Here is a 102,946-nt window from a genome sequence, read left to right as displayed (position 1 = left end):
CCACCTCAAATATTTTCTATGTCCTTGACATGTTGCTCATATTTTGCATACTTCTTTACCAGCATGACCCCAATCTATAAACAATGCATACATCTGTATCAAGTATTTGTAAGGATAATGGCCCTTTTTTCACTAAGAAAATGACAATTTGATTAAGGTTTTGTTTAGGTCCACTTTATTCCTAAAGAATCAAAGCTATTGCTTTCATACTTGCAACACTTACTTACTATAATAGGGACTGTGCAGCAAAGTTATGTTACTCTGACTGGCATTTTGACAGAGACTTATGGGCCCTTTTATACTTAGATAATTGAACATTTGGTTAAGTTTTTGTGTTTTGTTCCATTTTACTCCTATAGTATCATAGCTATAATTGCTTTCAGACTTGGAATACTCGCTAACTATCACTAGGGGAATGTACAGGAAAGTTACATAACTCTTTTTGGCATTTTAAAGGAAATTATGGCCCTTTTTTGACTTGGTCACTTTCAATATTTTGTTAAATTGTGTGTTTAGATCCACTTTATTTCTAGTTTCAAGGCTATTGCTTTCAAACTTCAAATACTTTCTTATAATCACGAGGGTACTGTACCTGGCAAGTTGAATTTGTCCTTGACCTTTGAATGACCTTGACTCTCAAGTCAAACTAATGAATTTTGCTTAAATTGCCATAACTTCTTTATTCATGATGAGAATTTATTCATACTGTGACAAAACAACACTTACCTGACATACCACAATGGACTCCACCCAAACCATCCCCCACGCCCCACCCCAGAATCCTTCCAATTTTTTTTCCTTTTCTTTTCTTATTTTTGAAAGATCATCTAATAAATGACCATCCCCTCCACATATACCCCCTATCCACCCCCACCCCACCCCATCCAAATTAAAAAAAATGGTAAAAAACACAATCTTTATATTTATTTATTTCATTTTTGAAGGACCTTCCCACCCAAGCTATTGCTATCAACTTGAAATAAAATCGTATTACTTTGTTTTGTGTCTTTACAAGTGTTCAATAGATTGTGGAAAATATACCTGAACTCAGAATCGTCTATAAAGTACAACTTATTTAAAACATTAGCGATCAATATGTTTCAATTATGGTCCTCTTCCACTTAAAATATGACTGTATTACCTGGACCTTATTGAATATGAATGCTTACGTTATACTGTCACACTCGAATAGTCGAGCGCGCTGTCTTCTTACAGCTCTTGTTTACACTATCTAGTCAATGAATTGTATAGTTATGCTAAAATTTTAATACTGACAATTCTTATACATCGCCCGTCGCCACCGAATATGGCAAAATGTTGTCTTCGTTCGAATGGACACACTGCGAAATCATCCAGGTATCAGTTACATGATTATCCACTCATAAACGTCATGGTATGGATGCATTTCATACATGTGTTTGATGATCTGAACCGTACTTATGCAAATTTGACACATGTAATTAAAGTCAAGCTGGCAGTTTGTTGGTTGATTGGTTGGTTGGTGGAATAAATGATTGGTCTGTCCGTATAAAATGTATAACGACCTACATGTACATCCACATTTCTAAAGCGATTAATTGAACTTTTTAAGGGGCCTTTTCACAGATTTTGGCATGTATTGAAGCTTGTCATTATATGCTTTATATTGATAAATTTATAAATTGGACCTAAAATCTCCAGAAAAAAACAACACAAGAATACAATTAAAAAAGTAAAAAAAGTAACCCTCAACTGGGTTCAAACCACTGACCCCTAGAGCCCTGAGGTAAAAAAGTCTTACGCTTAGATCACTCCACCATCCGTTCTCATGCTATGAGCTGATGTATTTTTTAGATGTTCGCTTAGCGACCGTCTAAGGTTGTTATAAGATGGTCGCTTAGCGACCGTCTAAGGTGGTTAGTCTAAAATTCAGGTTGATACGCCTTAGCTACTATGAGCCCAATACCCGCTTACTACGCGTACCCGCGCGAGAAAGATTTGTATAATTTATGCAAGAGGTTTGAGTTCTCCAATTATATTCATTAACAAATGGAAAAATGATATTAATATCGTGTTGAATGCAATAGTTTCGAACGGTGCTTTTAATGAAAAGAATCAATAACAATGATCGTATTGTCCGTGTCGCGGATGAGATTGTTTATGAATGAATAAAAGTCCACTTTCTGCAGCGTCTTCATGACGTAGTATTTTTGCTCAGTCCATTCGTGATATGAGGCTATTAATAGATGCGTCTGTCGATAAACAAAGGAAAGTCCACGGATGATAACAACACAATAGGTTACGCTCTCACATACACCTCAATGACGTAGTACAGGTCGTAAATTGAGGCTATTAATAGATTCGGGAAAAAGTTAACGCTTATTTATATTCTCAATTTATAAAACGTTGAACATAAGTTCAACAATAACTTCAGCGATACGATAGACAAAAACAAAAATGTTTCATAATCGCTAAACCCGAATATAACAAACAATTAATAATAATAATATACGAATGACCTGTTTCGTAACCTCGTTCATGCTACTACAGCGTGTATTTCTGGAAAACTTCTTTGGTTCTCAACAGATAGCGGCGATCTTTTGTATTTTACGGGTGCTAGCAACGCAATAGTAAGAAGGTTAGGTAGAAGGTTTAGCTTGTTTACATTCACAGTTCTCAATACATAGACAGTTGGATATGAGTTCATCAATTACTACAGGCATACTATAGGCAACCTCGAAAATGCTTTATATCGCTAAAAACCGAAAACAACTAAATATATTATATTAAATATATTTATAACAATAAATATCTTTTAAAAATGCAGTCGGCGTATACGCTGACTTTGAAATAAATCTTTGGGCAATTTACTTTTCTAAATAATAAATACAATTAAACAAAAGTTAAACTATTCTATTGTGTTTTTTCACTGTAAGATGCATATTCACCACAAGAAATGTGTGTTAGCATTGTCAAACCACACATTAAGTGTGAGTAGATAAAAATATACACGGGAGAGCACTTCATATGTGTCCTCATATGCCTTGTTATGAATATCTTTCTTCACTATCGAAATATATCGTATGTTTATATTTGATTTAAACGCAGTTTTCTTTCGACACATTAAATCACACGTCAATAGCGCGGTCATGCGAAAAAGGGTCTTATGCTTTTCGGCAAGCGTTTGTTAAACCCAACATGTGCTTTTGCGCAGTAAGGCCATATGCGATGCTGTTCGCTATAAAATCACTCAATATGTTATGTTTCTCTCCTTACCAGAAGGAGAGATAGCTGAGTGGGCTTTTTATATGATAGGCGCATATGGAATAAGACCCATTTTCGCCTGACGAGGGTCATTACAAATCTCATTGCGAATTGAAAATGCCACATTTAAGAACAATGCTTTTTGATACAAATTGAATTCAAATTAGCAAACTTGTTAATAATGGCAGCCTATCCACACATTAAGGAATGATTTCCAGACGTGCTAACCAAGTACGGCAAGGATTGTGGTATGATAATTTAACGATTTTCTCTTATCGTGACACTATACTATTTCGCTAATGATTGTTTTCTCATCTTGGAGGCAAAAGTGAAATTCTGCGAGATAGTTGTAATGCGTAATTGTAACAGGGCCACAATATGTGTCGTTTGAGCATACAGAGAGTAGTCCGGAATTCCTTACACTGAACAGTGCTACATCCTTTGAATTGAGCACATACGCAGTGATGTATCAAAAATTCAGAGGCTGTATCTCGAATCAGCTTATTAAATATTCGAGAATATTCATGCGTGTCTGTTGGCGTTATGGTAAAAGTCACTAAGATGGAAACTGAGTAAAACAGCTGTGCCGAAAAGCGCATTATTGCTCTTTACCTATGTTTATGTCATCGTTGTTGACACCGTGTGAACTGCGCGGGGAACAAGTAAAGCATAAACATCAATGTTTATATACTTTTATTCCTCCATATACAAGATACGAAGATTATTGTATATTTTGAATTTGTATATGGTGTCAAAAATCAAAAGTTTTGTACACGGAACTATCATTACGAATTTATATTCTTGGTGAGATAGTTATTTGATATTAAAAAATATTCCTTTAATATGATGGTGACTGCAAATTTTCTTTATATTAAGTTCTCATTACCATTTTCATCATACTTCTATGCTTTCAGAACGTCCAAAAAGCATATTGTTTTTATTTTGTCTAAGTTATTTCTATGAAATAATAAGGATGATAAAACGTGCCACACAAAACTCGACCCGTGCGCTATGACACACACTTTATAAAGTTAGATGGCGTGTGTTCATTTCAAACTTGCGATTGATTTTGAAAAATGAATTGCGTGTTAAATTATGTAAAAGCGAACATCTTCAGTGCCTTCATCGCTTTGATTTACTTATATAAGCAATCCTCGTAGTTTCCCAAAATATATCGACAACAACAGAACTTTCCAAATTATTCAATCGTTTCGCGTAGCAACGCTTTATAACTTTCAGGATTTTAAATCGTCATAAGATGCATATAATGGATATTTTAGAGCATGGTAAATTGTTCAGTATTACTATTTCCTCACAAATATCATAACTAAAACGAAAATTTGCGAATCTGAAACAACTTTGTTTAATTTTGTCAATGTACCAACACGTGAAAAGGCCCCTTTAAATATGCCATCGCCATGATGTGTATATGTACACACATTTCATGCGCTGTGATCCACACGTTTTTGAGTTCCCTTAAATTTATTAAAGTATATGCACATACTATTTAAAATTTGTGAATCGAATATTTCCATAGTTCGAAAGCCATTTAAATAATAACTCTAAATGTGTCATATGCATGATGTATTGACGTGCAAAACATAATTTCCATGCGCAGTGAATGAAATGAGCCGCGCGGGGTTTAATGCATGTGCGTAATGAGTCGTCCCAGATTAGCCTGTGCAGTCCGAAAAGGTTAATCAGGGACGACACTTTCCGATTGACCTTTTTTTGGCTAAGAAAATACTTTCTTTAAAAGAAAAATATATAAAAGTGGACTGCACAGGCTTATCTGGGATGACACTTTCCGCACATGCATTAAACCCCTTTTCCACAAAGCATGGTCCAAATGTTCCTGTGTTATGTGCCCTTGAACGTTGTCACTTTCTTGTGGAAGCATTGAATGATATAAGTTTGCGGAGAGCGAACCACTACCACATTCATCAACCTCTTGAATTGAAACATAAAATATATTATTACCGTGAGCCAGATTAGCAAGAAACAATTTTAGCATTCAGTGATATCTTCATTTATGAGTTAAGTGCAATTGAAATTAGCCATTACCATGGCTGCATCTCGTTTGACAAAGCGAAGATATGCTTCAGTCACGTTTGTGACAAAGCTTCAGTTAATGCCCGCCGCTAAGCGGTAGGGTGATTTGATGAATTCCATTCGTCCGTCCGTCCTTCACTCTGTCAGTTCGTAACACTTTCGAGTCCGCTCCATATCTCAACTACCCTTGGACAGATTTACATGCAACTATAGTAAAAGAAATAATTGTATGAACTGAAGTACATCATGGCGACCATGTTTACAATGGCTATTGAACAGACAGCCTTCTACAACTCGTTAAAATATCAAATTTCAAGAACAGTCACGCATTACGTGAGCATAGACCTGGGTACAATATTGCTTGATAACTGATCAACACTATATGGCGGGTGAATCTTGTGTTTACTTTGATTTTCATTAACAAAGGGGGTTAATTAACAATGTTATTGAAATGAGGATGATACGACGGCAATATCTTCCCGTTATTTTTAATAAATCATTTGTGATTGCTGTTTTTGGACTTGGCGTCACTTTGGTGTTCTCACTCAAGTACGGACTATTACCATGGAAACGACTATGTAAGCATTAATGTTGGAATTTTGTTTTCGAACGTATTATATAGTTGAATTACAATTATTTGTACTGTCTAATACAGTAATTTCGTGTGTTATTTCTCTTTCTGTTTTGAAATATGATAACAAACAAAGATCAATGCATGACTTGTCTTACTTACATACACACATAGTTAAACTTCGGCTGCGCTAAGATGAGAGAAACCTTAGTCATCATTAATATTGTCTTTGATACAAGAACCTTTTAAAATAACGCACCATAGAGTTAAATATTCTGATACTGGTCTTGAAATTCATGAAGAAAGCTGCATTGATTCATTAAAAACGAGACCCATTAACAACTCAGTATTTGTAAAACTTGTATCGGTCGTTAGAAAATACGATATTCTTTTTAAAGCCGTATGCTAGCCGTGCGAATTCAAATCTGTTCAATACGAAAGAAATTTGAAACTTTAAGAAATTTAATGTATGTAAAGTGTTCAGTTTTGCATAATAACACTGTAATACCCCCAAAGTTAAACATATTATATTTGTGTTTAATTTCACCAGTGTCTTTCATACTGCAATGTCGTTGTAAGTCAATATTAAATATCACAGGTACAAGTGTATGTGCAGCATGCTTTTGAAAAATAGTGATACTATAATATCTGTTTAGCTTCATGAATATCGATGTAAATTTTATGCAATTTTTATTAGAAGAACTCATGCGTTTACCGATGAGTAAAAATCCAATATATCGAAAAATATAAACCAAACGAATATTACTTGAAGAAAATCCCTATCAAATTTGAATATGGTTTCCCGCCGAACTTTTGATGCCCGGGTGCATAGAAGTTTCGATCACAACCTCAACTATGATTTTGGCGGCTGGAGCTGTTGCCACATATCTCTAATTTAACATTAATTTTCTTCTTTAAACCACTAAGTAACAAATGCACGGGAAAAAAACACACATAAACATTTACAAAACACATCAGTTGTGAACAAAACAATTAAAATGAACAAAGGACAAATCAACAATTCACAATATCAACTTCTTTAACTTAAAATTAAGCAAAACAACGATGCCGATAGTTAATTTTTGTTTTGTCAACTTGTGAGTGGCGTTAAATAAAACAAAATTATACGATTTTGCAGTTTCATTTTCTTGTCTTTTAGAATATACCGCAATAACTGCTAAACTTCATGTACGTTCATGCCGGGCTATTTGAGCAGATCTTTACTATTGAAACTATAATGAGTTAACCAGTGTTTTCATGTTTGCGATAAGAGATCTATCAAAAGGCGATTAATAAGGGCCCAGTTCAAAAGTTTGCAAAATAGACCAATTGTATTTATAAACTGCTAATTAATGACGTGCAACGGGAAGTATTGTATATATTGAACAGTCTTTATGGAGTGGAGATCTTTAATAATACTGAACGAGTGTCACGGTTAACGGGAACAGATCAAGTTTCGTGAGATTACAATACGAATCCATTTGAATACACACACGTTTAAAGGTGTATGTTCTATAATCAATTTTTCATCTGAACAAAATTTAGTTTTCGGGAACAGATACCCGTTCAACATTCGATGCCCATTCTCTACAAAACGTTTTTAAAAAATTACATGCATTTTCTTCTGCAATCACAGTCAAAAAGTCCAATAAACGACATTTTATTAACATGATTTAATCTATATGTAACTCGATTGATATGGAAAAAACTTTTGATTTAGTTAATCATGAAATTCTGTTAAACAAACTAATACTTCATCACTTTTTGAATGGTGCCTTGTCCCTTTTTTATTCTTATCTTGGTCAAAGACAACAATGCGTTAAACTAGGGACTAGTTTTTCTACCCCTCTAACTATTAAGAGTGGTGTCCCTCAAGGCTCTATTTTTGGCCCTCTCTTGATTCTAATTTATATAAATGATATTGGGTTATTACTAAACCAATCAGACATAGACATGTATGCTGATGACTTGACGCTATATGCAACAGGTGCCAAATCCTTCAGAAATTCAGACTAACTTACCTCAATAATATGATAATAAACCCTAATAAATCAAAATGCATGCTTAGTGGCTCGAAACAAAAAAATAATAAGAATATCAACCTTGATCTGAAAATAGATAACATTATTATTGAAAATGTCACTTGCCATAAGATTTTAGGACTTAATATCGACAAACATCTGCAATGGAAAGTACACATTGATATAACATGCTCTAAAATATGCACCAAAATAAAGCTGCTAAAAATATCAAATTATCTCACTTTTGATATGAAGAAACTGTTTCAAAATTCATATATTTTAACCATATTCGATAACTGTTGTATGATCTTGGGCAATGCTAATAAAGCCAATTTAACACAAGTGAATGTTTTACAAAAATGCGCTGCGAAAGTCATTCTAATAAAGCCAAATAGAACACCATCCAAACATTTGTTTTTACAGCTTTATTGGCTCTCGTTTAATAATAGATGTAAATACCACACGGCAATCTTGATATATAAATGTGTCAACGATCAGACTCCAGAATATTTAAATGATATATTATAACTTTTTCTCAAAATCACAAATATAACTTAAAATCTGTAACCCATAACGATATTGTTAATACCAAGAGAATACAGGTTATAAGAAAAGAGCTTTTTTCATAACATAGCATGGGTATTTGGAACAGTATACCAATTGAAATAAAAATGGCATGCTCTATCTCTGCTTTTAAAATGCAATATAAAGCACATTTATTTTATAATCAATGATATGTCATGTTATTTTCTAATCAATGATATTTCATGTGTGTCTGTCTAAAAGGCACATGTGTGTTATGTATGGGTGTAAGAAACTATTGTTTGAATGCTTTACTTGTTATAGAACTATTTGTGTATGTTATTTTAAGAAGGCCACATTGTAAAAAAAGTATTTATTCATCTGCATAATATGTATAATGTGTCTTTGTCTTTATGTGTAACTTCTGTAAATAAAGCTTTTATTATTATTATTATTATTATTTTATTATTATTATTAATTGAACACGGTTTTATCTATATGTACTATATTAACTTAAATTGAATGGAATGCAGTGTGGCTTTTAGATGTATTGTTATAGCAAAAGAGTTAAATAATTTGTCTTGGTTTTGCATTTTCATGGAAATTAAGTGTACAGTTGGCTAAAATTAACGGACATCAACTGTCTATCGTCCAAATTTTTACATATTTCCTGAACTCTAAAACAGAGCAAATCATTTCAGTTTGATGGTTTTCCTTTTCAGACATGGCACGAAAACCGATCAGATACGATGATCAGTGCAACAGCTCGATTTACGACACTAAGAACGGGGTGTACTTGGACTACTCGCCTATCCAGAAGTACCTCGACGGTGAGTTTTATTATACCCCAATCTGCAGCAGAGTAACCTCTAAATTCAATTTCAATTGGGTCCCATTATAAAACGGCCAACTTTTAGATTATTTTACTTGCTTTTTCGTATTTTGTTTAGATTATAAAGCAATTTAAAGTATGTTATCACTTTAAATATGAATATTCGGAATTGGGAATAAAAAGGTACACCATGTACTTCTTACAAAATAATATTCATGAAAGCAGGCACCATAGAAAAATGTTTCGGCAATGAAATTTCCACAAACGCCCAGAACGTTAAAAAATCAAACCCTAATCTCCCATCTCTGTAGGTGTATCAGAAACCAGCGACGAGACATCAACAAGATATTATATGAGTGTCATTTCACTAAAACGAACGTTCACACTTTGTCGGCGTCGATAGTATGGTCAACAAGAAATGTGTTTGTCAGAAACACTATGTCCCCTTCTGCACCGCTTTGATTTAGTTGTTTTATTTACCTTTGACCTTGAAGGATGACATTGACCTTGACCTTGAGATACACATGCATGCAAAATATGAAGTTGCTATCTTCAATATAGCAAAAGTTATTGCAAAATGTTAAAGTTGGCGCAAACAAACCAACAGACAGACAGGGCAAAAACAATATGTCCCCCACTATATAGTGGTGGGGGGGGGGGGGGGACATAAAAAGACCCGATGATTTCTCAAATGCACGAATATGTGAATACTAAAATGTCAATGAGTCTAAAAGATTTCTTGTCTGCCATGCTTTACCGGATCCTCCATCATCCAATCTCTACTTTAAATGTGTCTTGTTCTGAGAAAACTGGGCATAATGCATGTGCGTAAAGTAGCGTCCCAGATTAGCCTGTGCAGTCCGCACAGGCTAATCAGGGACGACACTTTCCGCTTAAACTAGATTTTCGGTCAAAAGGGACTTCCTTTAAACGGAAAATACCATTTAAGCGGAAAGTGTCGTCCCTGATTAGCCTGTGCGTACTGCACAGGCTAATCTGGGACGACACTTTACGCACATGCATTATGACCAGCTTTCACAGAACAAGACACAAATGGTGCATGATTTTGAAAAAAAACGTAAGCGAAGCCAAAGTACGCTGTGATTTATAGGCTTGTCATGAAGCTTGAAAGGCAATGCCTATTTTGTCCAATATCGATATGCCAAAACCAATATACATGCCTCTTTAAATTGTACCCCAAAGTAAAAACGCGCAATGCTGTATAAACCCGAAGTGGTAAGAAAATGTATAGTAACCGTGGTAAGCTCTGCTTTGCTGTCGAGCTTCTCTTCTTGATAGTAACAAATATTTTTTAATTCGAACAAACATTTCCTTTCTTCTGAATGTCTATTGATACAACATTTATATTTATTTATTTAGTTCTCTTCCCCACGTCGATTTCTGAACCTGGGCCCGGGAAGCTTACCCCTGTGTTCGTCACTGGAACTTCGTCAAATCACTTTCGGGAGTCCATGCAGATGCTCGACAACTTCCGGCACACCGTTCGCAAGGTGATTCCAGGCGCGAAACTCATCTTCTACAACCTCGGTCTCACTGCCAAGGAAGTTCAGCTGGTAGGAGAAGTTGTATACACAATTTCAAAACAATCCATATGTAAGAGTAAGCTGTATTAAAGAGTCTGTTTAACAGTTTTGGATAATGATTGTTTTAATTTTTCTCATCGTATCTAAAAAAATCTTATAAACGTTCACAAAATCATCTGCACGTTTTCATTAATATTTATCATATGCAAATAACATAACATGTATTAAAATTTTAAATGGTTAATCTACAAATGTCGTTTTAGCAGTTCTTGTACATATACATGTAGTTCTTTTAAAATACATAATGTAGAAAGGAATGTACTCGTATCTGATGTTATTATCAGTTTTTGCTGTAAAAAATGAAAGTGCTATGCTATCAACTCGTAGTATTTTTTTCTTTTAGTATTGTCTGAAAAATGCTCAATGTGTACGAATTAGCAGTAGCAGGTAGCATCCATTTTAAATCCACGTTGTGTGGGTCTTTTATCATTAATTATATGTCCGTATACCAAGTTCAACTTTTGTGTTATAAAGTATTTTACATAAAAACAGTTTTTATGCAACAATTTTATATTTCTAAAAAAGAAATTATATTACAGATTATAATGAACACGAGTATGTATGAAGTCCTGCTTGTGATACACTTCTGAGAGAAGATGATCCGCGTCGAGCGAAAATGGGTCGTATGTAGAATGCGGCCACGTAGCTCCAGACCACGCGCTTTAAATTCAGGTTCCGTGGTCTCATTTATTAGAAATCGTAGCTCCTGACCTCGGACTCGCTGGCTGGTCTGGAACAACGCTGACTGCACATGACATATGACCCATTTTCAAATGAAGCGTGCCAGATACTTTTAAAACTCTCATGTACCAACATAAATACAATTTTCTATAATTATTTAAGTTGTCCCATTGCAACATACGCATCCAATTCATAAACAAACGTTTCTTTGACCCATTAAGCAGTATATACATATGTAGAGTCATGCATTATTTTAGATGCATTATGTATGCCGCATTGATTTGTCTAAATCGATCGATTAATCAATCATTTTATTCTTAACGTGTACATAATCAGCGTATTCGACCAGGATCGAATGTTTTTAACGGTCATTATCGTTTAATCTCTATTGATAAAGCGCTTCACACAGATTTCAGTTATAACATAATTTCAACACATCTCTCACGCGTTTTATTTGCAATACTATCAACGCTTAAAGGGAGCGGGGTTTAACCTATGTTTCATAACCAAATCATATTGCCTTAAGCGTTTTTATATACACTTGAGATAAATAATAATACATAATTTCCACAGTCTTTGATAGGGAAGGGCATTAAAGTAAGTATTAGAATAATATAAATTACCAGTTCTTGTATAGAAAATGCCAATTCTTGCGCATCGATTACTTTATTATTCCAAATTTCAAATCCATTTTTTTGTATTCACGTGAAATTCTCTAAGCCTCGATAAGCATGTAATTATATATGCCACTTGCTGTGAATTAAACATATTAACTAACTGGATGAACAACTATCAAAATAACACAGAAATTAAGAGATCAGTATTTTGTTGCGGTTGGTCCTGTAAGGACTGCTTAACAGTTTTCATGGAGGCATACCATTGAGCAATACATAAATTATTGCTAACATCAAACATGGAGCGCACCATCCTTTGTAATATCTATCAAAATGGGTTTCTGTATTTCAAAATGCGGTGAAACAAAGCAGACTACCATGACGGAATAATACACTTATCAATACCAATATTTAAACATTTTACAATTTAAAAAGACCCTATGTTATTTGTTTTGAATAATAATATTCATATGTGTTGTGTTCATTATTCATGTGTGTTTTGTTACAGTTAAAAAGCATGTGCGATTTGGAGATGAGAGATTTTCCGTTCGAAAAATATCCTGATCATGTGAAACTTCTTTATGGTTACGCATTTAAACCAATAGCGATTCAGGTAAGAGATGATAGAACACATACTGTTGTATTGCGCTACTAATGAATAGCCATTGGCTACATGGAGATACGCTACTAATACATAGCCATTGGCTACATGGTAATTCGCTACTAATGGAATGCCATTGTCTTCATGGTAATGCGCTACTTAAACATAGCCATTGGCTACATGGTAATAAGCTACTAATACATAGCCATCGGCTACATGGTAATGCGCTACTCATACATAGCCATTGGCTACATGGTAATTCGCTACTAATGGAAAGCCATTGTCTTCATGGTAATGCGCTACTTATACATAGCCATTGGCTACATGATAATTCGCTACTAATACATAGCCATCGGCTACATGGTAATTCGCTACTTATACATAGCCATCGGCTTCATGGTAATGCGCTACTCATACATAGCCATTGGCTACATGGTAATGCGCTACTAATGGAAAGCCATTGTCTTCATGGTAATGCACTACTTATACATAGCCATTGGCTACATGGTAATTCGCTACTATTACATAGGCATTGGCTACATGGTAATGCGCTACTAATGGATAGCCAATGGCTACATGGTTATGCATTACTAATGCATAGCAATTGGCTACATGATATTTCGCTACCAATGCATAGCCATTGGCTTCATGGTAATACGCTACAAATGAATAGCAATTTGCTACATGGTAATGCGCTACTAATAAATATCATATTGCTACATGGTAATGCGCTACTAATGCATAGCCATTGGCTACATGGTAATGCGTTACTAATGGATAGCCATTTGCTTATGGTAATGCGCTACTAATGGATAGCCATTTGCTTATGGTAATGCGATTCTTATGCATAGCCATTGGCCACATGGTAATGCGCTATTCCGATGCGTATCTTGATTGCTGTGCACCCTTCTTAATCGCCAGATCAAATAAAAAAGACAAAAGCTGTGTCATGGCTAACAAAGCTTTAAGTTGCAAAGATAAAAGCTACCTGAAGTTTTTCAGTTACTCAACTTGAAATAAGCACTTTTCGCTGTAGTAAAAATGAAGTCTGATAACTCTTGCTGATGCTTTGATGACAGTAATATTTAGCCTGACGCCTTCTTTAATATGAATAGATTACATCTGCATCAAGTTGAACTGACACATTAAAAGCCATGTGTGGTAAATTTGTTGCGGAAATGTTGCATATCAGTAGTAGCGATTTCTTTATCAAACTGACTGTATTTGTTGTAAAGGAGACGATTTGGTGATCGGTTACTTATTATTCAACTGCCTTCATCTCATTTGTCTTTTAGTCAGCTTTATACAAATTATTTCAATAACATTTTTAATTGAAAAACTTAAGACGTTTAACGTTTATATCGAGAGGCAATAGAAACGACAAATATTGTTTTACATGTGCAGTAATATAAACTGATATATGGCGCTCCATTGATGCTCTCATAATTGGCTTTCTCGTTAAGATATTTTTACATTAACGATTGTTTTCTTTCCAATGCTTTATAGACGATAACTACATTGCGTTTTGACTATTCTGGTTGATAGGACATGCTAGAACTCAAGTAAACATTTAATATTTGCTCTTTCAGACCGTGTTGAACGAACACCCTCTCGTGCTCTGGCTGGACTCCTCGGTGCGTTTCACGCAGAACAATCTCGTGGAGCTATTCGATGATGCAAACCGCCTGGATCTCATCTGTACAGGTAAATGTTGAATACTCAAACTAAGTTATGTAGATAAACGAGAAGATAATATCAGTGCGTGTAAGTAATTGCGTTGTACAAAATTTATTAACCAAAAATGTTGTGTAAAATTAAATTATATAAGCTCTGAGTAAAAAGATAATCGATCACAGTAACATATAACATTATGATGCATCAGCATAATAAAAACAGTAATTGGGTGAAATACAGAATCTGTAGTTTAATGGGACTAACTTATTTTCCAGCAGAAATGTAACCCCATATATCGGCCAAACAAATTACCATTGACGTAATAAGACATTCGCAGTAACAAAAATACCAAAGGCTTTATTAACTTGTGATTTTATGAGAACAAAATGCAAACACTAAATATTGAAGTGACATTGATCGGACAATAATGTGTCCTTTAAATCTGTGTAACATGTCCATTCTTCGAAATAGTCTCTTTCAGCGCAATCGGTCACTCATACGAATTTATATGACAATCTATATTTAACATTCAGCACAATTGGTCATTATTATGAAATAAAATAATATCAGTAATGTTCACTTTTTCAAAATACGCATTTTTCATATTGGCTCAATAAACATCTGTTGCGAAACAGGTTCTAGATCTTGATTTGGTTTTCATTTGAGAAAATGTATAATTTTTAAGAGAAAATGCATTTGGGTCTACTTTTTCTTAAAAAAAATCAACGCGTTAATTTACGCTTGAAAAGAACCGTTCTTTTTACGTCCTTATAAAGGTCCGCTGTAACAATAAATCAATCGTGAGATATCATTCGCAATACGAAACATAAGTATAACTAGGATACCCTTAATTTTTGAAAAACATATATTATATATTACCAAACGACGGTGACATTTTACGTGTAAACATTGTACTTTTTTCAAAGTTATTATAGTAAATTGGTCATCTGATATCTACATGATTTAATTTTAATCAGATTTGTTAGATAAGTTTTCCAAATTCCAGCACACTTTGGAGTAATACTTTTAAGTGCTTTGCCATAATATATCCTTTTTTAATTGAAACCCTTTGCTACTTGCTAATATATTATATATTTGTTTGTGTATGCAATTTTGAAAAAGTAAGCCAACGCACCAAAATGAACTAACAACATCTTTACATACATGAACGACAAAAATGCGCCTTTACAATAATCATGGCATTTGTCGCCATCGTGTTGTTCTGCCGAATTTATGAACATTTCTGTTGACCTTATTCTATACAAACAGTGACGTGATAATGTTATTGTCATCTGTATATGGAGTCTTAAGCACACTTCTATCGAGTGTGCATATACTATGATATAATTCGCGGATGAATACAATTATGCCTTTTGCAGTTTTGTCGATATTCCTCGCACCCCAAATAGCCAGGCCCTTTTCCAAAATGATGGAACAGAAATGTTTTACTTAGAACCAAAATCATTAGTTAATAATTTAGTATAATTGTCAACGATTCTATATCGTAGTTGTTTCGATCTTGACATTATTTCCTACCCGCCATACATGTACAACGCGCATAACCCCTCAGATTAGTTGTAAAGCAGCATATGTGGACACAATTGTGTTGACCTTTTTATAAAACCTATAACACACCAGAACGTTATGGCAGAAATCAACCAACATAATATATAGCCTTTCATAAGGGTGACATGTCTTTTATCAGGGGGCGACGGCACCGTAGCGGGTAGAACACTGGCAAGCACGTTTTGGTACTTCAACATAGAACCCTGCGCTTTCCGATCCTTGCCGGAAATACAAGGTGGATTCGTCATTTTTAAGCGAACTGAGTTTATCGAAAATAAGATTGTGAAGCCATGGGTGGCGTGTGGTTTGACGATGGGATGCATGATGCCAGACACTACACCCAGGAAATATTTGTCCTGTGAACGAAACGTCTACGTCTACGCCGATTGTCATCGCTTTGATCAGTCGGTCCTAGCTATCCTGTTATACACGACGTATGGGACGCGTTTAGAACAACATAAAAGAAGTTTTTATGGTCCCTATTATATTCGATGTACAATAGGGTGCACATGGGATGGAGATGTGTGATGTATATCAATTAATAAACAATGATTGATATTATATATTGTAGTTTTATATTGCTTGTTTTTAATTTTTAATTTGCCCCAACCCCTGCGTTTAAATGGACGTTTTCACAGATAGCCGAAATGACAATTTTCCTTTTAAAAAAGGTACGTGTATTACCTACATGGCATTTTCAAATATTTCGTTATTGCTCAAGCCTCAACGATTCAGCGATGGCGCGTTACAATTAACTTCTTACGATGCTAAATTGTATTTTTGATAACGTTTGAAATTATTTTTGTCATTGGATATTGGATACTTGTATAATTTTATTTTTGTTTTGTTAAAAAAATGTGCACTTACATTTCTAAGATGAAGTGGAAAATCTCCCATTAATGAAGAGCAAAAGTGTTTGTCACGAATGGACTACGACAATATGGTATAATTCTGCGATTGTTATGCAATTATGTTTTAATATGGATATAAACAACAAAGCGTCCGAAAAAAAGGAAAACTATTTTACCTCAGTATGGCTATTTTTATAAGAACAGAAATCATTGAGAGAAAAATAACACAAAGTGGTGTAGTCGTATAATTACACCAGAATAAACAGAACTGTAACTCAATGCGTATTCCAAGTGGTATGCAAGACTATACTACCGTTTTGTAAGAATCGCATAATGTCTGACGTCAAATTTTAATCAAGAAAAGACCAATAAAACACCACAATGTTAAATCTATGAACGTTAAAGCAATCCCCTTATTAGTTATGCGTTTTATTTAATTTGAGTCCTGTGCAAATAAAACTTTTGTGGAGTTTACTGCAAATATCATTTGTGGGACCTATCATACACACAATTCCATTTTGTTAGAGAAGTAATTTCCTATATCGTTATCATTTTCTTTATACAAAGATTTTGTCATTAAATAATATTATGTATTTGTTTGAAATATTATTTTAGAATCTTTAAATGTGTTCAATAATACTTGTCTGTAGTTGCATGTTTCATTTTAGGTCTTCTTTCAACGCGCTCTTTATCATTATTTCCGGCTTACCTAAAGTTATATTGTTCCGGACACAGTCGGAGCTAATATCCCCTACCCATTACGAAATGGAGACAGCATCAGAAATGTAACGACCCGCACAACAACATGTTCTAATTCATTTGTACCATCAACCATTACGGAATGGAACAAACTTCCTCTAGATCATAGAAATGCTGATTCCCCTACGTCATATTAAGCATGTTCTAAATATAAATGTTACAAAACCGAACGTATTATAATGTTATGGTGAAAGGCGCAAACGAATGTTTCACTCAAGACTCAGAATCAAGCGTAGTTCACTTAATCGATATCGATTTAAATGCAATATTGCACTTTCATCCTAATGCACTTGTGACGCAATCGAATCTGTTTCTCATTTCTGAGAATGTTGACGAGTAACACACCAAAGAGAATTTCATTTCAGCAAAGTGGAAACACCACACTTCGTGTATTTATTTAATTCTACTTTTATTTAATTGAAACCGTGTCGTCTGTTTTTCCCCACACATATGAAAAGACACCGTGCTTCAATGTCGCATTCACGCCCTAATATATGTTGTGCTTATACCATTTCAAGTACGCACATCAACAGATTGAACTGTTCAAATTATATTCCCTGCAAATAAATTATATAATCACTTAAAACGCATTAGGATATCCACCATATGATTTTGAATTTTCTGATAACGTTTTGAATAATAATTGCAGACATCAAACGGACATTCTATTCATTATAGCAACGGCATTGCAATTAAAAAGTAACTGCGCTTAAAATGCAGTAATACGACTTGGTTTCGAAATATCCATTTAAGTGATGCTATATAGCGTAATGAATAACCATGTAAGCCCATTTTTATTCATCTAAAGACAATACACTTTAGCTTATTTATAGTCAAAAATAAAATCTAGACGCACGTGTTTCAATCAGAATGATAACGAACATTTTCTTAACATATCAATAAATGTCATTACTCATTGCGATGACATATTAATGAATGCCGTTAATCCATCAATTCTAGGATCACGTGTTAACAACTTTAGACACCCAAATGGCAGGGAAACGATTCGAATATGAGGAGCTCACAATTCATATTATTAAATACTATTTCGTGTTAATATGAGTGATGAATAACCAAAAGTTTATATGAGTGGGAAGTTTAAGTGGGTTTTTTCTGGTATAACTGTTCGGACTCGAATTCCTCATTTTCCAAAATTGTTCACTAAAACAGTAAAAACGTTAAGTAGGAAGATGACTTCATATAAAATAAATACAAACCCAGAAATCCCTTTTTAGCTCGACTTTTCCACGCATAGTCGTTTATCCTGCCTCTGTTGCAAACATTCACCAAATAAAGCAGGGTCGAATACATTTTTCTATCTCCGGTCAACAGGAAGTAGTGTATTCTTACGCACGCGGTGACGATTAACATGTTCTAATATTTGACCTTTGAAATTTATTGTCACGCATCATAAATGTACTCGTTATATTATATATCATCCTTTTTTCTTCTTTAAAATATATTACCGAACTAACTTTCTGTATTTATCATTTTCATTTCCTTGATTACGCAATTTATGATGTAAATAGTGTGACGTCATTTCTCAGACAAAACATACTATCTAGTTTCTCTCAGGATTTTAGGGACAACAATTTTGACATGGTGGTTTTAAATATTTTTAAAGCATCGAACGAATCATAAACGTATTTCGGATTGTGTGTTTGTCATTCATAAGTGTTAACTTCGATAGGAATAAATAATTCGCTACGACAGGATTATGATTTCGTAAATCGGGTTTTGGGTCAGAGTGGTTAGCATTCGATACAAACGCTATCAAAACATAGTGTGGTTTAAAATACATTTCGATAATAGGGATGAAAAAAAACAGAAAATAGATGTCGACAAAGTGATTGAAGAACAGGAAATGGATGTGTATATCGTGTTAAATTTATTGTTATAAGCAATGGATTAAAGTTGTCATTAAGGTGAATAAAATTTAGTTTTTGTTTTGCTGCTGCATTTTTTTTTCATTTTTACCAAGAAAAATATCACATTCTCGATTCGTTTTTTTTTATATTTCTTCTCATATTTTCAATAGGAAAGTATTAAAAGGAACAGTTTAAAGTGGAACTATTTTTTACGTGACACAATCGGTAGTTATTCGGTCGTCTGGAATGCTGTGTACATACGTAGGAGGCTCGACAAGAATAATTATATTTTTATGTCAATTTATCATTTGTCTTTGATAAAATGTGTCAACGGCATGAAGCAGGATAAATATAATACATGGTTGGTGCCGAGATGGAGAAAGTTTATCCGGTTCGGCCCGAAAAAGAAAAATAGGGCTCGCTAAAGCTCACCCTATAATCCTATTTTCTTTTTATAAGCCTCGCCGGATAAACTTTCTCCATCTCGGCACCAACCATGTATTCTCTATATCTACGCAACTCACCCAAATGTCGACGTCGTCATTGGCGTCGGCGTCTGCATACTGCAAAGAAAACTTGCAACATCTCCATATTATTGTTTTTACTACGGGTATTTATTTCGCCCGTGTTTTCGGTATCATTTAAGGTCGGTTACCAAATTCCATAACTCTTGTCAGACATTTAACAGAATTATGCCCCATTTTACACGTACTCAATTAAGGTTAATGTAGGCATGTTACTACTCCATATCTCTGTGTCTACGAAAAATATTGAAATAAGCCTTGTCACATGTATTAAAGGTCTTTATGCACATTCTATGACCAAGACACATGACCAGTTTCTATTTAGATTATGTCCTATTTTGTACTTATAAAAGTCAGCCTAAGTTTTGCGTTAAAGTTGACATCTCGCCTGGACGATGATTGCTCTGCCCACTTAATTACGTGGCTTAGCGGTTAGACAAGCTAGCACCAGAACAGAACATAATGTTTATTTACGTCTTAAGCATTTACAGCTCATCGTCACAACAATATGAACAGACAAAACAAATTCACATGCGTCAACAATACATGTAATTGTATACAGTACATCAGTTATATACTAGCATGGCTTAATGTGAGAATGCCAGAACAATATGAGATGAATCTTAATTTGCAAAGAGTATTAAAATGTAATACTTTAACACTTCACATTTAAATAATTGAATAGATCTATATATACTTTTGAAAAGATACTTTCGCATTGAAAAATAATATAACATATTTATATAATGTCAGCCCAAAGTTTAAAAGCTTTGATGCAAAAGTAGCTAGACGAATCAATACCGTTTTTTAGTTTCATTCAATAATTGCACAAATTTAAACATACTTGGTCTTCTTTTGTAAAAGTTAGGCAAATAAGTATTTCTCAAATTGTCATAAAATGGACAAATCAGTACAAAATGGTATTCATCTTCAATTTCCTTCAATGAACAGTTTTTTCATATTCGTTCATTTCTGGGAATATTTTGATGTCTACCAGTTTCAACAAAAAGGCTATGGGACGATAACCGCATTTTTGCAATGATATTTCTAAATTTTGAAATCTCCAAGATATCTAAGAAAACTGATCGTTCAAAAATAGGTTTTTATCTTTTGTAAAGGTACAATGAGGAACTTTCATTAACGTCCGCTCTCCAATTTGAAATAAAAGTATCTTTCAAACGGTTTCGAAAAATTGGAATAAAGGTGTTTATATTAACAGATTCTGGATACAAGCAAACGTCGTTAAAAACCAGATTCTTGTAAAAGGTTTCGAACTTTGCATGCCCAAGATTTGGGACGTGTAATACTTCTTGCTTCTTCGCATTGTTTACGAATAATATTGTTTAACATACAATTGGCAGATTTGAAGTCGAAAAGTCTTAAAAAATATTTTACTATTCGCAAATAACGTCAAATATACAACGGATATCTTCCAACTTCGGAAAACAATGCATTTTAATGTGTAAAGGATTTTACATTAAGCAGCCATTTACAGAATTTACGCTGTACACGCTCAATATTTTCCGCCTAAGTAAATCCCCAAGTCTCGCAACCATAATTAAGGATCGAAGCAACATATGCATCAAACAAATTAAACATTATTTTGATTGGTACATTAAGCGATTTTGTAATACTAAACAATGAGTCCATTGCCCGAAGCGCTTTTGCCGACAGCGTTTTTGTAGCCTGTATATGGGCGCCGCTACTCGACAGTACTATACCAAGGTAATTGAAATTTTTTACTACTTCAATTAGATTGTTATTATAAAACCAACTGTACCCGGCAGGCAAACGACCTTTATGAAACATAATTTTTTTTGTCTTTTCAACATTTACAGTTATATTCCACTTATTTCAATATTCTTTCAAATTATTCAACGACGATTGTAATCCCTCCGCTGATTCAGAGAATAATACTGCATCATCGGCAAATAACAAAAGATAAATTGATAGCTGGTCAATGGTTATGCCGGCATTTATATCACTTTGCAAATGCATTTCAATATCATTTAGAAACGGAGAAAACATAATTGGTGAACATGTTTCTTCTTGAAATAAGCCAATGTCGGATTTAAAGAAATCTGAGATACTTTTCAAGTGTTTAACACCTAATTTGATTTGGTCATATAATAACCTTATTATGGCCAATAATTTACCGTCGATACCGGACTGAATAAGTTTAAACCAAAGATGCATGCGATCCGTTAAATCATAAGCCTTTAAGTAATCGACAAAACAGCAGAATAATTTTTTCCTATCATCTAAGCGACTTTCAATCAATGATTGTAAAACGAAAAATGCGTTTACTGTACTGTATCCCGGTTTTAACCCGAACTGTGCATCTGTTAAAATATCATTTTCAAGAGCCCACTTTTGTAAGCGCTCGTTCAATATACGTGTGAATAGCTTTGCAAAGCAACTCACAAGAGTAATACCCCAATAGTTATTTGGGACTGAAGGGTCTCCCTTTTTATAAAGTGGGATAATCAGGCCTGTGGACCAGCTACTGGGAAATTTGCCGGAAATTAGTATGTAATTAAATAGCAGTTCCAAGGCAGGTCCTATTACATGAACACTCTCTTTAAAATACTCATATATGATGTTATGCGACGAACAAGCCTTATTGTTACCCAAACGTTTGGTGGCAGATATAATCTCTTCCAACGAAATATGTCTGTCTAGTTCAGGATAAGAACTAACCCTTTCGTTACCATTGTCAAAATTCTTAACATAATTCAAACTGTTTTCATTATCACAAAGAGCCCCACTATTTGCAAGAGTTCTAAAATGGTCAACAAACTCGTTTAAATTAATTGTTTCCCCTTTCTGATTCGAAGACGGTTTACTAAACAATTTCTTTAGGTTAGTTAGATTGCATAGTATCCATCTTGCGTCCCAATGAACGGTTATAATCTGCCTTGCATTGGCGACATATATATTTGTAAGATTTCCTTTTCGCAAGTACTATTTGTCGGGTGTTGTCGCCCTTGTTTAAATTCAAATTGTAGAGAGCCTCTTTATATTCTTTACGTTTCTGTTTACAGTCCTCATTGTACCATTTTTGTTTGTTTTTATCATGGGTCTCAAATATCTTGGAGTTTACAGTGCGCATGAAAAAAGGGTTGCCTTTTGTCGTTAAATAATCGGTAAACATTAACACCAAATCATCCGTGTTAATACTATTTTCTATACCATTCTTTAACTGGGACTCGAGACTTGCAATGTCCATTGATATTTCGGAAATAAAAGCATTACGGTGTTCTGAATTCCACTTAATTAAGGTCTTTGTGCTAGGGGTATAAACGCTATTTTTTACGTAAGTTTTAAGATTAAATTCAAGTGGTGCGTGATTGGAAAATTCATCAAACTCTTTTATTTCAAAGTGCACAATATTTTCAAAATTTTGAATATGCGTTAAAAGGTAATCTACTACACTTTGCCCGTTGTGAGTGTAACATGTTAATTTGCCAATGTTCATATCCTTATGCAATCTACCGATAAAAACTCGAAAATGTGTAGCTATACATACATCTAATAATGAGTCCCCAAAACGGTTAGACTTCGTTTCACAAGTTGACCTAGGCAGTGGGCATGGTGGGTAATCAATATCAATATAATCATGATTATTTAAACAACGGTCATGTGCTATATAATCTTTTTTAAGCCTATTCTTGAATTCATATTCCCTGTTACATAAACAGTTGCAAGCTTTTTAAAGTCGTTTATGTCAGATTCTAGCATCTTAAAAATGACGCCATTAAGTCTGTTATGTAAATGTGAATTTTCGGGCGCTATATATGTAAATCCAATGTATGCATCATTTTCAATTTTAAAAGATTTTTTGTGAAGTTTAATACATACTATACAGTCGATTTCATTTTTAACAAGAGACACTCCTTTCCGTATGCTATCTCTTATACACCAAAGTGGTTTCTTTGTATATAGAGCCTAAAGATTACGCAATATTCCGGATGATTTTATGGACATTTTCAACCACTATTATGGTCTCTAATACTGGGAAATGGGGTTCGTGTCATTTATTTTTTATTCAAATGCAATATATATATTTTTTTATAAAGAAACTAAGCAATCTATAACGGGTATTTCGGTACGTTAAATACGCTCTCAAACGCTAACGCGCTTACAGAAATCCAACCTTTAACTACCTGTAACGATGGTATTAGTAATCAATCAACACTTCTAATCCGGTATTGACCCATGTAATTTACGGAAATATTAACCAAACATTTTTTCCACATGTATTTGACACGAAATAACGCTTTATGTATGGGTTTTACACGCTTTCTTACGCCGAGCGCGTACCGAAATTCCCCATGTGTTTAGGCATAATAGTGATATTAATAATATTTAACATGGCTTATTAGACATTTATCAATGGTTATAATTGAAAGTGTAAAACAACAAAATCAGTTTGGCCGTTTTCTGATATAAATTAGCGTTCTGTGAAGGGGATTTCGGTAAGGCTACTTAATCGAACTGCCAGTATCAGACGCTCGCTCGGGTACCGACTTCCCCAAGTAACCGCGTGTTTTAGTGATTTAAGTAAAAAGTAACTTTTCTACGATGATTTTTATCAATATGTTTTTTTTTTAAATAGTAACATAAAATTGTTTTCACATGTTTCTGACACAAACAGCCATTGTAACGGTGATTTCGTTAAGTTACTCAAAGCGGGTACCTAAATTCCCTATTTTATCATACCACCGCATTGATATCTGTCTGATATAACATTGCCTGATATATTTTTTTTATATCATGGTCAACAGGAAGTTCTTATATCAGTCAATGTTTGGAGTTACGTGGGATTTGCAATAAAGTCAACAATTTCTTTCAACATGAATCAGGTTCAACAAAACCAACAATTTGATACCAAGAACGTACATATTTTATTCTAGTTTAAAGTCATAAATCGCAAAAATCACCACAGCCCGCACTACAGAAGTTTAATGACGTCATCAATGGGCCAATAAATCTTAAATATCAATATAGTAATTGCATTCGCAAGTTTTTCACATATTGTCAAGACAAATGATAACTGTATGCTTATCCTCAACTATTTAAACAAACGATTACACACGCTTATGTCAATACTGACAGCAACATCAAAATGTCAATGTCATTACACATCTCCAATTTGCCGTCTACAAACTATTTGGTTAAGTGTGTTCTTCGATTAAATTTGTCGCTGCAGACCTTTTCAGATTTCCATTTCAAGACGTTTATTATTAAAGCGGGTGTACTCTTCCCATTCGTAGCGCAAACAACGTTTTTTTCCCTATACGACGTTTAAAATAAGCGATTATTCGTGTCGTCTTTTCGAACGCCGTTGCTGCATGTATGGCAACGTGTAAAAGTCGGATCAGCAAAATCAGCGGGGATCCGTACATTTTAAATATATTGCAGATTTTTAGGAATATGTGGTATGATAAACAGAAAAACAGGTTACTTTTCACATAAACTGGATTTTTGCTAATAACATATCATAAAAGCGGATAGTGTCGTCCCTGATTAGCCTGTTCGGACTGCACAGGCTAATCTGAGGCGACATTTTGCGCACATGCATTAAACCCCCTTTTCACAGAGCACGGACCATATAAAACTAATAATTCTGATTTGATATTCTATATTTAGATACGCAAAAGGAAAAAAAACTTGATTACTTTCTACAACGAGCTTAATCTGTCATTAGCAAACCAGACTAGTTAACGTAGGATTCATTCATCCGTGAAGAAATTTGGTATATAACAATAGACAGATTACAGCGAAAAAATCGTCTTTCGCATGAGACGTTAAACCGAGGTGCAGTGTACTAGGTGCTATACACCGGGCACTAAAAGACCCAGGGTCACCTCTGGAACGAGGTGTCTTCTGTATCTTGCACTATCCCCCGTAACCAACTAATACGTCTCTCTGGGGGCGATGGCCATATGGGAGACAATCCCGGTGCACTCGATAAAATACTAATGAAGAAGAAGCGAAAAAAAGCGCTGAAGGCACTGGAGATGTTCGCTATTGCATAATTTAAGACGCAATTCATTTTTGAAAATCAATCGCAAGTTTAAAATGAACACACGCCATTCAACTTTATAAAGTGTGTGTCATAGCGCACGGGTCGAATTTGTGTGCACTTTTTATCATCATTATTATTTCATAGAAATAACTAAGACAAAATAAAAACAACATGCTTTTTGGAAGTTCTGAAAGCATTGAAAGTATGATGAAAATGGTTATGCGAACTTAATATAAAGAACATTTGCAGTCACCATCATATTAAAGGAATATTTTTCTAATATCAAATGACTATCTCACCAAGAATATAATTTCATAATGAAAGTTCCGTGTACAAAATTTTTGATTTTTGACACCATATACAAATTCAAAATATACAATAATCTTCGTATCTTGTATATGGAGGAATAAAAGTATATAAACATTGCTGTTTATGCTTTACTTGTTACCCGAGCAGTTCACACGGTGTCAACAACGCTAACATAAACATAGGTATAGAGCACTAATGCGCTTTTAGGCGTAGCTGTTTCAGTTTTCATCTTAGTGACTTTTACATAACGCCAAAAACACGCATGAATATTTTCGAATATTTAATAAGCTGATTCGAGATACAACCTCTGAATTTTTGCTACATCACTGCGTATGTGCTCAATTCAAAGGATGCAGCACTGTTCAGTGTAAGGAATTCCGGACTTCTCTCTGTATGCTCAAACGACACAAATTGTGGCCCTGTTACAATTACGCGTTACAATCAATCTCGCAGAATTTCACGTTCGCCTCCAAGATGAGTAAACAATCATTAGCGAAATAGTATAGTGTCACGATAAGAGAAAATCGTTTAATTATCATACCACAATGTTTGCCGTACTTGGTCAGCACGTCTGGAAATCATTCCTTAATGTGTGGATAGGCTGCCATTATTAACAAGTTTGCTATTTTGAATTCAATTTTGTATCAAAAAGCATTGTTCTTAAAGGTGGCATTTTCAATTCGCAATGAGATTTGTAATGACCCTCTTCCATATTCGCCCATCATATAAATAGCCCACTCAACTATCCCTCCTTCTGGTAAGGAGAAACATAGCATATTGAGTGATTTTAAAGCGAACAGCATCGCCTATGGCCTGACTGCGCAAAAGCAGTGTTTAACAAACGCTTGCCGAAACGCATAAGACCCATTTTCGCATGACGGCGCTGTTGACGTGTGATTTAAATGTGTCGAAAGAAAACTGCGTTTAAATCAAATATAAACATACGATATATTTCGATAGAGAAGAAAGATACTCATAATAAGGCATATGAGGACACATATGAAGTGCTCTCCCGTAGTATATTTTTTATTTTCTCACACTAATGTGTGGTTTGACAATGCTAACACACATTTCATGCGGTGAATATGCAGCTTACAAGTGAAAAACACAACACAATAGTTTAACTTTTGTTTAATTGTATTTAATTATTTAGAAAAGTAAATTGCTTACTTTATTTCAAAATCAGCGTATACGCCGACTACATTTTTAAAAGACATTTATTGTTATAAATATATTTAATTTAATATATTTAGTTGTTTTCGGTTTTAGCGATTATAAAGCATTTTCGAGGTTGCCTATAGTATGCCTGTAGTAATTGATGAACTCATATCCAACTGTCTATGTATTGAGAACTGTGAATATAAACAAGCTAAACCTTCTACTAACCTTCTACTGTTGCGTTGCTAGCACCCGTAAATACAAAAGATTGCCGCTATCTGTTCAGAACCAAAGAACTATTTTAGAAATACCCACTGTAGTAGCATGAACGAGGTTATGAAACAGGTCATTCGTATTATTATTATAAATTGTGTGTTATATTCGGGTTTAGCGATTATGAAACTTTTTTTGTTTGTTTTTGTATATCGTATCGAGTTATTGTTGAACTTGTGTTCAACGTTTAATAAATTGAGAATATAAATAAGCGTCAACTTTTTCCCGAATCTCTCAATTTACGACCTGTACTACGTAATTGAGTTGTATGTGAGAGCGTAACCTATTGCGTTGTTATAACCCGTAAACTTTCCTTTGTTTATCGACAGGCGCATCTATTAATAGCCTCATATCATGAATGCCAAAACACCCGCGAAAAACGAACCACTTGACCAAATAGGACGCTAAACGCAAATACCATGCGACTACGATTTTTATTGTCGCTCCGCAATTCCTTTAAAGCCGGAGCCTTGTGTTGGCTATTACGTAAAGAATTGACCTCTAACTGAAGTAAGCAAAGGAAACGCAGCACCCAATTGACCCATTCCTTCTATGTGCGAAGGCAGATTGAATTTTACTAATGTATGGTTTGCCTATTATAACACACATTATAATGCGGTAAATATGCGACTAGCGAGTAAAAAAATACTATAATTATACTTTTGTTTTGAATTAAGTTATTTAGAAACCAAAATTCCAAACCTTATTTCAAAACAGCATGACTACATTTTTTAGAGAATATTCTTGTTATATTTAAATGTTTTTTTAACAGTTTCAGCGATAATGAAACATTTTTTATGTTATCTGTCGTATCCCTGTAATAATTGTTGAACTCGTGGTCAACGTATTATTAATTGAGACCTGTGAATATAAACAAGCGTAACCTTATACTAGTGCGTTATTCTCATCCGGACTCCCCTTTGTTGATCGCCAGCCGCAGAGTTATGAATGAGCTGAGCGAAAATACTACGTCACGCAGACGCAGCAGAAAGTGGACTATTTTAATCATTCATAAACAATCTCCTCCGCGACACGTACATTACGATCATTGTTTATTGATTCTTTTCTATAAAACACCGTTCGAAAATATTGAATGTAACACGATATTAATATATAATGTTTCCATTTGTGAATACACATAATTGGAGAACTCAACCCTCTTGCATAAATTATACAACTCTCTCTTGCGCGGATACGCAATCGGGTATTGGGTTAATCATACCTAGGCCGTATCGACCTTAATTTCACATCAAGCACATTAGACGGTCGCTAAAGCGACCATCTAAAAACTAATCTTCATCGAAACTGGAGCTTGCAATCCGAGTACTTTGTGAATAAAATGTGGGTGTTGGACACTAATATTTTTTTATGAATCTCGGTTATTTTATACATCGGATCTTTTGTACGTTACGAATATATATATATTATGGAAAGCCAAAGGGGACCCCCGCTAAAATACATATACTTATATAGTAAATATCGGGATTTTCATTTTCCGCGGAACTTTCACTTTCCGCGAAAAACCAAGGCCAGCATAGCCATAAAATACTGCATACAAATCGAAATCTAAAAAGCGCGGAACTTTCATATATTTTCTATGGAAAGCCAAAGGGGACCCCCGCTAAAATACATATACTTATATAGTAAATATCGGGATTGTCATTTTTCGCGGAATTTTCACTTTCCGCGAAAAACCAATGCCAGCATGGCCATAAAACACTACATACAAATCGAAATCTAAAAAGCGCGGAACTTTCATATATTTTCCGTCGGAGCAATTATTTTTCAACCCTGTAGAAAAAGCGGGCTCAATTAATCGCGCGGAACGTTATTTATCTACTCTGTACAAATAGTAGTGTTTAAAATCGCGCGGAGATTGTATAATGCTATTTTAAGAAGTCTATTAAAGAGAGAAAATCCAGTAAATACCAGATCCAAAAAGCGCGGAACACAAATATCGTCCGCGAAAATTAAGCATTGAATTACTGTACAAATCTCGGGTTGTTAGGTGTTAGAATCCCTAGTTACCCGAAAAATTTGATTGGATCCGATACTTAGAAATAACCAATCAGATACTTTGTAACAAATGCAACACAATCAGTGCGTTCAGTAAGTATAACGTTTCAAGATGGCGGAGCGAATTGCATGGTTATTGTTTCTACTCGATGGATTCGCAGATAATTCGGAAATAGATCAGATTGGGATCAATAACTGTATTGCATACGATCATTTACATGTATTACCAGGTTTGTATTTGTACTTTTTTAATATTGTGTAAAACTATCCGATAATATGCATAATGTTGACAATTGTTAATTAAATGAGCCGCGTTCTGAGAAAACTGGGCTTATTGCATGTGCGTAAAGTGTCATCGCAGATTAGCCTGTGCAGTCCGCACATGCTAATCAGGGATTACACTTTCCGCTTTTATGGTATTTTTAATTTCAAGGAAGTCCCTCCTTACCGAAAATGAAGTTTATGCGGAAAGTGTCGTCCCTGATTAGCCTGTGCGGACTGCACAGGCTTACACCTATCTGGGATGACACTTTACGCACATGCACTAAGCCCAGTTTTCTCCGAATGCGACTGAAATAATAACTTATTGTAATGTTATGTACTTGTGTCTTGTATTCGTTCAGTTGAATGTCAATATAGCTCTATTAATACATTTATTTTTGTTTTCAACCTATTAATTAAAATAAGGTATTGTTTTTAATCCGTTTTTAGTTTCGTTATAGCTGACCTAGATTAAAACATTTCGTCAAAAATTAATAAATAAAATTATTAATAAATTTATGTTTTAATATAATTTATATATAAATTTTGTAGGTGTGTGTTGCCAGTAATGGTTGAAGATATGCCAAACAAATTGTGCCTCTCTATACAGACAGATTTCAGGTCTCAATTTCGACTTCAAAGGTCAACATATCACTGATATCAGGTTTGTCAGCTATTGGTTTGTATTATTCTTATCCACATAATTGCAGCAAGAATAACTGGATAACTTAACTTTTCAATAGCTATTACATGTAGATCTAATTTAAATTAATCATGTTTCTTAATCATCCACTAAATGCGGCTAATTCTCCACTTGTTGGAAGTTTTTTGTGATAAAAACTTGGAGCAGATTTATTTTACTCCCAAACTTCCTTTAAGAAAGCCCAACAGTTGTAGAGTGATGGAAAATCTTACTTCTTTAAAGTATTTATGAGTGAATAGACCCTTTTCACAATAAGCCAATATAGCAGGTAGTCAAATGATTGCAGAATTCCAGAATGAGGCTGAACGTGTAGAGATTTCTAATAGTGCATCGCAATATCACTCTGCTTTTGATCATTCAGCTAGATCTACTTAATGATATTGCCAACACAAGTTGACTTCGTCAGAAATAGCCATAAATTACTTAATATATACTTTCCATTTTAAGTGCCAATATATGAAATACATTTTCTTGATTAAAGTACTTGTTTGTATTCTTGTTTGTATTCTTTTTTTTTGCACAAACTCTGACACTCCAAGTATGGCTTTCAATTCTTAGTGTGTGTAAATTGACAGTCTAAAACTTATTGGATTATCTGACACTCTTTGTTTGCGCATTATTTGGGCGATTAATCAATTATTTTATTTATTGATAGATCTTGCGTTTAAATTCCCCTGTATTCAGCACAAACCCATAACCTCTTTATGATCAGATACTGTGCAGACAAATACTAAATAACAACGTGATGTCATAAACCACATGTTGTAGATATCTGGTCATCTGGTCATTTAACACAATTAATGACACCTCCATGTGACCATGGCGTCTCATGGTTGTAGCATTGCGTAGCCGTTTCTTAGAATAATTTAACGCCAAATACTCAATTGTTGCTTTTACTGAACATAAAAGATATTGTCAACATTGAAAGGCATCTGTCCAAAAAGATTGTCAGAAACTAAATACTGTATACATATTAGCCAGTTTTATCATAATTATAAAGTGCTTTATACCTATATATTTTTAATATTTCAAAAATTTAATGCTAAACATTTGTGTCATTTTCTTCTATTTGATAGCACTTTGTCTGATGCTTGATTCAACTCTTACACGTTCTATAATTCATGAAATTGTACACATCCTACCTTTGAAAATTGTAGTCTTACAATACTTAGTATTGTATACTGCTAATTTATGACTTCGATTTGTGCAATAATCGATGTTTAGTCTTCAGACCACATTTACTCTGATGCTTATGGGTAACTGGAAATTGTATGCCCCTGGAAGGGTGGCATATAGCAGTTGAACTGTCCGTCAGTCAGTCAGTATGTCAGTCTGTCCGTCTGTCCGAAAAAAAATTAACGTTGGCCATTACTTTTGCAGCATGGAAGATAGCAACTTGATATTTGGCATGCATGTGTATCTCATGAAGCTGCACATTTTGAGTGGTGGAAGTTCAAGGTCAAGGTCGTCCTTCAAGGTCAAAGGTTAAAAAAATATATGTATAATTAAAAGCGGCGCAGTAGTGGGCATTGTGTTTCTGATGAACACATCTATTGTTATTTATAAAGATTAAATATAATTCATTAATATACACTAATAGTACATAACTTATGTCCTTGAATCATTATTTAGGTGTTATAATTTTTATATTTGAATTACTTATCAATTTTTTTACTTAACACAGCATGACATGTGATGGTTGTCTGTATTCATATGTTTGACTTAATTGTAACCAGTGTCAGTGCGCATTAAAATCTTGATATTCAACGCAATTTGCATAGCAAAAGAAAATGCAGTTCCACGTTCAGCCTTGTTATGCAATTCAACGCGTCAGGTGATATGATTGATATCTAAAAATAGTATCGGTGTTCATATTGTGAAACTGGTCTATTATTCGATACTGATTAATTTGATGAATCAAGTTAATTTTTGTTAAATATCTGTTAAATATTTATGCCCCCCTCCGAAGAAGAGCAGGTTTATTGTTTTGCACATGTCGGTCCGAATGTCCATATGTCTGTCCACCAGATGGTTTCCGGATGATAACCCAAGAACGATTTTGCCTAGGATCATGAAACTTCATAGGTACATTGATCATGACTCGAAGATGACCCCTATTGATTTTCAGGTCACTAGGTCAAGGTCACGGTGACCCTAAATAGTAAAATGGTTTCCCGATGATAACTCAAGAACGCTTATGCCTAGGATCATAAAACTTCATAGGTACATTGATCATGACTCGCAGATGACCCCTATTGATTTTGAGGTCACTAAGTCGAAGGTAAAGGTCACGGTGACCCAAAAAAGTAAAATGGTTTCCGGATGATAACTCAAGAACTTATGCCTAGGATCATGAAACTTCATAGGTACATAGATAATGACTCGCAGATGACCCCTATTGACTTTCAGGTCACTAGGTCAAAGGTCAAGGTCACAGTGCCAAAAAACGTATTCACACAATGGCTGCCACAACAATTGACAATCCATATGGGGGGCATGCATGTTTTACAAACAGCCCTTGTTTGAAATTTATTTTATGACATTAAAGTAATGTATAGGGAATTTAGTTACCTACACATTCTTTGAAAAGAAATTTGAATTGTAAATGTATACTTCATTTATTTTGTAGGAATTCTGTACAACTGTGGAACCATGTATGGTACGTGACCACACAATGTTGGTTGGCAAAAGGATATTGGAATAAGCAAAGGTAAATTGTATGTGAAGGAGTCTTGACAAGTGCAAATATGGTTAGTTTTTTTGTAAGGCTCGCAGAAAGTGACCCTAGCCTTCATATATAAATAAAAAGCTGAAAGAGTATTTATGAAAAATCGTGTAATCAAGTTTGCAATATGTAACATTTTATTTATAAGCTCATCTTTTTTTTGAAAAAAAAAGAGATATTGTCATCATCTTGGCGTCTGCGTCGGTGTCGGCGTCCGGTTAAGTTTTGTGTTTAGGTCCACTTTTCTCATAAAGTATCAAGTATAAAACTTATTTACTTACTACCATGAGGGGACTGGGCAGGCAAAGTTAGATAACTCTGGCGTGCATTTTGACAGAATTATGTGCCCTTTTTATACTTAGAAAATTGAAAATTTGGTTAAGTTTTGTGTTAAGGTCCACTTTATTCCTACAGTATCAAAGCTATTGCTTTCATACTTGCAACACTTACTATCATAAAGGGACTGTGCAGACAAAGTTATGTAACTCTGACTGGCATCTTGAAAGTATTATGTGCCCTTTTTATTCTTAGAAAATTGAAAATTTGGTTAAGTTTTGTGTTTGGTCCACTTTACTCCTAAAGTAGCAAAGATATTGCTTTCATACTTGGAATACTCGCAAATTATCATAAGGGGACAGTACAGGACAAGTTGAATAACTCTGGTTGTCATTTTGACAGAATTATGGTCCTTTTCTTACTTAGTAACTTTGAATATATGGTTAAATTTTGTGTTTTGATCTACTTTACTTCTCAAGTATCAAGGCTATTGCTTTCAAACTTCAAATACTGTCATGCTATCATAAGTTACTGTAGCTGGCAAGTTGAATTTTACCTTGACCTTTGAATGACCATGACTCTCAAGGTGAAATTATTAAATTTTGCTAAAATTTCCATAACTTCTTTACAAGCGTTACAAAGCAACTCTTATCTGACATACCACAATAGACTCCACCCAAACCATCCCCCACGCCCCCCCCCCAAAAAAAAGAAAAAAGTACTTTTTTTTTCATTTTGAAAGATCATCTAATAAATGACCACACCCTCACACTATACCCCCTGCCCATTTTTTTTAAACATGGCTAAAAAACACAAATATTTATTTTTATCATTTTTTCATTTTTGGAAGATAGTGTAATAAATGACCACACCACCACACTATACACCCTTCTCCACCCCACCTCTCCCTCCTTTGTGATTGAAGTATCGAGATAGGTCCCTTCAACTTTAAAAAAAACAGATGAGAGGTCTGAACCCGCAGGGCGGTGCTCTTGTTAACAATCAAATGAGACATAACTTAGAAGCTTCACTTCATTTACTTTGTCAGGCTGGCGTAGTGGATATGGTGTTCACCTAGTGATGGGAACATTTTGGGTTCAACCCTGTTTATTAGCGGTCTCTTTATCTTCATATATACAAAGTACTGATTACTCCCAGAAAACGGACTCTAGAATGTCTTAATAAGCATAAAGCTTTCAATGCAATCAAGCATAATTAATATGGCTAAACTCTAGCATGAATTTTACTTTTGTATTTCAGGGACTCAACATTACACAGTCATTTCAACATGTAGAGTCTTGTCAGCAATGATGGAGCAGTACATCAGATTTCCAGAATCTCGTCATGAGCTGACGATCATTGCCTATGGATTTCATGAATGATGTAGAATGATTGGACTGTTGATGGAACCCACAGTGCATGTCCTGCTTCAACATCTGAGCATAGGTCCTTGTTTATCAGCAGTTTAGTTCTTCAAGCAGTCTGTGACAGTAACTTGAAATGTTTGGACATATGACCTGGATGGCCAAGTTCTGTGCATGATGCCCATTTAAATAGGAACGGCCCAGTGGCGCATTAAATGGACATTTTTCAAATGTTCTCGAGGATTCAGCTTACCGCCTGACAAGAAATCTTGCTTTTTGTTCCGTATCGAGGCCATAGACATTTGTATCATTTGCAAAAGATACTGCGATATTTGTGCCTTTGTTCATGCTTTATAGTTGATTAACAATTGGAAGCCATAACCTGTTTTATAGGATGGTGTTAGTGGGACAATGAATTTTGTAAAGATTTAAAGACTGGAAAAGATAATTAAAAGTCAAAAGAGTTCTGCTATTGTTAAGCATGCTTTATTGATTTGTAATGTTAGAAAGATAGCATTATTAACAGAATAAAATGTCCATAATTTGAATATTCTTCTGTTTTCAGCAACATTTAATTTGATATAGTACAAAATGCTGCATCATGTTATATCATGATCTGTTTTGTGAACAATGACCTTTTAATGTATATTTAATAATTTGTCAATGGTTGTTACACGCGTTAGCCCTACCATTAGCCCAAAAAGGAATTGCTTAGGAGTTTTGCCACCTTCTAGAGAAAAATACTTCTCAGAAACAATTGCATTTTGGAAAGTCTATGGCTAGTAAAATTTGGATTCCTTTTGGATACCCAAGGTTACCAATTTATGTTTAATGAATTTGCAATAAAAAGCTTTGACAGAACGTAATGTCACAGAGTCGAACACGTGTATGGAATAAAGTGGAAGTTGATTAAATGAGTAATACACATTATATGCTTCTTTGATTAAAGTTTGTGTTTTCACTAAAACTGCAAACATAGTAAGCTTTAAAGTATTGCAAAGACCTATCAATATTGATAGGTCTTTGAGTATTGCAACTAAATAAAATATTCAGATTTAAATTGTATTATTTGAATGCACTGTCTAATACATATGAGCCTCGCTCTGTGAAAAAGGGGTTTAATGCATGTGCACTCCAGATTAGCCTGGGCAGACCGCACAGGCTAATCAGGGAGGATACTAAACGCACATGCATAAAACCCCTATTTCACAGAGCAAGGCTCATATATGTTCAATAAACCAAAGATAATCAAAAACAAAATGAGACATTTAACCCTGTACCACTCAAAAACGCACTAAGACACATTCGAGAATAAATTTAATTTAAGACCTTTCTTACTATATTAAAGTTTTAAAGGCTTTGTTTCCAACCCATGGATACTGATGAGCAGCAAACAGCATAAAACCTGAACAGATTGTGAGTTACTTGCAGGCTGTTCTGGTTTTATGATGTTTGCATGTAGAAAATTTAAAATTTCCTCAGAGCAGGAAAAGGTTAATAATAACACAACAGCAATTATACTTAAGTTATTTTAAGACTTCATACTAATGCAAGTAACTTGCAACTGTCTAACCAAAATCGGAGATGGTGGAGGGCAAAATTAATGGCTGTGCACCTTGAATTATCTATTCATACTCATACAATATAATGTTGATCTACAGTATCTTGTACAGCATGCATCTAATACTACAGCCAAATTTGCTTACAAATAATATTACAAGAAACACAAGTCATTAAAGACTTAACTTTATTGCATCAACCATTTAGCAGGAATAAAATATAAAGAGAAAAATTATGGCAATTTTTTCATCTGAACATGCAAGTCTTCATATACAATCCCATTGCATATAAAAACGACAGTTTACTATTTTTCCGTTCTATATGTCAGCATAAAGACAAGATGGTATTCACTGTGCAATAAAACACAAGCAATCATATTAAAATTGCTTTTAATTATATGAACTGTACCTTCACTAACATTCAAGAATTTTAATATAAATACATGATGAAAGATGAGCTTTTTCTTGTCTTAAAATAACTTGATACTTTGCAATGACCAAACAATACAACTCAACATACAAATTATCCAACAAAATATATTTTAATGACACAATATTTTTATTCAACAATAGGAATAGCTTAAGGTTGTAACATATTACACTAAAGTCACAGTGTCAATCTAAGCAAAGAGTAGAATCATAAAGAGATGTCCACAACGGATGATGTGCAAGCTGGCTCTGACTCAGATTTCCACATCAGTTGATGTGCAAGCTGGTTATTACAAGGATGTGAACAACCGATGACGTGCAAGCTCTAAGACAGATATCCACAACAGAGATTGTCCTTGCTGGCTCTGACTAATGTCCACAAGTATATAACATGCAAGCTATCTCTGACTGATGTCCTAAACATATGACGTGCAAGCTGGCTCTAACACAGATGTCCACAACAGATTACGTGCAAGCTAGCACTTACACGGATGTCCACAACAGAGGATGTGTAAGCTGGCTCTAACACTGATGTCCAAAAGAGATGACGTGCAAGCTGGCTCTAACACGGATGTTCACAACAGATGACATGAAAGCTAGCACTAACACTGATGTCCACAATAGAGGACGTGCAAGCTGGCTCTAACACGGATGTCCACAACAGATGACATGCAAGCTGGCTCTTACTCGGTTGTCCACAACAGAGGTCAGATGGGCAAGCTGGCTCTGCCTCAGATATGTACACAGAAGATGATGTTCAAGTTGGGAACACTGCTACAGCTATAAAATACAAAAACCATGTTTCATACTATCATATTATTTTACTACATGTATTTCTTCCACAATACAGAACATTATACTCATTATTAGCATTCTGCTATTGCTATCTGAAGGTTTACCAGATGCTATGTGTGAAGATAGTTCATACCAGAAATTAGCCGAAAAACACTTTTTAGACATAATGTGCATTCTGCTTTAAGATATATAGCTCAGAATTCACTGGTTAAATCAAATTTTTTGGACTAAATTGGCGTGGCATGCAGACAAAATGTCGAGTTTTGAAACTGTGTCGTATCTGGTGTGAATCTTGAGTTATTTAATTTGGTCAGTATATCAGATGTGTGCACCTGTTATATGTTAACTGTAAGAGTTTAGAATGTCTTGACAGTCATTGTGTTTGTAATACATTGTGTTATCTTTCAGATTTGTGTGACAGTTAAATATAATAATCAATAATCTTGTTCTGCATGCCGGTCAAATTGTTCCGTGGTAAACACCTACCCATTGTGGTCAACTCGTACCTGTTTTTTAGTCAACTTGTACCTACCCAAACAATTTTTATTTTCCTCTTGATGTTTCAACTTAAATTATCTAAGCATTGCTCACGCAAGTTGTCTGCTGCAGATATGTATAAGCAGCGAAAGTGTTGATGAAAATTGACACTTGTGGTTGATGTCTTTCAAGAATTTTACAATTGTGACAAAATAAGACAAATGAAACAAGTTGAATAGTTTGAATGAAGAACGAGTTGACAACAAGAGCACCGCATAACGGATGCCACGCTCTGCTACAGGTGCTTGTCAGATTTATTTTTTTAGAGGTCACAATGACCTTGACCTAGTGACCCCAAAATGGGTGTGGCGTGTAGAACAAATCAACATGCATCTACATATGAAGTTTCAAAGTTGTAGGTGGAAGCACTTTATTTTAGAGCCAATGTTAAAGTTTTATAGTAGAGGTCACAGTGACCTTGACCTTTGACCTAATGACCCAAAAATGGGTGTGGCGTGTAGAACTCATCAAGGTGCATCTACATATGAAGTTTCAAAGTTGTAGGTGGAAGCACTTTGATTTTAGAGCCTATGTTAAAGTTTTATATTAGAGGTCACAGTGACTTTGACCTAGTGATCCAAAAATGGGTGTGGCGTGTAGAACTCATCAAGGTGCATCTACATATGAAATTTCAAAGTTGTAGGTGGAGCACTTTGATTTTAGAGCCAATGCTAAGGTTTTAGCACGACGCCTACGGCGGACGACGAGCTGGCTATGACAATACCTCGGGTTTTCTCCGAAAACGCCGAGCTAAAAATGGGTACGAGTTGACCAAGGTACGAGTTGCCTTTGGGATGAATTGCCTGTAAAGCTTGTTCTTTTTCTTTTTAATTGAAGATGTATACGGCGCTGGACTAGAGCATACGACTGCCATAACAATAACTTGGCTCTCTACTAACTGAGCTTAAGGGAAGATGTTTCTTACACACAAACACTAGATATATTTCATTATTTGCCGACATATGATTATGACGTGTTTTTGCGGGTGTTTATGTTTAATCAGAGACGTTTGCATATAGACAAACCGTGAAAACAACACTCGATACTCTTGAGCTGTTTTAATTGCATTAAAATTCATGTATGTTAAATACTAACCTCATTGCTAATGTCATCAAAATTGATCACGCTTTCGCCCTTAAAATTTTTTGTGTTAATGTGAAACAGTCATCATGATGACTGCATGAATGCTGGATAAGACGCGAGTTTTGATAGGTTCTTTCTAGGTGTCGGAACCAATCAAATTTTATCGCGTAACCACATAGCAACCCGAATTTCGTGCAGTAATTCAATGCTATTGAAAATCGCGCGGAGTAATGAATCTTCCGCGCGATTTTTCATTAGCAACCCGCAATTTACATAGCAACCCGAGATTTGTACAGTAATTCAATGCTTAATTTTCGCGGAAGATATTTGTGTTCCGCGCTTTGTGGATAAGGTCCGCGCGATTTTATACACTACTTTTTGTACAGAGTAGATAATATTTAGGTTCCGCGCGATTATTTGAGCCCGCATTCTCTCCAGGGTTGAAAGAGAATTGTTCCGACGGAAAATATATGAAAGTTTCGCGCTTTTTAGATTTCGATTTGTATGTAGTATTTTATGGCTATGCTGGCCTTGGTTTTTCGCGGAAAGTGAAAGTTCCGCGAAAAATGAAAATCCCGATATTTACTATATAAGTATATGTATTTTAGCGGGGGTCCCCTTTGGCTTTCCATAATTTTCCGTCGGAACAATTATCTTTCAACCCTGTAGAGAATGCGGGCTCAAATAATCGCGCGGAACCTTAATATTATCTACTCTGTACAAATAGTAGTGTATAAAATCGCGCGGACCTAATCCACAAAGCGCGGAACACAAATATCTTCCGCGAAAATTAAGCATTGAATTACTGTACAAATCTCGGGTTGCTATGTAAATTGCGGGTTGCTAATGTAAAATCGCGCGGAAGATTCATTACTCCGCGCGATTTTCAATAGCATTGAATTACTGCACGAAATTCGGGTTGCTATGTGGTTACGCGATAAAATTTGATTGGTTCCGACACCTAGAAAGAACCAATCAAAACTCGCGTCTTATCCAGCATTCATGCAGTCATCATGATGACGGTTGTTTCACATTAACACAAAACCTTTTAAGGGCGAAAGAGTGATCAATTTTGATGACATTAGCGATGAGGTTAGTATTTAACATACATGAATTATGAATTTTAATGCAATTAAAACAGCTCAAGAGTATCGAGTGTTGTTTTCACGGTTTGTCTATATGCAAACGTCTCTGTTAAAACCCGCAAAAACACGTCATAATCATATGTCGTCAAATAATGAAATATAGTGTTTGTGTGTAAGAAACATCTTCCCTTAAGCTCAGTTAGTAGAGAGCCAAGTTATTGTTATGGCAGTCGTATGCTCTAGTCCAGCACCGTATACATCTTCAATTAAAAAGAACAAGAACAAGGCTTTACAGGCAATTCATCCCAAAGGCAACTCGTACCTTGGTCAACTCGTACCCATTTTTAGCTCGGCGTTTTCGGAGAAAACCCGAGGTATTGTCATAGCCAGCTCGTCGTCCGCCGTAGGCGTCGTGCTAAAACCTTAGCATTGGCTCTAAAATCAAAGTGCTCCACCTACAACTTTGAAATTTCATATGTAGATGCACCTTGATGAGTTCTACACGCCACACCCATTTTTGGGTCACTAGGTCAAAGTCACTGTGACCTCTAATATAAAACTTTAACATAGGCTCTAAAATCAAAGTGCTTCCACCTACAACTTTGAAATTTCATATGTAGATGCACCTTGATGAGTTCTACACGCCACACCCATTTTTGGGTCACTAGGTCAAAGTCACTGTGACCTCTAATATAAAACTTTAACATAGGCTCTAAAATCAAAGTGCTTCCACCTACAACTTTGAAACTTCATATGTAGATCCACCTTGATGAGTTCTACACGCCACACCCATTTTGGGGTCACTAGGTCAAGGTCATTGTGACCTCTAAAAAAAAATAATCTGACAAGCACCTGTAGCAGAGCGTGGCACCCGTTATGCGGTGCTCTTGTTGTCAACTCGTACCTCATTCAAACTATTCAACTTGTTTAATTTGTCTTATTTTGTCACAATTGTAAAATTCTTGAAAGACATCAACCACAAGTGTCAATTTTCATCAACACTTTCGCTGCTTATACATATCTGCAACAGACAACTTGCGTGAGCAATGCTTAGATAATTTAAGTGGAAACATCAAGAGGAAAATAAAAATTGTCTCTATGAGTTTGACTTATAAGCTAACCATCCTACACCTATTTCTGTATATCGGGTACGGGTTTAGTTTGGGTAGGTACAAATTGACTAAAAAACAGGTACGAGTTGACCACAATGGGTAGGTGTTTACCACGGAACAATTTGACCGGCATGCAGAACAAGATTATTGATTATTATATTTAACTGTCACATAAATCTGAAAGATAACACAATGTATTACAAACACAATGACTGTCAAGACATTCTAAACTCTTACAGTTAACATATAACAGGTGTACACATCTGATATACTGACCAAATTAAATAACTCAAGATTAACACCAGATACGACACAGTTTCAAAACTCGACATTTTGTCTGCATGCCACGCCAATTCAGTCCAAAAAATTTGATTTAACCAGTGAATTCTGAGCTATATATCTTAAAGCAGAATGCACATTATGTCTAAAAAGTGTTTTTCGGCTAATTTCTGGTATGAACTATCTTCACACATAGCATCTGGTAAACCTTCAGATAGCAATAGCAGAATGCTAATAATGAGTATAATGTTCTGTATTGTGGAAGAAATACATGTAGTAAAATAATATGATAGTATGAAACATGGTTTTTGTATTTTATAGCTGTAGCAGTGTTCCCAACTTGAACATCATCTTCTGTGTACATATCTGAGGCAGAGCCAGCTTGCCCATCTGACCTCTGTTGTGGACAACCGAGTAAGAGCCAGCTTGCATGTCATCTGTTGTGGACATCCGTGTTAGAGCCAGCTTGCACGTCCTCTATTGTGGACATCAGTGTTAGTGCTAGCTTGCATGTCATCTGTTGTGAACATCCGTGTAAGAGCCAGCTTGCACGTCATCTCTTTTGGACATCAGTGTTAGAGCCAGCTTACACATCCTCTGTTGTGGACATCCGTGTAAGTGCTAGCTTGCACGTAATCTGTTGTGGACATCTGTGTTAGAGCCAGCTTGCACGTCATATGTTTAGGACATCAGTCAGAGATAGCTTGCATGTTATATACTTGTGGACATTAGTCAGAGCCAGCAAGGACAATCTCTGTTGTGGATATCTGTCTTAGAGCTTGCACGTCATCGGTTGTTCACATCCTTGTAATAACCAGCTTGCACATCAACTGATGTGGAAATCTGAGTCAGAGCCAGCTTGCACATCATCCGTTGTGGACATCTCTTTATGATTCTACTCTTTGCTTAGATTGACACTGTGACTTTAGTGTAATATGTTACAACCTTAAGCTATTCCTATTGTTGAATAAAAATATTGTGTCATTAAAATATATTTTGTTGGATAATTTGTATGTTGAGTTGTATTGTTTGGTCATTGCAAAGTATCAAGTTATTTTAAGACAAGACAAGGGACAAAATTGTCACAAAACCAGGTTTTCATTGTGAAAAAAAAATCTGATAAAGGGAGAAAACTCAAACTGAACTTTTGAAATGAACAAACAAAATTAACCCCTTTGTAAGTTTGTTTAAAAAAAATTATATTTTTAGTCGTGGCGACCTTGACATTGGAGATATTGACGTGATTCTTTCGTGCGACACACCGTCCCATGATGGTGAACAAATGTGCCAAATGATTTTAAAATCTCACAATGAATGACATAGTTATGGCCAGGACAAGCTCATTTATGGCCATTTTTGACCTTTGAACTCAAAGTGTGACCTTGACCTTGGAGATATCGACGTAATTATTTTGCGCGACACACCGTCAAATAATGGTGAACAAATGTGCCAAATGATGTTAAAATCTGACAATGCACGACATAGTTATGGCCCGGACAAGCTTGTTCCGCCCGCCAGCCCGCCCGCATTCGCCAATCAAATAACCAGTTTTTTCCTTCGGAAAACCTGGTTAAAAATGAGAACTTTGTAAGTAGAGGTTTGTTGTAGCCTTTGGCAGACTGGTAATTTGATGGTGAAAAAAAAAAAAAAAAAAAAAAGACCTTTGACCTTGAAGGATGACCTTGACCTTTCACCACTCAAAATGTGCAGCTCCATGAGATGCACATGAATTTATTTTTTTTGACCTTTGACCATGAAGGATGACCTTGACCTTTCACCACTAAAAATGTGCAGCTTCATAAGATACACATGCATGGCAAATATCAAGTTGCTATCTTCAATATTGCAAAAGTTATGAGCAACGTTAAAGTTTTCGGACGGACACACGGACGGACGGACGGTCAAAATTTGTGTGCGTATGGAAAGGCGTTGTCCATATACACATGCATACCAAATATTAAGGTTATATCTCAAGGGACATAGAAGTTATGAGCATTTTTCGAAACCTAAACGCAGATTTTGAAACCTAAACGCAGACCCCTACTTCAAGGTCAAGGTCACAGGGGTCAAAATTGTTGTGCGTATGGAAAGGCCTTGTCCATATACACATGCATACCAAATATGAAGGTTATATCTCAAGGGACATTTATGGCCATTTTTGACCTTTGAACTCAAAGTGTGACCTTGACCTTGGAGATATCGACGTAATTATTTCGCGCGACACACCGTCCGATGATGGTGAACAAATGTGCCAAATGATTTTAAAATCTGACAATGAACGACGTAGTTATGGCTCGGACAAGCTCATTTATGGCCATTTTTGACTTTTGAACTCAAAGTGTGACCTTGACCTTGGAGATATTGACGTAATTATTTCGTGCGACACACCGTCCCATGATGGTGAACAAATGTGCCAAATGATTTTAAAATCTGACAATGAACGACATAGTTATGGATCGGACAAGCTCATTTATGGCCATTTTTGACCTTTGAACTCAAAGTGTGACCTTGACCTTGGAGATATCGACGTAATTATTTCGCGCGACACACCGTCCAATGATGGTGAACAAATGTGCCAAATGATTTTAAAATCTGACAATGAACGACATAGTTATGGATCGGACAAGCTTGTTCCGCCAGCCCGCCAGCCAGCCCGCCAGCCAGCCAGCCAGCCAGCCCGCCCGCTTTTCGCCAATCTAATAACCAGTTTTTTCCTTCGGAAAACCTGGTTAAAAAAGCTCATCTTTCATCATGTATTTATATTAAAATTCTTGAATGTTAGTGAAGGTACAGTTCATATAATTAAAAGCAATTTTAATATGATTGCTTGTGTTTTATTGCAAAGTGAATACCATCTTGTCTTTATGCTGACATATAGAACGGAAAAATAGTAAACTGTCGTTTTTATATGCAATGGGATTGTATATGAAGACTTGCATGTTCAGATGAAAAAATTGCCATAATTTTTCTCTTTATATTTTATTCCTGCTAAATGGTTGATGCAATAAAGTTAAGTCTTTAATGACTTGTGTTTCTTGTAATATTATTTGTAAGCAAATTTGGCTGTAGTATTAGATGCATGCTGTACAAGATACTGTAGATCAACATTATATTGTTTGAGTATGAATAGATAATTCAAGGTGCACAGCCATTAATTTTGCCCTCCACCATCTCCGATTTTGGTTAGACAGTTGCAAGTTACTTGCATTAGTATGAAGTCTTAAAATAACTTAAGTATAATTGCTGTTGTGTTATTATTAACCTTTTCCTGCTCTGAGGAAATTTTAAATTTTCTACATGCAAACATCATAAAACCAGAACAGCCTGCAAGTAACTCACAATCTGTTCAGGTTTTATGCTGTTTGCTGCTCATCAGTATCCATGGGTTGGAAACAAAGCCTTTAAAACTTTAATATAGTAAGAAAGGTCTTAAATTAAATTTATTCTCGAATGTGTCTTAGTGCGTTTTTGAGTGGTACAGGGTTAAATGTCTCATTTTGTTTTTGATTATCTTTGGTTTATTGAACATATATGAGCCTTGCTCTGTGAAATAGGGGTTTAATGCATGTGCATTTAGTATCCTCCCTGATTAGCCTGTGCGGTCTGCCCAGGCTAATCTGGAGTGCACATGCATTAAACCCCTTTTTCACAGAGCGAGGCTCATATGTATTAGACAGTGCATTCAAATAATACAATTTAAATCTGAATCTTTTATTTAGTTGCAATACTTTAAAGCTTACTATGTTTGCAGTTTTAGTGAAAACACAAACTTTTAATCAAAGAAGCATATAATGTGTATTACTCATTTAATCAACTTCCACTTTATTCCATACACGTGTTCGACTCTGTGACATTATGTTCTGTCAAAGCTTTTTATTGCAAATTTATTAAACATAAATTGGTAACCTTGGGTATCCAAAAGGAATCCAAATTTTACTAGCCATAGACTTTCCAAAATGCAATTGTTTCTGAGAAGTATTTTTCTCTAGAAGGTGGCAAAACTCCTAAGCAATTCCTTTTTGGGCTAATTGTAGGGCTTATGCGTGTAACACCCATTGACAAATTATTAAATATACATTGAAAGGTCATTGTTCACAAAACAGATCATGATATAACATGATGCAGCATTTTGTACTATATTAAATTAAATGTTGCTGAAAACAGTAGAATATTCAAATTATGGACATTTTATTCTGTTAATAATGCTATCTTTCTAACATTACAAATCAATAAAGCATGCTTAACAATAGCAGAACTCTTTTGACTTTTAATTATCTTTTCCAGTCTTTAAATCTTTACAAAATTCATTGTCCCACTAACACCATCCTATAAAACAGGTTATGGCTTCCAATTGTTAATCAACTATAAAGCATGAACAAAGGCACATATATCGCAGTATCTTTTGCAAATGATACAAATGTCCATGGCCTCGATACTGAACAAAAAGCAAGATTTTTTGTCAGGCGGTAAGCTGAATCCTCGAGAACATTCGAAAAATGTCCATTTAATGCGCCACTGGGCCGTTCCTATTTAAATGGGCTGCATGCACAGAACTTGGCCATCCAGGTCATATGTCCAAACATTTCAAGTTACTGTCACAGACTGCTTGAAGAACTAAACTGCTGATAAACAAGGACCTATGCTCAGATGTTGAAGCAGGACATGCACTGTGGGTTCCATCAACAGTCCAATCATTCTACATCATTCATGAAATTCATAGGCAATGATCTTCAGCTCATGACGAGATTCTGGAAATCTGAAGTACCAGGTACTGCTCCATCATTGCTGACAAGACTCTACATGTTGAAATGACTGTGTAATGTTGAGTCCCTGAAATACAAAAGTAAAATTCATGCTAGAGTTTAGCCATATTAATTATGCTTGATTGCATTGAAAGCTTTATGCTTATTAAGACATTCTAGAGTCCGTTTTCTGGGAGTAATCAGTACTTTGTATATATGAAGATAAAGAGACCGCTAATAAACAGGGTTGAACCCAAAATGTTCCCATCACTAGGTGAACACCATATCCACTACGCCAGCCTGACAAAGTAAATGAAGTGAAGCTTCTAAGTTATGTCTCATTTGATTGTTAACAAGAGCACGCCCTGCAGGTTCAGACCTCTCATCTATTTTTTTTTAAAGTTGAAGGGACCTATCTCAATACTTCAATCACAAAGGAGGGAGAGGTGGGGTGGAGAAGGGTGTATAGTGTGGTGGTGTGGTCATTTATTACACTATCTTCCAAAAATGAAAAAATGATAAAAATAAATATTTGTGTTTTTTAGCCATGTTTAAAAAAAATGGGCAGGGGGTATAGTGTGAGGGTGTGGTCATTTATTAGATGATCTTTCAAAATGAAAAAAAACGTACTTTTTTCTTTTTTTGGGGGGGGGCGTGGGGGATGGTTTGGGTGGAGTCTATTGTGGTATGTCAGATAAGAGTTGCTTTGTAACGCTTGTAAAGAAGTTATGGAAATTTTAGCAAAATTTAATAATTTCACCTTGAGAGTCATGGTCATTCAAAGGTCAAGGTAAAATTCAACTTGCCAGCTACAGTAACTTATGATAGCATGACAGTATTTGAAGTTTGAAAGCAATAGCCTTGATACTTGAGAAGTAAAGTAGATCAAAACACAAAATTTAACCATATATTCAAAGTTACTAAGTAAGAAAAGGACCATAATTCTGTCAAAATGACAACCAGAGTTATTCAACTTGTCCTGTACTGTCCCCTTATGATAATTTGCGAGTGTTCCCAGTATGAAAGCAATATCTATGATACTTTAGGAGTAAAGTGGACCAAAACACAAAACTTAACAAAATTTTCAATTTTCTAAGAATAAAAAGGGCACATAATACTTTCAAAATGCCAGTCAGAGTTACATAACTTTGTCTGCACAGTCCCTTTATGATAGTAAGTGTTGCAAGTATGAAAGCAATAGCTTTGATACTGTAGGAATAAAGTGGACCTAAACACAAAACTTAACCAAATTTTCAATTTTCTAAGTATAAGAAGGGCACATAATTCTGTCAAAATGCACGCCAGAGTTATCTAACTTTGCCTGCCCAGTCCCCTCATGGTAGTAAGTAAATAAGTTTTATACTTGATACTTTATGAGAAAAGTGGACCTAAACACAAAACTTAATCGGACGCCGACACCGACGCAGACGCAGACGCCAAGATGATGACAATATCTCTTTTTTTTTCAAAAAAAAAAAGATGAGCTTATAAATAAAATGTAACATATTGCAAACTTGATTACACGATTTTTCATAAATACTCTTTCAGCTTTTTATTTATATATGAAGGCTAGGGTCACTTTCTGCGAGCCTTACAAAAAAACTAACTATATTTGCAATTGTCAAGACTCCTTCACATACAATTTACCTTTGCTTATTCCAATATCCTTTTGCCAACCAACATTGTGCGGTCACGTACCATACATGGTTCCACAGTTGTACAGAATTCCTACAAAATAAATGAAGTATACATTTACAATTCAAATTTCTTTTCAAAGAATGTGTAGGTAACTAAATTCCCTATACATTACTTTAATGTCATAAAATAAATTTCAAACAAGGGCTGTTTGTAAAACATGCATGCCCCCCATATGGATTGTCAATTGTTGTGGCAGCCATTGTGTGAATACGTTTTTTGGCACTGTGACCTTGACCTTTGACCTAGTGACCTGAAAGTCAATAGGGGTCATCTGCGAGTCATTATCTATGTACCTATGAAGTTTCATGATCCTAGGCATAAGTTCTTGAGTTATCATCCGGAAACCATTTTACTATTTTGGGTCACCGTGACCTTGACCTTCGATTTAGTGACCTCAAAATCAATAGGGGTCATCTGCGAGTCATGATCAATGTACCTATGAAGTTTCATGATCCTAGGCATAAGCGTTCTTGAGTTATCATCGGGAAACCATTTTACTATTTAGGGTCACTGTGACCTTGACCTAGTGACCTGAAAATCAATAGGGGTCATCTTCGAGTCATGATCAATGTACCTATGAAGTTTCATGATCCTAGGCAAAATCGTTCTTGGGTTATCATCCGGAAACCATCTGTTGGACAGACATATGGACATTCGGACCGACATGTGCAAAACAATAAACCTGCTCTTCTTCGGAAGGGGGCATAAATATTTAACATATATTTAACAAAAATTAACTTGATTCATCAAATTAATCAGTATCGAATAATAGACCAGTTTCACAATATGAACACCGATACTATTTTTAGATATCAATCATATCACCTGACGCGTTGAATTGCAGAACAAGGCTGAACCTGGAACTGCATTTTCTTTTGCTATGCAAATTGCGTTGAATATCAAGATTATAATGCGCACTTGACACTGGTTACAATTAAGTCAAACATATGAATACAGACAACCATCACATGTCATGCTGTGTTAAGTAAAAAAATTGATAAGTAATTCAAATATAAAAATTATAACACCTAAATAATGATTCAAGGACATAAGTTATGTACTATTAGTGTATATTAATGAATTATATTTAATCTTTATATATAACAATAGATGTGTTCATCAGAAACACAATGCCCACTACTGCGCCGCTTTTAATTATACATATATTTTTTTAACCTTTGACCTTGAAGGACGACCTTGACCTTGAACTTCCACCACTCAAAATGTGCAGCTTCATGAGATACACATGCATGCCAAATATCAAGTTGCTATCTTCAATGTTGCAAAAGAAATGGCCAACGTTGTTTTTTTTTCGGACAGACTGACATCCTGACTGACTGACGGACAGTTCAACTGCTATATGCCACCCTTCCAGGGGCATACAATTTCCAGTTACCCATAAGCATCAGAGTAAATGTGGTCTGAAGACTAAACATCGATTATTGCACAAATCGAAGTCATAAATTAGCAGTATACAATACTAAGTATTGTAAGACTACAATTTTCAAAGGTAGGATGTGTACAATTTCATGAATTATAGAACGTGTATTAGAGTTGAATCAAGCATCAGACAAAGTCCTATCAAATAGAAGAAAATGACACAAATGTTTAGCATTAAATTTTTGAAATATTAAAAATATATAGGTATAAAGCACTTTATAATTATGATAAAACTGGCTAATATGCATACAGTATTTAGTTTCTGACAATCTTTTTGGACAGATGACTTTCAATGTTGACAATATCTTTTATGTTCAGTAAAAGCAACAATTGAGTATTTGGCGTTAAATTATTCCAAGAAACGGCTACGCAATGCTACAACCATGAGACGCCATGGTCACATGGACTAGGTGTCATTAATTGTGTTAAATGACCAGATGACCAGATATCTACAAAATGTGGTTTATGACATCACGTTGTTATTTAGTATTTGTCTGCACAGTATCTGATCATAAAGAGGTTATGGGTTTGTGCTGAATACAGGGGAATTTAAACGCAAGATCTATCAATAAATAAAATAATTGATTAATCGCCCAAATAATGCGAAAACAAAGAGTGTCAGATAATCCAATAAGTTTAAGACTGTCAATTTACACACACTAAGAATTGAAAGCCATACTTGGAGTGTCAGAGTTTGTGCAAAAAAAAAGAATACAAACAAGAATACAAACAAGTACTTTAATCAAGAAAATGTATTTCATATATTGGCACTTAAAATGGAAAGTATATATTAAGTAATTAATGGCTATTTCTGACGAAGTCAACTTGTGTTGGCAATATCATTAAGTAGATCTAGCTGAATGATCAAAAGCAGAGCGATATTGCGATGCACTATTAGAAATCTCTACACGTTCAGCCTCATTCTGGAATTCTGCAATCATTTGACTACCTGCTATATTGGCTTATTGTGAAAAGGGTCTATTACTTATAAATACTTTAAAGAAGTAGATTTTCCATCACTCTACAGCTGTTGGGCTTTCTTAAAGGAAGTTTGGGAGTAAAATAAATCTACTCCAAGTTTTTATCACAAAAAACTTCCAACAAGTGGAGAATTAGCCGCATTTAGTGGATGATTTAGAAACATGATTAATTTAAATTAGATCTACATGTAATAGCTATTGAAAAGTTAAGTTATCCAGTTATTCTTGCTGCAATGTGGATAAGAATAATACAAACCAATAGCTGACAAACCTGATATCAGTGATATGTTGACCTTTGAAGTCGAAATTGAGACCTGAAATCTGTCTGTATAGAGAGGCACAATTTGTTTGGCATATCTTCAACCATTACTGGCAACACACACCTACAAAATTTATATATAAATTATATTAAAACATAAATTTATTAATAATTTTATTTATTAATTTATGACGAAATGTTTAAATCTAGGTCAGCTATAACGAAACTAAAAACGGATTAAAAACAATACCTTATTTTAATTAATAGGTTGAAAACAAAAATAAATGTATTAATATATTGACGTTCAACTGAACGAATACAAGACACAAGTACATTACATTACATTAAGTTATTATTTCAGTCGCATTCAGAGAAAACTGGGCTTAGTGCATGTGCGTAAAGTGTCATCCCAGATTAGCGTAAGCCTGTGCAGTCCGCACAGGCTAATCAGGGACGACACTTTCCGCATAAACTTCATTTTCGGTAAGGAGGGACTTCCTTGAAATTAAAAATACCATTAAAGCGGAAAGTGTAATCCCTGATTAGCATGTGCGGACTGCACAGGCTAATCTGCGATGACACTTTACGCACATGCATTAAGCCCAGTTTTCTCAGAACGCGGCTCATTTAATTAACAATTGTCAACATTATGCATATTATCGGATAGTTTTACACAATATTAAAAAAGTACAAATACAAACCTGGTAATACATGTAAATGATCGTATGCAATACAGTTATTGATCCCAATCTGATCTATTTCCGAATTATCTGCGAATCCATCGTAATTGTAACAATAACCATGCAATTCGCTCCGCCATCTTGAAACGTTATACTTACTGAACGCACTGATTGTGTTGCATTTGTTACAAAGTATCTGATTGGTTATTTCTAAGTATCGGATCCAATCAAATTTTTCGGGTAACTAGGGATTCTAACACCTAACAACCCCATTCGGTACCCCTCGCAGATTATCATAATCTACTTATCCGATGTTTGACGGAAAGGGCCGAGAATGTGCGATTGCTAACAACCCGAGATTTGTACAGTAATTCAATGCTTAATTTTCGCGGACGATATTTGTGTTCCGCGCTTTTTGGATCTGGTATTTACTGGATTTTCTCTCTTTAATAGACTTCTTAAAATAGCATTCTACAATCTCCGCGCGATTTTAAACACTACTATTTGTACAGAGTAGATAAATAACGTTCCGCGCGATTAATTGAGCCCGCTTTTTCTACAGGGTTGAAAAATAATTGCTCCGACGGAAAATCTATGAAAGTTCCGCGCTTTTTAGATTTCGATTTGTATGTAGTGTTTTATGGCCATGCTGGCATTGGTTTTTCGCGGAAAGTGAAAGTTCCGCGAAAAATGACAATCCCGATATTTACTATATAAGTATATGTATTTTAGCGGGGGTCCCCTTTGGCTTTCCATAATATATATATGTGCTACAGCTGCTGGACAGTAAAACGTTCTTTCACCCGTTGATAAATCAGTGTTCGTTTTAAACTTTGACAGAACTTGTGTTAGCTCAGATGGAATTTAAATCAAATAGTTGTGTCCCTACAGGGCGTGTACCAGATATGAGGATGTTAAAAAGAAATTACTTAACGTGGAAGTCATTTGCAGCAATAGCTCTTATAATCGTCTGTTGTGTTGCAGTCACGACAAAATACGGATTATTTTCAAGTCCTAAAAAGAAAGGTAAGGACATGTTCATCATTTTTTTTTTAAACTGATATATGAACAATGAAATTCCAGATACATCAATAGGAGTGGAATTTTATTGAATTACGTCGATCTTTTATTTAAGGCAATTGATCTATTATCTTGTCAATAGATGACATTAAATACAAACTGAACAACATTACAAATCAATGTTTGAAGACGCGATGACTGATTTTGAATGGTCAATTCAAAGCACCAATTGGAAGCATGTTCACGTCTACACTTCGTTTTTATAAAAATTAACCCATTTATGCCTAGCGTCCTGAAAAAAGGATGATGCGGCGTCTCATCAGGGTCTACGCTGTTTGTTTAAAGGAATTTCTGTAAGAAATATTCTAACACATCCCTAATTTTGGAAATAAATTGATCCAATTAAGAAGGATGGGATAGTCCACCAGGCATAAATGGGTTAATCTCATAATATTGTACTTAAAATGCAAATAAAATAAAATATCATGTCAATTCCGTTTAACAACAACATTACTCAATGATTGACAATAATTCAGAAACCAGCATTATAACGTCGAAATCGCAGATTATCTGCATCTCAAGAAAAGTGTTCAATTTGAAATTAGTATAAATCTACACCGAATTTTGATGGTGATGTATTAAGTTTCGTCAGAGTCGAAGTGTCTGAATGGTCTTACAGAAACTGATTAACTATTTTGTCAAGATTAACGTACCGAAGTAATGCTATGGTAAGCTTATCCCACTGTGAATGTTGTTCTACGAAAGAAACATAAACCTGTACATTTATATGGATTAAAGCTTATTTAGTTCAATTTATTTCCGATCGAATATTTTGTCTTATGTTTTTTTAAGGTGTTAGCCATACTATGTTTTCCCCATACAATTTTAACAATGAACATACACATTTGGATCAATATTAATGAATCAATTACTTTTTAAACAAGATGTGTTTGTGGAACACTATGTCTCCCATATATTTGACCTTTGACCCTGAAAGATGACCTTGACCTTTCACCATTCTAAATGTGCAGCTCTATTAGATACACATGCATGCCAAATATCAAGTTGCTATCTTCAATATTGCAAAAGTTATGGCCAATGTTAAAGTTTGACGCAGACAAACCAACAAACAGACACGGCGAAAACAAAATGTCCCATATGGCAAGCGGTTCGACGCATAATCCCAAGAAACTAGGTTTCTCATGAGAACCTAAGTTCTCAGAATGAGAACCTAGGTTTTCAAATGAGAACCTAGGTTCAAATGAAAACCTAGGTTCTCATTTAAAAACTTGGGTTCTTGAAGCCATGTGCAATCTTCAAGCGAGAACCTAGGTTCTCATGAGAAACCTAGTTTCTTGGGATTATGCGTCGAACCGCAAGAAACTAGGTTTCTCATGAGAACCTAGGTTCTCATTCTCAGATGTCATAGCACAAGTGCAATTATTTTCAATTACTTAGAAAACACTTATTCCTTTTATACCGATGTTCAAAACGTTTGAATTGGCCACCTAGATGGGAAAAAAAACACCAGCTAGACCCTTGGCTACTTTTAATTTGGATAATATTAATTTATCAAATATAAAACGAATCAATTTATTAGCATAACAATTATCATTTATAAGACCACCTAGAGGGCCTTAAGAGGTGCACAATGGAATAGGCCACAACACCCTGCGTTTTCAATCGAGATCTATGCAAAACTCGCATGTGTTGAACGTCTTTGTAGTGTTTGATCTTAACATGCGATAGAATAATTTAATAAAGCGGTTAGATCCTTAAGCCTCAACTTTAGGGTCAAAATAATCGGTAAACAGTGAATCTCTTATCTTGTAAATGTAAACACTCTTTGACCGTTTCACATCAATATTAAACAATACTATTCACCACAAATGTTGCACATGTTGAAAATTTAGCTCATTTGTTTAACAGAGAACTTTTAAAATGCTTAAATACAACATTTTAATATCTGTTTTGTACACTTGTAAAATGTTGTATGTTCAGATTCTACAAAATCGATATGCAAATAAATCAATTATGAATATGGAGATATTTTCATTTTCATTTGATCGATTTCCATAGTACACATGTGTAGACTAGTAACTTCAACAAGTTTAAATGTTTAAGTACAAACATGTAACTTCTTAAACTTCAGATCTGAAAATGAAGAAGTAACTTTTACGAACTGCAAATATCCACTGTTAGCATGTAAACATGTCAACGCGTATCTTTACACATTGCGATGCAATCTCCACGCAGAGTTGTCGTTCCTTGCTCTCACATACAACTCTGCGAAAGGCTCAGCACGCCTTTTTGTCTATAAAATAGCTAAAACCGAACAAACGCATTCAATGTATATTTGATTGGATATTTAAGATCGCATGCATTAAATTAAGAAATATGACATTTAAATGTACGATAAATCGTGCAAAAACTTGCGAGTTTTAATGCAACTCTTTGGAACTATTTTATTGCCCATTCACGCAGATGGAATCATTTCACGCACTTTACAATTGAACATAACGTTTATTGAGTGACGTTAGGCATTGCTTCGACGTGTGTATGTTTGTTGGTTTCTTAACATCAAGAAACCATATAAATTTTATAATAATGAATTAAGACTGATATAAGATATCATGGTATGAGATGGTTTTCTTTAATGCAGTGAATGCAATGTAACCGTCGTGCAAGAGATTGTTTAGTATACTGCAACCTCAATGATGAACGCTTGGTATGATCATGACATGAACGAGACGCTTTCATAACAATAGTCCGTTCTGAGCCCAACACAGAGGTGAATGTAATGTAACCGTCGTTCAAGAGATTGATTGCGATGTTACAAGTTTACATCTGCACCAGCGACATTGGTAAAGTCGGTTTAACAACAATTTAAACGCTGAATAATATTTGCGGTTTTACCGCAGTGGACGCGTCAAAATTATTTTTCGTCATTGCCAGGAACCAATGCTACTCTTACATGCCGGGAACCATTGTGACACGAAATTTTACAATCGTGATACATCGGCTATCTCGGATTCCTCCGTAAGATAGGCCTCGTGGCTAACGGTCGCCATATTGCCTTGTATTACTACTTTACTACCCAAAAGGTTGTCAGTCTATTGTTATGAGGCTGTATACGATGCGCGTTGAACTAGCGCCAAACTTTTTACCGTTTTACCGAAACTTTGATATTAATAGCACTATTAACGTTCATTTGTGTTGCATTTTGACCTATTATCCAAGTGATTTACTTTTCCATTATTATTTAATCACCCTATCATCCAATTTTTAAGATGAAATAACGTTGTTTACAAAACCAACCAAACCGAAAGTGAAACTGGATGCATTACGTTTCGCGATGTAAACATTAAATATTTGTTCAGTTTGAGGAAGCGAATCGATAATAGACGTTGGAATATGTATGCAATACAGACTATCATTGCCCATTGTAGTACTGGCTAAAAAATACCTTTTATGACAGGTCATGTATAGAACGTTAATCAAAAAGTGACCATAAATCACTACAAATGTCTGGGTTGTTCATTAATATAATTAATGCACGTTTCTGATCTAATTGCCTGTATCTAGTTGTAATTACCATGATATTGATAAAATTAAAACGTTTTTTTTCATAAATTAACATTACATGGTTTATTTTTATCATTTAGGGAATATATAAGTGTATCATTATCATCATTAAATATTCTGAAAATGATCAAAATTATCATGATTACTTTAAAGTATAATTTTTAAATTTTACTCATTATTTTTAATGAATTTGCACATTTGCTTGATTCAAAATAAAATGTATTAATAAGGGTTTCAGTTGTGAGTTTTAACCCATTTTTAGTTCGATTAAATTTAAAGTACTAACTACGTACATGTATGTGAAATGCTCTTGAGTTCGTTTCCTGGGCCTAGAACCAGTACTTGGGTGTCTCTTGGAGATTTCTTAAAGGGATCTTTTCACGCTTTGGTAAATTGACAAAATTGAAAAAAGTTGTTTCAGATTCGCAAATTTTCGTTTTAGTTATGATATTTGTGAGGAAACAGTAATACTGAACATTTACCATGGTCTAATATAGCCATTATATGCATCTTTTGACGATTTTAAAACCTAAAAATTATAAAGCGTTGCAACGCGAAACGATTGAATAATTTGGAGAGTTCTGTTTTTGTCGTTAAATTTAGTGAAACTACGAAGATTGCTTATATAAGGTATAAAATACGTTCAGTATGTGTACACGGCGGAATAGCTCAGTAGGACAAAGCGTTTTTACTTTAGGACTCTGGCAGGACTCCAGGGGTCACTGGTTCGAAACCTGGTCCGGGCAATGTTCTTTTCCTTTTTTTAATTTTATTCTTGATTTTTTACTGGAGCTTTTACGATCCAATGTTTACATTTATCGATATAAAGCATTTAATGAATAAGTTAAAAAATGCCAAAATCTGTGAAAAGGCCCCTTTAAGAATGCTCCCACACTGGGGATCAAACCAGTACCTCCAGATCATTAGGTGGACACCACATCCATTACACATCAGCGACCTTTAATTAGTAAATTACTTTAGTATTGCAGCATTATATAATGTAATGTTGCTACATATTTTTGGAAAATGATGAATGTGCAGTACTAAATAAATCTAAATGCATACAATTTTAATTGTGTATATTGTGTGATTATTAGTTACAAATTCCCTTTTTACAGGTATACTGGATTATGAAAGACTGATAAACATAAAATTGACAGCTCATCTCCCCAACGATACTTTGTGTGGCTCATTTTCAGAACAAACCCATAGTCAGTGAGAAAACTACAGTGTAAAAAGACCACTTGATTTTGACAATTATGGCTGACAAAGCAAATGTTATCATTTAAAATAAAGAAAACGTTTCAGTTGAATATACATTTTATACCAATTATGACATTGGCCAACACAGAAAATAATTATAAGGTTGATATTCCCAAAATTGACTGTTACAATTGGATACTGTTTTAAGCTTCACTCTACTTTGTCTGAAAATAAAAGTCCTAAATGATGTAAAAGAAACATACATATTTAATTTTTAGTTTTACAAGGATATATATATATATATATATATATATATATATATATATATATATATATATATATATATATATATATATATATATATATACATATTTTATAATATCTTTTTATCGATGGTCAATCAATTTAAGTTTAACTTATATATACATACACATTTTATACATGTGTATGCTTTGATTTTTTTCTATTGAAGCTTTATGAATATCCCATTAGATAGATAGATAATATCACAGCAGTATTCCTAGTTTGTCTGCAAGTACTGCAGAAATCATGGATTATTATTTTACTGAGTCAGCCTTTATCTTTATATTATAATTGTTAAAACAGATTAAGATGTGCATTATACAATTGAGGATGCATCAAGATTAAAAAATGGTACATGTATACATTAATAAAGAATCAATAACAATCAGAAACTGTGCATTTTTTTTCAGTATTGTGTGAAAGGATTTGAAGTAATTATGTCTTATTGAAATATGATTGATGTGAATTTGAATAAATATATAAAATTTAGTGATTTTCTCAGACAAAACTGTTAATTACATACTAAAGTATTCAGAATGTATTATTGTAATATTCATTGGAATTTTTTAGTACAAAAATCACTTTTCCCTGGCATTTGTATTTATAGTAATTGCATATTTTATAATTCTGACAGCATTTATAAACTGTGTTCATGCAAGCATGAACACGGTTTCATTTTTTGAGTATTTAAACAAGAGGGCCATGATGGCCCTGTATTGCTCCACTGCTGAAAAAAGGCTGAAACAAATTTCTCTGCATGTGCCAATACTTAAATATAGGCCCTATTTAAGCACATGTACACTTTTGTGACCTTCTGGGCTGGGTCAAATTTAACCCCAGGGGCATAATTTGAGCAAACTTTGTAGAGGACTACTATATCTCACTACATACAAAATGTGGTAGCCCTAGGTCCTAGAGTTAAGGACAAGAATATTTTTAAAGTTTTCACAAAATAAGCAAGATATAAGCGTATATAATGTTCAATTTTGTGACATGCGCGTCAGGATCAAATTTGACCCAAAGGGCATAATTTAGACAAACTTGGTAGAGGACTATAAGATGTTACTGCATACCAAATTTGGTAGCCATAGTCCAAATGGTTTTCGACAAGAAGATTTTTTAAAGATTTCACAAAATAGGCGCTTTAAAAGGGTTTATTCAATTTTGTGACCCCACGGGGCAGGGTCAAAGTTGACCCTCACTACATACCAAATTTGGTAGCCCTATGCCTTATGGTTAAGGACAAGAAGAGTTTTAAAATTTTCACAAAATAGGCACTATATAAGCATATAATTGATTTTGTGGCCCCCGGGGCAGGGTCAAATTTGACCCCTGGGGCATAATTTGAACAAACTAAGTAGAGGACTATTCAATGTCACTACATACCAAATTGTGTAGCCCAAGGCCTAATGGTTATGGACAAGATTTTTTTTTTAAGTTATCACAAAATAGGCATTATATAAGCATATGTTCAATTTTGTGACCCCCGGGGCAGGGTCAAATTTGACCCTAGGGATTAAATTTGAACAAATTTGGTAGAGGACTATTAGATGTCACTATATACCAAATTTGATAGCCCTAGGCCGGATTGTTATGGACAAGAAATTTTTGAAGTTTTCACAAAATAGGCCTTATATAAGCATATGTTCAATTTTGTGACCCTCGGGGCAGGGTCAAACTTGACCCCAGGGGCATAATTTGAACAAACTTGGTAGAGGACTATAAGATGCCACTACATACCAAATTTGGTAGCCCTAGGCCCAATGGTTAAGGAAGAGAAGATTTGTAAAGTTTTCACAAAATATACCCTATATAAGCATATGTTCAATTTTGTGACCACCGGGGCAGGGTCAAATTTGACCCCAGGGGTATAATTTGAACAAATTTGGTAGAGGACTATTAGATGTCTCTACATACCAAATTTGATAGCCCTAGGCCAAATGGTTATGGACGGGAGATTTTGAAAGTTTTCACAAAATAGGCCTTATTTAAGCAAATTTTCAATTTTGTGACCCCCAGGGCAGAGTCAAATTTGACCCCAGGGGCATAATTTGAACAAATTTGAAAGAGGTGCACCCCAGGAACATTCCTAAGAAATTTCATCAGAATTGGACCAGTAGTTTAGGAGAAGATGTTTAAAGGAAAAGTTTATGCATGGATGCACGATGGACACAGGACCTTTGGCCAGCGGAGCTAAAAATCAAATTAAACATTTAGTTTTGATGTAAAATCAGTTTTTATATGCAAGTGTCTATTTCACTTATAAATTAAAGCAGCATATTATTCATTATTAAAAAGATTATTCCAAGCTTGATGTCATATTTCAACTTTTCATAGTGTAGTTAATTGAACATTGTATTGAACTGTATGGGCAGCTATATTTTTTAATTTATGTATGTTGTTTTATACAAAATGCATTATTTATACCACAAGTAGACCATATAAGGCCTACTGCTACTAAATAGGCACTGGTATGAATTTGACACTGTTTTTGATGCTCATACAAAACTTTAACTATTACTACACTTTAGTATATTAAATATTTTCAAGTTTTTGTTCAACATTTTTTGCAAAAGAAAAGAGTGTCTTAATGCATTTGAAAATATACTTAAAACAAACTAAAAATGCATTTTAACATACCTTTTTCCAGGTAAAGTGTATTTGGGATGATAAAAAATACACTTGAAGAGTATTAATGCTGGAAAAATGCAGAAAAAAATACATTTGTTTCTGTTAATGGTGTGTCTTGTCTGCATTTTTAAGTGTATTAAATGCACATCAAATGCAGATAAATACAATGCCAATACTGTTACATGTATTGTAATGGACATGAAATGCACTTGTTCTTGTAATTAAATGCTTTAGTGAATTGAAATAACCTTTTATAACGTTTTAACAATTAATAATACCTTTTTATATAAATTTTCTTTCGAAATGTGACACTTAATTGATTTTTGCACCACTAGTAAGAGATATAATTTGTGGTCATAATGCTTTATCATTACACTATATAATATCATTTGTTGTATGAAAATTACCCGTAAAATTCATGTGAAAGCTCAAGAGATCAATAGCAGCATGCTATACCCTGCTCCTTTTTACATGACTTGATGGTATTTAGTCCCCAATTCTACATGGCCAAGGGCAAATTAATGTGCAGATTTGACAAATAAGTCATAACTGGGATCCAATAGGCAGACTTTCATATTACTTGTATTTAATTTAAATCATGATCTGAATTGCTCTTTGGCAAATCTTCGTTGGTCACAGTATTCAACTGAATTTTGTTCACGTTGTAGTGATTATATTTTCAATATTTATCAGACAACATCTTTCTTCAAAAGTTTAACATGATTGCTTGGTTAATTTAGAAACCAGATCAATGCATCATAACATAAAATGAAAAAATGTGTAATAGTAAAAATGGCAGCAAAAAAGCACTAGATTATCTGCCTTAAATCTGAGACGTTATGTTGATGTATTGGAATTTCTCATATATAATGTGTTCCATAGTTGTATAATTGTATAGTCGCATGCATGAGCGAGGGTTCTCAAAATCTTTAAACAATATGAATAAGTACATATAGGGTAGAGAAAGCCTTGTTGATATGGGGGCTAAACACCTGAAATCAAAGCGACCCAGGTTAAAGGCCAAGGCCAAATAAATAAACAAGAGCCTGCTATACTCTGAACAAGTATTGTTTCTTCTCAGAAAACTGGCTTAAGTGTCTTACTAAGCTTTAGACTTTGAGTTTCAGTGCAATCTATCAAAAATAAATTGGTTAAATTAAATAATAATTTGTAAAAAATAAACATTCTGCACAAATTCAATTATTTACTTTACCTGTGTGCATGAATCATTTCAGTCTTGATGGTAAGTGTGTAACGATCCGTCCCTTATATATATACAACAACGGCTAGCTCACCGGACGAATCGTACAAAATGGTTATAATGAATTTTCCTCGTGGCTACCTTGCCAAGTTGATTGGAGACATACACAAAATAACAACAGTATGTACACGATACTACACTACTCTAAACAGAACAAATATAATCAAAACCTATCTCCCCAAACTACTACCCTGATTTCTCTCTGATAAATTTCGACCAGGAACCCTCAAGTTCGAATCTTTTACCATGAAACTGTTAGTATGAACTCACATTATACACAAAAATGACGGGCATGTAAAACCTTTATCTCAAACATCATACACAAAACCACACACACTAAACCCTATGTACTAAACGCCATGCATGAAACACTATGCATGAAACACCATGCATGAAACCATAGGTATCAAACCCTATGCACGAAACACCATGCATGAAACCCTATGCATGAAACCATGTGCATGAAACACCATGCATGAAACCATAGGTATCAAACCCTATGCACGAAACCTTATGCATGAAACCCTATGCACGAAAAACCATGCATGAAACCATAGGTATCAAACCCTATGCACGAAACACCATGCATGAAACCCTATGCATGAAACCATATGCATGAAACTCTATGCATGAAACGAGGGCAAAAGACAGGTTCCTTATTTTCACACACTGACTGAAAAGACTTCTAATAATGTAGTTCTTGATAAGACGGTGTCTCAATGACCCAAGTCCTACTACCGAACCACGGGTTTGAAGCCCAGGCTCTCCTAAATGCTGCACGTATCGCAATGATCCGTACAGACACTATAACCAGGATTCCCTTTGTATCAGCCAATAATGTTAAAATAATTCCCCTTCTTTCCGTAATGTGTGCTTTAGTGTATATGTAGTCTTCACGATGTTAACCAAGCGTCAGCTACGTTCAGAGAGAGAGAAATGACTGTCGACCCGTGCTTATATACCCCGAGAATTACTGGGCGATTCCATTATACGGGTCAAGTCTATTTAGGCTGGACAGGGAGATCAACTTTCTGGTTGCTAATTGTGTAATTTAATCAACATTCCCTATGTATAAACGTCGATTGGCATGTGAATTACTGTTACAATCAATCTAGACATATTTTGAAAAGAATTTTATATAATTAAATAGCATTTCTAGTATTTTATTTGTCCTAGATCCATTTATAAACAAACGAGCAGTCAGTTTCTACTTCGCATGATTTATCACCTAAAACAGAATGACAACTGTAACGAATGGTATGATGATAATAAAATATGAATAATTAACACTTACGACTAGATTCTTTATCCCTGAGTCCATCTAACATAAGTTTTATTTTCAAGAAAAAGTTTCCGTTTTATCCGAATTCTATGTTAGTTATAACTTATATAATGGATTTACGACAATGGTTTACGACAATCAATTTCCGGATTTGGGGTTACAAGCCACCAAGAAAACAGTTAAGTGACTGGCAGCGTTTTCGCTACATTACCCACGCCTCCGGGAACATGCGTCCCGCATGTATTGAAACACACTGGTTTTGACTTTCCTAGCCATTTATTACTTTCAATACAACAATATGATTCAACAATATGTATGATAAAACTAAAAGAAATATATATATCACGGCTTCCTGCAAAACGAGATCACAAAACTGACATTCATATATTACGTACGGTGCTGCTTGCATGTACACAATGAATAATTAATAACACTGCGAACAATAAACAGACAGAAAAAAAATCATAAGAATGTTTCAAACATTTTTTTTTTATATGACATCAACAGACAAATATTTTTCTCACTCCTTCTTAATTTGGAACGACACGGTCCCGTCTTTCTCTATCTGTACCTCGATGTCTTTGGGTCTGATTTCCACATCGTGTACCATATCACCCAGGTTGAATTTCATCTCCCCCATTTGACTATTTGCTGAGCACAGCAGTGAAGACTCGAACGTGACCTGGTCCTCCTCCTCTACGGAGACCTTATGTTGCTTTCGACTTCCGACCATGTTTCTACATACGGCTATCCGTATTGATTTCCTTTTGTTTGACGGCCTAAATTCTCCTTCCATTCTTCGGATACCAGGCAGCTGGGGATGTGTAGGTTTTCTGACAACCATGCCTTCCAGCGGTGGGTCTGGGCTTCCTGTTTCACATTTTTCTTGACTCTCTTTATCACTCTCCGACAACTCCTCTGCTAATTCAATTTCTGATTGTTTATCCCAACTGTCATCTACTTCATCCCTGGCTGCAGTAGACTCACAACTCTTCAGAGTCCAGTCTTCTCCCTTACCATGCACGTTCTTCATATGTTTCTTCAAATACTCCTTCTTCTTGAACTCTTTACCACACGTGTCGCAGGGCAGCCTTTCATTGATCCCGTCACATCTGACCACATGGAGTTCAAAGTTTTGTCCGGCCGGAATCTGCTCTTTGCATCTAGGGCAGATGGGTAGAAGGGGATCTTTTCTTTTGGTTGTCTTTGTGTTGGGCATTCCCTGCAAATAGAAAACGAAATCATTTGACCATACTGGAGGTTTGCGTTTTCTACCGAATCGCGATACATCCTCCGTATCAGAAGATGGCCTGTCATTTTCCTGAATCTCATTTTCCACTAAACACTCATCTTCATCGTCACTTTTTCCCAACCCATCTTCTCCTGAAAGTAGCTGACTTCGACACTTGCGAACCCTATCACAATGTACAACCTGATTGTTCCTATCCCTACCACAGTCTATTTCATAAAGTACATCTGATAGTTTCCCCTTAACATTGAACGGCCCCTTCCAAAATGACATTAACTTAGAGGAATTTCCAACTCTTTTGACGGGAAAATACACGTAAACCTTATCTCCTACTTCAAAAGTTTCATAGAACGCCCTTCTGTCATGTATTTGTTTTTGCCTCATTATTGCCCGGCCTGTGTTTTGCCTAACAAAGGTATGTGCGGATGTTAAGTTTTCCTGTAGTTCCCATACCCATGTGTGATTAGGAATATGTCGAATACCTGACGGTAACGCGTATATCAAATCGAGTGGGGTTTGGACTTCACGACCTAACATAAGAAAGTTTGGGGTCATGCCGGTGGTTTCATGCACAGCACTACGATAAGCCATAAGGACATATGGAATATGCTTATCCCAATCACGATGGTTTTCGTCCACAAACGCACTTAACATAGCGACCAATGTCCTACTAAACCGTTCGACCATACCATCTGACTGGGGGTGGTAAGGAGTGGTCCTGGTTTTCTCTATCGCTAATAATAGACACATCTCTTGAAACAGACTACTCTCAAACTGACTACCTTGATCGGAGTGTATTGACCGTGGTATCCCAAACCTAGTAACTACCTCTTCCACAAGAATTTTGGAAACAGTAGCTGCCTGCATATTTCTCATTGCAAAACACTCAGTCCATTTGGTGAAATAATCACCAATAACTAGTATGTATCGATTACCATCTTCCGTTTCCGGTAGTTCTCCGAGAATGTCAATCGCTATACGTTCCATCGGGTAACCCGAACGTACGATTTGCATTGGTGCTTGTTTAGTTTGTGTTGGCCCTTTCCTCTTTGAACAGGTTTCACATCCAGCAACGTATATTTTAACGTCTTTTCGATAACCAGGCCAGTAAAACCCTCGCTGTATCTTCTCAAACGTCTTCTTAAACCCAAGATGACCTGCGGTCCGTACGTCATGTGCTGTTTGAATGACTGTTCTCCTTTCTTTAAAAGGTACCACAATTTGATGTCTGACCTTCTTTGTCGCGTACTCAGTTTGTCGTCTGACTAACAGCCCATTATAGATTTCCAAGAGTTCAAACTGATTCCACAGGTTCTTGACAAAGTAGCTTTCTCGTCCAATGTCCTGGAGTGGAGGTTTTCTGTTTTCAGAAACCCAAGTCTTGACATTACTGATATCGTTGTCGTTAGTCTGTGATATAACCATGTCCCTTGATTCTATTTGCAGAACGTGTATATTTGCTTCATCCTTACACGTCGGTTGAACCTTATCATCTAATTCTGAGGATTTCTCTACATCCGTCAAACCGCACTGTCTGCATGGTATGCGACTCATACCATCGGCATTTCCATGAAGTCTACCGGTCTATGTTCGATCTTCATTTGATAAGTTGAAAGGATTTCCAACCATCGTGCTACCTGGCCTTCCGGGTTTTTAAACTTGGTCAACCACCTTAGCGACCCATGATCCGTTCTGATGAGAAATTCCTTTCCGTGAAGATAATGACGAAAATGCTTCACGAAATGAACTACAGCAAGCATCTCTTTCCTCGTCACACAATATTGTCTTTCAGATTTGGTCAGTGTCCTGCTAGCATACGCCACAACCCTTTCTAGTCCATTAATGTTCTGACTGAGAACAGCCCCTATTGCAAGATCGCTTGCATCTGTGTCTAGTACGAATGGTTTGGAGAAATCCGGATGTGCCAAAACAGGTGCAGTAGCAAGCATCCTTTTCAACTCACTAAATGCCTTCTCGCAATCAGAAGTCCAAACAAAACGTATGCATTTCTCAGTCAATCGGTGGAGCGGCTTGGCTATGTGCGAATAATTTTCCACAAATCGGCGATAATATCCGCAGGTGCCCAGAAAAGATCGCACTTCAGTGACGTTTACAGGTGTCGGCCATTGCTTTATGCATTCGGTTTTCTTTGGATCAGTAGACACCCCTTCTTCACTTATAACATGACCCAAATATTCAACTTGTCTTTTGAAAAGCTGGCATTTTCGCGGCTTGAGTTTCAACCCTGATGCCGCAAGCCTCTCGAGAACAAGATCAAGGTTTTGAACCATGTCGTCAAATGATCTCCCCATGACAATGATATCGTCCAAGTACAAAAGACAAATTTTCCAGTGCAACCCTGATAGAACGGTTTCCATTAACCGTTCAAACGTTGCCGGGGCATTGCAAAGTCCAAACGGCATAACATTAAATTCAAACAAACCATGTCGAGTGTTAAAAGCCGTTTTGTTCTTATCTTGATTTTCTACTTCAACCTGCCAGTATCCTGAACTGAGGTCTAAACACGAAAACCATTTGAAACCAGAGAGATGTTCCAGAGTCTCGTCGATTCTTGGTAGTGGATAAGCGTCTTTTTCTGTCACATCGTTCAAACGTCGGTAATCGACACATAACCGACGCGATCCATCCTTTTTGTGCACCAAGACGATTCCACTAGCCCAGGGACTTGAGGAAGGCTGGATAATCTCATCTTTTAACATCTGTTTGATCTGGCATTCTACTTCTTCCTGCATATGCACAGGGATGCGTCGTGGTGGTTGTTTGATTGGCTTTGCATCACCAGTCGATATTCCATGTTTTATAATCCCTGTCCTTCCCAGGTCACTGTCATGAACAGAGAATATATTGGCATATTTGAATAACAGGTCATGGACCTGTTTCTTCTCTCTCGTATCCATCCCATCTGTGGATCTTTCATACAGATCTTCCATGTGGATAGGTAGGTCAGACGTCGTGCCAACAGTGTTGTTCTGTTCCGTTACTCTCTCTATGCTACTTATTGTCGCAACGTTTGCCTCAGGGTATAAAACTTTTTCTGTGGTGGAGAAATTTGCAATACGTAATGGCACAGTTTTGCCAGCTTTTACTAAAGCTCGTGCCACTAAACCTCTATCAAAATTCAGTGACTTTTCGGTTGGTTCAATAATTCCAATTCCCAGAAAGTTTACTCTTGGGTCAGATACTCTACCCTCTGTGATAATTTCCGAACCAGGTGGTATGGTCACTTTTTCTGAAAGTGTCACACGGTAACAACCGAACCGACCATGACATTGTAAGACAACAGTTTTGTTTAGAACAGTCATGGTTCTGCTACGAACGTTCACCACAGACTTGTATGTTTCTAGAAAATCTAGGCCTAGGATTACATCTACATCTAGGTCAGTCACAAACAATGTCAAAGGACACTTCCTGTCTTCAATCATCAAAACAAGTTCGACCGAACCCATGATGTCCATGTTATTTCCAGAGGCAGAAAGAACAGACAGTGTGGATGGGGACAGATGATGGTTTGACTCTATGGCATGCCAGACGTTTTTGGATACGAGTGACACCGTTGCCCCAGTGTCTATTAGACAAATTACGTCCATGCCATCAACTAAAGCTTTTGCGAATAACCCGGCTGTTCCGCAACCGGTCCCATTTACTCTAAAAGTAGCTGGTTTCTCATCTGATGACTGGCTAGACCTTTTTTTAATTCGGTCTTTAACCACTGGACATCTTGATCTTAAGTGTTTGTCAGACCCACATTCAAAACATAACCTCTTTTGCTGTGGTGGACTGTCCCTTTTTCGATTTTCAAAGTCACGTTTTGTGTCAGCCGACGATGCGGATTTCCATACTCTTTCGTTTTGTTGATAAGAAACGGGTGGTCGATATCTTGCCCGCTGCGATTGGAATTCATTGACCATTCCCTCCATTTTAGTTATCAAAGATTGTAGGTTTGATAATTCGGGGGTCGGTTCTGGACGATCAGCCGTTGTGACCCTCACTTGTTCCTGTTGCCTTCTCTCTGTACGAAAGAATGCCTCAAGTTCCACAGCATGCCTGACTGCGTCATTAAGATTAGTAGGTCGGGCCTGTTTAACTTTAAGACGGAGATCCGAATTAACCAGAGAATCAATAAACTGCTCCTTAGCAAGGGTATCACGGACTTCCGTAGGAGCACTTGGGTAGGCAAGGTTCGCCAATCTTCGTATATCCTGACCAAGCTCAGCCAAGGTTTCTGATGCTCGTTGTCTCCGGTCTCGTAACTGAACACGATATAATTTGGTTTGATTGGCAGGAGCAAATCTATCCTCAAGCGCTTGTGCTAGTTCGTCATAGTCAGTTGTTTTTGAGCCTAAATTGCCAAATACGCCTTGAGCCTGTCCTCGTAGAGAGACTGACAGATACAATCCCTTTTGCTCTTCTGTCCACTCCATTTATTTTGGCACAAGCCTCGAAATGTGCCCTGTAATCATGCCATGAACCACTTCCATCATATGTGGCTGGTTTTATGGAATTGTAGCTTCGCTTTCTTTCATTTAGGAAGTCTTTTTCGGGCATATCTATCGGTTTGTTTTTATGCCGTCGGTGTGTGACAAATCTGTCCTGCCCCATAGCCGCCCCTACTGGTGTCTCGTTATGGTTGCCAGTTTCTATGATCCTTGAAACATCTGGCCGTCCATGTGGAATGCCTGTGTTACGAACAGGAGTTGATGTAAACAAGTTATTATACTGCGCCCTGGTACGATTTATTTCTTCCTCTAGTACCGCAAGCTTCTTTTCCAATTCCAACTGCGTACTTTCTTCCTTGATCGTTACCGATTTACCCAATCGTTCCGCATCCGATTCCCGCATCAACTCCTGTTTTTCTTGGTCTTGTGCCATTGTCAGTTGTGGGTAAGAGCGTTTCTATTAAAACACGTCTTGGGTCCCCCGTTGGGCGCCAAATTTTGTAACGATCCGTCCCTTATATATATACAACAACGGCTAGTTCACCGGACGAATCGTACAAAATGGTTATAATGAATTTTCCTCGTGGCTACCTTGCCAAGTTGATTGGAGACAAACACAAAATAACAACAGTATGTACACGATACTACACTACTCTAAACAGAACAAATATAATCAAAACCTATCTCCCCAAACTACTACCCTGATTTCTCTCTGATAAATTTCGACCAGGAACCCTCAAGTTCGAATCTTTTACCATGAAACTGTTAGTATGAACTCACATTATACACAAAAATGACGGGCATGTAAAACCTTTATCTCAAACATCATACACAAAACCACACACACTAAACCCTGTGTACTAAACCTTATGCATGAAACCCTATGCACGAAAAACCATGCATGAAACCATAGGTATCAAACCCTATGCACGAAACACCATGCATGAAACCCTATGCATGAAACCATATGCATGAAACACCATGCATGAAACCATAGGTATCAAACCCTATGCACGAAACCTTATGCATGAAACCCTATGCACGAAAAACCATGCATGAAACCATAGGTATCAAACCCTATGCACGAAACACCATGCATGAAACCCTATGCATGAAACCATATGCATGAAACTCTATGCATGAAACGAGGGCAAAAGACAGGTTCCTTATTTTCACACACTGACTGAAAAGACTTCTAATAATGTAGTTCTTGATAAGACGGTGTCTCAATGACCCAAGTCCTACTACCGAACCACGGGTTTGAAGCCCAGGCTCTCCTAAATGCTGCACGTATCGCAATGATCCGTACAGACACTATAACCAGGATTCCCTTTGTATCAGCCAATAATGTTAAAATAATTCCCCTTCTTTCCGTAATGTGTGCTTTAGTGTATATGTAGTCTTCACGATGTTAACCAAGCGTCAGCTACGTTCAGAGAGAGAGAAATGTTGTTGTTTTTGTTTTTTATCGAGTGCACCGGGATTGTCTCCCATATGGCCATCGCCCCCAGAAAGACGTGTTAGTTGGTTACGGGGGATAGTGCAAGATACAGGAGACAGCCCTTTCCAGAGATGACCCTGGGTCTTTAAGTGCCCGGTGTATAGCACCTAGTACACTGCACCTCGGTTTAACGTCTCATGCGAAAGACAAATTAGTAGGTTAGGTGCAGCGGGGGATCGAACCAGCGATCTCTGAATTGTGAAGCCAGTGTGTTACCACTAGACCACGGATCCGCTACAGAGAGAAATGACTGTCGACCCGTGCTTATATACCCCGAGAATTACTGGGCGATTCCATTATACGGGTCAAGTCTATTTAGGCTGGACAGGGAGATCAACTTTCTGGTTGCTAATTGTGTAATTTAATCAACATTCCCTATGTATAAACGTCGATTGGCATGTGAATTACTGTTACAATCAATCTAGACATATTTTGAAAAGAATTTTATATAATTAAATAGCATTTCTAGTATTTTATTTGTCCTAGATCCATTTATAAACAAACGAGCAGTCAGTTTCTACTTCGCATGATTTATCACCTAAAACAGAATGACAACTGTAACGAATGGTATGATGATAATAAAATATGAATAATTAACACTTACGACTAGATTCTTTATCCCTGAGTCCATCTAACATAAGTTTTATTTTCAAGAAAAAGTTTCCGTTTTATCCGAATTCTATGTTAGTTATAACTTATATAATGGATTTACGACAATGGTTTACGACAATCAATTTCCGGATTTGGGGTTACAAGCCACCAAGAAAACAGTTAAGTGACTGGCAGCGTTTTCGCTACAAGTGAACTATGTCAAAAGCACCATAGCTATGAAACACTTGTATTTTGAATATTGCAATGTTCCACAGAAATGATGCTGATGATAATTCTACACGATCATGACATGAAAAAAGATGAATTATTAGATATATTTCTAAATTCCATTTCCACCAACAATTCGGTTATTCCACTACCAGTTCACATGCTTCGTACACAGTTGAAAATAACACTATTCCACTCAACAACCGTGACACATGTACTCAATTTTTCAACTTTTCGCAATTAAAATTGTCTTCTACTGTTATTGTTGTTTTTTGAACTTTTGAAAGTAGTTCGAAAGATGGCTACTATTAACCCAGAGATTGATTTTTGAAATAAATCGTCTGCTGATCCAGAGTGGAAATTTTAATCCCGGAAAAAATGTTAGAGGTTAACATACAATGATACATGTTCTTTGGCGGCATCCTGTAGACCGGTGTGAACACAGTGGTTTTGCGGTAACTCGACCGAAAAGAGAACTTAAATTAAGGGTGAAGAAGAAGAAGGTAAGTGATGGTTAGAGTGTACGATGTTAAGCGCCGAATAAATATTTTAATTTTCAAATATTGGTAATTTGGTCATATCTTAGTTGTTCAAAATCAAAGTTTAGCATATCAAGGGCGACTTCGATCGCAAACCATAGTTTCCATGGTCTGACTAAACTGAGATCGAATTCACTTTGGTTCGACTAATCTGTTCTCATTGGATGAACTAGACAGAAACGGCCATTCCTCTGGATCAAAGATGGCGGCAAATTGTAAGATGTGTGAACGCTATTTTTTGTTGTTCAAATTTGTTCATATGTCGTGCATCCAGCGAAAATTAAGCTGTACATATGTCTTTATCGATACGTTTATGCTAAAAACACGTAATATATGTAATATAAATAAATGTTTGGTGACAAAATACCCATTTAAGTGGATTAATTTGTTTATGTACTGCACCTATATTGATTTTGAGCACGAAGCGTTAGAAATAATGTTATGAAATAAACTCAAAATAATTATTGACTGTTCACTTATGCTTTTACAGCGTTTTGCAGACTACAGGCTGGTCATAGCTATCAAATTTTCGTAGCCAGGATACTAAATTATCAGGATATGAAATATTATTGTTCAGTATAGTATATTACGGTTACCTCATTTTAAAACCAATGTTGTTGTTTGTTTAATGTACGTAATATATATGTTTGATTTGATATTCTGTCGGTCAATGAAGACAATCTTTGTTTTTTAGCTCAATGCGTGCCATCCCAACAGTTGCAAGTTTGACTGTTCAGCATGTTAGAAAAGCAAGCTCTACACCTATTCACATTCATCAGCCCCGCCAGATTCTAGTCTGTCTTGTTTGTTACACACCTGGTCACCTGTCAGGAACTAGAGAGAATACATCTGACTTAAAGTACCGGTATGCATACTACCCTGTCTTATAAGATTTTAGTTGATCACACAATAAATGTATGTATTTAAAGAAGATTATATGTGCTTCCATTGTTACATAATTAATATTTTTTATGAAAATAAGAGGATATCCGATAGCATTTTTTCCTGGAGTATTCACATAACTAAAAGTGAATGGTCGTGAACTTATTTCAACGCCAATCTCGCGTAGTACAGTTATTGTCAGTTACTGACTTAAGTTTATTCACTTAATTAATTAATACCGGTTATCAAGAATACCAGAATAGTACTGGTAGGTTAAATAAACTGCTTAGCAGCAACATAACTTAATACATAGTTTTTATTATTTTTAGTTGTAAGGTACGTTTAAAACTTTAAAATATGCTTATATGTTATTTCAGAGTTATTACAAGGCAGACATGAATTGGAAAGTGGGTCTGATCAATGAAAAAAACGGATACACATGCATCCCATGCTTGCATGTCCAGGATTTGAAATGAGTATATGGAGATCAACAAGTAAAATTCCCTCCGATCGAAGTTCCTTGTTGATCCAGCTTTTCCAAAGTCAATGTCCTTTACAATCACCCATCATCCACCGTCCGCAACTGTGGAGCTGCTAGTATCCAAGAGGTCAAGGATCAAGGGCAAGCAAGCCGAAGACAATTTTTAGATTAACTCATAGAAATTGGTACATAGTGTATGTTGTTAAAACTGACATCATTATGAAATAAAAACTTGTCATAGCTGAAATAAATGAAAGCTGACTATGCATTGGTATATATTTTATGAATTTGAAGATGGTTTTATGGGATATATTTAACTGTCAGTAAATGACCTTATTATTTGAAATAATGCTTGAATGTATTTGTGTCAGTCACTGAGTGTGGAGGCGTGACCAAATGTGTTATCTTATGGCACTGTCGTCATTACGTAATACTTGTGCTAATACATACTAATTTTATACAATGTATTAAATTTTAATACGCGAACTGCTTAGAAACAAAGCGCTGAAATATCAGTGTAAAAATACTCGTAAACTTCGAGTTCAAGTGACATGAGATGCCTTGAACAAAAATTTTAGTTTAAAGTGTGTAAGGTATTGTTTTATTGGAAACTTGTGATGAAATATGGCGATTCAATCGTTTTGTCATTACAATAAAGGATACACAGTATTTGATCATAGGTCACTCAGAACTAGAATAATTGGTGAAAACAATGTCCAGCAAATAACTGCATAAACATTGTGCTATGCATTTTCCAGATTTTTCATCAAGAGTCAATAACAAGAACAGGAGTTGTTGACTGTTTAAGGTAGTATCTGCCGAAGTCAATGTTGAGTGCGAGCTGCACATCATAATTATGATATTGGTTCTTATTTCATGAACAATGAAATCAAATCATAATGCTCTATAATCTGCAGCTTATGTAACGTTTTCCATTGTTTATCAGTCTATTAACAACCATTAATTGTAATAGTCTTACATATAGATCATACAAGTGGGAGCAGTGGTCTAATGGTAGAACGCTGGCGTAGGGATCGAGAGGCCCCGGGTTCGAATCCCGCCCCGACCACTGGAATTTCCTTGAGCAAGAAATGTATCCCACATCTGCTCCTCTCCACCCAGGTGTATAAATGGGTACCTGTGAGGGAAATAAGCCAATGTGCCGTGGCTGCATACTGCGCCAAGATGTTAACGGACGACTTGTGACCCAGTGATCACGGAAAAACTGTAAAGCGCCTTTAAACGCACATCTCGTGTATGAAAAGGGCGCTATATAAATTTGGTATGAAAAGTGTTTGTTGTTTATTCATAGAGAAACAATTGATGGAACTTGGAATTAATTTGATATGAAAAAAAATGAAAATTGGGAATCTTGATTTTTAATTTTATTATTGAATGTTGAGTGAACATATTATTGAAATAAAAGTTTCGTTCAACCCAGTACAATAAAATATGCTACATTTAAAATAGACAAATCATAAATTATTACATGTAATTGTATCATGAATCAAAAGTTAAATAGCATTTAGACGGCTATACTCTAATAAGTTGAGCCTTGCACTGGGAAAATAGGGCTTAATGCATCTGTGTAAATTGTTTTACCAGATTTGCTGTTTAGTCCACACTAATCAGGGAGACACTTTCCGCTTTTATCGTATTTTTATATGAGCGAAGAGTTAGTGAAGGCAGAAAGTATCGCACCTGATAAGCCTGTTTGGACTTCACAGCCTAATCTGGGACAACACTATATACATGCATAAAACCCCCTTTTTACAGAGCGAGCCACAAGTATTTATTAAATGATTAATTAAGTCTTCTTACATTATAATATTTTTTTAATAAATGAAGTAAAATTATTCAGGAAATGTACATGAAGTTCCAATCTTAACTAAACAGTGCTGGTCCCAGTTATCTCCCCCATCTGGGCTGCTGTGAAACCCTGTTCTGCTAAAAAGTTTAACTGTTCATATGAAATAACATATGCAGGCCTTCCCACAAGCCCGTGTCCAGATGTGGTCTGCACTGTGCATAGCCTGTTATCAGCTTCTCCCTCACTTATTGCTGTGTTTTCAAGATAATCTAATGATTGTTCAACAAAACCCACAAATCTTGTCAATACATCATATTCAACACTGGCTGCAGTACTATTTGATAGTAAACGTGCAGCTGCAGAGGCTATGCATTCAAGTTCATGTCTTAGATCATGCAAAGATTGATATGTACAGGATTCCAGCAAACCGACAACCCTATTCGGTCTATTTCTAAAAGTTTCTACACATCCAGCATCCATTCTGGAGCATTGATTCGTAGGGGATAGCTTCGGTCTGAAACAATATTAAGGTAATTTTGAGGCAATATACATGTCTATTATCTGTCATATTGATAACAATTGTTATAACAAAGCAACCACAGTTTAAAACTGCATCGACAGCTCAGTTGAAGAGCGTTTGCCTCCAGTGCATGAGGTTGTGGGTTCAATCCCTTGCCGCATCCTACCAAAGACGTACACAAACGGTACCAGTAGCTACCTGAGGTTAACGCTCACCACTATGCAGGAAAGCACTGGTTTCTTCTCAAAAATGAAATAAGACCCCCGTGGTGATGGATTCCAGGAATGAACTTGTTTCACAATCTACCTCAAATAATTTAATATTATCTAACCATAGCAAATCATTATAATTATGAAAAAATATCGCACAGATGCCAAATAGTCTTATTTCTTAAAATAAACATTGAAAAGGGGATCAATACATGATTCCTCTTTGAAGTAATGTTCAACACAAAATCGCTGTCCTGTGATTCCTTGTACTCTCATGCAAGAGGAAAGCCAAGTCTATAGTGTACGTCTTTGGTAAGAGAGAACACATTTGAACTAGGTTAGATGCTGAAAATATATTGGGCATGAATATCCCATTAAATGGGAATGTAAATCCACCACAAATTAGTTTAACGTAACCGTGCAAAGTCTGGTCTGTGTTCAATAGATTATGGGGACAGACTTACATGCCAAATCAGATGTTTAAACCTCAAACGGGAATGGAAAAAAAATATGTACATTGCAGATGCATTGTTTACTGTATTTACATTGTGTTACAAAGTAAATTGTTTACAGCACGCAGTTGGTTGAGAACCACTTATTGAGTAATCCAATGCGTGTAACACCCATCTGCATCCATGAATATAACAATGATGATAATGTAATATTTTAATAAATCCTTACCTTAATCTAGAATCGTCCACAATAATAGAAGGGAGGCTACTACTAACGGCAATTTGTACCCTAACACCGGTTGCATCGTATTAGACAATGCGCAATCTCTTGCACGACGTTACATTACATTCACCTCTGTGTTGGGCACAGAACGGACTATTGTTATGAAAGCGTCTCATTCATGTCATGATCATAATAAGCGTTCATCATTGAGGTTACAGTATACTAAACAATCTCTTGCACGACGGTTACATTGCATTCACTGCATTAAAGAAAACCATCTCATACCATGAAATCTGATATCAGTCTGCGGCTGGGTTCTAGTTCGCAGCGTAATTTAGCTCCGTGTAATCGGTATCCTACAATAAATAAGTGCAACTCCAGGAAGTGTTTATGTTGCAAGTTTTTAAATATGTCCTCTTTTATTCTTTCATCGGTTAATAACCGCAAATTTTCAGTTAATATTAAATCCGATGTCTCATGAAATTCTATGCATGTGGTTTATGTTATTACTTGAAATGTACCCTGTTGTGGTGCGCAATACGTTGGGCAGACGGGTAGATCACTTAAAACACGTTTTAGGGAACATTTTTTTAAAATTAAAAATAACAATAAATTTTATAACTTCATTTACCAGCACTTTAATAAAACAGGTCATAGCGTAACTAATATTTCAATTCAACCTGTGGAGCAACTTATTTTTAATAATAGTACTTCAAGTCAGTGCCAATTAAAAGCAAGGTGCATGTCAGAATTTGAATGGATTAAACGTTTGCAATCAGCTTACCCACTTGGATTAAATGATAATATTGTAAATGTTGGAACAATTTCTAAAAATAAATCGATTAATTCATTTTCTCTGTTTAGTAAACGTCTAAGAAATAAACGTTCACATGGCATAAGGAAAAATGGTAACTTAAGGCGTAAATTTAAACGTCTGCTTTCTTTAAATGATTGCTACACAGTATTACAAAATGGGGGTAAACATAAATTACTAAGTGCACTTTGCTCTCTTTCTGTTTCTTCGTTGGCGCATATTGATAAGGAATGTAAACTTATTTTACTTCAATCTGACCCTCTATATGAATGTGCTTGTATTATTGAATCTTTCACTGACTACTATCTTAAACCTTTTATTGAAAATGTACTTAACAAAACTAGAAATCGTATCAAAATTGAGTTTTGTAACAAAGGTCTTGATTTAATTGACCTTCCTAAAATATTCAATGATAAAAATGTACGTCGGTTGATTCCCCCTTATTTCCGCAATACTGAATCACCACTTATTTGCTACAAATATAGTAAACCTGTAAGAAGTATCGTTTTTAATTATAATTCTATTTCCACAGATTTAAATGTAATAAGAAATTGTCCTACATTATGTGACTGTACTAGTTCTAAATATATATATGGTCCAGTTGGACATGTTATTACTGGGGACCTTAATTTCATTCAAAATAAAAACCTTAGAAATTTGCTACGCAGAGGCCCTAAGTACAGACTGCCTATTCCTGTTGATTTTGATGACTGCATTAAGAATATCGTAACTTCCTTACATGATTATTGCACTAAATGGTGCAGGAAGGAAAATGCTGAAATTACTGCACTCAATGTTTGGAAAACAAAAATATTTAGTATGGCCATGAATAAAATATGTTTTTATGATACACATCCTTTGGCCCTACCACATTCACCTAAATTTAATAAACAAAATCTCTGTAAATTGCTTGAAGACTTAAAATCTAAATTCGTCTTAGTTCCTGCTGATAAGGCTGCTAATAATGTTATCATAATATGACGAGTGTTTTATGTTCAAACTATTTCACAAGAACTTTCACAAACTACATCATATTGTGAGTACAATAAGCTACCTAATGAAATTATTATCGACCATATTGCCCAATGCATAAAGTTAAATGTAATAGTCAATATTACTGACAAGAAATTGCCATCACTTTACTGGATACCTAAATTACATAAGACGCCATATAAAAGTCGTTTTATCGCTAATTCAGTGTCTTGTACCACCAAACAATTATCAGTGTATCTTACATCTGCATTGAGTGCTATTAGATATCATATAGCTAAATTTTGTAATAAAGTTTATGAAAATAGTAATATTAACCTATTTTGGTCAATAAAAAACACCTTAGAAGTTATTGATAAAATTGAAAATAAAAAATATAAGGTGTCGCAGGTAAGTACTTATGATTTTTCGACACTATATACAACGCTTCCTCACGCTTTAATAAAATCCAAACTTGTTTCTTTGATTGAAAAAACTTTTGCTAGAGAGAAATGTTTGTATCTAGCTTTAAACACTAAAACAGCTTTTTTTACTAATCAGATATTAGATAATTACATCATTTGGACTGGTCTTGACTTTTGTGCAGCACTTACTTTTCTTTTGGATAACTTGTTTGTTGAATTTAATGGTAAAATATTTAAACAAATTATTGGCGTTCCTAAGGGTACTAATTGTGCGCCACTAATAGCTGACCTTTTTTTATATTGTTATGAAAGCGAATTTATGTTAGAATTATCTAAAACTAAGCAAGTAGATTTGATTAATTGTTTTAACCTTACTAGTAGGTACATTGATGACATACTTAATTTAGATAATCCATTATTTGAACAATATATTCACAAAATCTACCCAAAAGAACTAGTCTTAAATAGATCGTGTATATCCAATACAGACGCTGCGTATTTAGACTTACATTTAACTATTAATAATAATTTGATCAAAACTAGTTTATACGACAAACGGGACGATTTTAACTTTGAAATTGTGAATTTTCCGTTTCTAGATGGCAACATCCCTAAAGGACCTTCCTATGGTATTTACATTTCGCAGTTGGTACGTTATACCAGAGCATGTTCGTGTATTAAAGATTTTAATGATCGTAATCTAATATTAACTAAAAAATTGCTAAAACAAGGCTTTTTGTATCATAACTTAAGAAATAAATTTGCTAGATTTTACTCTAAGTATGGTGATTTAATTTCAAAATATAATGTTTCTTTAAAATGGCATTTAAATAATGGAATCTCCCATCCATCATTTTACGGAGATGTTTTGAAGCGTGTCCGCAAATTAAAATATGTTAAACCAAATGTTCATATTAAACTTTTCAATTTAATTAACTTGTTTATATCAAAAGGATACGATGCTTATGTACTTAAAAACACGTGTTTGATGGTTTTCGATTCACTATATCTTTCTTCCCTTAAAATTTGGAATCATTAGTGATATTATAGGCATTTTTCACTGTTGAATAAAATTGTGTCATTGTGTCGTATGAACAAATCTGCATGAATACTACATTATAGGCATTTGTCACTGTTGAATAAAATTGTGTCATTGTGTCGTATGAACAAATCTGCATGTAAACTACATTTGGACTCAAATCGTACATCAAATCATTTCTGTCTTCAGTTGTCAAAACACCAATATACTGTTTGATTCCAATAATGTCGCTTTAATGGAATTACCATTTGTATTCATTTGCTTCTTAATATTAAATCACGTAAACTTGTTTTATTAGTAGCACAGCCCGATTAATATTTTTATTTAGTACTGCCCTTGGAATTTGTTCACGTCATTATGTCATTATGGATTTTTGTGACGTCATACGACCGACTTTCCCAGTTGTAATCTACATGCATAGGTCATTGGGTTTATAACGTTCCATTTTATTTATATTTTCTCTCTGATAGGCGTTTCTTGTTTGATTTAATTATTTTTAATTTGTTTAGCAGTCACATAAACAACCAAGCTATGTAATATGGAATTTTTACACCCATTATTGCTGCTTCTTCCTGTATTTGCGCGATGATTATCTGAGATATTAACTCTATGATTCTACATTCTCAAATCTTTTCTATAAAGAAGGAATGTAGTTGACAATTGTTAATAGTTTTATTTGATCGTTCGTCAAAAAGTTGTAATTCTGTTACTCTTGTATCTTCAATGCAATTGAGTAATTAAATAGTAATTAAATTGAATGCGTTTTAATTCCCTTTTATTATTGTTTAATTTGAGTTACAATGCTATGACGTTAAATTTTATTTACACTTGAATGTATTATGAATATTGCTGGGCCAAGTGTGAGGTTGAGCGCTCTATAACCAGGTTTAAACCCCCAATGCTTTGCATTGACCGTTCCAAGGCGGTGACCCCAGCTTTATTCATATTTTGTGTTTATGTTGGTTTGTATTGTGCTGTATTGTGCTGTTTTGTACTGTTTGGGCAATCGGTCACTTGCCTTAAATAAAGGACCAACTAATTGTTTTTAATGAAAATTCAATACTGCTCCAGCAGCTTGAGTTTCACTTCTTTATATTAATTCATTATTATAAAATTGATATGGTTTTTTGTTGTTAAGAAACCAACATACATACACACGTCGAAGCAATTCCTAACGTCACTCAATTAACATTATGTTCAATTGTTTCCATTTGTAAAGTGCGTGGAATGATTCCATCTGCGTAAATGGGCAATACAATAGTTCCAAAGAGTTGCATTAAAACTCGCAAGTATTTGCACGATTTATCGTATATTTAAAAGTCATATTTCTTAATTTAATGCATGCGATCTTAAATATCCAATCAAATATACATTGAATGCGTTTGTTCGATTTTAGCTATTTTATAGACAAAATGGCGTGCTGAGCCTTTCGCTGAGTTGTATGTGAGAGCAAGGAACGACAACTCTGCGTGGAGATTGGACAATGCGTTGTAAAATGTTGAATTGTGATTCGTCGACTTGTGTTCTGTACAATGGTATAGTGTAAACTTGTTAGATGCTGACGTGTAGCAGATTTCTAATACGGATCGTACAACTTAAAAAATATTCAAAATGCTAATGTAGTTTTTCATCGACTACTTTCAGATAGATCGGTTATATTTATCATTATTATGATTTACAATATTAGGTAAATTAAAATGTAGACTTTATATATGCGATATCTTCATTTTCAGATCTGTAGTGTATGAAGTTACATGTGTGTATTTAAACATTTAAACCTGTTGAAGTTAAGCAAACGGTAAATTTACTTCAATAACAAATAATGTACTGTGCATTTGTAGAATCGGAACAAACAGCCTTTTACACTTAACAATCGTACAAAACAGATATTAAAAAGTTGTAATTAAGCATTTTAACAATTTTCTGTTAAACAAATGAGCTGAATATTCAACACGTGCAACATTTCTGGTGATGAATAATATTGGCGGTCTTTCCCTTCCATACAAGTTTGTACAAATACTTCAAGTTGCACAGACATTGGTCGCACTAAACTAATTTTGCAGTCGTTTCCAATTTTAGCGCAACTATCTTCTGAATCCATGTTTTGCCAGTAGTTGGAATAAACAAGAGCACCGCATAACGGGTGCCACGCTCGGCTACGGGTGCAGTTTTGAATAAATGAAAGCTTGTAAGATTTTTTTTAGAGGTCACAGTGACCTTGACCTTTGACCTAGTGACCCTAAAATGGGTGTGGCGTGTAGCACTCACCAAGGTGCATCTACATATGAAGTTTCAATGTTATAGGTGGAAGCACTTTGATTTTAGAGCAAATTTTAAGGTTTTAGAACGACGCGGACGTCAGACGGCGGACGTCGGACGACGAGCTGGCTATGACAATACCTCGGGTTTTCTCCGAAAACGCCGAGCAAAATATCGATGTTTGTAGTGAATGTAATATATCCACTACTTCATCAATGGTGGAATAACGCAATATCCACACTATTTTCCTTACACTAATGTTATTGTTAATCGTCGTTTTACTTTCATTTAAGTATATATTTTTTTACAAAGTAAGTCAAGTATATATCAAAGCAGATTGGACGATGTTATTCGATAGTAATTGTCGAGCGTTCTTCACAAATCGCCTATTTCAAAAAATGTTATTGCTTACTGAATACCAGATAAGTTTTACACAAAAAGATGTTCCTTAGAAAAAGCATGGTGTTTTCGCCAATATTTTAGTTCAAGTAATAAGCTAAACTACCAAATGTCAAGCACAAACACTGGCCAAAAAACAATATACACCCTGATCATTCGATCTGGGGGCATACGTAACATTTGATAGCATAATATAAACCCTATACAGACCACCTACGAAATCAAACATATACATTGTCCAAAAGTCATTTAATGGTCCAAAAGTCATGTAGTATGCTATATAAACAATAGCAGTTATGAGTACCTTTGGTAAATCTGACATAAAAACTGTAGTTCAAAACATAACGATTCGTAAACAACAAAACACATCATAATACATTGAATGAATGATACAAAGGTATGTTGCGATCGAAATGAATGACACATATAACAGCTCAACTGTTCTGTAAATGTTCATTATTTGATGTTATAAGCTCGATTAATTTGTACATACTTGGGCTTTGCATGTAATACTATGGAATATATTTTGATCTTAGTTCCGTGTATAACTTACATTCAAGAATAAATTGAAACTCATCGTCGATTTGTTTTGCAAACAGTACCATTTTTTTAATCTAACGTGATAGATGTAAGTCCAGCCCATCTGCCTGTTTTAATATTTAATCTATGTGATGACATAGTCCGTAATTTTGATGAACTTAAAAGAATCTTTTTTATATGACATCTATCAAGACACGTTTTCAATTGAAAAACAGCGATATGTTTATAAAAATATGCCCTAGTATTACTTTGGAGCCTCCTGTTCCTATGCTGCACGAACGTGGAGCCTCCTGTTCCTATGCTGCACGAACTTGGAGCCTCCTGTTCCTATGCTGCACGAACTTGGAGCCTCCTGTTCCTATGCTGCACGAACTTGGAGCCTCCTGTTCCTATGCTGCACGAACGTGTCGCACAATACCTGGCTTACGACTGATATGAATATATTTTCATTTTCAACATCTTGGAAAAGCCAAGTATCATAAAATCACAAATAACTTAGAAGATCTTTTAATAACGTACACCAATTTTTTATTTTGTGGATGCTCAATACTATGATTTAACATAATGAAACAAACTTGTTTGCGTAATTTATTATCTGATGCTGTTAAAAGTTTCTCCAGTGTTTAATAATGTCAATATATCTCCCCTTTTGGTAGTTCACACCTCCATGTTTACCATATACAAAATCATTGTGTGCATCTTTTGACGCCAAGTATGTTACAATATTGCAAATGAACCCTTTCAATTGGTAAACCTTGAACAAAACCCCTCACTTCGCTTCCGTAGTGAAGAATTGGAGTTATGAGTTTATCAAAAAGATATAGTTTAATGACTTACTGGAATGTCGGTAAAGTTTTAGAAATATTTCTTCATTTTAAAAATAGCTTTAAGAGTCTGCCCTGCGAGAGTGTTTTCTGCGTCACAAAATAGCGGTAAGCCACCAGTTATTAATACACTTGGAGACTTTTCTAACGAAATACTTTTCAAATTTGAATATCTCATTTATGAGTTAAGATTTTGATTTAAAATTTTACGTGTGATCATTTGACTACATTCTGAGCAAGCTCACGGTGAAATCATTCATCCTTTACGATCGGACGCTGAAGCACGTTGGGTATGTATGGTTTCATCTGTTAGCGGCACGTGGAAATGGTGAAATGCAATATTATTCTAAAATTGCTTCAATTTTATCATTTAATGTGGTTTATTACATCAGGATAACATAAAACTAGTTTTAAAATTGTATGGCTCTTATGAATATTTAAGTATATACAAATGAATAAAAGACGGTAGTCATTTCCGCCCGAAAACCAGACTGTGCTTCAATATATACATTGTTGCGTGCGGCCCAATCAGTTAATCTGGTATTGAGAATGTGTGTAAAAAGTTTACCAAGTTTCCAAGTTCATAAAGTTTAAGCTAAGTTCATGTATAACATGACAATATGATTAACAATTATACAAAGTGTATCAATAGCTACATCAGAGGGGGTAATCACGTGATAGTCAAGATGGCGACGTCCATGCCGAGGCGGGTATTTTTCACCGTTTTATACCCTTTATTACATGTATTTATTGTTTAAATGCCGCTCACTTTCCAACAATATCAGGAAGAAAGTTACTAGCGTTTATTTGGTGTTCATATTCGCTCTTTATCTCGACTTTACTCGCTGCGAAATTTCTTAGAGGTATGACCTAATTAAAGATCCACTAAGAAAATTTGCTCGGAGTAAAGTCGAGATATAAAGCGAATTTTGAAACGAAATAAACGCTTATCACCTTTTTACTGATATGGCTGGAAAGTGAGCGTCATTAAATTATTAAACAAAAGTAATAAAGGATATAAAACGGCGAAAAATAACTGTTTCGGCATAGACGTCGCCATCTTGACTATCACGTGATTACCCCCTCTGTACGTAGTTGAAGGGGCTACATAATATACAGACATTTTAACATTAAAAGGGACAGAATATTTATATGTTATAAAACATCTACGAACAATATTTTAACATTGAGAGCTTAGGGGGAACAAACAATAATTTAATGTATAGAGAAGCAAGCACGTAGAACACTAGAACACGTTATACATTAAAACTGTTTCAATATTTCTTTAACGAACAAACACAGTTTCCTATATGTACTGTGGTTATGAAAATCGATGGACATTAGCGATTTGAATTTTATTATATTTGGTCTCGTGCAATATTTTTTATCAATGAAACGTTTTCTTAGATTATTGAGGGCATTACATTCGAGTAAAAAATAAAATTCATCGTTAATATGAGTACCGGAGTTACGTAAAAAACACAGTCGTTGGTTCAATTCTATCCCATGCCAACTTCCAGTTTCGACGGGTAACCTGTTATGTCTTGTGCGAATTCGTATCATTCGTATATTCGTATATTTAGAATTTTATTTCTGGAGTTTTAACTATGTAAGATCCAATTCAAAATGTGTCGTTATTAAAAGCTATTTGTGATTTTATGATACTTGTCTTTTCCAAGATGTTGGAAATGAAAATATATTCATATCAGTCGTAAGGCAAATATTGTGCGACATGTTCGTGCAGCATAGGAACAGTAGGCTCCAAAGTAATACTAGGGCATATTTTTATAAACATATCGCTGTTTTTCAATTGAAAACGTGTCTTGATAGATGTCATGTAAAAAAGTTTCTTTTAAGTTCATCAAAACTACGGACTATGTCATCACATAGATTAAATATTAAAACAGGCAGATGGGCTGGACTTACATCTATCACGTTAGATTTAAAAAATGGTACTGTTTGCAAAACAAATCGACGATGAGTTTCAATTTATTCTTGAATGTAAGTTATACACGGAACTAAGATCAAAAATTATTCCATTGTATTTCATGCAAAGACCAAGTATGTACAAATTAATCGAGCTAATAACATCAAAAAATGAACATTTACAAAACAGTTGAGCTGTTATATGTATCATTCATTTCGATCGCAACATACCTTTGTATCATTCATTCAATGTATTATGATGTGTTTTGTTATTTACGAATCGTTATGTTTTGAATTACAGCTTTTATGTCAGATTTACCAAAGGTTCTCATAACTGCTATTGTTTATATAGCATATAACATAACTTTTGGACCATTAAATGACTTTTGGACAATGTATATGTTTGCTTTCGTAGGTGGTCTGTATAGGGTTTATATTATTCTATCAAATGTTACGTATGCCCCCAGATCGAATGATCAGGGTGTATATTGTTTTTTGGCCAGTGTTTGTGCTTGACATTTGGTAGTTTAGCTTATTACTTGAACTAAAATATTGGCGAAAACACCATGCTTTTTCTAAGGAACATCTTTTTGTGTAAAACTTATCTGGTGTTCAGTAAGCAATTACATTTTTTGAAATGGGCGATTTGTGAAGAACGCTCGACAATAACTATCGAATAATATCGTCCAATCTGCTTGGATATATACTTAGATATATCCTATCTAACTCGCTATTGATTTAAACACGTAGTCTTTCGGCATGTACTGCATACATGTATATTACCTGAATCGCTATCTGTTTAAACACGTAGCCTTTCAGAATCTTCACGCGCTCGGGGTATTTTTCAAACCGGAAATCTCTGATCTCTAACACGCAGAAACGATATGGATTATTTATTTTAATGTCTTTGACAAGTGACAGTTGAAACATATTTATAAAGATGCATGCAAGTTTTTAACCGAGCCCGCAGGCAAAGGTCAACGTATGTAACACATGTTTTATACCATGCGTAGCAGTTTATTGGTCGCACTTTTTGTTTATTTTTTCTGATCCACCAACTATTGGAAAATATAACGATACAATTGATCAGAATATGCATGTCAATTATTGAATGCTTTTACGAATTATGGGCTTGTTTTATCAATGTTAAACAATTGCACATGCTTGCATTGCCCAAAAGCTGTATTGAACGCACACTTTTAGACCACAACCGAAAGGCGTAGAGATATCGTTGTTCCAACTGGTTTCTAAGCATACGCATGTTAAGAAAGACAAACAACATAACAATAAATGAGCATTTGGAAGCATTTTGATAATCTGGACATCTGCACGTTTGTGTAACTTTTCAAAACCACACTTTGGTCTGTTGTTTTGCATATACCGGTTCCTGCATATTTTTTTCATATGTCGCAGGGTATAAAAGTCAATTTGTGTTTTACGAGAATTCAGTACTCGAAAGTCGAATTAAAATGTTTATAAAATGTAAAAGAAAAAGTAATGGAATTTCGGCAATACACTTTTGTAAATAATGCAACAATATTGCATTAATGCAATAAAAAGTAATTCCACGCACAGATTTCTCGGCATACTAGAAAATGACATAAAAAGATGATGAAAATGGACATCACACTTGTCGGAGAATACCCACTCTTCGAACCTTTTCACGTTCATTGTAGTTTTCAAATTTTGCTACTATTGGACGGGTAGATTTTTAGAATTTGAACCACTGGTGATACGATGGACACGTATCGACGTAATGTTATTGATATGTATGCCAACATTCTTTGTAATACTTTTATCATTTTCTAAGCAAGCTTCGCAGAGTGGTTTCACAAGAGTCGCGTAGCTCCTTATTCCCCGTGTTTTCTGGCATCCCAACGAAGACAATGTTCCCTCATTCTACGCCACCGTAGGTCAGTTATATTGTCCTGGATCTGTGTGTTTATATTTTGAATATTGCCATTTTCTGTTCTCTTTTATTTGTTTCAAATGTGAGTTCAGATGGTGTTTTTGATGTATTTATTTTATGTGAATAGAAATCGTCCGCAATGTCACTCAGTGACTGACAACATGCTTCTATTTCGTTCAGACGTTAGTTCATGGATGCATTTTCTCCACGCAAGGCAACCACATCAGCATTTACATGGGACAGTTTGTTTTGTATTTTGTCAAGTTTTGACATATGCTTCTCAATGGACTGGAGACGATTATCTAATCGTTTTATCAGTGAAATCAAAGCGCCATTGTCATGTTGGTTTGTGCGCGCATGCGGATACTCTGTGTGTACTGCTGGTATATTGGTTTGGAGAAAAACTGTCGGCCCCTGACAGAGTTGGAGCGTTGGGCTATTTTTCTGATGGATCACATGCGAAACGTACATGTTTGTATGGTTCGGTCGCTGTAGTTCATGCCCAGGGTACGTATACATTTGTTCCGTCACAAAATTTTGATTGTTTTTGAAATTTTGGAGTTGATATTTCAAGTTCGTGTTTAGCATTAGAACAGTTAACTGTGGGTTGCTTGAATGTATAGTACTTACTATGCACCCTGCATTCGCTGCATGTGACAATGGTGTGTTCATTTGAGATCCCGTCACCAATTCACCGATACTTCGCGCATGGTGCTTCTGTTGCTTGTTTTGTTTGTCCTTGTCTTTGTTATTTTTTGATGTTTTGACATTTTTGATTTGTTTTATTAATCCGTTTATGAATGACTGTATATGGGCACACTCAATAGCACGTATAACACTTATGTGACTTAAAATAGTGAAATTGTGTTGGTTCAAATCACTCGAAATGTTAAATACATTTAAAGAAAACTCGTTCGTTATTTGCGTCCGTCATCTAAGCCTCCTTCCGATCAATCAACGTATTCCAAATTTACTAAAGATAATGATACCTCTGTCATTTTGGACTTGTCACTTCGTTATCACTGCCCTTTTTATGTAAAAATATTAAGTAACCCTCAGATCATGAAGATGGAAAACACGCCAATGTAAAAACTTTTTTAAATATTGTATGAAAATATGGAGTCAGAACGAAAATAGCAAAATAACATAACAAAACAAACAGTAACGACAAACTATAAACCATATATAAAGATTATAATGAGTTATTTTTCCAACAAGTTTTATTTAAACCATGCATATACGTACATATAAAGTATGAAACAATTTACAATAATATAATGCAACCAGAGATGACGAAAATTACATAGGCTACACATATAAAGTTATCTTGATAATTAAAGTAAATTTCAAGACTAATTTCATTTGCTTGAAGTTCTGATTTGGAAAAAAAAACAAATTTGAAAATATCACACACAAAAATATTACAGTTACAAAAGAAAGAAAAAAAGATGACATTTTCGGTATGTATTCACAATGGAAGTATGCATTAGTTTCACTAATAAATAAAAATGACATAGAAAGACAATTTCATTTAAATAACGGTAACGCCTAATGGTACACATTTCAATTTGCAGACTTCCCACCAATCCACCATGATGACCCATGCAACAGCTCGATATACGACGCTAAACATAAAGAGTTCGATTACTCAAAGATCCAGATTTACATCGACGGTAAATTATGTATCTACTTTTTGTGAACGGATCAAGAAAACTATAACTCGTTATATTTGCGCATACGCCGTCTTTACTTTCATATTTATAATGAACCTCTTTTTGAGAAAAAACGCGCAAACATTCAACCGCTATTAATACACGTGTGTATAAAATTGCATCCGGTGAAACATTATTTTTGTTTGAAATTTAAATTTACACTGTCATTGTTTAACATAACATATTCGTGACAGTTTTAAACATTAAACGACATTTAAAAAATACCATACTGACTGTCAATGTAAATAGAAAATAAAGCACCATGTTTTTTTCCTTTTAAGATCTCTTCCCCAAGCCGCTTTCAGAAGCAACAGCCGGACCCAATACACCGGTGTTTGTCTCCGCAGCGTCCTCCGATCACGTCCAGGAGGCACTTCAGATGCTGGAGAACTTCAAGCGATTCGTTCGCAAGGTTATTCCAGACGCAAAACTGATCATCTACAATCTAGGACTGACATTTGAAGAGATTAAATTGGTAAGTTAAGACAAGGAGCAAAAGACCAACAAAACAAGATTATGAATTCGATATAAATACATGTCACTAAGTACTGAACATGTTTCCTTCCTGATTATCTGTTCGAACTATGCCAAAGACTTTAATCCGGGAAGTGTGATGTCCATTTTCATCACCTTTTTATGTCATTCTCTAGTATGCCGAGAAATCTGTGCGTGGAATAACTTTTTATTGCATTAATGCAATATTGTTGCATTATTTACAAAAGTGTATTGCCGAAATTCAATTACTTTTTCTTTTACATTTTATAAACATTTTAATTCGACTTTCGAGTACTGAATTCTCGTAAAACACAAATTGACTTTTTATACCCTGCGACATATGAAAAATATGCAGGAACCGGTACATGCAAAGCAACAGACCAAAGTGTGGTTTTGAAAAGTTACACAAACGTGCAGATGTCCAGATTATCAAAATGCTTCCAAATGCTCATTTACTATTATGTTGTTTGTCTTTCTTAACATGCGTATGCTTAGAAACCAGTGGGAACAACGATATCTCTACGCCTTTCGATTATAGTCTAAAAGCGTGCGTGCAATACAGCTTTTGGGCAATGCAAGCATGTGCAATTGTTTAACATTGATAAAATAAGCCCATAATTCGTGAAAGCAATCAATGATTGCCATGCATATACTAATCAATTATATTGTTATATTTTCCAATAGTTGGTGGATCAGAAAAAGAATAAGAAAAACGAAAGAAAAGAAAAAGTGCGACCAATAAACTGCTACGCATGGTATAAAACATGTGTAACATACTTTGACCTTTGCCTGCGGGCTCGGTTAATAACTTACATGCATCTTTATAAATATGTTTCAACTGTCACTTGTCACAGACATTAAAATAAATAATCCATATCGTTTCAGTTGAAACGCCTCTGCGTGTTAGAGATCAGAGATTTCCGGTTTGAAAAATACCCCGACCACGTGAAGATTCCGAAAGGCTACGTGTTTAAACCGATAGCGATTCAGGTAATATACATGTATTCAGTACATGCCGAAAGACTACGTGTTTTAACCAATAACGAGTAAGATAGGATATATATAGTGCATCCTGAAAGGCTACGTGTTTAAACCAATCGCGTTTCGTGTACGTTAAACAGTGAATGCTGAAAGGCAAAGTATTTGGACCAATAATGATTCAGATAGAATATAAAGTTCATACTAAAAGGTTACGGATAATGTTTAATGCTAGCTAAAACCTAGTAGGTTAGATATATATGCTGATTCACGTTCACACAGAAAATGAACAATTTATGTTGATTTCGACGTTGCAATGTTTGGTGTGCTAATAACGGAATATCCGAAAACTCGATAAATATGTTCGCACTGGAAAATTATGTACATGTAAACACATTATGACAGTGTTAAACAAGTTTGTTTCAGAAATCAAGCATTACATTTGAGTGATTTGTTTCTGTAACGAATAACCAAAAATAAAGGAACGATAAATATCATCAGCTGTATTGTTAAACCCCGTTATATTCTTTAAATTAATTCCATTCACTGACCTTTTAATTGAAGCATATTTTAGAGATGTACGAAACTTTTGTTATCAACAACTGTACTAAAATGTTTAAACTTTGTTTTCGTGTTTTTTTTTTCTCTATGTTTTGATCAGCTCTTAATACGTTGTCGCATATAAACATATAAGTTCCGACGATGAATATATGTCTTCATTTACAATTAGTTCTTGTTAAACGGTACTGTACGACTAGGAAATAGCAAATCTGGGGAATCATTTTAAATAAAAAGTATGATATATGTACGTCTTTCATACCATTACAATAATTATGCCCCTCTTTACACGTTCTATATAAAATGCTAATTAAATTTATAATATAATCACGTTTACATATGCATACTTTTAGCGGATGTGTTTGTTTAAATGGTATGAGATATATAGAATTGGCGTTGTCCGTCCGTCTTTCCGTCCTTCCGTCCGTCCGTTAATTTGTCCTTTTGTAACAAAACTTATAACGGCTATATCTCAGAAACTATATAAAATATCAACATGAAACTTCTTGTGTGTACACTTGGTATATATATCAAACAGGAGAAGTGCCACGCACAAGAACCCTACACTTTTTTTAAATAAGAGCTATAGCCCGTTTTTGTATGATGTAATCTTTCAGGGCTATATCTCAGATACCATACACGACTTAAACATGAAACTTCATGGGTGTATTGATATCAATGATGAGAAGCGAACTGCATAAGAACAAATAACTTTTACTTACTTAAATAAGAGACATTGCTCTTTGTTGTTGTTGAATGGCGTAATTTTTCAGGGCTATATCTCAGATACGCCACAAGTTTTCAACATGAAAATTCATGGCTGTATGTGTATCGACGAGGAGCATTGCAATGCAAAAAGCAATTAACTTCCACTTAATAAGGTTTAAATACCATATATCAAGGGATAATACCCATCAATAAACACAATTTATTTGGCCAGGAATATCAATTAAACGAATTTGCTCGTTATCGATATACGTCCAAATGACGTGTTTGATGCGATTTTTTTCAATTATAAGACCCTTTTGACATTTATTCAAGGTAATATGCACCCTCATATATGTTTGATGATATGTGTTCAATGTCATATGTTGCAGGATATAAACGCAATCATATGTGTTTTACGACATGTGCTCATTGTCATATGTTCTCTTTCAGACAGTGTTGAAAGAATACCCGCTCGTGGTCTGGATGGACTCTTCAATTCGCTTCACGCAGACAAATATTTCGGAATTATTCGAGGATGCCAATCGACTGGGACTTATCTGTACAGGTGAATGTGGACGCATAATGATATTTAAAATTACAAAATATATTTGACTACATACTATTATTTCAGGTATACGGAAAAAAACACAATTCATGTCAGCTGTCCAAACATAAAAAATATGTAATTACCATGCAGATGTACTAACATATTTTCTAACTTTACCTACGGTTTCATCGCTGATTCTAAAGAAATAAAAAAAATCTCGTTAACCGTAAACTCAAAAAGTTATTTATAGTAATGCCTCACCTTTGCAGGTGGCGACGGCAGAGTAGCTAGCCGGACATTGCCGGGTACATTCAAGTACTTCAACATGGAACCATGTGCATACCGATCTTTACCGGAAATACAGGCGGGTTTCGGCATTTTCAAGCGTACAGAATTTGTTGTTAACAACATTATAAAACCGTGGGTGGGGTGTGGTTTGACACTAGGATGCATGATGCCGGATGGGTTACCGGACGATCATTTTCCGTGCGAATACCGGAACGTGTACGGCGAGTGTCATCGGTACGACCAATCGGTGCTCTCCATTCTGTTATACCGGGCCTACGGGACGCGAATTGAGCAACATAAGAGAAGCTATTATGGCCCGTATTATGTTCGGTGTATTGAAAGATGCACGTGGGACGGTGATGACTGTTGTTAGCTCCTCCTCATTAAATATCTATAACTACACGTTCTGATCTCATTTCCTAACCGTTTAGACATTGGTTTAATCTGTATGTGTTGCTATTATTGAAGGGCATTAAAGGGGCCTTTTCACAGATTTTGGCATGTTTTGAAGTTTGTCATTTAATGCTTTATATTGACAAATTTAAAAATTGGATCTTAAAATCTCCAGTAAAAAATAAGAATAAAATTAAAAATAAATAAATAAATAAATGTAATACTCAGCAGGGTTCGAACCAATGACCCCTGGAGTCCTGGAATAAAATTCTACCACGTAGACCATTCGGCCATTCTTCTTCATACAGATTTCGTTGTATTTTATACTTCATATAAGCAATCCTCGTAGTTACACAAAATATAACAACAACAACAGAACTCTCCAAGTTTTTCAATCGTTTCACGTTGCAACGATTTATTACTTTCAGGTTTTTAAATCGTCAAACAATTCATATAATGGTTAATTAAGAGCATGGTAAATATTCAGTATAACTGTTTCCTCACAAATATAATAACTAAAACGAAAATTCGCGAATCTTATCTTTTCTTCAATTTTGTCAATTTACCAAAACGTGAAAAGGCTCCTTTAAAGCACCAGTATTATTAAGATCTCAACAGTTGATTATTTATCATAGCGCAGTGATGATCATGAGACCTAAAATTGTGATTATGGCGTAACTTTACTTTGGTAGGAGCGACCTTTTCATAACATTACCAAAGCCACCGGTATTAATAGAGAATACTCAATCACCAATTGGTTTGCACCAAATGAGTTGAATCGTTATTGTTCTGCTAAAATAGCATCAAAATCATTATGTGAAGATTGCATTAAAATCATTAAACGATATTGTTATATAATGTGAAACACATTTTAACTTTTTGAAGTTTTAAGATAATGTCATGTGTTACTTTTATACTTTAGAATGATATAGCTCATTTTTTATAATCCATCAAATAGTGCATCGATTTAAAAACGAAAGAAATGTTAACAATTTAATGCAGGTCCGTCTGGTGGCCATCAGACGTTGCCAACCACACAAACACGTGACGCCTTTTTAATAAAAGACGTCGTTAAAATTTCCAATAAATTATTGCGGATATAGAAAACTACCGCAAAATGAACGGGGCATAAATTATATATAAAATAAGGACAATCCTTATATTACGCTGAATTGAAACAAGAAAAAACAACGACATAACTTATTATTATTTAGATTCGTACCTAATGAGCTTTGTATTAAATAATTACCAATAACAAATAGCGGATATCAATATGATTTACAGTATTAGGTCATATTTCACATGTTTACGAAATCCGTTGATTAATAAACAAGACATTATGGAAAATGTAAGCGTTGCATAAGTAGTAACCGAAAATGTTAATTGTCATGTTATTCATCATAAACAGTATAGAGGTCACATTTACAATCTAATTTTAATGGAATTCGTTCAGATCGTTTTCCCAAATGAATTATCAACCGAGTTCAATTACTTGCAAAGGGAATTAACAACAAGGTGACTAGGTCAAAAGACAACAAAGCTGTAAACACTCTAAAATAACCGTTTATTGCCATCTTTAATGTCCCAAAAAAGTTGTTAAATTATATCTCGACCTTTTAACAATTATTCAGATAAGTTATAAAACATCGCCGTCCGAGAGCTGTTCCTCCCTTGTATTTGCTATGCGAAACCTTGTGAACACTCTTATATTCCTATATTTTGTCCGATTTACATAAAACTTGTCAGTTCATATGTTCATATTATATCTCGACTTTAACATAATTCCTATCCGTGGAAATTTGAGGGCTGCAAAGTTTCCCTCATATTGCTGTTTATTTAAAGGATGTGAAGACTTTACAACTCGAACAAATGAAACGTGATCAAAACGTTACATTATATTAACATATAAATTAGTTTATAGAATTATTTCGGCACTGTTAAACTATTTGAAATATTGGGCTTGGGCGATTCCCTTCTTTGACTTCATTTAAAATTTCCGAACATTCTTTAACAAACACAATTTTTAATGTTCATAAAACTTGCTCAGAAAAGTGTGCTTATATGATATCTCATCCGACTATGCACATGCTTTTAGTCAGTTTAGTTATTTTAAAACGTGGCCGACATTTGACAGGGCCATTTCCATTATATTTCTTAAATTACATTTTAGAGCGGCCGATTTCATAAAAATATAACACTTTTAAAACTATTTAGTGGATTCATGTTCGATAAAATTAAAAATATCTATCAATCAGCAATCCTTCTTGCGCGATCTTTATTAAATCTTTCCCAAACCTTAATTCAAACAGTGTCTCGGCCTGAATAAAATCTGGGTCATAAATGGCAGACGCTGGGGCCATACTTCAAATGTAATACCCACACGCAACTATACCTGCTTAGAACAGTTCAATCCATTCTGGTCTCGGGTATCTTGAGCGTTCTATTGTTGCAATCATTTAGCCACATTAAGATTGTTAATTAATTGATGTATAAACAATATCAGCTTGCTATAGTGTTTAAGTGTCGTTAATTATTTATCCGGACATCATAATGTTATGAACAATTAAATTGATCCACTGTTGTTGGAAAACTTCATGCTCATTTATTGGAGTCACGCTGTTATTGTCTTAAATTGCAAACGCATAATTTGTGGCATAAGCGGCGACACGAAATTACAGGTTTATTTGACTGTCTATGTATAAAAAACGAAATACCACGATGCAATTAATTTATTGTATTCTAATCTCAACTCAGGGTGGATCATTCGAATACATTATTTCAAAATCTTAAAAGCGATTTACAGTAAAATGTAATTATTCTGATACTTCTCAATTTCCACACGTTAGATGAATATTTTTAGAATATTGTAACAAGAAGGAACACATTTTATAACATAACTAAAATAGATCTATTTACCAAAATACTTTTTATGCACGTTATTAAAACGAAAGTAATGATAACAAATATTTATAAGAGGGTATATACTGGTTTATAGGAACAGCAACAACGTAAATGTAGCTAATTATAAATACTTTCAAGCATTGCAGTCGTTTATAGAAAATATAGGCGTGTTCGTTTCATTTATATTGAATCTAGAAGAGTTTGTTTTTTATTGTTATTTTGTCAGTATTAAGAGTGAACAAGTGGAGTTTCGAATAATGTGACTAAATATAGTTAAAATTTTCTTTACATAAAGACAAACGGCACATTGAATGAAAGCTATTCAGTAAATATTTTTAGGTGCTTATACAAAATATGCTACTAACATGTGCTATTATTTGAAGTATATGGTTGTATAAATGGATAAAATTATTTTTATAACAATGAAAATAAACATAGTTGTAATATGAAATCAGTCTACAAATAACGCGTAGAAATGTCACAAATAACGCGTAGACATGTCGGAGTCCTTCAACCGGATACTCGGTTAAGTCCTCTTCAACCGGAGACTTGGTGAAGTCCTCTTCAACCGGAGACTCGGTGAAGTCTTCTGCAAAACACAATATAAATCAGTAAAAATAAATCTAACAATTATATTCCCCATTAATGTTTCCTTAAAATACTGGTTAAAATATCGCAATGTGGTAAAAGCCTGTAATCATTTAGGTAACATCATATTCAAAAATTAAATATAATACTGTAACAGACAAATGCTGTTTGAACTTAAAGTAATAAAACAAATATGTATAGATTTTCGACAAATAGTTTTTTATTGTAAAACTTCAAAACGCACCGAATCCGGGTTGCCATGCAGCGGGTTCTTCGCCAGTCTCACCAAAAATGTAGGAACCAAATATGTCGCCTAGAGCATAGCATTTTTCATTGGTGACGCAGTAATCGTTCTACAAAAATGAAAGATAAGTGTTCTTTATAAGCAGTAGCACGTTTACTTCATATCCCTAAATTAATATTTAAATTTACAAAACCTCATAGTAGTGATATCGGTAATTAACTACGCTAAGCAAGTTTTAATAAAGTTTCATCTACCAACATGTTAAAGGCTCAGTAACTCTTAATGACTGTATACTTTTGAATATATACCTCTGTTCTGCATTCAATAAAGCCTTCTACCCTTCTACAGATATCGCAAGCTGAATCATACACGATCAACGTGTCTTCCTCGCTAAAGTTGACCCCGTCGTTACTAAAGGAGATCTTATCTACAATGTCGTCTATATCGGCTTCATCATTCACAGTGCGTTCCTCGCTTTGTTCAAATGGGCAAGACACCTCCATATATGTCTGACGAACACCTGCAACTTGGTAATTACCTTCAGGCAACAACTCATTTATTGAGTCATTCTGTAATACACAAAACATATGCACTTGTGTTTCAATCAGTCATATTCATTTTAGAGCACAGTAAAGTCTCGCCGTACGTATAAGTATAACGCATACCAATATTACATTCTCACTGGTGAGGTAACAAAATACTGCGATGTAAAACATGTATATGTATAATAGTGATTACAAGTTTGTTCATATTTTGAAAAGAGGAAGCTCGCGTCTGCAAATTATCAATTTACATGAGTGTTGCTGAAATAATCAAAAAGTAAGATAAATATGTACCTCTTGAGGCTCAATTCTGCATTTGACCTGATTATCAAATATGAGATTGTCAGCGAACACAGACGTTTTCCTACTGCTCGTTCTTGTAAGTCACACACGCCTCCGTCTGGGATTCCTTTCATTTGTGGAGGTTTGGTCGAGTTTAACGGGCAATCTACTCCAATGCGACCTTTCGCACACACACATGAACCTATGCAAACCGCAAACTTGTTTGAATATTTCATTTATACTTAGACATAAAAATAATAATGCAATTTTCAGACAATCAGTGCAATATTAAATTTAGTAATGTTATTATTAAACAAATGAAATAAACATGTTAAATTTATATTTAATACCATTTAAATATGTCCATTGCTACAGCACTAAAAACATTGAAAGGAATATAGTTGTAATGTGGATTGTGATTGATTGTTTTCTATTTGAATGGGAACAAATTAGTATTACCAAAAGATTCACATTTCGATATTGGTAAAAAGTGATAGAGAACAAAAATATGGTGTACTGTGTTGTATTCGTTCATATTAACTTGTTTATATTTAACGTTGAAACATTTTCCAAAGACGCTACACTCATTTAGACAAGCTACGCTTCGAATTTCCTCCAATGTCTTTTCGGTAATAATATTCAAGGGGAGATCGATGTCCTCATCCGATATGTAAGTGTACGACGTTCCGTTAATAATTACAGTTATTCCGAAACAAGTCTACTTTTGGTGGTATCTTTTGAATGATGACTTGTTGAAGGCACAACGACTTGATTGTTTCCAAGTGGAGCATTGTCCATTTCATAGTACCTGTTATCTAATGCAAAAGAACATTGCTTGATGTATTTTTTTAACAAAATAAATATACGTTGCAGTTGATCTAGCGCTTATTTACAAATAGTCATCGTGTAGAGTCTTTTAACCTCGCACGTTTGAAGTACTAAACCTAAAATACTAGATACGAGCCAAAGTCAGGTTCCGGTGCGATACTAGAATAATGTGTTTACGGCCTTTTAGGACCTACACTTAATAAGGAACATATCGGAAGAGACTTGTGCGAATCGGTACGGAGCTGGTTTACGTGGTGTATTAAAGAAGACGCAATGGTCGAGAGACGACCCTGGGCCATAACTTTTCCGTCGTAAAGCAACTAGTATACACCTCGGTTTTAATAATCGCCCAATTCAAATAACTTATAGTCTATTTTGAGTAGATGAGAGATTGGACCAGCGTATGGTTAAATGTTAAAGCTAGTTTGTTACCACTTGACAACGGACCCCCCTACGAATCAAATGTACGCGACATATTTCGAAACACATGTTTTGTTTTCAATTAATAAAAACAAGAACAATATTTCAGAGTTATCTAGCCTATGTTAAGGCAGCATGTATGTGTTCATGTTTAAAATGCGTTTACAAGTTACACATAAGTACCAGAGCGTCGAGGATGCAGTGCTTTATTGTTGCTGTGAAGTCCAGACCTGATACGTTGGAACATTTCTGGAACGCTATGGTGTTCAACAGCTGCATCCAATCTCGCCACGCAGTATCCTCAGTGTATACTTTTATTTCCCGTTTCTAAAACGTTGAAAATAACGCATACGTTAATTGTAATGCGCATTTAAATATTTATTAAGATAATCAATAGGCGCCATTTTCAACTAGCATTATGTATCGGGAAGATTACCTTCCGTTCGATGAATGTGTTACGGTAGTTTGACACAAACGCTAGTTGCACAGTTTTATGGAAGTCACCCTTGTCCGTCGGTTGATATCTGCCATTCGCATCTCTCCTTTTCCTGCGCATATCAACACATCTGGTTGTGAATATTGGTATGGCATTACAAGTTTTTTTGTTTCAGCATCGGCAGTAACAGTATTTGTGGGTGACGGCGTTTGTTGGTCCTATGTACAAAAAACGATATTGATCTGCCCAAGGCTGCAACAAGACATCTTCATCGAACAAATTGTCAGCGGCGTTGACTCTGCAACGTAAAATAATAAAACAAATGACGTGCAGACTGTTAGATAACAAAACGTATTTTTTTGTAATTTGAAACCGTAGGTACATAAAAGTACATGTGGTTATACGATTACTCTTATATACATACATCCAGCTTATGTTTGGGTCAGGGTGGTTAGAACCTGGCCTGTTGAGGCGATCATTTGTAGTTGTCCCATCGAACAAGCCGCATAAGCCAGATGTTTTCTTAAAATCAGCCACTGACGGGTAGACAAAAACGTTCATTAAAGCACCATAAATGTGTATATCTACATAGGTTTCGCTGGGTAAAGTTACCTTAAAATAAAAATTATATGTTCATAATTATTTTGCACTATGCCCCATTTAAAGTAAAACGCGTTTTATGGTACACAAATAAGAAAAACAAAGCGCAAATTATTCGACATTCTTTACTATTATTGTAAGGATTCAAAAAAAATAAATATGTGTTTCTGTTAGATAGACGTTGACGTAAAGCATTACGATGATATATTAATACAAATAAAACAACAATATAATAAATCACCTTAAATATTACTTACGCGGAATTGCGTCGGTGAAATTTCATTCACCTTGTTCTGCAGAATTCTGTCACCATACTGTACAAACCTTACGTCAAGTAAGCCATTGTCGCAAGCATTTAGAACGAATACGTCACATCCGGCTTGAGTGGCTTAACCGCACACACAGGTTGGTGTATATCCATTATTGTAACACGATTGTGTCTCAATTTGTATCTGCTCAAAGTATATACAGTCTACAAATAATATATTATAATTATATATTCTATGAAAATCTTAAAATTAAGTTCGCAATTAAACTTATAATAATATGAGAATACACATGTTCAGTGTATTTGTATCGTATTGGAAATTCTTTAAACTTTTGCTTTACGTTGTGTGTGTTAAATGTGAACTAAAGCCTGAATAATGTTAGGATCTAAATCTGATCCCAATAGGTACATATGAATGCGTAATATATTTTGAAAGAAAGTGTTGTTATAAAACTACATCATACTTTCTGATAATAATCCGTGTGGATATACACATCAAACGTCCCAAAGTTCTGGTTTTCATATGCACTGGATACAAACATGAAATATAAACCATAACTAACGTTATACAGAACACAATTGAACCAATAACATTAAGTGATTAACTTTAATAATAATCTGAAATAATTATATGTTATCATACACATATTATGTGATACATGTTAAAGCTCATACTCACAGTCCGTCAAATGTCAGCATATGCGGATCACAGACTGCGCGGCAAACTTTGTTATTCAGCACAAATTGCTCTGTCGAAACGGCCACCTTTGAGCGTTTTAGGTTTTGAATCATGTACCTATTAAAGTTTTACTATATATTTCAAACAATTCTCTAATTGTTATACAAATGCAGCTCCTCAAAAAAATGGTTTAATTGGTATTAACTTAAATGCGTTAAATGCCAATAAGATATCGTAGCATAATATTGAGGAATACCTGTATGGTATCCACGGCGTAATCAGGGGGGCATGCGTATTTTGGGGGCTCACCGCGTTTAAGTGAGAAAGTTGGGACAAAACTTCCAAGATGGCGTCGTTTTAGTGTTTTTTGTGAAGGAGTAGCGGATATTTTCACCCGGTAAGCCAGTTTATATGTATTGGCGTCGCCCTGGAGGGCGGCGACTAGTATGTAATGCATTTTTCTTTCGCTTATGGGAGGAAAAGTTATTTTACGGATCAATGTATATATTTTTGTTTTAAGAATATCTTGCATAGTGGTGATTTTTTGTGTAAATTAGTGTAAATAAGTACTGCATTTGTGCCTATTACATTTATTACAACATTTATTGCCAATAATGCAAAGCTAATTGTTTTAATTAATAACTGATCCACAACTGATCACAGGGGAAAGATCACAGGGACTGGGCAAATACGCGAAACTTTCTGGTTTTGTATAAAAAACAAATGATGTTTTGTATAAAAACAAAACATAATCAAAATATATTAATTTTGTGTTTTTTTCTAATTTGCTTATTTAGTGGAGCATCAATGTAGTACGATATTTGACGAGCTATCGCGCAAGCAAGTTTATTGGAAGGTACGAAAACGTACAATGTATTAGTTTATTAATAGACATATAATAACGATCGCTATACACAACTTCACCAAATAGCAATACATAAGTGAATGTCAGCCGGAATAGCTCAGTTGAGAGAGCGTTAGACTGAAGTTGTTTACACAACAGTCATCTAAAGGCCCCCGGTTCAATTCCGGGTTCCGGCACAAACGGAACAGTTCGGCGGCTGACAATTTTTTCAGTCAGGTTAATAAAGATAATAAAGCTTTAATTTATGTAGACATTTTAAAATCCATTTTACTACAATTGGACATTTTTATTAAAATTAATGGATGCAACGTGGTGACAACGTTAATTAAAATTTCTTACATAACTTAAATATCTTATAAAAAATACACGTGTTTTTATATTAACAAATAAATGCAAAAAACACATCTATTATCCATGTATTTTTATGGTTGTCTATCATAGGCCTACCTCTACCACATATAGAGTATTATTGATTGTAACAATGAGTTGTGATAAAGGAAGCAGCCGCTTATCAAGGAGGAGCTGTGTCCCAGCAACCGTTTCCCTAGAGTCAAGCACTCCTCGGAGTTTTTTTTTAAGAACACATACAGAGCGCGAAGCGCGACACGTATTACTATCCAGGTGGTATGGCCCCTTTAGCATTATCCGACCATTACGTCCATAGTTATCTTCCTTAGAATTTGAGAAATTTTGAAATCCTTGTTGGAAGTCCAAACTTTTCATCCGATTGTTCCCAAACTTTAACATATGTTTTTATCAATGAGGACCCAACCCAAACTCTATATGAGCAATATCTGACCAAAAGTCCAGAATTATGTCTCTTTGAATTTAAAAATAAAAGTGAAAAACTGCTTGGTTGGGTGATTATCTCAACATTTTTCATCAGATTCTTTCCAAACTTACAGTGTCTTCATATGAATGAGCAATTTTACCTCATTTAAAATGAGAAACATCGGAACAATAAGTCCAGATTTTTTTCTATTAAATTTGACAAAATAAACAATTTCCACTTGTTTAAAAGATTTCACAACTTTCGTCTGAATCTTTCCAAACTTGTTAAGTGTTTTTATATCAGTATTACTCGAACCCTATTGAAAATGATGAATATCGGAGCAATAAATCTATAATGATCTTTTACTGAATTTCAAAGTATTGTGAAATGCAGCTTCTTTATACAATTTACAGTTTTCATTCAATTTTTTTTCCCAAACTTTTACAGGGTTTTCATATCAATGAGTATTCAACCACTATCGTAAATGAGCAACGTAAGAATAAGTTCAGAATCATCTCCCCTTGAAGTTGAGAA

At 35.0% G+C, this 102,946-nt stretch overlaps 2 protein-coding genes and 4 long non-coding RNA genes across 6 annotated transcripts; 4 read left to right on the top strand and 2 right to left on the bottom strand.

The window, feature by feature from the left end:
- The first annotated feature begins 5,626 nt into the window (after nt 1–5,626).
- On the top strand, nt 5,627–17,392 carry LOC127852848 (uncharacterized). The gene is made up of 6 exons (XM_052386861.1): nt 5,627–5,873; nt 9,132–9,239; nt 10,622–10,815; nt 12,649–12,753; nt 14,331–14,445; nt 16,121–17,392. Exons 1-6 carry the CDS (start codon nt 5,747–5,749, stop codon nt 16,507–16,509), a joined length of 1,038 nt encoding a protein of 345 aa, XP_052242821.1. The 5' UTR covers nt 5,627–5,746; the 3' UTR covers nt 16,510–17,392.
- Nucleotides 17,393–29,625: 12,233 nt separating this feature from the next.
- On the top strand, nt 29,626–35,647 carry LOC127852849 (uncharacterized). Its single transcript, XR_008036292.1, has 4 exons — nt 29,626–30,000; nt 30,584–30,695; nt 33,364–33,444; nt 34,996–35,647. It is a non-coding gene; the product is annotated as an uncharacterized LOC127852849 (long non-coding RNA).
- Nucleotides 35,648–36,832: 1,185 nt separating this feature from the next.
- On the bottom strand, nt 36,833–39,829 carry LOC127852854 (uncharacterized). Its single transcript, XR_008036298.1, has 2 exons — nt 39,515–39,829; nt 36,833–37,867 (listed from the first exon to the last, which is right to left on the bottom strand). It is a non-coding gene; the product is annotated as an uncharacterized LOC127852854 (long non-coding RNA).
- Nucleotides 39,830–40,355: 526 nt separating this feature from the next.
- LOC127852853 (uncharacterized) lies at nt 40,356–42,985 on the top strand. Its single transcript, XR_008036297.1, has 2 exons — nt 40,356–40,594; nt 42,300–42,985. It is a non-coding gene; the product is annotated as an uncharacterized LOC127852853 (long non-coding RNA).
- Nucleotides 42,986–46,149: 3,164 nt separating this feature from the next.
- LOC127852850 (uncharacterized) lies at nt 46,150–52,027 on the bottom strand. Its single transcript, XR_008036293.1, has 4 exons — nt 51,799–52,027; nt 51,110–51,221; nt 48,368–48,448; nt 46,150–46,808 (listed from the first exon to the last, which is right to left on the bottom strand). It is a non-coding gene; the product is annotated as an uncharacterized LOC127852850 (long non-coding RNA).
- Nucleotides 52,028–52,540: 513 nt separating this feature from the next.
- Nucleotides 52,541–93,834, top strand: LOC127853880 (uncharacterized). The gene is made up of 6 exons (XM_052388680.1): nt 52,541–52,803; nt 88,883–88,981; nt 89,302–89,495; nt 90,401–90,505; nt 92,210–92,324; nt 92,576–93,834. Exons 1-6 carry the CDS (start codon nt 52,635–52,637, stop codon nt 92,965–92,967), a joined length of 1,074 nt encoding a protein of 357 aa, XP_052244640.1. The 5' UTR covers nt 52,541–52,634; the 3' UTR covers nt 92,968–93,834.
- Nucleotides 93,835–102,946: the final 9,112 nt, after the last annotated feature.

The sequence above is a fragment of the Dreissena polymorpha genome, chromosome 12 (genome assembly GCF_020536995.1).
Source record: "Dreissena polymorpha isolate Duluth1 chromosome 12, UMN_Dpol_1.0, whole genome shotgun sequence".
Classification (NCBI taxonomy): Eukaryota; Metazoa; Mollusca; class Bivalvia; order Myida; family Dreissenidae; genus Dreissena; species Dreissena polymorpha.
This window is presented reverse-complemented; position numbering and strand designations above follow the sequence as displayed.

Coding starts and splice junctions, on each gene's coding strand:
- LOC127852848 (XM_052386861.1), top strand. CDS start 5,747: ATGAGGATGATACGACGGCAATATCTTCCCGTTATTTTTAATAAATCA. Junction 9,240..10,621: donor TATCCAGAAGTACCTCGACG/GTGAGTTTTATT, acceptor TTATTTATTTAG/TTCTCTTCCCCACGTCGATT. Junction 10,816..12,648: donor CTGCCAAGGAAGTTCAGCTG/GTAGGAGAAGTT, acceptor GTTTTGTTACAG/TTAAAAAGCATGTGCGATTT.
- LOC127853880 (XM_052388680.1), top strand. CDS start 52,635: ATGGAATTTAAATCAAATAGTTGTGTCCCTACAGGGCGTGTACCAGAT. Junction 52,804..88,882: donor TTCAAGTCCTAAAAAGAAAG/GTAAGGACATGT, acceptor TTCAATTTGCAG/ACTTCCCACCAATCCACCAT. Junction 88,982..89,301: donor GATCCAGATTTACATCGACG/GTAAATTATGTA, acceptor TTTCCTTTTAAG/ATCTCTTCCCCAAGCCGCTT.